Genomic DNA, 139602 nt, shown 5'->3' with positions numbered 1-139602 from the left:
TAATACAAGTTTGGATTTGTTTTTCTTCATGTTTAGTTAAAGTTTATGCCTAGAGTTATGGATGAACTTTCTATATCTTGCTTGTGATATTTACTTAGTTATTTGATGATGTTATAATGAGCAAATTATTTATCATTTTTTCTTTTCTAATCACGATTAATTGGCCATTAATTGTGATAATCTTAAGGTGTTAAATTTGCAATGATAATCTTAAGGTGTCAAGGAAGTGATAAACCTAGGGAGTACACTCACGAAAGTATAGATGCACCTTTGTGGTTTTAGTGACTTGTTTCATGTAATTTTATAAAAGGAATAAGCTTGTAGTTAGTTTCATAACCACGAAAGTAGGTATGAATTAATTATAGGTATAGTTGGTATACCGGCGAAAGCAGGTATCACATACATTAGGAAATTACGCCATAACTAACCAAGATAATAGCATTCGAGTAACCGATAATGTCATTTGCAAGAGTAGTTAGGAATTCCATACCTCTAGGAGCTTTCTATTGTTATTTTTATTACTTTTATTTGATTTTGATAGTGTAGATTTAATTTCTTGTACTTATGATAGTCTAAATAATAAAGGAGTTCGAAAATCATCGGTGATTGACAATCTTCCCTATGGGATCGACACCTAATACCCCTATGCTCAATAAACGATTCGTATACTTGCGAAAAATCACGTGTGGGGTATTTAGGAATTATAAATGTAAAATTTGACTGTGGAATGAGTTAATTGATATATGTATACCCCGCACTCATCAACAGCTATAACTTGTTTATCAGTGAGTGAATGAAATTATTATTACATTCATGATCAATTGAGTGAACCATCTCCAAAGTTATTTCTTGACTAGAATTTATTTATTATTGTTTCATTTTTAGTAAATTATCAGTAGGCCTTTTTATTTGAGTTGTTTTATTATTCACATTTTTATAAAAACCCTCTTACTCTGGACTCTAGAAGAAACGAATTTTCCCCAATCTTTGTGGATTCGACCCTGCTCACCGCTATATACAAAATTTGTATTTTAATTGAGTAGATATTTATTATTGCATAGGCTCAACACCTATCACTATTGTATCTCATAGAGATACTCAGTAATTTCTCAATTTTGGCAAAGTTTGCATAAAGCCTTGGGAACTATGTTAAATTTTAGTATAGCTTTTCATCCCCAAATTGATGGTCGGTCGGAAAGGACCATCTAGATTCTAGAAGACATGCTTAGAGCTTGGATGCTGGATTGCTATAGAGCTTGGGATGAACACCTGTCACTAGTTGAATTTTCTGATAACAATAGCTATCAGACAAGTATTCAAATAGCTTCATATGAAGCTTTGTACAGGAGGAAGTGTGGAACTCCTTTGTGCTGGTTTGATGTAAGAGAGGAAAGACTCATGGGGCCTGGTATTGTATAGCAAATGGTAGAAAAAGTAAGGTTGATTTGGGAAAGACTTCAAGTTGCTCAAAGTAGACAGAAAGGCTATGCTGATAATAGGAGGCGAATTTGGAGTTGGTGATCATGTTTTCCTAAAGGTGGCGTTTTCTAAGGGTATAATGAGGTTTGACATTAAAGGAAAACTGAATTCCTAGGTATGTGGGATCATTTGAGATTTTAGACAGGGTTGGTGAGGTAGCTTATCGACTGGCTTTACCACCGCCATTGGTAGGAGTACATAATGATTTTCATGTTTCGATGTTGAGGAAATATGTTCATGGCCCCAGTTACATGATTGAGTATGCACCATTTCAGTTAAGGGAGGAGTTGAGTTATGGGGAATATTCAGTAAAAATTGTGGATATCATACAATTCCTTGTGTCAAAGTGCAAGGGAGTAATCGTTTAGAATGAGAAGCTACTTGAGAGCTTGAGAAGGAAATGAGGTAGAAATATCCTCAACTATTTGATGATCTAGGTACGTGAAGTTTGGAGGACTAAACTCCTTTTATGGGCTGGAGGATGTAATATCTGGTTATATATAGACCTTAAGGATGTAAAGTTAATGTTAAGAAGTTACCTATTACGTCAATCGTTAATTAAAAGGGTTAACATAAAACCTAGAATTTATTAAGTTTTTCCCCCCATAAGAGTTTAGCTAGATCTATGTCTGGATCTAACTGAATTTAATGGATTTGGATATGAATCAAAAGGATCCAACCCAAATTCTATCCATTGACATGTGTAGTTAGAACAAAATAGGCTACTCCATTTTTTTGGGGGCCTTTCTAAGTATTTCTTTCCTCTCTTATCTTTTGTCCTTTATTTTTTTTTCATCTTTTTCCTCCTCCTCTCCTGCCAATAATACTAAATTAAATTAGTATTCATGTTTGATTAATCACATGTTCTAACGTTTTCTACATACGCCTAATTAAGTTAATCACAAACTTAAATACACTTTCAAGATGAATTTTTTGGAATGACAGCAGACTATCAAATTCCTGTCCGGCCTAACTTGAATAAGAGAAAGTGCATCACATACCATATGTTAAGGTTAACGGGAAGAAAGAAACACTTAGACCCTGTTTGATAACCCAACCTAATAGTTAAATTTAATTGATTCAGATCTTAATATGTTCAGACATGTTTGATAACCAAAAATCGATCATCTAAATTAATTAAGTGGCACTGAATTTTCTAAGCAAAACTTGCTCCTAAAAATAAGTGATAAATAATTTATTTATCATTTAATATGATATACACTCAAATATATTGAATCTAGTACTTAACAATATCATTCAATAATTTAATAATTTCAAATTTCAAATTTGAATTTTCATACTTCACTTTTATCAAACAAACCCTTACTCCAGGATTTAATTAGATTTAGTCGGATCTTATGATAGAGCAATTATTAGGCATATTTTGCACTATTATTCTGTCCTAATTTTGGCTACTCATGGTGTTAGGAATTGGAATTTTTACTCATATTTGGTATTTGTGTAAAGTGTAGGTGGTTGGCGAAAAAAGTGCTCTCGTAGGGCAAAATTCCCAGAAGGCTTTTTGTCTCAAGACGTGCCCACGCCAGAGACCGAAAGAGGTACATCAAAAGGACGTAGCCGCGGGATTAATTGCAGCAAAGCCAACTAAGGATCCCGGTCCACGTGAACCTGAAGCATTGGATCAGAACCTTTAAACAAAAGCTTCGTTCCTCCTGACCCGAGAGAGATTACTGGCGGCGGCTTCAATTAAAAAAGGAGAAGAAAGGGCCAGACGTTGGAGGGCAATTAGACTTAGATTAGCTTTTGCTTTCTTTAAAAAGTCAGACGTTTGCTTTTCTTTTAAGTAGCAATCAATTAGGCTAGCTTTTGCTTCTTTTGACCATCAACGCTTTTCTTGGCTTTTGTTTTTTCTTTGGCAACAAATTAGAGAGCCAGATTTACGTCGAATCAAAACAGAGCTTTAGTTTTTCTTTTCCCGCTAGCAATGTTTTGAAAACCGGACCGGATCGGCCGGTTCGACCGGTTGAACCGCGAACCGGCCATGGTACCGGTCCGGTTCTATGGTTTGGTTGACTTTGCCAGAGAACCGGTCAAACCCGATAAAAACCGTGAAAACCGGTGAACCATGTTGAACCGGATTGAACTGGTTTTTGAGTTTTCCTTTTTTTTTTTTTTTGTTTTACTTTTTTGCATAAGAATGCTCTATAAGATTGACTCAAAAGACCTTTGCATAGAAGACCATGTATTACATGCATTTCATCACAGTCTTATTTGCTTTTTTTGTATAACTTATTTATATAAAACAGAATCAATCTATATCATTTTTTTCATTTTTTTACAAAATTCATCCTTCATGAACTCTTTCTTTTATCTTCATTTCTTTCCTTTCTCTCTCACTTTTCTTTTGCTATGCCCTTTTTATCAAACTCATTAGTTTTAATTTTAGTTGATCGTTTTCTTTGCTATTTGTATTTCATTTTTTGCTTTTCCCATTAAATTGGAAGAAGTTAAAAAGAATTTAGTTTTTCTTTAAACAGAATTTATTTAATGCTACTTACCATTTACATTTTATGCTCTATTTTTTTTGTTTTCTTATCAAGTTGGCATGTTCTATTATCTCAATTGCCCTTATTTCTTTGCGACTCCATTTTCTTTTTTAAATAATAACAATCTTTAATCTCAAAGAGTAAATTAAATAGATTTGAGTTTAATGTCAAATTCTCTCAGATAGACGTGAATTTTGTTATAATTTCAGAATATTGTGATATTGTTTGTGGTTGGATTTATATTTTTTTATGGTAGATATAATTGAAATTGAGATGAAATTTATTTGTTTTAACTTATAATTTAAAAATTTTATTTTTGAAAATCCAAATTATTCAAAAATAGTGAACTTTTCATCATATAAAGTTTTAAATTAGTCCATTGCATGTCTTATTTTGTGCATATATATATTTATATAAATTATTTTTAAAAAAATTCATTGAATCGAGATTGAACCGGTCCGACCGGTTGAACCTCGATCCTTTCACCTCACCGGTTCAATTGACGGTCCGGGTTTTAAAACATTGGGCGCTAGACGTCTCTTTCTCTTTTGACTTTTAACTTTCTGTTGGATAGTTCCTTCGTAGCCTTTTGTTTTGTAATTGCGGCTCCAAAACGAAGGCGAAGTCAGGACCTTCTCGGTTGTTCCTTCAATTAACTCACCTTTCCCAATTCTTCGACAATTAATTGAATGAATTCAATTAAATCACGCGGGATTGACACGATGAGGAGCGGCTAATTTTCTCCTCTACCCAAAGGTTGACGCGTGGGCGCGGTCCATAACATCTGTGAGATCTAATCAAGTTTTCATTATTTCTTCCAATTCGTCACTATTCGTGCGTTTCTTGAATTAATTGTTCATGGGTATTTTATTAATTGAATATCAACGGCCGGGTATTTAATTTAATTTGATAGCCTACCGTCACGTTAATTAAATTGAATCCGTAATTGTTCGTTTAGTTGACAACTAGTGACAACCATCATAATTGGTTTTATGTTGGGGAAACGCAAGATCTAATTTAAATAAACCCTCTTAGCGTATTTATTGATTAGGGTTGGGTTCTTCTAGCTTTAATGCAACTGGATAATTAAATTCCTACGGTCGTACCTAGGGTTGTTTTCTGGTTAGAAAAGCAGTCCACGGTCGTACCTTGACTGTCGAAAAAGTAAGGAAGAACTGGTTGTCAGAACTTGTTGATAACTATAACTAACCTAGTGACGGATGAATGAAATATCTGTGCATTGATGATCATTTAATTGGACCGTGCCTGAGCAGTTGATCCTTTGGGTAGAATTTTATTAATTGCTATTTTTAGTAAATTGTACTTGTGGAGTTATCTTTTGAATTTTACTTATTTTATTTTATTTTCATTTTCATCCCATTAATCATCCTCCAATTTTATTCTCTTATTTGAATATTGGAAAGAACAATTCCTACCCGTTCCTGTGGAATCGACCCTTACTTGGTGCATCTTATACAATTTTTAATATTTTTATAGACAATTCCGGTATCTCGGATCAAGGGTAACTCTTTGGGCGGGAACATGGTGAATCAGTAACCCATTGCACACCTAGGGTCCTCTGCTCCAGTATTCGGATTTTGTTCTATATTAACTGTGGTGGTAATTAGGACTTTTTTTGTATTTATTATTGCACAGGTTCGTCACCTGTCATCTTAGAAAAGACTTCTTGCTATTTAAGCAATCCCCTCGAATCTTTTGCAGGCTTGACAAAGTCAATCTATTGTTCAAAATTACCAATTTACGATTTGTAGGGGGAGGATTGGATTGGGTGGTATGGGGGGAGGGAGTGTAAATAAGAGGTATCAGGTTCGAGTCCGGCTGCTTGCACTAAAAAAAAAAAAACCAATTTACGATTTGTAACCATTTTCAAATTATCTTATAAAGTGCCTTTATTATTATTATTTTTAAGTGTCTCTTGTTCAAAGAAGGGAATGTATTATAAAAGTTGAGTCATTGAAAACTAGTTCTGCACTATTTGTAATAATTTCATCACATGATAATTATTAGTTATTGATCCTCAAGTTCATTTCATCCCGACGATATTATGGAAATAATTGCCTTTTCTTGTAGACGAACAAAGAGTTTTCAATTGTAGATGCTAGTTCCAAGTTAATTCCTTAAACTGTATACAAAGTCTCTTTATAGAAAAGATAACCCAAAAAAAAAAGTGGTGAAAATTTTCTAGAAATTCGTAAGCAGAATATTTTAAAACTTCCTGAGTCCAAAAAAATTGAAACGGGAGTTGAACCTGTATATTCAAATGAAACAAGTATTTGGTCCCAAGTAGTTAACTGCTAGCTGAAATGCGAGGAAGCTTCATTATTTGACTTGGAACGGATGGCAGGAATACATGACCTTTTGCTAAGTAGCCGGCAGATTCTTTTGATTATCGTCTCATTGATTATCTCTCTGTCATTGTTTATTGATTAGTGATTACTACCTCGTCATGAGTTCATTAGAATTGCGCCCCCACCTACAATTTTCCGTAATTCAATTAATAATTCTGGACATAATTACAAATAATATTACTACATATAAAAATCAAAGTAATCATCTGTTCCTATAATCCAATTTAGCTGACAGGAACATTAAGCAGATCACGAGGAGGTCTCTAAATCAATTCTTATGCCCTCTCTATTTCCTGTTCTCTCTTGTAAGGCTCAACTTAAAAAAAGAAAAGAAAAAAAGAACTAACTAACAAGTCAGGACATTTTTTTACTCTCATCTTAAGACACAGCCTAGGGTATAAATTGCAAAACAACAAGCAGGTTTTTTGTTTTTTTTGTTTTTTTTTTTTTTGGTGAAAAAGAAAACAACTAGTAATGTAGTTTCACTTTTTGTCCCCTCCAAGTCAATTTTTTCTGCACTGAAACACCACCTCTAATAGAAAGATGGGCAACTGTGCGTCATGCATGCCTTGTATGTCGTGTACTTTTTCCATTTTGTAGCTTTCTTCTTTCTTGGCTCTTTTTCATCTTGTCGTGTTATTTCATGCCACCACTTTTGCCTCAATTAAGCATAAGAAATATGTGTACAGATAATGAGTTGAGTAGTAGTTGCTTATGGAAAAATATTTATTGGTATTGCATGAGAACGTCTTGTGAACTACCACTATTTTGTAAATGCACCCATGATATCTTTTACATATATTTTTTTTAAGGGCCGGGGGGGGGGGGGTGGTTTGGAATACTAATATGAGGAGAGTTGATTCTTCATAAGATGTTCTGACTGGAAGAGTGCATCTGAAAATATGCAAGACAAAAAGATTTTTGTGCTTTAAAGTCAATTAAAATATTTTGGGTTAAATGTGCAAACCCCCCTGAACTTTATCCTTGGTTACACTTTGCCCCCCTAAACTCACAAAATAAGCACTTTGCCACCCTATTTGATTTTTTACAACAAAAGTGCCCTTACTATTTTATTTTATTTTTGTTTATTCATTCCATTGTTTTTTTCTTTTTCGCTACTTTCTTTTATTTTTTATTTTCTCAGTTTTACTATTTTTTCCCACTTCTCAAAACTCAATGTTTTCTTTCACTTTCCTATTAATATTACTATTTTGTATGCTTATTACAATATCTTAATTATCTTGTACTCATAATTTCATTAATTTTTTTTGTTTAAACTATTAGAAATTTCAGGACAAATTGTATAGCGTAAAACACTAATATATGCTCTTTGTAATTAAAAAGTGTATATTACTATTAATTTAACTATTTAAAAAGATATTAACAAACTAGAACGTTAAATTTTTTTAGGTAATGAGAACTTTAAATTACTTAATATTTAAAGTATATCCCAAAAAATAAGGTGACTAATATTTTTATTTACTTTTTTCATGTATAGTTGAATGACTGCAATGTTATTACAATTTGAATTTGTTATGGTTGTTATTAAAAATTATTTTATTCTAAACTTTAGACGTATTGATTATCCAATTCATCTCATTCCTTTTTATAGTACACTAGCATGTTACTTCAATAAACTTTGTTTCATTTAGTTCAAGCAATATATGAAATAGTCTATGCATGTAGATCCCCATTTGGCAAGTGAGTTTTTTGGGTGTTTGTCTAAAACTTTATTATACCTTACTATAGAAGTTTTTTAAAAAATTTTTGAAGTGTGTTTTTTTTTAAATATTTTGAAATGTATAGTTTAAAAACTTTGAGAAATTTTTTGAGGTTACTGTAGCTAAAGTTTTTAAAAAACTTGTAGCAGACAAACTTGGCAAAAAACTCAAGTGCCAAACAGGTAACATTAGACTTTATGATCATTATTACTTTCAATAACAGAAAATAAAAAAGGTAGAAATAAACAAAGAATAAGTTTAAAAAGATTAAAATTAATATATAGATCATAATAGCAAAGAAAAGAAAGTAGTTGAGTACATGAGAGAGAGGAGAAAATTTATGCGCACACACACACACACACACACACACATACATAGATAAGGGACAAGTAGAAAAAGGATAAAAATGGAAAAATAAAATAATAGTTAATATAGAAGGGGCACTTTTGTCCTACAACATAAAGTAGGGAGAGTAAAGTGCCTATTTATTAAGTTGAGGGCGGTAAAGTGCAACTGAGAGTAAAATTCAGGGGGTTTAATGCTTTTAATCCAAATATTTTCTTACATGCAAGTCAATAATAACATCCGTAGATAGTAGTCAACAATTAGGCCACCCATGGCTATAACTGGACGAGAAGAATTTTCATGAAAGTCTGTTAAATGAATAAAAATTTGGAGTTTGGACCTTACAAAAGTGTGAACACGAATGCATTGTTGCAGTTACGGGAAAAAAAAAAAAAAACGATTAGGTACTTGCATCATTTGATGGTGTCCAAACCCTATAAATATGCGCTCATGAGTGTGCAGCTAAATATACCAAACCACCCTTTCAGCTAGGTAATTCTGCTGCCCACAATGGCAATAATCTCTTCTCCAAGGGCTGCTGTGCCCATCCTCATTCTCTTCGTCATTGTTCTCGATCCAAAGCTGATGTTACCATGTGAGGCAACAAGATCAACCCGAGGTATCAAGTGCCAAATAAAAAATTACTAGAACCCAATCTTGATCAATACATTTCAATTGTTCATGAACAAAATAATTTGACTTGTATCATAATCTGTTTTTGTGTTATCCAAACTTTTAGTGGGGTTTAATCAGTTTGGTGAAAATGGGGCACCGAATTGAACTAAAAATTAGTAGACATTGATCATGATTGACTTACGATTTATGAGGGTAAACGTTTCTTTGTTTTAAATGTTCATGTACACTTCGTCTTTTCAAGAAATATTATTTGACCGAACCATTATATTAATGTCACGATTATTTTAATATTTCATCATGGTAACTCATGAACAAAAGAGGAAAAGTAGTGGGTAAGTTTCCTTTTCCCTCTGGTAAAAGTTTTAAAAAAGAAAAAAAATTAGTCAAGTGAATGGCCTCTTATTCTTTAGTTACAAGTAGTACATCCAAGCCAAATTGAGATCTTTTACTCTCTTGTTTCTCAAGTAATTCTTTTGTTCATCCTAATAAGGTGTCATTGCCTTGCTATTGTGCTTAATTCAATTAATCTTTGCCTTGTTTGATTCATAATAGGTTAATTGTTTAAATTTGTAAAAATCTTGATCCACCTAATTCACCATACTCTTAAGTTGTGGTGGGCGTATAGTGATGCAATACATTGTTTGACTTATGTCTTATAGTATGTCTTGTAATTTGGTATTTCCTCCTTTTCAAAAGTAAATTCCAGTAAAGGGTTTACTTGCAAAAATAGTTTAAAAAATTAATGAAAAAAATTTAGTTAACTATAGAGAAGATTAAAGCAAACATTCAACTAAGAGATAAAAATAGATCAGACATCAGAAGAGGGCACAAGATTTTGGGCTTCAATTGAAATCTTGTCTACACGTGGTATATTCATCTTGCACACAAAACAAATGTTGGGCTTTAGCGTTTACAAATCGTTCTCATTAGCCCCGGCCCCATAGTTTAAGGTATTTGAAAGTTCAAAAATATCTCATTATTAAATAGATTTGGCTTATTTCCAACTGATCTGATAAAAGTGATAGTGTGCGACTGTTGTATGGTTGTTAACCAAAACGTGCATGATTACTCATTTAGCGTTGGTAAAAATAGCATATCTTTTCATACAATAAGAGGACTGGGGCATGTGCAGTTGAAATTTTTGTACGTTGTGTGGTTATTATATTTCTTATATAAATTTGTGTATCAATAGATGATTGTGTTATAAGCATAAGTTTTGTTGGTGCACATCAATTCAATGTATAAAAAATATGATTCAGTTGTAAAGTGCACACTAAATTAATAAAAAAAAAAGGTACAATAACCATACACAACTACATAAAATCTATCCTAATCGTAGATGATATGGTATATAATATGACTGGAGCTTAGACTCACCGGAACTAGTGTTGTTAGACCCGCATCGGACCGGCCGGTTCGACCGGTCTGACCATAAACAGGCATTCTTTCCGAACTGGTTTGTAGTATACAATCGTTTTGATAAAAAACCAGTCAAAATCATCAAAAATCGGCTAAACCAATGATCCGATTCTACTGGTTGATTCGGTTCTCAAACTTTTCTTTTTTTCTTTTTCCCAAATATAATTTGAATTACCTAAATTATAACACTTTCATTTATTAATAGGAATAAGAAAATGTCACCCATTTAGTATAAATATCAAAATCACTCATTTTACTCAATGATCTCTAAATCAAGATATTTTCATCCCTATGATCTCATTAATTTAGCATCAGTGATTCCAACTTGCATTAATTTGTTTTAATTTAGTTTTTTATACATATTTTAACCATGAATTTACATTTTTATATATACTTATTAGGTGTATATTTGATTGCAAGTCTAATATTTTTGGAACATTTTTCATGATTGGTGAAATAAAACCAATAACTTAATTTCAATATTTCTAAAATTTATAAAAATATACAATAATTATAACATCATGCTGAAATCAGCGGGTATTTGAGAACGGTTTGATCGATCCGACCAGTTGACCCCTAACCCAATAGTTTAGGCGAGTCGCTATCCGATCCGACTTTAACAACATTGACGGGAGCTAGTGATTTTGGAAACACAATGACCTCCTTTTAATTTGAACATGGCAGTAGCTGAAGTTTGATCTTCTTCAAATCTGCAAGAACATCATGCATATTGCTTCTCTCCCTTGGAGATTCCCTTGTGCAATTCAAAGCCACTTTCATGATTGATGAAATGCAGTCCAACTTTTCATCGAGGTGTTCATCATTGGGCCTCAGCAGATTAACATCAACAACATGAACCAGTCCATCCGGCGTAGAATCACTCACCCAACTCTTCAGGCTCAATATTTCGCCAAACATTTCATCACTGGGATTTTTTCTTGTAAAGACTTCGATAATCATGATTCCAAAACTGTAAACATCGCATCTTGTTGATACTTGTCCTTCCAGTCCATACTCTACAAGGAAAAAAAAAAAGTAATCCAAAGATTTGGAATTTGGGATCCCCAAGAATAACTACAAGGTAAAAAAGCAAAGTGGTTATACCAAGAAGAAGCTTTACCTGGAGCAAGATAGCCAAGTGTGGCTAATGTTTTGGTGTATGTAAAGCTGTCCTCATGTCCCAGCAACTTTGCAACACCAAAATCACTCACATGGGCAACCATATCTTGATCTAGGAGCACATTACTGGGCTTCACATCACAATGAACCACTGGCGTTGAAAAACCGTAGTGGAGATATTGTAGTGCACATGCCACATCAATCAATATGTCTAATCTCTGCTTGATTTCGAGAAAATAGTTATGGGAATACAACCATTTCTCAAGACTTCCATTAGGCATAAACTCAAGCACCAATGCTTTGAAGTCTTCGTTTGAGCAGCTGCTAATGACTTTCGTCAGGTTTCGATGACGAAGGCTACGCAATACTTCACATTCTGCATCGAAACTATTGAATGCTCCTTCTTGTTGCAGTTTAAACACTTTAACAGCAACAATCCTCCCATCATCAAGGGTGCCTTTATAAACTGATCCAAAACTTCCTGTGCCCAACAGATTGCTCTCATCATACCCGTCAGTTGCTTGCAAAAGTTTATAATACGAGATTCTTTCCTGTGTTGCTGCTGACGGTAGAACTCCTTCACTGGCAACTTGTTCTTTCTTTGTGCGTCTGAAATAAATGAATCCCAGGAACATCGCAACTGCAACTGATATAAATGCTCCAAGGGCAACAGATATAGTCCGACGCAGCTTTTTGGCTCTCAATTGACCACCAGAAATTCCTGGGCATGAGGGAACGTGGAACCGAGGTGCTCCACAAAGTGCTTCATTTGAAATGAAGGATTCTCCAGTGAAGTTTGTAAAAGGGCCCTTGGATGGTATTTCGCCTTTTAAATTGTTGCAAGAGACATTGAAGTGTACAAGATACCGAAGGTTCTCCAATGACATTGGAATCGTACCTGTGAGATGATTGTGTGAAAGATCCAACCATTCCAAGCTCAAAGTCGTGCCAATTGACACTGGAATTGATCCTTCCAATCTGTTGTATGCCAATAAAAGGTTCTGCAAGTTCACCATATCTCCGATGGAGCTAGGAATACCACCTGAAATCTCATTGATTGACAAATCAATAGAAATTGCTGTCTTTAAGTTCCTAATCTCAGGAGATAAAGTTCCACTCAGGTAGTTTCTGGAGAGGTTAAGCACCAACAAGTCTTTCAGGTTCCATACAGTGATAGGCAGACTAGAGTTTAGTTTGTTGGAATCTAGAGAAAGAAATCTCAAAGAAGTAACATTTCCAATGCACTCTGGAATAGATCCCGAAATTTGATTTTCTCCCAAAAACAATCCACCCAAGTTTTGCCAAACGCATAGATACTCAAGGGAGGTTTTGCTCAACTTGTTGTCGTGAAGATCTATCTGTTGAAGCTTTTCCAAGTTTTTTATGGTATTTGGCAGCATCCCACTTAGCTGATTACAGCATAGTTCTAAAGTGATGAGGCTACTCAAATTGCCAATTTCATCTGGAATGCTGCCCCATATGTTGCAATTTCTTGCATACATGAGTTCAAGCGAAGTTGAAAGATTGCCAATAGAATTTGGGAGAAAACCATTAAGTGGATTGTCATCCACTTCGAGTGTTCTCAAATGTTTTCAATTTGCCAAGGAATTGATCCAGCTCAGCTCTGAATTAGATGAAGAGTATTCACTCATTAAGTTGTTGTTATTTAGAGCTAGAATTTCGAGGAGTCTTAGATCCCCAAAGTAATGGGGAATAGGACCAGTGAAATTGTTATAAGCAATTTCTATTAACTTGAGTTTAGAACAATTTGAGATAGAGTCTGGTATTGGTCCCCCAAAGTAATTAATACCGAGATAAAGCCCCTCCAAATTTGGAAGCCCATTACCCATCCTTGATGGAAGATTACCTGAAAGTTCGTTTTTTGCAAGAGTGAGAATTCTTATCTGTGACAGATTAAAGATCTGCATGGGAATGAAACCAGTTAAGTTATTCCCCTCCAAGTCGAGTTGTTTCAAATTGCATAGCTTACTGATCTCTTGGGGTATTGCACCTACCAAATTGTGTTACCATCATTAGCACAACAAAATTCTATATGAAGACTTTTAAATGCTTCTAAAGTTGCTTCATTATAATTTTTTTCTTCAATTTTGACAATCGTCGCCTAGTCTACCTGTTATGCTGTTGGAACTAATGGCAAATGTTTTCAGCACAGTTAAATTACCCATCTCTTTTGGAATTTCACCTGAAAAAAGGTATAGCATATACAGATGTTAAAAAGATGTACATATTCCATCTAAATTTGGAAGGGAACATAAAGGTTTCATACCTTCAAAGAGTTTGCTCCTTAAAACTCCTATTATGACATTTACTTAAACTAGTGGTTTTTTATTTTTTTCATCAGGAGGAAAATAATTCAGATGATTTTGCTGATGCAGAAATAGGATGTTACCTTCTAAACTGTTCCTGTATAGATACAGCCGCTCAAGTGTCTTCAAAGTGCCAATTTCTTTCGGTATGAATCCAGTGAAGTAATTCCAAGAAAGGCGCAGCACTTGAAGCTGTGAACAGTTATATATGCTTGATGGTATTTGACCATTTAACTTGTTCCGTGACAGGTCAATCCACTTGAGTCTCTGAAGATGGCGACACATATCATGTGGAACGCTACCAGAAAAGCTATTACCCTGGAAGAAAATCAATTTCAGCGAGGAAATTTTGAAAATCTCTGTTGGAATACTTCCCTGGAGATAATTGAATGACAGACTTAACGTTTCTAGTGTAGAAACGTTAGCCAAGGAAGGTGAGATGAAGCCAGTGAAACTGTTGTTATTCAGAGATAACAGTCGAAGTTGATGAATGGAACCAAACCACTCGGGAAACTCTCCATTGAGATTGTTGACATCTAAATCAAGCACTCTCAACCGGCGTAACCGAGCAAATTCATGCGGCAGTTCTCCGTGGAAATTATTTCTGCTCATATTAAGGGAAACCAGAAATGACATATTTCCCAGCTGCGGCGGTATTATGCCACTAAGATTCATATTGGAAAGATCCAAGGCAGTTACTCGCAGGTGACGAGAGCCGCAAGTGACTCCCGCCCACTGACATACAGGGGAAGAAGCAGACCAGTTTTCTAACAGGATTTGATGAGGGTCCTGTACAGTGATGTGAGCTCTCAGCGCAAGAAGAGCATCTTGATCAGTGGTAATATTGGTTGTGGTCATAGCTAAGGAAGCTGAAACGTAATACAGCAAGAACAAAAGTCCCTGAAGGAAATGGTAGGAAAGTTTCTCCATGATTAAGTGCAATAGAGATGGCAAATGATGTACCACTGTTTTATTACAAACGGCCTCTGTCCTTTGGTACTGACATTAATTTTTCTTACTGAGTTGCATTTATGGGAATTTTCTCTTGCCATCGTACTAGGAATTCCTCGTTTTAAGAAGTTTGAGACTGCATATTCACACAATTTATTGCCATTTTCAATTTCATGCCCAAAAAGTATGTTCATGATTAAAAGTCAATATAGCCCCCATGGGTAATCCGATTAGTTTCGTAGTTTGGTAGTGTGCTACATTGTTGTGTATCCTTGGGGCAAGACTCTACACAATTTTAGGGAATTAATCTTGTCCAAAGGCTGGAATAGGGCTGCAAACGAGTCGAGTCAAGTCGAGTTTTGACCTAATCGAGTCAAGCCTTAACTTAATTTCATCGAACTTGAACTCAAGCTCGAGCTCGACGAGCTGACAATTTTGAAGCTTGAGCTCGAGCTCGACTCGATTCGAGCCAATTAGTTCGAGCTCAAAAAAATAAAAAAAATTTTTTATTTTTTTTTAAAAAAATAATATTTTTTTTTAAAAAAATAATATTTTTTCTTAATAAATAACAAAATATTAAGGATATATATGTAATTTTACTATTAAGATAAAGAATAAAAAAATAAATATATATATATATACTCGACTCGCAAGCTAACGAGCTTAATATTTTGAACTTGAGTTCTATTCGGCCGACTCGAACGGCTTGATTCATTTGCACTCCTAAGCTGGAATACTCCTAAGTGAAAAAAAAAATAATGAAAAGTCAGTACACTGGTCATTTTAGTAGTTCAAGAGAACCCACTAATTTTTTTTTTTTTTTCAAATCGATCGCAATCGTGGGATAGTTGATAATTGCAATTTTCAATTTCTTGCCCAAAGCCTACGTAGCGGTACCATTTTTTGTTTTCAAATCAACCAGGATCGCGGGATGGATGATAATATTCTCAATTGCCTCATTAATTCAGTTAATACATGAGAAAAATCAGTAAGCCTGTCAATGTGTACGTGGAAATATTCAAAAGATGCAAAATATTCTACTGGCCTAAAATGATCGGTTGACTTGCAACTAGTGACTTTTGGTCATTCACTTATTCTTTGGCAATTAATATGATAAGGACCAAACGTAGAATCAAAGGAGGAGGAGATCAAGTGTTGGTTTTGCAAATTGCCCATTATTTATTTCAGATTAAAAAAGAAAAAGAAAAAAGGAACTGCTGAAATTGGGAAAGCAAAATAATTTATCGACAAGAGATAGGGAGACAACTATGACAGCATTTGGATACTTAATTTTTGGCAAGCGACCGGGGGAGGACGAGCCTCCACTGCCTCTCTTTTTGAGCCCCCGCAGAGGTAGTCAAGTGGTAAGCGAACGCTCAGAACTCATTTGGTCTTGGGTTCGTGACTTACTTGGGCTGCGTCGTGTGAGACCGCAGCGTATTCTCTGGTTTAGTGTGTCGACTCGAATCCAAAATAGCTCGAGTCGGGGCATGTTTCAGATCACCAAAAAACTAATTTATTTTTTTTTTTGGGGTAAGCAAATGTTGTTTGTTTAATATTTAATGTTTCTTACATGTCCATTTCATATAAATTACAAGCCAACTAAACACTAATTTGACAATTCGATTGTAAACAAATTATTTACCTGCCATATATGTTAATTAGAATATACATCTTATATTTATATGCACAATTTTTTATTATTGGATGACGTGAAAAATAATAAATCTCCTATAACAAATATTTAGTTATTCCAAAAATCTACTGAAGAAGCGCTGAGCTTCCCCGGACCGAGCTGAGCTGATGAGCTCGGCGTGCTGATGGGAAGAGCGAGTCCCAAGCCTGCAAGACAGACAAAGGAGTGATTTCACAGGGGAGCCCCGAGGTCGTCCCCGAGGGCACTCCGACGGTCAAGTTAGTTCTCCGGTGAGTGAAGTTCACGGGAAGCCAAGCAGTCGGGAGTAATTAGTATGCAGTGGGCGTACCTTGTACAGTTGATGTGCAGTACCATTTATACCTGCTTGTGAGTCCGACATCCGTACGTTTCGGGACCTGCCCGGAATAACCTCAATCCTGCGCTGAGGGGGATTCTCCCCGCTCTCTGCGGGATTGTTTTCCGGAGCCTCCCAGAGCCCTAGAGGCGGTGAGCCCCAGGACGGTTGTCAGGGGCCTGCAGGCCAGGCCTAGCTCTGCCCTTCCTGGGCTGCTACGTGTCTAGACCCAGAACAGGGCCTTTGCATCTACAAAGCAACACCTTATAAGTTTAAGTTAATACATATGTATCCTGAATAAAAGTCGTAACTCCACCGGTGATACGAGGCAGCCACAGGCCACTAGAGTCAAGTTCTAATAAGTTACAGGTAGAATGCAATACAGAATTGAACAAAACAAAAAGGTCACGGATTGCCCTTCTTGAAGACATGTCTAAAAGAAGCCTCCTGGAACGAGTCCAGCCCTGAAATGTGAAGACAGTTCATACAACTGATCGAAAGCTCAGCTGCAAAATGGCTGGCCCCATATTCTGCTAAAGCCAGCTACCCAATCTTGTTGAGACAGACTGCATATTCATACAATTAATTTCCATTCTCAATTTCTTGCCCAAAGAGTACGTTCAAGTAGTTGTGAGTTAACAGGTCATTTTAGTAGATCGAGCTCAAGTAGACCCACTACTTTTTTTTCTTTTCAAATCGATCAGGATCGCGGGATGGCTGATACTGTGCTTAATTGCCTCCTTAATTAATTCAGTAAGCCTGTCGATTTTGTATGTGGAAATGCTGGAAGTCCAGATGATGCTAGACCAAGAAAAATTCAAAAAGATGTGACTCTTCTTCGGGGCCAAAATTCATGGTCGGTTGACTTACAACTAGTATACTCTTTGGCAATTAATATGATAAGGACCAAACGTAGAATCGAAGAAGAAGAAGAAGATCAAGTAATGGTTTTCCAACTGCCCCATTACTTTAATTCAGGCTATTAAAAAAAAAAAAACGAGGCAACTGCTGAAATTGGGAAAGAAAAATGTTAGATCCATAAACAGGAATCAAATTAAAGTCTATAATTTATCTAAAAGAGATTGGTAATTAAACAACTACGAATTGCATTTGGGTACTTCAATTTTTGGCACTTATGAATCAATATCAAAAGAAAAGCAATAAAATAAAGCAAAATCCTGCACGCTGCCATGCTGCTCCGTCTCTTAGTTGTACCTGCAGACAAGAAGAATAATGAATTAACATCAGGTAGACAGATCCCAAACCTCTCTGAACTGCACGTGAAGATTTTTTGGTATCGTATATGAGGCTGCAAATGAATCGAATCGAGTCAAGTTTTGACTTAATCAAAACGAGTCTCGATCTCAATTTAATTTTACCAAACTCGAATTCGAGTTCGAACTTGATGAACTCTCAATGTAAAAATAAATAAATAATTTTATTTTTTAAAAATAAATAAAATAATAATTTTTCTTAACATATAATAAAATATAAGAAATATATATATATATATATATAACGAATTAAGTACTTTTGAACTCGAATTCGATTTGGTTAGTTCAAACTCGACTCAAGATCGATGTTAACCAAACTCGAGTCGTTCGATTCGTTTGCAGCACTATTCATATATGTAGTAGCCAAGTCATGTTTTGGGGTCATTTGAATGAAATATGAAGCCTTTGGGGTAGAAATTTTAAAAGCTAAGATAGTGGAATTTTTTTAAAAAAATTGCATTAGGTATGTTCCTTCCTTTCTTTTAAAAAAAATAATCATCTGCTTCGTTTTGATATAGGCATATCAATACAATCATTGATATTTGGTGATCTTTTATTTAGCATCATATTTTGAAGTAAAAATCTCGCCAAAGTGATTTCAAATAAATAAATGAGAAATACAAATTGTCCAAGAATTTATTAATTGCTTTACATACGTCATGTCCTTTTTGTTTCTTAAGATCTCAGATCTTAAGGTAAATACTCATAATTTTAAAAAATATTAAAACAATTAAGATTACTTAAAATTCATTAAAAAAAATTAACAATAGAAGTTGCGAGCTCCATACATTATAAAAAATTAAACTTGGAGAATGTTTCAATTCATTGTGAAACTATTTATTTTCAGGAACAACATATGATTGCTGTAAAAAAATATTTCATTTATGGGGATTTCCTCTTGTACTAATATTAATTTTCTTCCTGATTTACATTTAAAGATCCCAAAACCCATCCTTCGCAGTTTGAGAGAGGATGAGCCTCCATGGCTAGCTGATGAATTACTATGCTCACTTTTAAACGGGTGTATATATCACTCTGCAAGGTATTTACTCTACCATTAAAATTGGTACTGTAACATTAGCACCAGGCTTTTTATTTTCTGTAACTGAACCAAAGCTAACAGCTTCAAAGTTTCAGACCAAAAGGGATAATTTCAGAAACCTCCTATGAGGTTTTTGACTATTTCACTAGCTCCCTCCAAGTTTCGGAAGTTGCACTAACCTCCCTTGAGGTTAACTATATGTTGTAACATCTCAGTCCATCCAACAATAAAAATGTGACATTAGGGGAGAGAATATAACAATATTCCACCATTGCCCCTTATCTACTACGTAAATCAGTTAATGTACCATGAAAAGTAAAGACTTATATTTTCAAACTAAAACTGACCATATGTAGCATACCAGATTACAAACAACGAACATATTTTTAAGTCTATTAGTTATCTACAACATAGACACCTTTCCTACATTTATATATTCAAAAACATCTATTTTCTGCGATATTGTAACTAATGACTGATAAATTAATGAAAAACACTAGAATTTGTTATTTATTATCAAGGATCATATCACATATAGCATAAAAAAGGGTATATCATTTTATATTTTTCATTTAATAAATGATCCAAGTTACTCTTTTCAATTAAAGACCCATATATAGTCAAGACTCAAATATGATCAACCACAAATAATCAAAAAAAAAAAAATTGCAACCAAAACATTGCAAAGAACACATTTTAACATCACAAAAATCTCAACAACTAACCTTAATATGCTGCTAAGAAACACGACTTTGAGGACCTTAAGGTAGGAATTATCTTCTCCTCTTTATGCCCTTTTTTTTGGTGGTATATTAGTAATAATAGGTTTCATGATTACGATTAATTTGGTATACCTGTGTAATATCTTGAAAGTTGTGAGGATAGTAAGGTCATTTTGCCGTTATTGATGTTAGCTTTTTGCCCCAAGATGTTGATGAGCGAGGTTAGTATAATTTCTAAAACCTAGAGTAAGGCTAGTGAAATAGTCAGAAACCTCAGGGTGATTTCTGAAATTATCCCAAACTAAAATGCAACTTCCTACTCAGCCGATTGGCTTTTGATTGGTCAATCTCTTTGGTCGATTTTGACAATATGATGCACGACAATGCCATTAGAAAAAATGAAATTAATAAATGACGCTTTGAATATTCAAAGAACTTTTTGCATTGATTCAGTCAATCCTATGCATTCTGCATTAGAAAATATTGTGTATTCTTGAAGACAGACATCATGATTTTCTAATTCAAATCCAAATTTTATCTGCTGGAGAAGTTCTGCTCCACCCAAACTGAAAATTTCTAGCAATCTCTTGAGTCAGCAAGACCAGGAGAATTTTACGGTGCATGCATGCTGAGCTCACCAAAATAGACTCGTGCTGTTGAACATGTTGATTGAGGAACAAACAGATGATCAATTTCCTTCAATTCACATATCACAATCAAGATTCTTGCATGCAGTGGATCATATACACCAAAGATTTCCCAAAAAAAAAAAAAAAAAAATCTAGCAAGGAAATTATGATAAATATGAGAACAAGGAAAGCAATTATCAAGAAAGCTCGGATCAAATTTTCCTATAGCAACTATACCAGTTACGCTTAAAATTAGAAATTACCTTTTTCACGTAAATTATGAAACAGCTAGATTCATATATGTAGCAGTCAAGTCACAATTCGGGGTCATCTAAAGCAAATAAGAAATCTTTGGTGTGGAAATTTGAAAATTTTAGAAATTGGAAATTTTTATTGCATTAGGTATTTACTTAAAAAGAAAAAACTCTCTTGCTACAGAGCAAGTATTTTAACTATTTACAAAAAAAAAAAAAAATCTGCATCGTTTTGATACAACCATATCAATATAATCATTGATGTTTAGCAATATTTTATTTACCATAATCTATTTTGGGAATAATTTCAGTATGAAAGTTTTCATGCGAGGTGTTAGCATTAGATTATACTAATGGTGTTACCTTTGGGAGGCAAAGTGTACATATTTAAAAGGGACAATTTCAGAAATCATCCTCAAGGTTTCTGACAATTACACTTAAATACCTTCCGTTATTGAAAATTATACTGCCCTCCCTTTTCATACAGATGTAATCAAATATCACCATCGGTAGCTTCCTAAAAACCTTGTGCGTTTTCTTCTATTGAAACAATGGGAAAACGAAATTGCATCAAATATAATTTTTTTCCTACTTCTTGGTGCAAATTGGCTTGTGGTATAACAACCATACGGTAGTACAACAACCATACGCAACTACATAAAATCTATCCTAGCCGTAGATGACATGGTATATAATATGACTAGAGCTTAGACTCATGGAACTGGTAATTTTTGAAGCACAATGACCTCCTTTTAATTTGAATATGGTAGTAGCTGAAGTTTGATCTTCTTTAAATCTGCAAGAACATCATGCATATTGCTTCTCTCCCTTGGAGATTCCCGGGAAAATGCCAGTTTTCATCCCTAAACTTTGGAGTAAGGACACATTTCGTCCCTCAACTTTTGGGCTCAACACATTTGATGTCTGAATTAATAATTTTTGACCAATGTAATCCTTAAACGGCTATTTTGCCAATTTTTAAACGGACTGTTAAGTATTCTTTTTTTCTTTGTCTGAACAAAAACAAAATCAGGTAAGTATCCAGCTATCTCCGCTTTCCCTTGTACGAAACCAACCTGAACTTGATTTGCTCTCTTCTAACCCTTTTCTTTCACTTCGGCAACAACCAAATCGCATTCCTCCAAGACTAAAGAAGATCGAAGAAGCTGACCTGCTGCCCTGTGATTAAGTAAGAAAGTGGAGAATTATGTCGGTGCGAAAGAAAGAGTTGGAAAATCATGCACCCCCAAATTATGGTAAGCTGTCCAGGTTCAGTATTTGTTAATTAAAGCTTTAATGATGAAAAGTTTGACCTTTTTTGGCATTGCATGTAGATGTGGTCTGTTTATGATGTTTTATTGACTTCGTTTGGGTCCAGCGACAAAGTTTGACATATGGGTCATTTTCCGTTGTTTTGTGGATGTAATCTTGTTAATGTTTGGTCGACATTGTTTGAAAAGATTAATTTTTTTAATGGTTAGAACATCTATGCTTGAATAATAAACTTGTGGTCCCTTTTGGATGGTTATGTTATAATAAAAAGTATGATTCTGTTAAACTTGTGGTCCATTTTATTGACTTCGTTTGGGTCCAGCTACAAAGTTTGACATTTTTTTTTGAATATGATACATATGGGCCATTTTTCCCTGTTTTGTAGATGTAATCTTGTTAATATTTGATCGACATTGTTTGAAAAGTTTAATTTTTTTAATGGTTAGAACATATGGTTTATCCGATTCTGTTAGAATATGAAAGTTGTGGTTTGTTTACTTATTCAGTATTTGATATATACAATTTTTTTTAATTATCAGAACAAGGTAGCTCACTGATTACACTAAGATGTCACTGTGGGGGGTTGATTTTTTACACTCCTCAACCATATTATAAGGGTGGAGATGTATGTGTCCTTGATTACGTTGAGAGTATAGGTTTGAGTATTTTTGAAGTGGATAGATTGATTGAGGCTGCTGGTGTCTTTGGTCACAAAGTGTACTATGGTTGGGAGAACAATAGCTTTAAAAGGATAGACAATAGTAGAGAATTAAATGGATATATTCAGAGGACTGCTGGTTCAATTAGGGAAATTATCTTGTACCTTGAAGTCTCATTCCATGAAATTCTGGTTCACCAACTTGGCTATGATCCTTATGAGGTTGATGAGAATGAAAAAAGTCCTAGTAATGGTAAAGATAAAACTGCAAATGATGACCATGAAAGGGGAGGGAATGATAACAATGAAGCTGATTCATCCAGTGAGTCTTTCTTCTCAGCGTTAGATTCTGATTATAATCAAAGTGAAGAAGATGATGCTGATTTCGATGGTAACATAGATAAAAATGCTGAATGGTTGGGTGTAGAGCACTATAAGGAATTGCAAACTAATTCGGCAAAACAAGGACAGGTTGAGGCTGATTTGGTTCAACCTGAAGATGATGATGTAGCCCCTGATTCTGAATCAGATTTTGAGAGTGTACATGGGTCTGATGATGAAAATGGTAGTAATAGGTTTGTTGTGTTCAATCCCAAGCACATGGATAATCCAAAATTGGAATTAAAGATGTATTTTAGTACCATCAAAGAGTGCAAGTTAGCTATTACGAACTACAGTGTGAGACAGGGGAGGCCTTGTAAATTTGTGAAGCAGGATTTGGTTAGATTGAGGGCAAAATGCAGAAATGAAGGCTGTAATTGGCAGATCTATGCTAAAAAATTGGGTGAGGAAGGAAGTGTGCAAATTAGGACATTTGAGGACATTCACAAATGTGGCTTTACTTATGAAAATCCACTTGTAAATTCTGGATGGGTTGGTAGAAAGTATTGTGAGGAGTTTAGATCCAATCCTAAGGTAGATATGGAGTATTTTAGAAAAACAGTGATGAAGGAAAACAAATGCTCCTTCTAAAAAAAACAAACATATAGGGCTAGAAAAAAGGCTTTGGACATTATTCATGGTAGTGAAAGTGACCAATACAGCAAGTTAGGAGCCTACATGCATGAAATTCAGAAATCTAATCCTGGTAGCTCTATCATATTAAAGACTGTGGATGGCACTCCAAAAGGGCAGCAAAGGTTCCAAAGACTTTATATGTGTTTTCATGGAGTGAAACAAGGCTTTTTAGGTGGGTGTAGGCCATTGATTGGGGTAGATGGCACATTTTTGAAAGGAACAGTAGGGGGGATTCTATTGATTGCTGTTGGACTAGATGCTAATAATAGCATTTTTCCAGTTGCATATGCTGCAGTTGAGGGTGAAAACAAGGAATCCTGGACATGGTTCTTCAAGTTGCTTAAAGAGGATTTGAAAATTGAGAGAGATTATGAATGGACTATCATGAGTGACAAGCAAAAGGGACTAATTCAAGCTTGTAGTCATGTTTTTCCAAATGCAGCCCATAGGTTCTGTGTAAAGCACTTACACAACAACTTTTCTACTTCTGGGTTCAAAGGTGAAGCTCTAAGGAGAGAATTGTGGGCTGCTGCAAAGGCAACTACACCAGCAGAGTTTGGCAGGAAAATGGAAGACATGGCAGCAATTGACTTGGATGCTGCCAAATGGTTTGATGATAAACCACCATCTCAATGGAGCAGAGCATACTTTAGCACCCATTCGAAGTGTGATGTCCTATTGAATAATATTTGTGAGTGTTTCAACAGTAAAATTTTGGATGCTAGAGAGAAGCCAATCATTGAAATGCTGGAAATACTAAGGTTGTATATGATGCAAAGAATGCAGCAGAATAGAGACATTGCTAGACAGAAATGGAAAGACTCTCTGTATTGTCCTAGAATCATTGAGAGAGTACAAAAAGAATGGATAAGGCAACACAGTGTTTTCCTTTCAAGTCAAATGATGACTTGTATGAAGTTTCCAACTCATATGGTGATCATTATGCTGTGAATATTAAAGAGCACACTTGTTCATGTAGGAGATGGGAGCTGACAGGAATTCCTTGTCCCCATGCAATTGCTGCACTTTGGTTAGCTAAGAAGGATCCCATGTTATATCTATCCAACTGGTATACAGTTGAGACATACCTAAAATGCTATGAAGGAGCTATTTGTCCAATGAATGGGGAAGGAAATTGGGAGAAGACTGATGTTGATGGTCCAAAACCCCCTTTATATGGTAAAACAGCTGGAAGACCTAAAAAACAAAGGAGAAGGACTGCTGATGAGGACCAGCAAGAAAAGGAAAAAAAGGCCAAGAAAATGAGTAGAGTAGGGCAGGTAATAAGATGCAAATACTGTCTGCAAAAAGGTCACAACGTGAGATCTTGTAAGCTTAAAAAGGCTGAAAACAATGCCTCAGGATCTGGTATACAGAGCAATGAAGCTGCCAATAATGCAAGATCTGATGAAGTTGACAGTGGAGACTGCAATGAAGCTAATTGCACTGAGGTTCTGGTTACATGTACTCCCCAAATATTTGACAAGAATCCAAATAATAAGTCTGCCAAAAGAACAGTAAGCCTTTCATTACAACTTTTTTTATGTTACAGTTTCATTTTCTCACCTTCTATTCAATAGTTTATAAAAATTGAGTCACTGACTAATGTTTTCCTTTCTTTTGCAGAAAAGACCACATGCAAAAAGTAGAGTTCAAGATGGGTCAATGCATGATGCAACAGAGTTTGCAAATTCAACTGTGAGTTTGGTACATGTTTACCACAACAACAAAGTTTATCTTATCATAGTATTTTCTAATTATTTATTTGGATGGTGTAGGGGACTAATCATTTGGAAGATGTTCCTATTACAAGTTCTGTCCCAGCGTCTCCTAATTTATATGAAGTTTTCGGTCTAAAAAGATCTCAAGTGAAATACAGCCAACCATTACATTCAAGAAAAGAGCAAGAGAAAGTGCAGATGCCTGTCAAAGCCAAATCTGTCCACATGGAAGTTGCTGCTGCTGCTACTGCTGCTACCAAACGAGTTGCTGGTTCTTCAAGAATGAAGGGGAAAAACAAACTACTATAAATGTTCATAGTAGATGCCTTGCATGGATCTTTTATTTTGATGTAGATTATGGACTGAAGTTGACAGTAGGAATTGTCCTTTTTTGATGCTGATATCTTATTTTGGTGGTGGTCACCTTTTTGTTTATGGTGGTGATCCCTTCTCTCGTTTAAGGATCAGATATTGCCATTTTTACTCTTTCATCAGCTGAAAAAACTGACAAAATGTTGAGAGTATATTTTGAGTATTTGCTCACTTTAATTATGTGTTTGGAGTATTTTGAATATTTTGAGGATCAGATATTGCCATTTTTGTCATGTTTGGTTTTGCGTATATATTGATATAAATTAATGGTCTATAACTTAATTACACATTTTCTTAATAGTAATTTTTCTCCCTTTTGAGATATGAGATTCATGTTTTCTTGCTTTCTCTTGTTCAAGGGCTTTTAATCAAGAGCCCTTGATTTAGTGATAACAAATTCTACAGGTCAAACGTATTGAACTTGAGAAACTAAGTAATATAATATGGAAGAAAAGAAAAACTCTAGTACCCCAAGTAAATGACAAAACGTTAACTCATTACATATAGTGGTTAAGTTTAAGACTAAATGTACATAATGATACACAGATAATAAATAACCTTCACATTCTAGTGTCATAATTAGTGGCTGTTGAAACCAACAACATTCACTCTTGAGCTTGGATGCTTTTCTTTGGCTTTATCTCTTCGCACACACACACACAAGGAACAAGCAGTCCTACAGGATCATCTTCATCTGGTCGTGCCATCATTCTGCTCAGGATTATCTTCGTCAAGAAATCTACAAAAAAAACTACAAAAGCCTCATCATAATCATCTCATTCTGTTTTATCATCCTTGTTTCTCTGATCATAAGCACCATAATCTTATTCCATCCAATGCTAGTTCTACTGCTGCTAATCCAATCAAAAACAGTACAAAAACCAAAATGAACAGATTTAGCAGCTCCAATTCAATAACTCACTCCAAGCTTAGCACTAACTTTCGCTCCATTGCATGTCCAGTCTTTTTCATAATAATAGACATAATCAGCAGCATAGCCAATAGTATGATGATGCCAATCAATATTTTTTCTCTTCTACGGCTTTTTGCAATTGTTTCTTCCATCCGATTCACCCTTCTTAACAAACCCGGTATAATCATCCTTCCTCTTGTACAAATTGGTTCATCATGCCATTCAAAATATTTACACTTATCAGGTCTCTACAAATATAAACCCATTCAGAAACATCAGCAAAACACAATTAATTTGGGCCAAAAGAGTAATAAAAATAAAAATTTTCTTACAGGCCATCTTGAACAACCATAGAACCGTCTCCCAGGATTATCATCCCGCCATGATGTTGCCATTTTTGCCCGCAATCCACAGCCACAGAGCCGGCTGTTGCTGTTTGATGTTGATGATGATGACGACTCAAGACTTCTCGATCTCATTTTATGGAAATGCAACCACAACGCTGGCTGTTGCCTTATGCTAGTTTCTTCTCGATTTGTTGATAGAATTTGATTTGGAAGAGGGGGTTTACTCTAGGAGAAATTTGCAAACAAAGCTTAGTCTTGGAGGAATGCGATTTGGTTGTTGCCGAAGTGAAAGAAAAGGGTTAGAAGAGAGCAAATCAAGTTCAAGTTGGTTTCGTACAAGGGAAAGTGGAGACAGTTGGATACTTACCTGATTTTGTTTTTGTTCAGACAAAGAAAAAAAGAATACTTACCGGTCCGTTTAAAAATTGGCAAAATAGCCGTTTAAGGATAACATTGGTCAAAAATTATTAATTCAAACATCAAATGTGTTGAGCCCAAAAGTTGAGGGACGAAATGTGTCCTTACCCCAAAGTTTAGGGATGAAAACCGGCATTTTCCCTTGTGCAATTCAAAGCCACTTTCATGATTGATGGAATGCAGTCCAACTTTCCATCGAAGTATTCATGATTGGGTCTCAGCAGATTAGCATCAACAACTCGAACCAGTCCATCTGGCATAGAATCACTCACCCAACTCTTCAGGCTCAAATTTTCGCCAAACATTTTGTCATTGGGACTTTTTCTTGTAAAGACTTCCATAATCATGATTCCAAAACTATAAACATCGCATCTTGTTGATGCTTGTCCTTCCAGTCCATACTCTACAAGCAAAAAAGAAAGGTAATCCAAAGATTTGGAATTGGGATTTCCAAGATTAACTACAAGGCAAAAAGGTAGGGTAGCTATACCAAGAAGAAGCTTTACCTGGAGCAAGATAGCCAAGTGTGGCTAATGTTTTGGTGTACGTAATGCTGTCCTCATGCCCCAGCAACTTTGCAACACCAAAATCACTCACATGGGCAACCATATCTTGATCTAGGAGCACATTACTGGGTCTTCAAATCACAATGAACCACTGGTGTCGAAAAACCGTAGTGCAGATATTGCAATGCACATGCCACACCAATCAACACGTCTATCTAATCTCTGCTTGACTTTGAGAAAATAGTTATAGGAATACAACCATTTCTCAAGACTTCCTGTTAGGTCTAACCCTAGGAAATTGACGAAAGGATTTTTGACAATCCCAAAAAATAAATAACAAAGCAAAATTAAATAAAACAGGAACATATGAATTTACGTGGTTCGGTCAAATTGACCCACGCTTACGGACGGAGGAGGAACAATATTTTACTATAAAGAAAAGAATACAAAAATACCTTAGGAAAGTGTTCCTAGACTCAAAACACCTAACACTTAAAACACAAGAGAGTCCAAAAGATTTTACTAATTATTTTATGTGTTCAAAAACTAGTCAGGGATCTTTTGGTCATGCAAAATATAACTCGTCTTAACCCTATCAGAAAGTTGACCATAAGGGATAACGTGATATATTTGGAGTTTAGGGGGGTAAAGTGTCACTAGGGGCCAAATTCAGTGGGATAAAGTGTAATTAACACTTTTTAAGTCAAAATATATACCTTTCTAATTCAAATCAACATTTGCTAGAATGCTTTAATTTGGAGATAGCAATAGGGGTGGGTGCCCGCTTATGGAAATAAACAAGTGGGAGAAAATGCAGGATGGGAGAGTTTTTCTCCCCCATCTCCCCTACCTATAATTCAAAATTATGGACATGAAATATGAAAAATATGTAATATAATTATATACATATGTGATATGAAAGAAATAATTTGATATTCTCTTTGTGATAAAATAATATAATCTTTGTTATTAATTTTTTGTGGTTAAATAATAATTTTGTTATATGTTCGTTTACATTTTTTTTAGAAGTACGGCATGTTGTTTATATTTAAAAAAAAAACAATGATAATGGATTAAGATTTCAGGTAAAATCAAATATAGAGAAACAAATTCGCAGGATCAAAATAATTTTTAAACTTTATTTCAAATTAAAATTTTGGCTAATAAATTCATTATTAGTTTTGTAAATATATAAAAACTAAAGTCAAATAAAAAATAAAAAAGATAGCCAGACGTAACGAAGGCTCCTACAGGGAGTGGGGTGGTGGGGTATGGGAAAGAGTAGCTTTCGGAAGACGAGACGAGTCATAAACCCACTCGTTGCCATTCTTACTTTAATTACCTTGCCCTTGGCAAAGCTTGAGAAAAAAAATATTCAAGCTTGAATTTGGGGCCTTTCTAATCTTTGTTTTGTATTTTATTTTTTATTTGAGTAAATTACACTTTATCTCCCTGTAGTTTAGTATTTTTTTACATAATCCCTATATGGTTGAAAAGCTATATGTAACTTCTTCATGATTTGGATTAAAGTGTAAGAGTGACGGAAATGATCATTCGTAATGGAACTTTCAAAAATGTCAAAATTATCCTTATACATACATAATACACTAATCCTGTCTGGTTTAATGTTTTACCATATAGCCCTCTTATGGTTTAATGTTTTATCATATAACTCCTTTATGATTTTTAAAATATACGCATAACCTCCCTTGGTTAATAAATAATTTTCAGCTTTATATAAAGATATTTTTAACATTTTAGGTGACTCCGTTACGAAGGATTATTTCCGTCACTTTGACACTTTAATCCAAACCATGAAAGGGTTATGTATAGTTTTTGAAATAATAAGGGGGTTATGTAATAAAATGCTAATCTATAGAGGATAAAGTGTAATTTGTCCTTTTTATTTTTTTAAACTAAAACGGTTTGAGTAATAAATATTAGAGAGCCGTTCCTTGGAAAAATTTTAAAAATCCATGTCCCAAATATACTAGACGTGTACAAATTGAAGACCATGTCCCCTCACATTTTGGCAAGACTTATGACTGAGTTTTATTTTATCGCTATCTTTTTCTGTGTGCGTACAAAAATGAACAAAAGTCAAAACAAACCAAACTCAGCACTTCAGTTTTGCGTGGCTCACTCATAATCAATTTAGAGAAAATTCAAGAACAAAACGTCCTACTCAGAATACTGTGAAGCCATCCCATCTCGACATTTCCCACTTACAGATTTGAGTATGGCTCTGCATTTCATCAGTAGCAGTGCATACTTGTTCTGTGGTCTGAGTCAGAGGAAAGCACTGAGAGTGAGAACCGTAGCTTCTGAGGATGCAACTGCTGTTAAAACTGTTGGTGAGGAAGATAAGGTGAAGTTGGGTGGTTCAGATTTGAAGGTTACTAGGCTTGGGATTGGGGCTTGGTCCTGGGGTGACACCAGCTACTGGAACAACTTTGAATGGGATGGTATGTTTTCATTTCCTGAATCAGATGGTTTTTTGAACAACCTACATGGAAATTTGTTCAATTACTACATGCTCAAGAGTATTTTGCTATTGGTACGATTTCAGTTTATCCAGCAGTAGGATGAATTTGTTGGGTTCTCAGTAGTTGGGCAGGTTTATTGTGAGAAAGAAGGCTAATGAACAGTAATATGATGTCGTACTATGATTTTTTATCTTTTTCCCCTTTACAATGATTGGAAATTGAAAAAGTAAGGTTAATTTTCATCCAGCTTCTAATGCGTATATTGACTAGGGCAACTTTGTTTCAATGGAATTGACTAGGCACACGAACACATTCCAGTTAGTATTTCAATGTTAGCACTAATTCTTATTCATTTCTGGTGTTTTTTCTTTTCTTGAGATGGTACCATATTTCTTAATTATGTGCTGATTCCATTCAACTTTATGTGCCAGCATACTCTAGACGGTGATTTTGCATCTAGGGAGGTGAAAAGTGAAAACCTTGGACTTTTTCTTTCTGCATCAACTCTGCTATTTGGTGTGCTTTGGTGGAGGCCTTCGTAGTGTTTTTCCTCTGCTCAAGTGCAAAACCAGAGTTTTACACCACAACTAAAAAGTTAAGCTAAATGCCACTAGAGAAGCTTAAGGAATTTAGGGTCCAAGACTCGTCCATTGATTTTGCATCTAGGGAGGTGAAAAGTGAAAACCTTGGACTTTTTCTTTCTGCATCAACTCTGCTATTTGGTGTGCTTTGGTGGAGGCCTTCGTAGTGTTTTTCCTCTGCTCAAGTGCAAAACCAGAGTTTTACACCACAACTAAAAAGTTAAGCTAAATGCCACTAGAGAAGCTTAAGGAATTTAGGGTCCAAGACTTGTCTATATCAAGTCTAATTTCTAATATACTTGAACATTTTCTGATACATGAAACTGGTTTTGCCAAACAACAATTTGAGATGATATTGTCAGTAAGCGAGGATGCACTGGAACTCTTAGCCCGTAGCTAAGGCTTTTAGCTATTAGACAGTCCTTTTTGCTAACAATGCAGATGATCGATACTGAGCATTTTCTTATCTGACCTTGTAATTGGACTTAATAACTTTGCAATATTTTGCTTTCTGGTGACAGATAGGAAGATGAAGGCTGCTAAGGGAGCTTTTGATGCGAGTATAGATTGTGGTATTACATTCTTTGACACTGCTGAAGTTTATGGCTCAAGGGTGGGAATTGGGTCTGACTTCTTCTGTCACTGATGTTCTATCAAATTTCAAAGAAGACTTTTGTATCTAAAATCCATCACTTCTCATACCTGCAGGTGACTTTTGGTGCAGTAAATTCTGAAACACTGCTAGGAAGGTTAGTAACGAGTTCTTTTTGGTGCTAGTTAGTCCCTCAAGGAAATACACTATCAGCAACCTTCTTTTCTGTTTTTTCAACCTACGTTTGCCATTATGATTAAGGTTTATCAAGGAAAGGAAAGAAAGGAATCCACAGGTGGAAGTTGCAGTTGCGACCAAATTTGCAGCACTACCATGGAGGTTTGGTCGTCAAAGTGTCCTCACTGCTCTTAAAGATTCCCTCTGCCGTCTCGGACTGTCATCAGTTGACCTTTATCAGCTACATTGGTCTGATTCCCTAGCTCCATTTTTATAATCTCTCTATCATTCTGCTTAAGAACTGCAAAACTAATCTGCAAAACTAAATGACATTCTATGACACCATAGGGTCAGGAAGAATTATAGGTGACTGAGTTTAACAAATATCCCAATTTTGTGTCTCAGAACATGTGATAAGTTGATTTTTTTTTTAGTTTATTTCACATTATTTCTAACAACCACTTGCTGATAGAAATACTTTGAATAACATTTCAGGCCTGGCATATGGGGAAATGAAGGTAAAGGTTCATTTTCGTTAAGCAATTCTTTCAGTTACCAAGCAGCTTGACCTATGAAAGATGAGTGATGGTAAAATTCAGAATAGTATTCACTGACAGGAGATCGATTTTCAGGATACATTGACGGCCTTGGAGATGCTGTGGAGCAAGGCCTTGTGAAGGCTGTTGGAGTATCTAATTATACTGGTATGTGATTCCTTTCTGTCTGCTTATAATCAAGCTCATGAATCTCTGTATTTACTCTACTCATCACCTCTTTTATACTCTCAAAGAGTTCCCTTATATGTGCATCCTGTACAAATTGGGGAATGGGGAAACAGGATTTCTGATCTGTTAAGAGTAGAATTGGATGCTCAAGCTTATGCTTGATGACATGATTGTCATTTCAGAGAAACGACTTCGTGATGCATATGAGCAACTTAAAAAGAGAGGCATCCCACTGGCCTCCAACCAGGTCAATTACAGTCTCATATATAGGGCTCCAGAGGAAAATGGTGTAAAGGCAGCCTGTGATGAACTTGGTGTCACTCTCATTGCATATTCACCCATTGCTCAAGGTTAAGTCTTACTTCTTTTATTTTGTGGTGTCTGGTGTGCAAGTTTGACTAGTGAACTTAAATGTTCTTGGCATGGTAACTTATTGCTCAACTATGTAGTTGAATAACAGATGTCATAAAAATTTCACATACTCCCCACAAGATTGTTCGGACAGTAAAACTAAAACGCACTGGTGGATTTGCTCATCAAGTCAGTGGCATAGTCAGGAATAAATTTTAGTGTGGGAAAAATCAATATTAGTACAATTTTTTTCTTGTCTTTGCTTAAAAGCAGGACATAACTACATTATTCACATTAAAAAGTAGGGATTAATTGAGAAACCTCCTCTGAGGTTTTTGATAATATCATTAGTGCACTTGAACTTCTAAAAGTATCACTTTCCTCCCTTATCACCTAAAGTCAATTTCACAAGCCACCGAGTGATAATATCACAAGAAAAATTTACCTCCATCAAAAGTGATATCCTAATCCCACGTAATTGAATTATAATATTACATTTTTAGAAAAAAAAAGACACATATAATCCACATAAGAAAAATAAATTTACCTCCACATTGTGAGTTTTTGATTTTTTTTTTTCCAGTTGTCCCCTCCTCCCAATCATCAGCAACACCAACCGGCCTCTCCTCCCCTTTTCATTAATCTAAAGTTGAAAATATTCAACAAAAGTGTATGACAACTACCATATGCTAGTAACTAGGTGACATATTTGATCTATTTAATCTTATCTTATATTTAGGTAGAGATTCATGCCTTCCTCCTCAAGCCTGATATCATATTATGCAATTATCCACTTGACGTTAAAATATGCTAGAACATAGACACTAATAACTGAAATTTGTCTGAAATGTAGGTTGTCGACTGATAGTAATATAGATTTTCTTCAAGTGTCCTCACCTTCCAATCATGTGCAATACCAAATAACCTCCTCCTTTTCCTTTTTCATTATTCATTATCCTAAAGTTTAAAATATTCAAGGTGTATGACAACTATGATACAATCAGTTATAAGTGCAAGTAACAAGAAAACCTATTTAAAATTAATATTTAGGTCAAAATCCGTGCTTTATTTTATTTTATTTTATTTATGGTCACACATCTAAATTAAGTAGTTTACTTCAATTAAAACTAGTTTTCTTGGTAATGATCAAGTAATGATCATATTTAAACTATACTTTGACATGATTTTCTCCCAATGACTGGAAGAAGATAGGCATCTGAGAAAACAGATTGTCTTATTCTCGTAACTCTCATGGAATTAGTGGCAATAAATACACTACTCCACTGAGAATTCTTAAACAGAAATGCATTAGTTAACAGTCAAGTTCTTACTATCCCAGATTCAAATTCATTAGTTGAAACTTTCATCTTAAGGACAACAGTGTTTTATGTTCTCAAATTTTAGTATATTGGTTTTCTATATTTTGCAGGTGCCCTAACAGGGAAGTATACCCCAGAAAACCCTCCTTCTGGCCCTCGAGGACGGATTTATACTTCTGAGTTCTTGATCGAGGTAAGATATTTTACATATGAAAACTAGTTCAAAATTCTGCTCAAATATTGAAGTATTTCTGTGTTGCTGCAGCTGCAACCTCTGATAAACAGAATACAGGAGATAGGAGAGGCATATGATAAAACACCAACTCAGGTTTTATTTTTTAGAAATTTGTCACGATTTACTATTTATTTGTCACGATCTACTGCTTATATTTGTATTCTTTCCTCTCTCTTAGTCCGCTGAAAATTATTATCACAATCTTTTGAGTTAATTGTCTAATCACTTTTGAATTAACCTTCTTGTGAATAAATAACTCTCAAGAAAAAACTAACGACCAAAAGCAGGGGTTTTTCTATATCATTGGAGGTTGTATAAGCTAAATGCTCCACTTATATGCATAAGAAATAACGTTCACATGCTTTCAATCTGTTGGCATATTAAATCAAGCCTAAAATCTGAGAAGTTTTTTATGTTATTGTTTAGTAGTTTTTAGGTCATGTTTTTGGTAGGTTCCTTATATTAGGCAATTTCTTGCAGGTTGTTACTTCTTATATGCCAACTCAGACTATAAGTAGGTGTCTTGTCATCATATATATTTAGTTGAAAAGAGTGAAGAGTTGAGAGCTTTCTTGTTACTGTGATTAACAATACATTGTTGATTTAATTCCTTTTCTCCCACAAATATTTTTATGTGGATACTTGAGCCTCTCCATCTAAGTTTGAGTTTGTAAAGTTGATCTTCCCACTCTTACAATTTCCGGGTCAGTCAATCTTGGGGTTCTACAAGTACTGAATTCTACTTGTAAAATCGTCATATTGCATTCTTGAAGCAGTTTAACAATTATTATTTTGGTAACATTTTTCTCTTTCATTTTCCAATACATTGAACTTAAGTTTTGCGCCTATAAGCAAAACAAGAAACAAGTCTTTGGTAGGCTAATTTCTTTGCCTAATAGTTGTGGTATGAGAATAATGCCCCTTTATTTTCTGGGAAAGGTTGTCCTGAACTGGTTGATCGCCCAAGGGAATGTTGTTCCCATCCCAGGGGCTAAAAATGCAGAACAAGCCAAGGAGTTCGCGGGTGCACTTGGTTGGAGGCTTGGCAACGAGGAGATCGATGAGCTCCGATCATTGGCGTCGAAAATACGACCCGTTGTAAGTTTCCCAGTAGAGAAGTTATGAGCGTTGCCAGCATTATTTGTATATATTTTGCTTGAAGAATGGTTATGCTTAAAATTTGCATATTATTTGTCTTGCACTGCATACATTTTTTCTTGGCTAATATTGTATGAATATATGATACAACTAAATTACTTTTAATTACTCGAATAGATATGACGATGATGATAATTAATAGTAAATAGATGTAATATTAACCTTTTAATTTATTAAAAGGATGTAACAATATATTTGAATGTTACATGTAAGTAAATATATTAACAGTCATTATACCAGAGTTTTCCAAATGCAATGATCTACCAAGTTTTTCTTCGCATGGTTTTGTTCTCTAAGGAATGCAATCTATGAGTTGCCTTTTGCTCCCATCCCAAAAAAGAGATTATTGGATAAATTATTTTTGTGAAGCTAAGCTGCTACATGGTTGATGTAATATTATAATAAACATTTCTACTCAGCCTTTTCTTCCTGCACATTTTTCTTCATTTAGTTTCATAACCACTACTTAAACACAATAAACTGGTGATTATACCCATTTTGGCATTGGTAATAGCCGACAAAGTTCAACTAGAAACAAATTGAAGATTATCGGCCTTGTTTGGATAGCCATTTTTCGCCGGAAAATTGTGTCGTTTTTCGTGATCACATTTACCTATTACCTTTTTTTCTCACATACATCAAATCACTACAGTAATTTTTCTACAAAAAATCCTAGAAAATGCATTCCAAACACATTACTTGAAGAGAATTGAAAGTGGTCTAGTGGCTAAGATTGATGCCCCTAGAAAGTAGGCTTATTAATCGGACCATTTGAGTCGGACTTTAACGAGACCATCCTTGGCTCATATGGTAAGTGTCACTTTCGGATATCAAGTTATAAGCTTTGAGTTGATAAATGCGAAATTCATAATGATCAACAGTCAATACATCTTGCTTGTACTATAATTTGTCCTTCTGAATCTTTTGACATAATTTTGTATATTTAATATTTTTTGTATATATCAATATATTATATATTTAGATTCAATGAAATGTTAGTCTCATCGAACTTTATCTCAAACCAGATGAGTCGAGTTTAGATTGGTCCGATCCCATTGGCAAGCCTACCGATAAGGTCTTGGGTTCATAACCCTTTTATTTCTTTTCTGCTTCTTAAATCTCACCCATTTTCTACTAGAAAAAATAAAAATAAAACAAAAGAATTGAAAGAGTTCTCCAAATATAAGCAAACAACGGCTAGTTTCCAACCATGTAAAAACAAAAGTTAAAAAATTTTCAACGGACACGATGAGGGTACCCGCTCTACGTAATTTATCGCTACCATAATATATTCAACAACCTTCTAATTTGAGTCATTTTTTCAATTTAATTTTACTTGTCCAAAGATTCACTTTTGGACCTCTGATTACGGTGGTGTTTGAAAATGGGACCGGGCCAGTCAGTTTGACTGGTTGAACCACAAACTGGCCACTCCTCTAGTTCGGTTCAATATTTAATCTAAAAATTCAATTAAATCGATTAAATTCGATCAAAATTGAATGGACCGGTAAAAATCGAGAGGATCAACTGAATTTCACTACAAATGAGGTTGAAGTCAAATCAATTGAACTACAAATGGAAAGCTCTTTTGATCGCTCCCAGTTCGAGTTTAAAAACATTTATGAGTATCCTAAGTGCACCCACAAGACAAACTCGCAACAATTTACTTGCTACGACCATAATAGCATATGTGTGCAATAGATATAAAATTGTTGTGACTTCATCAAATCCTCTTAATGCTTCACTACTTGAAGGCTAATCAAACGAAATTTTGCACAACAGTCCAAAACTATGAGTTTTTGAAGAGTGGGAGACACTTTCTCATATTTTCCATTGGCAATTTCTTCTCGAAGCATGTCATGGTTAATTCATTGCTCAGTCCTTTCCCTTCGATTTTCACATAATCAACGATATCACGTTCACAAGTACAAATTTTCACTTTCAAATAAAAGCAAATTTTTCTAGTTTTGCACGCCACCTTCCCACCCCAAATGGTCCATAGAACAAATTATCCATGTGCAAGAACACCATTTTAGTAACCACTGGGCCAATGGCTCAGTGGCCACCAGGGAGGGAAGTCCCTCTTTGGACTGTTGGTGAGAGTTCAAACCTCACCAGCAGCGAAAAAAATCTATGGGTTGTGCCATAGCACTCTCTTGGTCTAGTTGGGTCTGTATATCCACTAGCCCCTATCACAGCCTCCTTAGGCTCCCCCTCTCCTTAGATTAGGATAGAGTAGGTTATACAAATATATCGTTGCTGACAAAAAAAAAAAAAACACCATTTTAGTGAACTTTTGAATGGAAATGTTATCTTTGACATCTGACCAGTCAATCTATGGGCTGAATTATTAATATCCCTAAGTTCAGGGGGCAAACTGTAAATAACCATCTTTTTATGTGTGTGTGTCTCTATTCTAATGTCACCCGTATTTGTTCCTATTATTTGTGTGCATTGGGTCAGTGTACTTAAAAAAAAAAAAAAAAGAGAGAGAAAAATTTGGGTGCAGGGTCCAGTAGACACGTGTCAACACAAATTTGCAAGATTAGATACCCAGAACCTTTTTATCTGCTGGGGCTGCAGGAGAGGAGAAGTTGTAGATCTCAGCCAGCTAATTGTTGCTATCACCTCAGGGTCCCATTAGACACAGCCAAATCCAATACCCGAATGCCACTTGTAAAGCAGTGCTGATGTCTCCCTCGTCGTCATAAAGGCAGCACCAACCAGCAATCCTATGCTAGCCCCGTTGAATTTTGTCGGGTCTACCCTCAATCATCGACTTCTTCTCGAAGGAAAGAATTCGGATTTTCTATCCCACTTCCTGTCTTACTGATTTCAATTTTTATTCTCCTGTTTTCTTGTTCTAATTGTGGACATGCATATTCAAAGTATTTTACGCGTTAACTTTCGCAAGTAAAATTATGCGAGTAGACGATGATAAAGTAAATTAAAATACGTTTCGACGTACGACGTTACAAGAAATGAGACAGAGGATTCGAAAAAGAGGAGAAATATTTGTTATGAGATAAGTACTATTACACGGCATTGAGAGAGTGAGTGGGACTACATTAAGGACTGGGACAGGTTCTTCCCCCTTTCCTCCTGCTGGCTCTGATAGAGATATTCTGGAGGAATAATTTGTTTTCTGATTGAAATATGATGTCCCTTCTTCCTTTCCTGAACAAGTGAAGCATCACAAACAACAATTAGTTTGTAGCTGTACAACATTTCCCCAGGTGGGCTTTTTTTTTGCTTCTTTCTTATTCTTCTATTTATTTCTAGTGTACTTGAGTAAAGGGTATCTGAGTACTTGATTTGCCAAATTTTCTATGTGTGTTTGTTCCTTTTTTAATCATTTGTTGATTCAACAAACTTGTAATCAATCATTATCTTAATCTCTCTCTCTCCTCTCCCTCTGTGTGTGTGACTTTCACAGGCACCAGCATATAATATATGCCTTCACAATATGGTACCACTAGTTAGCTGTGTTGCATGTTTTGAATGATGTTAATCTTGCTTCTTTTGGCAAGTCTGCACTACTAACTCATCTATCATTTCTAATTTCCTTAAATGGAATGATTAAGTAGTATAGTAGTAGTGGTACTAGTTAATTATTGTTTTCTTGATTGTGGTCTGACCCTCAGCTGCTGTTTTATATTCATTTCTTGACTTCAATTTGTCCTGCTCTTTCTTGTTTATTAGCTGTAATTTGAAGCCATGAATCCTTGCTTTCCGGATTGGAATTTTGGGGCTGAATTCCCAGAGCCCATTCTGAAGAATAAGCCCCTGGGGTAATTACTGATCAATTCTTCAAAACTCTGCATGCTTGGAGCTGATTAATTCAGGAAAGTTGTTTCTCTGACATGAATTTGTGAAGTTGCTAACAGTGCTTTAGTATACTACAGAATGGACAATGAGCTGGTGGAGCTGTTGTGGGAAAATGGACAAATTGTGCTGCACCCTCAATCTCATCATCACCACCATCCAAAACCAGGGACAGCTGATCAACAAGAAAATCAATCTAGGCAGATTAACAAACACAACCAGGATCAATCAATGAGCAGAGGCAGTACAGGGGGTGGCTCTTGTCAAAATCAGGTTACTAGTTTGATTCAAGATACTGAGACAGTCTCTTGGATTGATGATCCCTTTGACAAGGAATTCACCTCTGACTTCTTATCTGAATTTCCAATCTCCAATCCAGTTGAGCAAGGTCCACATGAGGATGATAAGTTTAAAAAATTTGGCATATCACAAGACCTCCACAACCATCCTGTCCAGTTACCCAATGATAAACCTTCTGATGTCATCAACTCATTGCCTCCAGGGTTTCACAACTTTGATTCTGCTCAGCCCAATCATTCCCATTTACCAAGAGCTGCTAATGCTCCTTTGTCTGCCAAGGCAGATTTGAGATCCTCAAGTGATGGAGTTAGCACTAGGACTTTGGGAGGTGAAGTTAGAGAGTATTCTTCCGCCAAGACGGTTGGCACCAGCCACTGCGGCAGCAATCTAGTAGTAAATGATACTGATACAAGCCGAGTTTCGAGTGGTGGGATTGCTGATCATAGAGGTTTTTCAGGAGCTATGGCCAAGGATCATCGTGTTGGGAAAATGAGCTCTCAAAGTGACAGACTTCAAACAGATCAGACAGAGGAAACAGCAATTACATCATCTTCTTCTGATGGATCTGAGACTAGTTTTGGGAGAACATGTAACCAATCAACTGGTACCAATTCTCATAAGCGGAAAAGCAGAGATGCAGAAGATTCAGAGTGCCAAAGTAAGGTAAGCAAGCTATGTCAGTTTTTTAACTGTATTTCTTCAGCCTAAAGGCCTTCTTTATATGGTTAAAGATCAATACCAAGTCGTCTTGCATTCATACTCCAGGCTGCTGAATTGGAGTCAGCTGCCAGAAAGAAACCGGCAGTAAAATCTGGGAGTTCACGCAAAAGCCGTGCTGCTGAAGTCCATAATCTCTCTGAGAGGGTAGGTTACACCAATCCATGGCTTTGCTGCATATGCAATGACCTGAATGTATTCTAGAAAACACTTAAAGAATGTTAATATCTTTTCTTCAGAGACGGAGAGACAGGATCAATGAGAAGATGAGGGCTTTGCAGGAGCTGCTTCCTAAGTCTAACAAGGTCTGAAGATTCTTCTTTCTACTTTATACGATTTCTGCTGATTCGTGCAATTTCTGGCAGCTTGATTAACTACGTCTTATCGACCTTAAACTTACCTCTAATAGTTTCATCGGCAAAGATTCATGGGGCATTAATTAGGCTGAAGAAACAAGATATGCTTTGGCTTTTCTAAAATTGCATTGAGAAGTTATTTCTAAAAAAGAAGTTTAACTTTTGCGATCTGTATTTTAAAGTATGCTAAATACCAAGGGATGCACCTGAAACTAGCTTTTAATCTTGAAAAAAAGCTACGACTAACAATTGAGCTGTGAACTTGAGAAGTGCATTATGAAGTACAACTGCACAGGGCACAAAATCTGTATCAAGTTTGAACTAGGTGGTGCAGTAATGACATCCTAGAATAAAATTAGTCCTAATAGCTACTTTCTTTTCATTGAACAATGAATGTAAGGCGTGCCAAACAAGATGAGAGAATTTTCTCTCACAGTCGAGCACTTCATCCCTTAATTTTAGTTTCTACAGATTTCTTATGCTTCCAATTTGCCTCTTCTTTTCCAGACAGATAAAGCATCGATGCTAGATGAAGCTATAGAATACATGAAATCCCTTCAGCTACAACTTCAGGTATGCAAAATTGCAGCATATATATAGCAGAAGCACATTTAATAGTCAATCACTGCACACTCAAGCTACTACTCTGTGGTCATGGTTTGATCAGATGATGTGGATGGGAAGTGGAATGGCACCAATGATGTTTCCTGGTGTCCAGCACTACATGCCCCGCTTAGGGATGGGAATAGGCCCACTGGCAATGCCTTCCATTCACAGCCAGATGCATCTCCCAAGGCTGCCGCTGCTTGATCAAGCGACAATACCAAATCAAGCTGCACTATGCCACCAAACCACAATGTTCAATCCCATGAATTATCATACTCAGTTGCAGAATTCCAAATTATCTGAGCAATATGCCAATTACATGGCATTCCACCCTCTGCAGAATGCATCACAGGTTTTATTACATTTTTCTTTAACTCTTGCTTGTCAACTGAAGCATTTGGATTGCGCAATGCTACAATGCTCAGTATCACGTATCAACAGGATATCTGTGACGGCTCATATGCTGTTGTTTTGTGGCATTGCAGCAGTTGAACGTTTTCGGCTTCGGTCCCAACACAGCACAACAACATAATCGCTCGTTAGCCCCATCTGGCAACTCAAATGGACCCTCTGTAGGATGATGAGCTGCAGCTGATAATGCTAACTCCGGAGCAGGGAAAACATTAATTATGCTCATGGATTGGTGACCATTTACATATGAATATGTACAGATTAGGTCTACTTAGATTCAAACACTGAAGCTGGGAGATATTTGCTCATCGCATGATTTATTGAAGAATGAGAAAATGCCTCTCTACGTTTCTTTCTTGTCCATTTTCCCCCTCCAAATACATCAATCTATTCAAGGTACAAGAGGAAAGTTACTTCATGGTTTACAATATTCAAAGTAGTTGTAACAAGTACGTACAAAACTCAATTTAACATCGCCATTGGAGCAGTGTTAGCATTTTCCACTCTTGTACATTGTCCTTCCTTCAGTATCTCTCGAATGCTTAACAACCAAGTTCACAGGTTTTCTTCTTCTTCGTCCTTCTTCTGCTGATACTAGTTTAGGTTTGTTCAACCTTTCTAAACATGGAGAGAGAATCCAGGAGATATAACTAGAAATTGATTGGAAAAATGGGAAACTATTGAACAAGGCTTGGCTAAGGTTGTCAATCCGTAACAACCTAAAGGGCGAATTGCAATTTTGGTCCCCATATTTAGGCTCTGGACGAAGAGGGTCCCTTTTGTTTTACGCCAAGCAGGCTTTAGTCCCTTGTCTTTGAAAATTGAACAAATTGAATTCACCAATGATTGATTTGGACAAAACCAAGATCATGTTCCCAATCTTTGCAAATGCAAGACTATTTAATACTCCCTCCATTTTTTTATAACTGACGTTTAAGGTTTTGCACATCAATTAAGAAAAGTTTTTCATTGCTTAAATCTGTACACTACTTTCCTTTTGTACCCTCATTAATTGTCCAATTACTAGGGTTGTTACAAAGAGAGAAGCAATAATTATTAGGAGTAGTAATTAAGAACCCTATATTGGAAAAGAGAGATAAAAGGGTACAATTGTGAAAAAAAATAATTAATACTGTATGGGGATAATAAAACGACAGATAAAAGTACACTGGAGCAAATTTCTTAAACGTCAGTTATAAAAAAAAGGAGGGAGTAGTAATCAGATATTTATTTAAGCGATCAATTAATATAAGCAACCCCAGAATGATTCTTTTTTTCTGTTTTTTTTTATCATTATCTCATTCTAAATAAAATTAGAGAAAGGAATTTTCCTGAAAAATGAGCTTCAATATCATCTTCTTTTTTTTTTTTGTAAATACAATTAACTAGACACAATGCCTTAATTATCAAACGGTTCAGCTAATTTTTGCAGGTCGTAGAAAAATATCCTTGCCGAGAAATTCTGATAATTTTCTTAATATTATTTGTATGCATGTTGAAAATTGAAATAGATAGATCTTCCTACTATTCAAGTTGCAAAAGCGTAAATAGATATTCCTACCGTTCAAGTTGCGAGAGACAGATCCACTTTCATTTCATGTTTGCCACTCACTATACCCATTTTCTTTCCCATTTCCCACTTGCATGTGAGATTTTATTTTTGCATCTCCATTAATGACCACACAGGTTTTCTTTAGTAGTATTGACATCTCAACTTCAATGATCAAAGCATATTAGGAGAATAAGGTTAAGTAGATTTGCTAGTTGAGACTTTAGGGATTAGAGATGCTGAATTTAAATTTCTTTTCTGTCTCTCCACTTCTTAAATTCCACTTTTCTTTTACTAGAAAAAAATATAAAAAAGAAAATATAGATTTGCTTAAAGTAGAATTGTATAAGAAAAAAAGGGCACTTAAAGTAACCTTATATATATATATATTTGAGCAAAAAGAATTCGATCATTGAAATAAATTAGGAATGAGGAAGTGGAAAGTGCAAATTCCTCATATTTCTTCTTTGAAGTACATTTTCCTTTTCGATCTGACTTTCTTTTTAATTTTTGGACCGACATATTGGTCTTGTATTCAAATTATTAAATTGATGTATATGAAGAAAGTGGCTTTTATCACCAACAGTGAGATTCCAGACAAGAATGTGCATTGTCTATGCTAAATAACAATGGGTTCCACAAATGGATATGGAACTCAAATGGATAACACATTCAATATGAGGCATCATTAGCCACTCATATATGGTGGGCACTGCCAAAACTCTTGACTGTGTACATCCTTTCCTTCCATCTCATTGTTGATGTTGAAAGGTAGAAAGACAATTTTCTTGTTCAGATATGGATGTTTCAAGACGGCCATCCCCAATTATGAAAACATGTATTTAATGTGCTTTGATCTGATGACAGTTTCCCTATATGTGATAAGATAGCAAAAGTGGAATAATTCTCAAGTGAATCATTCTAGCAGAAGTTTGTTAAAGTAATTCTTGTATATACTAACAGTAATTATATTAGTATGGTTGAATTTATGACACATATATATGTATATATATACGTGTAATTGGAATTTTAAATTTGAATTTACATTAGTGTCATGTATCCAAATCTATCAATATATGCATTGTCAGTGTATAGAAAAAATAATACAATTTACTAATGTAACGTGTATATTTCATTGAGAGATAGAATCTTTAGGTAGATGAGTAAAATGTATTACTATGAAAGATAGGTATAGTATGGACAAACTAAACATACAATTTTTTAGTACTAATGATTGGCTACTAAAACTTGAGATACATTTTTTATTAGTGATGGTGAATTTGGATTCAAGAGTGGAATTCAAAATGAATGAGCTTGAAATCAATAGATTTGAGATACAGACTGATTCAAGTACATTGTTTAGCTTAAAAAAAATACCCAAAATAGATTAAAAAAAACTTACAATTAACAAAATAATTGGGTAAAAAATGAAACATTGAAAATGTCAGGGCCGGATTAATATCAAATTTTGCAAATTTATTTTCTTCGCCCTATATTCATTTTGTGCAGCTTCTGTTCTCTTTTCCTCCAACAACAGCACTGGCCACGGTCACTAGCAAATGTAAAGGATTTTTTTTTTTTTTTGTTTGGGGAGAATCCAATTGACATCCCTTTAAATCATTAACAACTTATATAATTGAAAGGAAATTAAATTTTGCCCCATCAGAAAATTTCAAAAATCCTTTTACATCCCCTTAAAACATTCAACACACACTTATATTCTTGTAAATACTACACTTTGAGCCCCCAAGTTTGTTTTTTTAAAAAATATATATATATATTTAAGGATACCTCTTAAGTATATCTCTTCATTTGTCTTTCCCAAATTTCAACTTTTGGTTCCACCCGTAAATATGGTAATAAATTTTACCCCCTCACGTACAGAAATTTGTATACACATGAGATTTTACACAATACACAATGAGACAAATACCCAAATCTATTTCTTGATTTGGTTTGTCTACTACTTTATTGGCGGATGTGACTCGACAACGAGGACAAAACCCTATCTAATATTCTATGTTCCTTGCACTCAAGATCAATGGTGGAGGGAAGAGATGTAGAGAGGGGTTTGAGTGTAAGATTTTGAAATGAGCCAATTTGGATGGACATGAAACACACAATTATGTAGACCATTAGAATTTCTCCAACTATGGGACGCATTTCAAATCTAAATTCGTCCTAAATAATCCCAATGATATGAAGAATTTTGATGAAGGATTTAAAATCCAAATTCTTCGATCCGAGCGCAGCCTAAAATTAATTTAGGCATTAAAAGTTTGGAATTAAATTGAGGGCACAGTTTTCACCAATTCTACTTGTCCCACGATTAATTTTGATGACAATGAAAGAGCAAGAAGGTCATCCTCCAAATCATCATCTTAGGAGCGCTTGGTTCAAGCCTAGAAATTGGAATTGTAATTGGAATCACGTTCAAAAATTCAGTATGGAGTTTAATCAAGAGTATAATTACAATGACTAATGTTTGGTATATATTTATCAGGTTTTGAAATCAACTTATTTTTATTTTCTTATCTTAATTTTTTTTCTCCTTTCCCTCTTTTCCTACTTCCTTCTTCTCAGCCCTTAAGTATTCATGCTTCACCAATTTCTCTTGAACCACCACCTGATCAATTCCAACGAAAGAGCAAGAAGGTCATCCTCCAAATCATCATCTTAGTATTGCTTTTGCTGATGAATGGAATCGCAAAGCTCATCATGGCTGATTTTACCAATAAGCTAAAAGATGAATACAATTCATCAATACTCCTTATTGAAACTTTATCATTCATTTACAGACCCCCAACTCTTTTGACAAATGCAGACAGCAGCCGTCTAACTTGTATAATTTCTCTTACACCCCCTCTATTTTCATATACTATGTGAAACTTGAAAAAAAATTATTTAAGCCAAAAATAGCCACTAAATATCCTTAAAGTTGCATTCATCATAGAAGAAGAACGAACAGTTTTTGTCACGGTGAATCATATATCCCCATTTTTCCACTCAATTATTATCAAGAATTACTATTTCCCTCCTTTTTTTAAAAAAATTTTCCCCTAGTTATCTCGACAATTCTTCATTTATAACCAAAATTGATTATCTTAATTTTCATGATAGGCAGGCAAAGTATAAAAACATGGAGAGGTGATCACTAATAATTCAAGTAAAACCAAGTTGTTACTCTCATTTTGCTGATGTTAAAGCATCATGGTCTTCAACCAATTAAGTGCTTCATAAAATACGCAGACATGTTCCACAACATCTATATACTATAGAAGATCAGTGTATTGATAGATGGATAATCCGACTTACCTGCTTTGCATATGTCTTGATCTTCTTCCATGAATAGATTATCGGAATCAGATTCTATCTGTGTCATCTTCTTTCTCTCGTGCAAGTTGCAAATCGAAAGAACAAAATAAATATACAGGCCAAGGGAAACTAAAGAAGGACATGTAATAGCTTGTCGTGAAATAAATTGCATGCCGGAGACATGGTGAGACTCCAAATGCAAGCCAAACCACAGGATGTACGAGGTGGTTCAGTTAAGTGCAGTTCGGATCCTCTATGCCACTGTCCGATGTCAAAATCAGTATTAATTCCACTTATCACGTGAGAGTAGAAAAATTTAAATAAATATCACATGACAAGTTAAATAAACAGGACACTTAGTATAAATATAAAAGTGGCACTGAATTACCACTGGAAAAGTGGCACTGAGGATCCCGTGTGAGTTAAGTGCGCTTCCTATACCTTTTCTTGAACTGCATTTTACAAGTTCCACAAACTCCATATCAGGAACTAACATGTGAAAAGAATGTGAAATTCTTAGAATGGCAATCCTTTAATTTTATAGAATAACACAAAAGTTCATCCTGGAAACATCAGTTAATGTTGATTTGCTTACAGAAAATTTTTCTCAGTGACAAGTTGTGGTAGAGATTAAGAGTTAAAACAATGTTCACAAAATGATCCTTCTACTCGCGGGAATAGCTCTAGGTGGATTTAACTCTTATTGCTGGCCTCTCATTCATGGATTCCCCTTGCCACTTGAATAATAGATTGATATGCAATTAGATATATAAATAAGAAAAAGCTTATGCAATTCTTACTTGCAAATGGTAGCCTTTTGTTTTAACTGGATCTACTAACAACATCATACTTCTTGTGCAATCATAAAAACCAAAAAGAAACGGAAAAAAAAAAAGATGTTAACACATGCATTAAGAATTTTAAGGTTCGGCTAAATTAATACTAACTATTAAACAGTATAAACACTGTTTGGATTGAAAGAAAGAGAAGGAAAAGACTGGACTATAATGAAAAATAAAGAAAAGGAAACTAAAGGAATGTGGATTTCGTTCATTTTATTTGAATTAAATACGGTGAAAGATATCGGTTGGATTAAGGAAGAAAAAGAAAGAAAAATTAATATCTTGTGTTAGTTATTATTTTTATATAATTTAACAAAGTCTAATTTGTAAACATATTTTAGCATCTTACCTTCCCTTTAGTCTCCATTCTTTTTACATTCATCTTTTGTGTAATCGGGAAAATATACAAGATAATAGTATGCCAAAATGAACCAAATAATTTTTGCTTGCCCATTTTGGATTAGGAGGAGGAGGAGGGGGGGGGGGTTACAAAACTTCAAACTATAAAAGGAACACTTTGTAAATAATAGCAAACTTCTTAAATATAGTTAAAAATTTCAGATATAATTAAATAAAAGAAAGTTGTGCTTTGGTGATAGAGTGGTATGGAGATTATGTTGAAGACAAATTAAATTAGTGATAAACACGAGTAGGAATAAAATTAGAACATCATTTTAGTTTCTTCCAAATTTAATTGTACCTGATATGCACATAATATTAAGTCAACTTGAAAATGAAAAAAAATTAAAAATTTTAACATCAAAAACAAAACTTTTTCTTTAGAAAAACTAAATTTTTTTAGAAAGTAATGCTAAGCCACCATAAAAAGGAAAAAAATTAAATTAGAACATCAAAAACAAACCATTCTCTCTAAAAAGTAAAATAATTGAAAATTATAACATAAAAAGTGAAGGCTTCTCTCTAGAAAAATTAAAAGTTTTTGAGTTATTGAATGTTGTAACTCAAGGGAATTTTGTAGCTCAGGGGTTTGTTATTTATAAGTTAGAAGTGTTAGTTTTTTATGTAGTAATTTTTAATTTTCTCCTTTTTATGTCGACCTAATGTCATTTTTTCAAAAAGTTTTTAAATATTTTTTCAAGAGAGAAGTGATTATTTTTTATGTTATAATTTTTAATTTTTTTATTGAATTAGTGTCATGCGCATTTTAAGTATAGCTAGATTTGGAAGAAATTGAAGTGATATTCAAATTATATCCCTAAAATCTATATATTTAACTATCATTTTGGAACTAATTTGCTTTTTTTTTTCAATATGAGGGAGTTACTTGCTTCATTTTAAAAGGGACAAAAAAAGTTTTTTTTTTTTTTGCCAAAATGTGAAGGATGAAACATGTTATTTTCCCTTTAATGTTTAACTGCATCTCATTGCCATTTTGGCATAATTATTTCGATATTTTGTTTTTCTAGTATTACTAATTTGTTGATACAACACTGTAGCATACTTGCATATATGAAAAGTGCAATTCCTCAACTTGATCATGCTTAGGAATATAATCAACATATTTTTTGTCATAAGAATTTCGCTGCCAAACAAAATTTCATATCAATAGTTGTTTAATTAATTTCTTCAACGGAAATGTGCATTTTTTTTTCCTTTTTTTTTTGTATGAAACATTATAAACTTTACAATTTTCCGGTCTTAAGTACACATACAAACCCATATTCTGTGTTTCTGCCTCTTAAAAACATGTATATGTATGTTGAGAATAAGTGCCTGGCTATGATGGGTAGAACTAGGAGAGCCCCGTATGGGATTTTCTTGAAAACTGACTCTCCAACCTCTTTATAATTGAGCATATTCTAATAGATATATGACCAACGATTAGAAGAGGTCAAGAAGATTCTGCTAGAAAATTTTTGAATTTCTCTAATCTGAATATCTGCAAATCCAAAATTTATAGGAACAACTTTTTTAAAAAAAAAATAAAAGTACTTATATTGAACTGTGTGCCAAGTATTTATGATGGTTCGTCTAAAAAATGGTTTGGCATTCCACATTTATTTGAAAATGGCAAAACCTAGGTAAATATATCCCTTCAATAAATAATTGCCTCATCCATCTATGTGGAAATAAATGCTCAAAATAAATAAATACAGGTGTCTAAAAGGGGGGAAAAAAAGACTCAATTGGAAAAGTTGCACTAAAATATAATTTCAAAGTTTCTAAATCCTAAATTAGCTTGCCCCTAAAAATCTTGAGGTAATTTGAGGGCCAAACTTTCAATCAATCTCTACTTGCCCTTCAATTTCTGTTGATGTTAATGAAAGAGCAAGTGAGTTGGCTTCTGGAAGCTGAAAGCCTACAAATTCAGGGTTGCTGCTTAATCTATAGCTGTTGGTATGGCCAATCTATTATTCAACTGTTGACCTTCTTTCCATCATCCTTTTTGCTGGTCAATGAAAATGACGGCGGACTGGAGAGTCAATGTGCCCTTTGCACTAGTTTTAGCTAGCTTCTAAACTTGGCGATATGCAGCGGTAGAGGAGAAAAATGTACTGGTAACAAAAGGCCTGTGGTTGGTCAGTACTGGTGACGTTACATTCTGATGCTTTAGCTTTACGATTTATGCAAGAGAAGTTATCCCTAATTTCTTTTGTGGCGACGCCATATCGTAGTTTTTTGGCTGGTAAAAATTTGAACATGTTCTGTTCTGACAAGAACTAACAAGCAGCACTCTTCTCTTGCTGAAACATCCCCTCACAGGGTTGTAAAGCACAAGTTAATTTTTGTTACTTGAAAGCAATACAATTTACACCCCCTTAATCAAGTATGACAACCTGTGAACCTTATTCAACCTGATTCAAATGATATGAACAATTTATATTCACCATGAAATCCAACTACATGATATTTCTTATGTTTCAAAAGTTGGTCTAGATTTAATTGTGCATTTGCCTTTCAATGGGTTAGAACTCGCTCAATTTAAGATCTTATCTTCATAGCCATATTATTTAGTTTTGAGATGCATGTTGCTAGTAGAAGATTGCTACAAGAGGTTTTATTTGGGACGGAAAGAATTCCCAGGTAGCACTTGGAGTCCACATGCATTCGTTGTTTGAAATCTTCAACATAACAAGAATACGAAGAGGTGGGGGTTATTGTTCAATGACACTAATATATGTTAGGAACAATACAGGTCTCTCTACGGGTCTGGGTGCAGGACTAATATTGGCAGTAATTGGATTTTTACTTTACAAACGACATCAGCGCATCAAGGAGGCAAAGGATCGGCTTGCTCGGGAGCGTGAAGAGATTCTCAATACTGGCGGTGGCAAATATGCAAAAATATTTAGTGGGAAAGAAATAAAGAAGGCAACAGACAACTTCTCAAGGGACCGTCTTCTTGGTGTAGGAGGCTATGGCGAAGTGTACAGAGGCATCCTTGCAGATGGAACGGTTGTTGCTATCAAATGTGCCAAGCTAGCTAGGGAACACTAAAGGGACTGACCAAGTTCTTAATGAGGTCAGAATACTTTCTCAGGTCAATCACAAGAGTCTGGAAGGCCTCCTTGGATGCTGTGTTGAGCTCGAGCAACCGTTGATGGTTTATGAATATGTCCCAAATGGAACCCTTTTCGATCATTTACAAGGTTTGAACAGGAAACCTCTAGCATGGACTGCTCGTCTCAACGTTGCTCATGCGACTGCTGAGGGGCTTGCTTACCTCCATTTCTCTGCAGTTCCTCCAATTTATCACCGTCAAGTCTAGTAACATTTTGCTTGACGACAAGCTAAATGCAAATGTTTCAGATTTTGGGTTATCTCGTCTAGCTCATACGGATCTAAGCCATATATCAACCTGTGCACAGGGAACTCTATTAGTGAAGTAGTCTCGGCTGCAGTTTAGTGAAGGAGTCTCGGCTGCAGTTTCGGGTATCTTGTGTTTATAGTATCTATCTATATTTGGTAGTATTGGTAATTGCACATAATTAGGTAAATTGGGGCTGAAGTCACGGGAGCCTGATGCACATTGTACTTGTATATATAGAGCAGATGGCAATGAGAAAATCATGAAACTTTTCCCAATTCTTCTGGTTTTACATGGTATCAGAGCCTTCTGGCTCTGAAAACAATACCGAACCCCTGAACTATAAATCCTAGGACGATGACAGATCAAAAAGCTTCAAGTTTGAAGACCAATTCGCCGTTCTTATTGAGCGCGAATGACAACCCAGGGAATTTAATTACGCAGACACAATTCAAAGGACCAAACTATGAAGAATGGGCTAAGGCCATGAGGATTTCGTTGAGGGCAAAGAAGAAACAAGGTTTCATTGATGGCACCATTAAGGAGCCGAACCAGAACTCAGATGAAATTGATGATTGGTGGACAGTGAATTCCATGATTGTGTCATGGATCTTTAACACCATCGAACCAGGCTTGCGTTCCACGATTTCATACAAGGAAACGGCAAGGGAATTATGGGACGATATCCAGCAACGATTCTCTGTTCGTAATGGCGTGCGAGTTCATCAATTGAAAACGGAGGTTGCAAATTGCAAACAAAACGGGGATTCGATCATGGCTTATTATGGTCGACTCAAGAAGCTGTGGGATGATTTGAATGATTATGATCCTATGCCTACTTGTTCTTGTAATGGATGCAAGTGTAACTTCGTTACACGGCTTCAACAGCGTCAAGAGGAAGAGCGGGTGCATCAATTCCTCATGGGGCTTGATGAATCATCTTATAGTAATGTTCGTTCCAACATCATTGCTTCAGACCCTCTTCCAAACCTTCATAAGGTTTATTCTCAAGTTACGGAGCAAGAACAAGTGCAGGTAATGACGCGAGCAGCTCCCAATCGGTCTGATCCGGTGAGCTTTGCCATGAAAACAGTCAGCCCAGGCCCTCGGAATTCAGGGGGGGACCAAAAAGACAATGGAGTAGTTTGCTCTCACTGCCAGAAACCGGGACATAGCATGGACACATGCTTTCGTCTTCATGGCTATCCCGACTGGTGGCCGGGAAATTCGACTCAAGGAAGAGGCAAAGGACGTGGTAACCAGGGGCGTGGTCGTGGTGGAGTAGCACGGGCTCATGTTGCACAAGGGGCAGTACAGGTGGCTGCTAATGTTTCCCATGGGAGACCACTTGATGATTCTGATAAAGCTGGATTGGAGAACTTAAGCAAAGCTGATTGGGAGACTTTGAAGTCTCTCTGGAACACTCACACGAATAATACATCAGGTGCTCAGCCAAGGCCAAGGCTTAATGGTAAGGCATATTTACAATGGTTGTTTGACACAGGTGCTTCGCATCATATGACGGGAGAGGAAACTGCATTTGTAGAGCTTCAAGGAATACCTCCTTGTCCCGTGAAAATGCCAAATGGTGAATACGTTATGGCAACAGGAGAAGGAACAGTTCTTGTAGGAAAATTATCTCTCAAGGGTGTTTTATATGTTCCTGAAATACGATGCAATTTGATATCTGTTTCAAAATTAGCCCGTGACAAAGTTTATATCTTGAAATTCACTGATCGTTTATGTGTTGTCCAGGACCGTACTTCGAGGATGCTGATTGGAGTGGGTGAAGAGCTTGAGGGGCTGTATGTCGCACGAGGGGAGCCTCTGGTTAGTGCTCATGGAGCCGCTACAGCCAAGAATATGGATTTGTGGCATAAAAGGTTGGGACATCCCTCTGTGCGAGTCATAGAAAAGCTCCCTACAATAGACGGTAGTATAGAGATAAATAAAGGTGTTCATGAACCTTGTGACGTTTGTTTCCGGGCAAAACAAACTCGTATTCCTTTTCCTATTAGTGACCGTAAAGCTAGTGATATTTTTGACTTAATTCATTGTGATTTGTGGGGAGCTTATCGAGAGGCTAGTTTTTGTGGTGCTACCTATTTTCTGACTATTGTTGATGATTGTTCTCGTGGTGTATGGGTTTATTTGTTAAAAGGGAAACATGAGGTCCCATATGTTGTTAAGAATTTTTTGGCTATGACCGAGAGACAATTTAATAAACAAGTCAAAATTATACGCAGTGACAATGGTACAGAGTTTACTTGTTTAGGTGATTATTTTAAGGAGTGTGGCATTATTCATCAGACTTCCATGGTTGGGACACCCCAACAAAATGGAAGAGTTGAGAGGAAACATCGACACATTTTGAATGTTGGTAGGGCGCTTCGTTTTCAGGCTAACTTACCTATTCAATTTTGGGGAGAATGCATTCTCACTGCAGGATATTTAATCAATCGTACTCCATCGTTGATTTTGGATGGAAAAACTCCATATGAAATTTTGTTTGGAAGCCCTCCATCTATTTCTCATCTTAGAGTATTTGGATGCCTATGTTATGCTAAGAACATTAATCGGGAAAAGGATAAGTTTGCAAGTCGAAGTCATAAGTGCATATTCATGGGTTATCCATATGGTAAAAAGGGGTGGAGGGTGTATGATCTAGATAGGAAGGTTTGCTTTGAACAAACTCTCGGATATCTCGACCCTGAGTACTACAGGAACTATCAGTTGACGGATAAGAGTGATGTCTACAGCTTCGGCGTCGTGCTGTTGGAGCTCTTGACATCTCAGAAGGCAATAGATTTTAATAGACCGGAAGATGATGTAAACCTGGCAGTCTATGTGCAGAGGTTGGTGGACGAGGAGAAAATAATGGATGCAGTTGATCCAATCTTGAAGCAGGGGGTAAGCACCTTGGAGCTTGATTCCATGAAGGCACTGGAAAATTTAAAATATTCAAAAATCTACACATTTCAAAAATTTTTTAAAAAACTTCTACAGTAAATTACGGTAAAATTTTAGACACATTCCCAAAAAATTCACCTTCCAAACAAGGCCTTAATTAGAAGTAGACATATGCAGTTTCTCGTGGATAATTATTATTTCACTTAGTGAGCTGGCCTCGCAAACCACAAATCCCGTAGGAATATGAATTTTCAATCAGTACACTATCCTCTCTCGTTGAGTATAAACATTTGAGATAGAGGCAAAATCAATGAGTGTGTTTGGATAAAAAATTATTTGAGATAATTTTGTACAAAACACACAGTAACACTTTTTTAATGTGATATATGTGCGATAAAAAAGTGATTGAAAAATATGTTGATGATACAAGCAAATCAGTGTATGTAAATAAGGTGAAAATAATGTATAATTCAAACACACCGATTAATGACATTTGAAAGAAGCACAGTAGGAATGGCTACGAGCACTTGTTTGGATCGTAAATTTTTGGAGTTTATATATATATATATACTGTAATGATATGGTTGTACGTACGATAAGAACGTAATCAAAAAATAAATATCTTGAAAAAATATTTCAAATTTTTTGTGCGAAAATTCGTAATCTATAAACAATCAATGCACATCTTCTATTTTGACTGCCAACAAACTTCAAACCGTAAACAGTAGTTTCATTCATCAAACTGATTTAAGACTGTGACAGCGCAACACTCACTATATAACAAAATTCACAAACAGTCTCCTCAGGAAAATGGTAATTACAAGTGTGGACCATTTCTGAGAAGCTTCGTATTTTGTACGCATTTCCGTGAGGAAAACGGCTGAATAGTTTGGTAGATGCGATGACTTACAACTTTTTCCAGACGAAGACCACTTCGGCCACTAACGTGTTCCCAGAGCTTGTATTAGATGATGGCCTTGGTCAATATATATATATATACTAGGTAAGTTTTCCCGCGCGATGCGCGGGCGCCAGGTTGGTGTTTTTAAATATTGGTAAATTGCTTAAATGTGTGAGTATATTTTAGAAATTTTTGAGAAAGTATGGCGGTAGGATTTTTTATTAATATATTGTGTAGTGTCGCATTTTGCATTTTTTTATGTTTTAATTTATTTGTAAAAACTTTATTAATTTTTTATGTATTTTTTGTTTTAAGTTTTTTTTTTGTATTTTTAATTTGTTGTTTGTTTCACGTGTATAGTAGTTGATATTCTTTGATGGCAGGATTTCACGTGTACAGTTGGTGCTTGTTTGGAACTGAGATGTATTAGGTAATAGCTCTACAAAGGCAAATCTGTTGAGTTAATCGCATTGTAAATAGAGAGAATGTGCCAAGCAGTTTAATACAATTCAATAGGAAACTATATATGTAAAGTTGTCGAGAGTATTAGGTACCTGAAGTATCTTCGATGTTTTTGGGAAGAAATTTGAAGCAGTTCATACACGTGAACGAGTCAGCTATTAGTGCAAGACGAACAATAATGAATTGAGTGAGAAAAACATGGTAAAGGATCATATATTGAAGAATAGATTTTTATGTTCAAGAAAGCGTGGAGGGATCCAAGAACAAATCATTTGAAGCAGTTGCACACCTTTATCATGTGTGCACTATAGTCTAAGCACATATGATTGTGGTTGGTGCTTGAAGAATTACCTTGATTTTAGACAATTCAGAGAAGTACAGTTATACGCTTGAAATAACTGTTGCTATGGGAGTAGTAATATTTATATAAAGATGATAGAGATGAAGACCTTCTTCATAAGTGGAGAAGTAGGAGAGACCATTCTTTAATTTTGATGCAGTGTCAAATACAGAAACTTCATTACCTGTCGCATAGAAAGAAATAAACAATTGATTATATCAACTAACAAGAAACAAGCTATTATGGTAGTTCTGAATATAGTAAGTATTAGGCATTTACCACGATTGCATTGGCTGCCACAGCCAATTAATAGAACTTGTGAATGTCGAAGATGATTTCTATGTGTATCAGGGGCAAGAGGAGCAGGACATTTGCGAAGTTGTATAACTGAGAACCAGCATAAAGAATTTGCAAAGCAAGGAGTTAGGATAAAAGTTGGAAAATATGGAAAAGGAACCTGTTTACTGGAATTGCGAACATGGAAGCGTTTCATTGGAAAGTGATAGAATAATGGTACAGAGTGATTTTTTTTTTAAGTTTACCGTTGTTACACTGATAGTTGGATATAGGTAACTCGATCAAAAAGAGGACATGCGTGATGCAAATGCTGCTCAGTTAACTGCGGCATCCGTTTTCCTGTGCATAATAATAATTAGTTATATTTTTGAGTTACAGAAACTACAAAGTGAACATGTTTGCAAGCTTTGTTAACTGATAAGAAAGACATAAATTAACAACGTGTTTAATAGGTGCAGGGGCATACTCAAGGGAAGTATAAATGAGCAAGCAACCAGAAATTGTGGAATATATAGGTACCATCATCACAGTTGTTAGTAGTGACTGCTGTAGTAGGTGCTTCGCTGCGTGATTGTTTGGAAGGCTCTAGAGATTGTCGAGGAAGCGGGTTGTACAACAGTTTGGTTAACTTTCTTCTGTGATATGCTTCTCTGTTTTTTCTTCGCTGAACTTCTTTTTGTTCGACATAAAGAGCAGCAAACTTCTCTCTTTTTTTTTATTTCTCTCATTTTTTTTCTCCCGGATTTTGAGATGATCATTATGTGCATATAACTCAAAGGAATTCACGGTGTTTGTATGATAATGGAGTAGATTTTTATTCTAGATATAACTATGCAGCAAAGGGAATAGAAGTCCATTGCATGAAATAACCAAATAACACTACTGGTAGCAAAGATACAAAAGGCGTTTGGAAGAACTTTAAAATAACAAACACGTTAAAGAAGCCAGTAAAACAATACCTCCATTGATCGTCAAGGCACAAAGCACTGAATCAAACTTCCTCGAAGGCTAAATAATAGATCTCAAGTCAGTAAACACAGATTTTTTGATCAATAAACAAATGAATGGAATAGAACATCAGAATGATATCAGATGAGAGTAAAGAAAAAATTATCAAGGAAATAATCATATTAGGGTACCTGGTGTATGAGCTGCTTAGTTCACAACAATTGACAAGAAGATTTACATGCAATCTGGGAGGTCGAGCATATAACAGAGCTTGCATGGAGACCATGTACGTCTTACAAGTCAATCAAAGGAATGAGAAATTACAAACGTAACCAAGCTGTAAGATGGCCTGGTCCACAAGAGAAGCATCTTGGAGGACAATTTGGTAAACAAGAAAATTTAATGGCCAACAGTTAATTAAATCCGGCTATCAATTCCGAGCACAAAGTCCCTTGTGTGGTCACATCGGCAGTGCGAATGCTGAGGAGATAGATAGCAAGGCTTGCAGCGTAAATTCCAAAAAGCAGTTCACTCCAGGTGATGCATATCTGTTGAGATAATCACAATTATCTACATGCTTATCGAAACACGTATATTTTATATATAATATCTATATCATATATATATATATTATATAATATATAATATACACTTGAAAAATACGAATAAGGGACAATATACAAGATCTCTGTTATAAAAAGGAATTTATATATGTAATACTCATTATTATATAGTTATATAAAAAATGTGGAGAAAAAACTATATACAGAATTTCAGAAGAATAAGCATCTTTACAAAAATAATAAGCAAATTTATATATCTAGATATATATCTTTACTTATAAAAATATGAAGAAAGGAATATATACAAAACTTTTTTAAAAAAAGCACATGATTGATCTCTTTGATAAAAAAGAAACAAATTTATATATACATAGATATACACACACATATATGTAGCTTAGATTACAAATTTATAGCTTAGATTACACTGATTAACACAAACGAACTCTACATAATTTTTAACTGTATACTCTAATTAAATCCTATGACTTAATTATGCAGTTTGTAACCTTGAAATTGTGCAGTTGGCTGGAAATACCTTTTGTAAATGCATGAGGGATGAACACGAAATTCTAATTCCTAATTAAAATTTAATTAAATCAGAACGAAGAATTATACACATAGCAATATAGCATACATAACGAAACTTCTTAGGAGCCGAGGGTAATATACAAATAACGAATTCCGTGAGCAATTTCATAAATGTCGGACCCCACAGCGGCAGCAGCACAAAACACTATCCAAATTCGGTCCATTTCAATGTCCACTTGAATACAAGAGCTTTAAAGCGGGGAGAAACACTCGAAAGTACAAACCCATGGAAGCAGAGTTTTTGATATCAATAAGAATTAGGTGTTTACCATGATTGCATTGACTGCCTGCGTCAATTGATAGAACTTGTGAATGTGGTACATGATCTCTACAATCAATTGATAGACCTTGTAAATGCAGATAACAATTTGTACGTGTATGGTGTGGAAGAGAAGCAGGATATTTCCAAAGTTGAGTCGGTGAGAACCAGCATGGTGCATTTGCAAAGCAAAGAATAAGAAAAAAATTAGAAAATGTGGAAAACTCATTGGTATATTGAAATTGCGAAGATGGAAATGCTGTATTAAAAAGTGCCAAGATAATGGTGCAGAGGGATATTTTGTTGAAGTTTACCATTGGTACTCTGATACTTGGAGCCTGGTAACTGAAGATTAGAAAAAGGAGCTGTAGTTACAACATTTGTATCAGATGTTCCAGGAAGTGCATTTCTGCAATATTTTGGAACTGCAACTTTTTGAGGTTTAAACGTCAATATAAGTATAACAATAGAATTGGAATGTTTAAGGGATAAAAAGTGAATATGAATGTAATAATATGAGAAAAAAAAGCTGGGTGAATCTCAAGATAAATACCTGTGTCATGGAGATGCTGCTCAGTTGACTGTGGCATCAGCATTCCTGCGTATAGTAATAAAAATACTTGCATGGTTTCATTTTTTTAGTTACAAAAACTATGAAGTAAAGACGTTTGTAAGGTTTGTTGTGGAGTATATACGTACCATCATCATGGTTGTTGGCAGTGGCTGCTCTGAGAAATGGTTTGATGTTGGATTGTTTGGTAGGCTGTACAGATTGTGGATCAAGTGTCTTGGACAACAGCTTCCCTGTCTCTATTTTTTCTTCGATGAGCCTCCTTTTGTTCGACAGAAAGAGCAGCAAATTTCTCTCCCTTTTTTTTATTTCGCTCATTTTTTTTCTCACGGATTTTGAGATGATCGTTTTGTGGATATAACTCAGAGCAATTCATAATGTTTGTAGGGTAATAGAACAGATTTTTATTGTCGATATAAGCATGCAGGGAAGAGAGCAGAGTTCGTTGCATGAAATTGGTAAACCATACCAAAGCAGAAACTACAAAAGTTGTTCCGAAATACTTTGAATAAACTTAGGAGTATGTTAAAGGGGCTAGTGGAACAATACCTCCATCGGTAGTTAAGGCACAGAGTTTTGAAGCAGACTTGTCCCAAGCTGAACAAGAGATCTGAACTCACTAAGCACAGATTTTTTAATGAATAAGAAAATCAGTAGGACGAAACATCACAATGATATCAGAAGATACTAAACAAAAAATTATGGAACAAGTAACATTGGAGTACCTGGTGCTTCAGCTGTTTAGTTCAAAAAAATTGCTAAGAAGATTTTCATCCAATCTGGCCAGCAAAGCATATAAGAGACGTTGCATGTATATATGTCTTATAAGTGAATGAAGACCGGTCTAGAACAGAAGCAACTTGCAGGGGAATTTGGTAAACAAGAAAATGCAGTGGCGGACAGCTAGCTAAAGATGACCACCAGTTCGTAGTAAAAAGTCCCTTCTGTCCTTCTTGAGATGTACACCATACATATTAAACAGTTAGATTGCAGGGTCTGCAGCGTAAATTTGAAAAAGTATTTGACTTCAGATGATCCATATCTATTTCTATTGAGATCACAATTATCTATGTAGCTGTAAGTTGTACTTCTTGATACGCACGTGTTTATATATTGTAACACATATAAAAGTAAGACTTATCTATAATCACACTTATTTATGTACTTATATCTATATACTCATTGATACACAGATAAATATATATATAAATCCTGTCTAAATTAGTTATTTTTGAAAGTGTTTTCGAGAAATTTGGTTGGAATATTTTTAAAAAGTATTTAAGAATAGAATAGTTTCTAGAATATGTTTTGAAATATTTTTTAAAATTTTGAAATAATTTAAACTAATTTTTAGATTACCTTTTAGACTATTTTTTAGAGATTTTTATTCTATATACAGAAAATAATATAGAAGAGTTTTTAAAATATTATAAAAGTCAGGCTTATCTATAATTCGAATTATCTATGTATTTATTGATATACAGATATAGATAGATATATGGATCTCGTTTAAATTAGCTATTTTTCAGAGTGTTTTTAAAAAATTCTAATAAGATATTTGTAGAAAGTATTTAAGAATAGAAAAGTTTTTACAACATATTTTGGAATATTTTTAAAAATGTTAAAAAATTTAGACTAACTAATTTTTATGTTATCTTTTAGAAAACTTTTTAAGAATTTTTATTCCATATACAAATAATAACATATATGGAGCCGAAAAATACAGAAAAGAATTGGAGACAAAATATCTTTTGTTGGGAAAAAAAATCTATATTTATTTAATCAGCAGATTAGCAGGGAACACAATCCATGACGTAAAGCTTCAAGGGCAGCTGGATGTGCAGTCCAAGGCCCAAGGTCCAAATTGGCGGGTGTTTTTCAATGAATGTACAAAAGTTTGAAGCAAAGAGCGGCAGCCGAAAGTACAACCCATGAAAGCAGAGTTCCACTTGAAAGCGGCTCCACTGTAGAAACACCAAGTGCTTCTCATGTACATGTAAGGAAAGGATAAGGATATGAATATATTTATTTATAAATACATAAATGTATATAAATATATAAATTATAAATTATAAAAATACTCAAAAAAATATTTTAAAAATATCACTAAAAATAATCCAAAAAATATCTACAGTCAAAGTTTTTCATATAATTTTTGAAAAATAACTCCAAAAATAACTAATCCAAACAGAATTTGTATTTCAAAAACAAAATGTTATAATATTATTTTTGAAAAACAACCCCAAAAATAACTAATTCAAACGGATCCTATATTTGTTTGAATAAATATACATCATCATCCTTATATTGGAAATTACATACACGCAATTCATAGTTTTTTATATTAGAAACCAGTACATAAATGCAATTGATGGTTTTTTTTTTGTACATTTCAATTAAAAATTTTGATTAAAAATTTTTGTGGGACGAAGTTCAATTCATGGTTTTTTTTTTGCATTTGAATTGAATATTTTCATTAAATTCTTGAATATTTGGGACATTTAGAGAAAAAGCTTTTTTTCCTTCCCCATGCACACAGCTGTGAAGCACAACAGAAGCTATGAAAGCCAGGTGCACAGCCACCAGTCGAATGTTCAAATCACTGCAAAAGCTGAAGCAGCAGTGGGACCAGTCAATGTACAAACCACCGATGCAAAGTACAATAGGATGAAGCAGGCGCATTGAGTCCAGCAAGAGTCGGACCAACAACGTACAAACCAGCAACACTCACGTCAAGTTGTTGGCTCCAATTTAGGAGAAACGGTCGCACCACTCAACGTACAAATCAGCAGCCCAACGTACAACAGCTTAAAGCAAGCGGATGCACTCGAAATCCCACCAACAGTAGAAGCACAAAGTGCTTCTTATAAATATAAAGGATACTAGTCCGTGGTTGTAGTCCCAGTTGGGGGAGAGCCACGTCCAGGGGTCGAATCCCGGCATTACCGAGGCTGGTGACGCTTGGGGCGAGCCGCTCCCAGCCCGCAGTAGGGATTAGTTGGACCGTACGGTATTACCAGTTCATGGGCCCAGATACCCTACTGTGCAAAAAAAAATATATATATATATATATATATAAAGGATACTAGGATTTTCTTTTACAAATTCGCAGAGGTATCTAACCTATGATCTGAATAAGCAGCTCCCGCACTATATTTTCCTTTTTTGATCCCACTACAGTAGACAATCTTTGTAGCTGGTGTTGGCTCTCCAGCAATTTGAAAGTCACAAGAATAGAACCTCATAGTCATAGCTACACAATATACTGCCCCTTTTACCATCTCCCATGACCTTCTGGAGCACACCACCGAATAATTGTCTGATCAAACTTTAGCAACTTTAGACCATTATTGTTATACCTCACACGATGGTGTACACCAATGTCCTCAAGTACTGCAGCAGTCTGGGGAAAAGTCTGCACGACCCACATTGAGAGTTAAGACAGCAAAATCTCCATGTTGAACTCCAACAGAAAAAGATTAATGACGCTTGGAAATGATGATTATCCGCCATGGTTTTTCACAACTTCGATGCAAGTTGCTCATACCATCTAATAAATAGGAAACAATCTACTGGTTTCCTAATACTCTATCACATTCATTTGGTCTGCAACCTGTTAGTTTAGATACTTAAAACAGTCCAACATTACAAAAATATTTTGCAATGACACTACTACCAGATATCGACCCGAATAGGTGAGTAATTGAATTGACAATTAATCAGTAACCTCCTCATTTGTTCATATTTCATACCACCAATATTTCACAAAGTAAAACTTCAGCATAGAAGACAATATATCAAAATGCAACCACCAAATACCAAGAAAACAGAACTCATTTGACTGACTAAGGCTCGCCTTCAAAAAAATTTACCCAGAAAAATTGTTTTCCCTGAAGCAAACTTATAATTTAGGATCCAGTTAAATCAAATAGTAGAATTCTTATTTACATCTTAATAAAAGGGGGTGTTTAGCACGCAGTTAAGGACTGACCAATTTTTATAAAAATGAAAAAAGAAAAACAAAACAAAACAAACTGTAAGATACTGCATTTAGCACTAGTTCTCATCTTTACATCCAAGGGCTTAGTATTTCCTAATCTACCAAAGACATTTCCAGGCAGCACAAACATTACACACTCCGAGTTCGAAACAATGCGTGCATAGCTCAAGGTCAAACTGGGGAGGTTTAAATGAAGGTAACAATGAAGAAGACAAAAAGAATAAAATAACTTTTCAAAACTGAGAATACAAAGACAAAATTACCGCAAAGGGAAAAACTAAATGCTTTTTCGCACTACCAGCAAACTTTTCATACCTAGAACTGGGTAGAGCAGATTACCAGTTAATAGCACATAAATCACCTTCTATTGCCGTCATTGGCCCCTCCTAGACACAAACACACAAATCAAACAAACAAGGGGGCATACAAAGATGATAGAAAGAGGTATGTCAAAACAAGTGAGGATGCAATAGTCGCGATCCTAATTCATTTTTAAGATTAAACCCAAGGTTCATCAACAAAAAGTGCAACAGATCATCAGCAAATTTCTTAAATCAAATCTCAAAAGATTCACAATTACATATCCAGAAATCAAATTTATTCATTAAGCAAAGCCAATCATATAAAATCTACACCCTGTGACCCAACGTTGCCAAAACCAATAATTATTACCAAGTACAATGCTCCTGGAAGAATGAGTCATGAAGGATGCCACTCCACTCCTCACTACTAATTAAGAGCTCCAACAGAATGAAAGTTACTCAAGTGAAAATAAAGCTGCATAGCTCCTGACAATGTATTATATTGGAGATTGTAGCAATCATAAAAAGCAATATCGGATGATACAAGTCAAGCGTCAAGAACGCTGAGAGCTAACTTAAAGAATTAGCACGTCTAATACCTAAAACATGTAACCATGTTAAAATTTATTCATGTTCAAACCAGTCAAAAACTAAGTTTTAACTTTTGGACGGCAGAAAATAACCTCCACCTTATTTATTCCAGCGTAAACCTTGGCTTGGAAGCTTTTTCCATCAGGATCATCAGCACTCTGAGCTCGAAAAGTTATATTGTACATGTAACCAGAACACGCATATCCAGTTACCCGCTCAATATGCAAAAACTGGTATCCTGGTTGCTTCTGCAAGAGTGATTCATAAAATTCAGAAACTCAACAATAAGAAGGTGAAAAAATTAGACAAACAAACACAAAAAATGCAAATGCAACGCACCTCCTCCAGGGCCCTAGTAGCAAACTCGATGAGCTCTTGATGCAGTTCAGGGTAATCCACATAAGAGGTAATTGGCCTAACGAGAAGGTACGGAGAAGGACCTGGATATGTAACCACATCAAATCCCTGTTCATCCATCATGCATCCAAGTCAACAAGGCAAGTAAAGCACAAATGGAATAATACCTTTACTATTACTTATATACAAAAAACAAAATTATAAAGCGAAGACTCATGAGTCCTATTGAGAGTCTCTCTTTGGTAAATGAAGTACAAAAAATTTTGCAAACTGCACGGTGCATCTAATGGAACTGATTTCAGAGGGCATAACATACAAAAATACAGAGACAAAGAAATAAAACAGATAACCCTAAATAAAAAAAAAAGGTACAATGGAATTAAAAAAAAAAAGACAAAGAAGGAGGACTGGAATTGTACTAACCTCACTTTCTCGACACTCTGCCACGTATTTTTCCCATAACTTGGGATCTACATCGTGGACGAAGAAAGACTTGACAACATCGTCAAGTCCACCAATTGCACCAAGGTTAGATGGAAAAGAGGGCACTGACTTGCAATACTCCTGAAGTTCCCCCCGAATTTGCTCCCTTGATTTATGGCTGAGGTCCCCATTCCTCTCCTTCCAGTCCTCCAAGTCAAACTCCTTCGCTTCCTTCTTTCTACGATCCCACCATTCCTTCCACACTTTTGCCTTCCGATACTCCTCTTCCTCCTCCACTGCCTCCTCAGCAATTTCAGGCAGCTTCTCTAACTCTCGCTTCTTCCGGACATTCTCCAACTTGCTGTCGCTGCCCTCGCCCTCTTGGCTGCTGCCGCCGCTTCCCTCTTGGCTGCTGCTGCCGCCCTCTTGACTGCTGCCGCCGCTGCCCTCCTTGTCGGAGCTGCCGATGCTCTCCAAGGCGAGGCTCTCTTTGTCGCTGCTGCTCCTCTCTTGGGAGCAGATCTCTTGGCTTCTGACATGCGAGAGAAACTCCGACTCGATTCCAGGATGCTCAGGGATCATGCCTTTCATTTCAGGATGGTCGAGTAGATGCTCAGGGGTCATGCATTCATCGTCGCTGCTGGAAGCCATGGCAAGGAAACCTAATTTCTTTTTGAAGGACAAGGAAACCCAATTTCAATATGAACCGTGCCTTGAAATAATTCAAGTTCGATGTGTAGTACTATATAGGACAACTAGGAGGGTATCACCGCGCAAGTGCTTATCTGTGCCAGGAATTAATTAGTGCATGACCAGTTCCTAAAACCAAAATTTAAGTAGAAACCAAATTATATCAAACAAATCATGATTTGAGTGCAGATTCTACTTGTTGAGCCCCAAAACATGTGGACAATTAGAACCAAGACAGTAGAAGCTAGGGAAATACTCTCTAACTGGTCTTTGGTCGTAACTATGATAGTCACTAACATGACAATGCAGTAAAAGGCAAAACAAAAGATGAAATTAATGTTTCCAGGTCTATCAAAATATTGTTTCCAATGGAATTTAAAGATAGTTCAAGCCATTGCAAGACATTAAAGGATCATTCAGCATACAAACACAAAGGCAAAAGTAAAATCATTTTTACTTAGGACCAAATAGTAAGCTAAAGAACATCTCTCAAATCATCTAATACTCCATAACAATGGGACACGTAAATTTTCAGAAAACTAAACCAGTGTAGTGTTAAAGCTACCTTTAGAAGCAAATCATCAAACACAAAGCATGCTACTATTGTAAGAGATGATCACACACCTTAAACACTGGATGTTTACTTTGCTATGCTTCTTCTTGATTCTTTCACACTTACAAAACAATCAATAATAACAAAAGCAAACATTTCTGCTAGGAGGTCAATTTTGGGGAAAAAAAAGCTAGAAAAACTCAACAATAAATTCATCAAATGGCTGAAAATTGATGCGAAAGTGCGAGTTTTTCTTCGTGTTTTTGGCTAGGAAGGCAAACAGGGGTGGGGAGGGGAGATGTCTAGTGCTTTCCCCTCTTTGATTCTCTCCTTTTTCTAGGAAAAAAAAGAATTCCGTGGTTGGGAGATGAGATAGTGTACATAGAAGGTAAATCAGAAGGGCAAGCATAAATTGCGGGGGAAAATCACTAATTTTTTGGCCAATAAGAATGTTTTTTTAAATATACTTTATTAATATTTCGATGCCTTAAAATACCACAGAAAACCAGTAAAGCGCGGCAATATCTTCTTAAGAAGCATAGGCAAAAACTTATCATAAGAGTAAATAGCCAAACATATAGGCACATAACACTAATATTAAAATATTTAACATATCAGCCCATACAGTATTAACAAAAATTTCAGCAAATTAATGATAAAAATCAAAGGTAAACTAACCTGGAATGAACAGAAATTTTACTGCAAAACCTTTTCTATTTTCGGACCAAAGCTGAAAATTACAAAAAAAAAATACTGATCAGTATTTATGTTCATGGTGCAAAAAAATAAAGAAAAAAAGAATGGCAAGAAATGTATTTACCAGGATGCAAGGGAACAAAAGGCACCAAACCACTTGCGAGGATTTTCCACTTTCCAAACAAAGCTGAAAATACCCAAAAAAAAAAAACAAACACTAATTGTGTAGCATTCGTGTGTCTGCTATGCGAAAAGGAAAAAAGCAAACAAGTTTTAAATTTTTCTTTACCATAGAGGAATACACCAAAAGGCAAGAAACACCTCTATTTTTCTTTTCACCCATGAGAAATTGAAATAAGATGTATATCCTATAAAGCCTCTAACCTCAAGCGCCCTTTTCTATTCCTCCGATTTTGAATACTGATTCTACTTCCCTCTTACTAAGCAGCCATCAAATCGAAACCGAGAGAGTAAAATTTAGAGTCAGAAATTGTTGACAAAGATCTGAAGGTTGAGAAATAAGGGTTCGTACGGGCTTAGTGAATCAGACGAGGAACCATTTTTTGGGCAAAAAATCCCTGAATCTTAGGGTAAGAGTGTACACCTAATCTATGGAAAAATTTGTGGGTTTCATGTCGGCAAGAGCAAATACCTCATAAAAGGAATAAATCTACAGTGAAAATAAGAAGAAAATGCGGTGATTGTCAGGCATAAAAAAAGGAAGAGAAAGGGGGAGAAGAAACAGAGAAGCCAGAGAGAGAAGAGACGGAAAACTTACCCAAAAAGGAGAAAAGACGGGAGAAGGAAGATAACAATCATCAGTTCATGCAAACTCTCCAGGCAAGGAAAACAATCAATCCTTTAATCATCATTAGGAATGATCCAACGGTTCTCAGGCATCAATCTTAGATTTAGACACAATCCAACAGCAGAAAGTTGCCAGAAAAATCTTTATTATCCTAACAAATGCAACTAACAAAACACAATAAAAAAGAGGATATGGTTCGAAATTACAATAGTACCCCCCAACAGTTAGAAACTATTCTGACCTCCTTTTATCCCTGAAGGGCTTAGTGGACATTTAACACTTGACAGACAAAAATGCCCGTGAATAGTAGAGCACTATTTGCCAAAACAATCAAAACTCAAGGGCTTAATTGACATTCGCCACAATTTCAAGACAAATTTTTTAAAGTCCCCCAGTCTCCTTCGAACATGTGGCACAATGTGGTGCCAAAGTCTTGCATGTTTATATATATACTAGGAGGTTATCGGCTGTGCTTAGCACAGCCTAGGCCCCCTATAATCTATTGTCATATATTTTCGTATAAGGTAAGATTAACAGTAATGTTTGTGAAATAGGATTCTTAAAATTATAAATTACCAATCAAGCATGCAACTATCAATATAAGACTAAACAAAACCAAAAAATCATTAGCATTGCACAAGATAAGAGAAGATGACAAAAGATTAGCAATTAGTGTTACAAACAACTTGATATCTTCAAGTGCAAGTTAGTCTTACAGAGATAGGAGATGACTTGCAGAATGCTTAATATAAAGTGCAATGATAGGTAGCAATTACAAAAGATCACATATTGAGATCCATTAAGGTGCACAAAAGAACAATTTCTTAATGGATGTCAATATTATGTCAAAAGATGCAAGATTAGTAATTCAGCTGTAAAGTGCTTCAACATTAGCAAAATTAGCAATTCAAAAGGTTTCAAGGAAGTTCAGAGTTCATAATCACGCTGCTTCTTCAAGGGACTTCCAGGTGCATTGGTGGGCAGCAAGGTAGATGTATTAGCTTCAGCAAAATTCAAACCAATTTTGGAAGGTACAGTTCCAAAAACCAAGGCATAGCCAATGCCCAATCTACTATGTAACAAATATTGAAAAATTCCTTGCCACTCTTATTTTTAAACTTGGGCACAGTTGTATCTAAATCCTTATTCTATATTAGAAATAAATTACCCATTTGAAAAGGTTCAAAATTCTCATTAGACTGAATAATCATTCATCTAAGTCCAATAACACAACTAATACCCAACCAATTGTGTAGAAAATATAATTCAGAGCATCTAAATTGTAAGTAAGTAATGACAGTTCACCTCAATTAAGCTAAGCAAGTATGAGTTGAAAAGTTAAGAGGGAAAAAAAATTGCAAAAACAAAGAACAAAATAGATGCAGAACCATAAGAGATTTTTAGTCAATAATCACAAAATGAAACAAAAGGAAGAAACCACAGCTTTGTAGCAATTTGATCCATTTTGAAGTTAACAAATACCTAATTTAAAGTTGCTAAGCAATATGACAATTTAATTACTAATTATAGCATGTGGTTAAATTCTAATATTTGAGACTTGTTAAGCTTGGTCTAAACGTTTACTGCCTATAAACATAAAAACAATTTATTCTAGTACCTTGTAATTTAGTGAAAATTGCCATAGGGTTGAAAGCAATTGGTTAGCTTGTACAGTTCAAATTCATAGAATATATAAATAAGACGTTTTACCATGAGATTTACTTTGTCCGGTACAACTAAACTGTACCATGAAAACCAGCCAAAAGGTGTGAAGAAGGGAACAAAAAGGCTCCATTAACAATAAAAAGCCTCTTGAATGGCAAGAAAGAAGGGAAGAAAAGCCATTTTGGTTAAAGGTAAAGTCTAAATTGCAAGATTTTCCTGCAATAATAAGGTGACGCTCAACTAAAGTAATAACAAATATAGGGAGCACTAATTCTGCTATAATTTACAGTATAGTCTCAAAATATCATCCTGTTAAATACACAGGCCAATCCCTCAGAACAAATTGGCAAAATTTGAATGAAAAACTCATACTCTAGCAAAAGAAAATGAAAGGCAAGATTTATGCAAAGACACGAGGAAAAGGCACTTGAAAAAAATCTAAAATAATGGAAATCCTTGATGACTTACAATGCTTTTCGTCATTTGTGGCTGAAAGCCTGGGACCTAAGTACGCACAGAACTATCAAAAATAGATCCATCATTTAATGGAATAGAGATGCAAAGCAAATAAAGAAAACAGACTTTCTCCTTAATGAATGGAAAACGAAGCTTGTGAAAGAGCATTCAAATAATGAATGACCAGGAAAATCACAACCGAAACTTGATTAAAAATTTTTAAAAAAAGAGAGTAAACCTTTTAAATAGTGAATGACATAAAATATACCATATCTTAGAGTGTTGCAGCACTATGGAAGAGGAAAAAGCCCAACTTTCTCCACCTGCAATCACCCAAAAAACATGTAAAATTTAGATTAGTAAAAAGGGGAGAAAAAAGAGAAGAGAAAATTAAATACACAAAAATAAAATTCAGAATGCCTAAGCAGCGACTTTTGGATTACCAATCGAAGATAACAATCACGATGTCTGCAAAGCACTACATGGAAACTATTAACTGCCCAATTTCCAAATCGAAAGTATCTAGGGTTCTTAACCTTCCCCATTGGAGAAATTTATCAAATAACAAAAAATCATTCCACAGGGTTAAAATATTTAGGCAGATAAAAGATTTAGAAATTTATCTGAATAATAAAAAACCATTGCACAGCATAGCAATAATTAGGCAAATAAAAGATTAAATAGTTTAAACCAAGTACTCCAACATCCTAACTCATTAGATTTGGTTCCACCGCCGGCTTAACATAAACTTTCGCATTATCAACTGAATTTTAGAAATATCTAATTCAACTTGCTCCAATCAATAAAGTGAAAATTCACACTTTAAAATTTCAATTGTCCTATTTCCCGTAACTACTGCATCAAACTATCCAACCGAAGCAAAACTTTCCAGTTTTCCACACCTAATTTGATGACATCAACAATTTGTAATAAAAAAAGGAACCGTCTATAACTAAACAAAGACAACAATATACACAATCCCACGTAGTACACTACTAAATAACCCATCTTTATATCTTGAAGCTAATCTTCAAGATCTATCTCCCAGAAGAAAATGCTTAGTTGGAATGCTACAATTTTTACTCCATTGCAGGGCTCGCTGGGAAGTTTATGACAGCAAAACAGAGGATACCAATTAGCAAAGATAGGTGGTATTAAGCTAAGGTGACATTAAATAAGTCATAAATGCCCAAGATAGCAAATTTACAGGTAATTTAGAGTAAAGGCCCCAATCTTTTTTGGGACTGAGGCTATTTAAATCAAAGGTACAAGAAAAATTCAAGATTTACAGCTTGGGTTCTGAGTAAAAAATTTGAGGCATCTCTAATTGGGCAAATCAGTTGGGCTGGAGCAGCAAATTTCTCTGACTTCATATAAGTCTAAGATTTGGCAGCAACTCCAGCACTATTCTCAATTTCTTGATTTCAATAATTACCTCGCTTTCATTTTCGCTCGTGCTCAGGTCTTCTATTTTCTCTCCTCTTTCTGCCTCTCTTGCTTTCCTTATAGTATCTATTTATTTTGAGCACTCAAGCAACATTTCTTATTCTTCTTGTGGCAATCTCGGCCAAAGAAAAAATACCAAAAATACCAGAAAAAAATGAAGAAATACCCGAAGCCAACAGCATCAAACTATTCTTTCCTTTTCTCCTCCTGAACGTTTGCTCTTCAAGATGCATGAATCAGATCAAGCTAGGCAATAAGACAAGGAGACAAAACATTAATAAATTTTTTATTTCCCTTCTTAAAGTGCAACGAAGTTTTATTGTTGAAAAAAAGGAAAAAACAGAACAGTTATGGCAAGAAAGTAAGGAAACAATTATGCATAAGGGGAGAAAAAGAGGAAATAAAACTGAGAGAAAAAGTAAAACCCATTCCTGTCCTTAAAGGGCGACGAAGATTTCCTGCAAAAAAAAAAGGGAACAAAACGGTTATGGCAAGAAGGGTTAAAATAAGGAAGAAATATGCACAAGGGAAAAAATGGATAATAAAACCGAGGGGGAAAACAAACCCCGTGAGTACATGATTCCAACACATGAGGGAAAAAAATTAGGGAGAATAAGAGGAGTTCTATTCTCGGACAAAAACCTAAGCAAGAAAAATTGATTAAATTAGATCAGATCAAAGAATGTTTATAGCACAAGAACACTATGACTCAACTGATTTTTTCACCATCTATTCTCCCGTAACAAAAGGGAGATGGAAGAAGAGAAGAGAACAGGAAAGTTGAATTTGATGGGGATCTCTTCAGATATATCATTGACCAAATCTTCGGGAATGCACAATGTATGAGAGAGAGGCTAAAGAATGAATGGGACTGAGTGGTCATCTCAAGTCCATCGCTTCAAGGAAGCAGTTTGGAGTGGTCTGCAGCCGGCAGAGTTGGAGGAGCAGTTCGCCGACTTCCACCGAAAACGTCGTCACTAAACGGAACCTTTCCAAGTAGTTTCCCGCCTTTGAAGTACAATTATCAGGTGAGCAATTTTTGCAACATGAAATCAATATAGAAATGGGTTAATTTGATATCAGAGAAAGAGGAAAACACGGCAAGGGTAAGCAAGAGCAGTTCACCTGCTCTTAATTTTCCTTCTTTGAAGTACAAACTCATGTGAGTGACCCGTAATCTCTGCACCATGAAATCAAGTGTCTGCAGAAGTAGCAGTTGAACTGCTGGCTTGAAGAAGGCACTGACAAAACCCATCTCCCAAATCATGTAAAAATCCCAATTTTTTTGGTTGGATTTGCCCAGAATAGGCGCGCCGAATTTGTGCTCAGAACAGCCGTTGGTACAGAGAAATAAATAAAGGCCTTCAACGGCAAAAGAAAGAACAGGGGTTCAATGAGAAATATTTGACTGTCCAATGAGAAGGAAACGATTTAAAAGAAAAGGAACTTGATAAATGGGGTTTTTGTTCAGTGGAGTCGGTTTTTTTGCTTTTCCGCTTCATAAATGGGGTCAAGTGCTGTTTTTGTCCCAGACATGGTCTAATGAGAAAAGCAACGGTCCAATGAGAAATACATGTGATTTTGCCACATGGCAAAAGAAAAGGAAAGCACAAATAGAAAGAAAAGAAATGGTCCAGTGCCAAAAGAAAGAGAATGCTCCGGACAAGTTGCAAAGAGAAGGCTTCAACAACTTGCAAGAAATATTTGGCTTGCCACTTGTCAAATAATAAAGAAGTCACTTGGCAAGAGGAAATGAAAACAGTAAACCTTGCTCTTTTCTTATATACAAGGTAGATACTAGAATGGTTCTGCTTGCACAGCCAATGCCCAATCTATTGTGTAACAAATATTGAAAAATTTCTTGCCACTCTTTATTTTTAAACTTGGGCACAATTGTATCTAATTCTTATTCTAAATTAGAAATAAATTACCCATTTGAAAAGGTTTAAAATTCTCATCAAACTAAATAATCATTCATCTAAATCCAATAGCACAACCAATTCCCAACCTATTGTGTAGAAAATATAATTCAGAGCACCTAAATTGTAAGTAGTGACAATTCTTATGTAGATGTATATAATGTAATAAGGTGTTTACCATAGCTCACGCACACCTATTAAAATTGAAGAAATGTTGATCCTAACAATATTAGATATGAACATTATTTTTTATTTTTATTAATTGAAATACCAACCTAAATACTGTTATTATTTGCTGTTCTTTTTTCTTTTTAAGTTTAAAAATTTTTTAAAAGCATTTTTAGGCTAGAGGATTAAAGTTTTAGCTGAAAAGAAATCCGATATTAGAGATTCTTATAGAAAAGTTTATTAAGTTCAGTGATTTTGTCGTATAATTGAAAAACTTTTGTGAATTGCTTGCTTCATTGGTTATCAGGTTGTAAACATAGCATGCCAAATACGTTCACTGGCAAGATGTGGAATATATTAAGTGCGTAATCATATTTAAAAATGGGGCTAAATTTGTATTAAAAGTTTAGAAGAACACATTGGCTACACTGAAACTAATAAAATAGGAAAAAATGAATTTTGACAATCAAAACCAAGACTCAATAGTCCAAGAAAAGGGAGCAATGAAAAAGAAAGGAGGATTATTTGACCCAACATGCAAAAAATAACCCTTAATAGTTACCTAATGTTTTGAGAAGATGTTATATCTGGTAGGGCAAAATTGTCATGAAATGGTAAAAGACATACAAGCCCCTTAACAGTAGTTAACTGCTTAGTATATAAATTAAAATTTGGAGGGCATTGTTGGCAAAAGACAGCTGCTACAGTACACCCCAGCTCCTTCCTTTTGTTTGTTGAGAGGAAAAAGAAATAGACGGTAAAGAAATAGGAATGAAGCAGAAAAAATGGTAGGCTAAAATTCAGCCCAAATAGTGAGCTACTATTCTGAAAGCCTGTTATGTCTAGAAGGACAAACACGTAATTTTAAGTAAAAGAACAAAAATGCCCTACAATAGTTATACACTGTTTAGACCAGGATACACTTTATGAGGTTATTGCTGGAAAACAAAAAACACAGTAGCTGCTCTTCTCCCATATTTTGCAACGTGGATCAACGTGGGAGAAGAAGCCTTAGGTTTTTATATATATGTATAAGATATATAAACTACTTAAAGCCGCGAAGCCTGATGAACAGTTGATTTTGCCGGTTTCGCTGTGGTTTTGCAGCTAATTTTGTCCTTTTTCATCTTTTCGCGGGCTTCATGTAGCGCCCTTGCTTCTGTTTCCGCTTGTCCTTGTTGCTTTTTTTGTTGCTTTGTTCCCATTCTGCCCTTTCCCTTGGTTCGCCTGTAATTTTGTCCCCAATTTTGTCCTTTTGTTTCTCCTGGATCTTCCGCTGTTGCCTGACTTTACTCACAAATGTTAGCTTTTCTCCCCAATTTCGTCCTTTTCTTTCTCCTCCATTTTCTTTCTTCAAACGATAATTCTCTCTTCTCTTTTATATTTATTATGATATTCATTAATCAATAAATTAATTACTCAAAATATATATATTAACAAACATATTGATTTTGTAAAAAATAATGCCTCGAGTCACCTTATTGTAATTTAAATTTCTGTAACACATAAGCTCATGTACTATTCGTTGACTTTGAATAAGATATTCATTAATCAATAAATAAATTACTTCATGATTAGATAAATATAATGAGCTAACAAGTGTTAGTAATTTTTGACATCAATGATCTAATAGACTGTTTAAAATTACTCTTTAAAATTGTGTTTTTTCTCCATAACACAGAAGCCCATGTACTATTTGTTGATTTTGGGTAATATATTCATTAATCAATAAATAAATGACTTCATGATTACATAAATATTAATGAGCTAACAACCATGATTAATTTTTCATATCAATGAGCTAATAGACTCTTTAAAATTGTGTTCGCTACAAGGAATGCAGATAACAGAAGGTTGGCAGATAACAGAAGGTGGTTCAACCGGTCAACCCGGTGAACCGGCCATGAAACCGGGCTGGTCCAATGCTGATTTGAACCTCCGACTTCAAGCATAAAAGCTACGCGCACTCACCACTAGCCTAGCAGTTCACTTGGTGCTTATTCACTCCTTCTATATTATATATTAGATTTTTATTCTTATTTTATTTCTTCAAAACAATATTTGTTTGGAATCTTTTAATAAAATTTTATTATTCTCTAAATTCTATAAATTATGAAATGGATTTAAAAAATAACATATTACACAATTCATTTTAAAAACAAATATTATTCTTAATAACCTTTTGTGCTTAAAATTCAAAAATAAACTAGATAATTACACTTAGATAAAATTTTATACTTGAAGTTTGGTGGATTACTAATTAAATTTAGGTTTTGTTAATTCTTATAAGAATTAATGATTCTATAATAAATTGGACTAACTGAGTATTTACTATAAGGGTTAATCGCACTTTATCCCCTTTAAGTATAGGTCATTTCTCACTTTACCCCACAACGTTTGTTTTTCCTCAGTTTATCCCATCCGTCAACAATTGCACGTTAAAAACTTCAAGATGCCGAAATTGCCATTGGGTAGTTAATAGGGCTCCGTAGTTATTGCAAATTGATTTTTGAGTTGGATGTGTGCATTTTTCATCAGCAGTTCAAGGTGGTGCATGGTTTTCTAATTGATAATATTTCTGTTGAATTGTCACTTTCACAGTCTCTTAAGTATTTCCTTCCTCCAGCACCTAGTTACCCTCACTCTTTCAATTTCATCAGTTGAACACTTAAAAAGTTGCTTAGCACTTTTTCCTCCTTAAAAGAGATTTTTTTCTTCCAAAGATTCAGACTATCACTTTTTGAATAAACATAAAAAGTTTGATTTCAAAGAACAGCAGAGTGAATCTGCTATCTAATATACTGTGAACTTTAACTAATCCTCAGGCTAACATGACAGTTCAAAGCCTTTAGAAACAGTTTGGATTATTCTAGCAGACCCACGAGTACTAATCCAACAGAGCAAAGCAGAATATGAGCAAAAAATTACAGAGGAGGAAATTATCCATTAGGAAATCACAGATGTTTCAAACTAACCTAAGCATCAGCCAGTAAACGTGCAAGAAGCTTTCTCACAAACATAAAATTCAAAAAATTATATGCTTCTTCTTTTTCCTTCTCTGCTTCTTCTGCCAAGAAGCGCAAATTCAAATTCCACTCCAATAGTAAGGCCTACGTCCAGTACCATACCCTCGTCGTCGAGGAGGGCTCCAACGTCCCTCTCCGCGAGTACGTCAATGCCGAATTCCTCCGCCCTGTGCTTCCTCCTGACCCTCTTTCTTCTGAACCCTATTTCGACCTAGGCGACGTCGTCGATGCCTACTATAGGGACGGCTGGTGAACTGGTGTCGTCACCGCTTTTCTTCTTCAGCACCACGACGCCGACCGCCACTACCACCACAAGCAGCCCCAGTCCCCCTCTCTTCTGAGGTTCGTCGTCACCTTTCCCAATCCACCCGACGAACTTCACTTTCCTCCTTCCCAATTGAGATTTCACCACCGATGGGTCAATTGCACCTGGGTCCGACCCGCCAAGCAGGTGCCGTTTCTATTTCTGGTGTCGTTTCATGTTCTTTAATGGAGGTTTTGGAGGTTTTGCTAGGAATACAGAAGAAGAAAGAGGCTGATAGAGGGGAGAGAGACTTGACCGACAATGACAAAGAGGAAGGAAACCTTTTGTCTTCTGGTTTCCCTTTTCTTGTCCCATGTGCCCGATGGAGGGAAATTTCCTCCTCCATTGTTCCAGGACAATTTTGGAAATTTGTTTTGACATATGGGTATTTTGGGTTGTTCATTATTTTCTTAAGGATATTACTGTCTTTTCATTATTCTGTTAATCTCCGTTAGAGTTGACTGTTAGTATTTGGGATAAACTGAAGAAAAACAAACGTTGGGGGGTAAAGTAAGAAATGACCCATACTTAAAGGGGATAAAGTGCGATTAACCCTTACTATAACATAGTTTATTATAGTTTTAACCATATCAAAAATTATAAAACATAATATTTAAATATATGTAGTGACCCACCGGTTGCACCATTCACCCACTGGTTGAACCAGTAACCCGTTGACCCACCTCTTTCACCGGGTTCCTCTCCGGGCCGGGTTTAATAACTATTGTTTACCCTGCTCAACGAAAACAATTATTCTATCAACCTCTTTGACAGAGACTTCATCCAACAATCCTGATCAACAAATGTTCATTACAGCTTATGAGACATAACAGTTATATTCCCCTAAATTATCCATCATTTATGTAATGAAATAAAAAATTTACCACCAACTATGAAATTCCTCTCATTACACAACTTCACAAAATTTTACCATTACCGCCCACTCTAAATATTTACAATAATAACCACACATATATAAACAAAAAAACAAATAATATAAACAACATCAAACAATCATAACATACATTTTCTCACCCAAAATATATATATCAAAAAAATTTCATTTTCTCAAAAATATATATATATCAACAAAAACTTCACACACATCCAATAAATATAAATCAACTATACCAATCTATCTTTAACTTCCATTCACTTCACCAACCATTTTCTAAAAATATCCAATAATTTCTTTCTATTCAAAAAATAGTTATAATTAATTCTATACCCTTTATATATAATTTATCTTCCACAATGTATATATTAACAAAAATATTTATTCTCTAAAAACACAACTTTAATTCTATAATACAAACACAGACTTATTTTCGCTACATAAACATATAAATATATTTTTATATCCTATTTATTACCCATTTTATATATCTCCACTTTTTCCAAAATATATTTTACTCCAACCAATTATTTTTCACAATATAACATAATTTCTCTCTATTTAAAAAATACTCCTTAAATAATATTCGTTAATAATTGAATTATTAACTTAAAGTTCTTCCATTTTTAAATTAAATAACATAACACAAATGTAACTACCATAAAACACTTATCAACAAAAAATCCATAGCTATTTAATAAATACAAATTAATTATACCACTTTCCATTACCTTCCATTAACTATATTCCAAAAATATTACTTCAATAATATTTCAAAAACTAAAAAATTCAAAAATATACAACCAAAAACCAAAATTAAAAAAAAAACTTTTCTCTAAAATTATAACCTACATTATCATTAAACAATCAACAATGGACACCCCGCGAAACTCGCGGGGCACCAGGCCTAGTATATATATATATATATATATATATAGAGCTCCTTTAAAAAGAAAAGAGAAAATCAAAAGGGATTAAAAAAATACTTCCTCCGTCCCACTTTGATAGTTCTGTATTTCTTTTTCATCTGTCCCAAATTGTAGTCCACTTTCCAATTAAAGAATGTAGTTATATTTTAATTTTCCTAAAATACCCTTATTCAATGTAAGTAGTTATTACTATAAACCTACTCCATTTAATGAGAGTTGATTCTTTTTTTACAATCAATTCAAGTTCCCATAAAGTTGTACCATATTTAATGTGAGGGTATTTTAGGAAAATAGCAATCTAAATTTACTTTTCCAACAAAGTTAACTATTTTTTCTTAAACTGTGTGAAAAAAGAAACAGAATTATCAAAGTGGGACGGAGGGAGTAATAAAGATTATCTAGCTTAATTGAATCGTGCCCGAAAGGGAAAAATCAAAATTTACCAAGGAGTTATTGACTTGCATCCTGTTCATGGCGTCAGACTATAAACCATCATGATCATTATCATTTAAAATGCCAATTTGCCTTTACTAGAAACTTTGAATAATTACAATTAACTTGTACCTAATTTCTAGTAATATTTTTCTCTACTTCTTTAAAGCCCAAGACATTGACTTCAAGGTTATCTAATAAAACGATATATAATTGGAAAAAAAAAATACCGAACGTTTTACACAACCAGAGATAGGAACGTAGCATATTGAATTGGTGCAAACCAAAACCAACCAGCGGCTTGATAAATTGCGTCTGGTGGGCATAAAAAAAGTAAAAAAAAAAAAACCCGCTTTGCTCTAGGAATATGGAGGAGGGTAATTGACTTGTTCTTCATTCAAAGCAGACGTGAAATGAAATGTCATGCATTTTGTTAGTCTGTTTTTTAGCGTCTGTCTGTGATTGTGAATCTCCATCCCTCAAGTTTTCTACGCTGTATTTTGGGTCTCAATAAACACAAAAATGGAGGTGTTCTTGTGGGAAGGAAAGCTGGGAATTCAGGATTAGCATGAGGACGGCTGGGCCATATTAAATATCTAAAAATCAATAAATCAATAAATACGTAGATTTGATCCGTTGCAATTAATTATGTATGCAAAAAAAAAATTGGTATATTTTGACTTAAAATATGGGGGTGCATTTGGATTAGCTATTTTTTGGGATATTTTTGAAAAAAAAATTACTATAGCAGATTTTTTTATAGTATATTTTGAAATATTTTTAGAAAATATTTTGGAATATTTAAGAGTAAAAGAGTTTTTAAAATATATTTTGAGATATTTTTTAAACATTAAAAAAATTTAAACTACTTTTTAGAGTACTTTTTAAAAATTTTAATAATATCTGAAAAACTAATTTTTGAAAAATTCAGCAATCGAAACAGAGACTTCCAAGCTCAGGCTAAAAGCTCCAAACTTTGGTTAAACGATCAAAAACACTAAACTAACCACCAGCCTTTGGGCTGGTGGCCACTACCAAGTCCTTAAGGCATGATACGGTGAGAGGTCAAGGGTTCTCTAAAAAATTCAGATGGTGTGTAGTGTACTCGTATGATCCGATAGTGATTCACTCTCCATTGACTCCCTGTAGGTCTAGTTGGTCTTCCCCTTAAATTGGAATAGAGTAAAATTATATAAATAAAGTGACGATTGACAAAAAAAAAGATCAAAAACACTAAACTACCGTGTGTTATTTTTGAATAGTTTCTAGTTTTAGGCTTTGTTAATTTTAAAGACAAAAAAAAAGTAGTAATACTATAAATACTAGGGATAATTTCACAAACCTCCCTTGAGGTTTCTGACACTTGCACTGAGACCCCTCTAGGTTTTAAAATTTTCACCTAGCTCCCTTGCTTTTCAAATTTGGTAACAATTCAGTCCAATTAGGATTAAAATATTACTATCATGATAGAGATGACATTTATATTCCATGAATACCCTCTTCCTCCCTATATTAGTACAAGATTGCTTGTTAATAAAAACCTACTAGTTTTCCTTTCGTAATAATATTAGTGTAACGCTTTTTGAATTTCACTTATAAACATTTATGTATTTAATATAAATTAAATTATTCAAAGTAAAATGCTCATAAATAACTAGTACTTTATTCATATAATGGAAGAAATTCGTAAAGAACTAGTATGTTATGAACAATTTTTTTTTCTACTTTCAAATACTTCATTTATATTAAATACAAAACATACTAGTTTTCCTTTCGTAAAAATATTTGTGTAACGGCTTTTGAATTTTATTTGCAAATATTTATGTATTTAACATAAATTAAATGATTCAGAATAAAATACCCATAATCATCTCTACCTTTTTATTAACAGGCAATCTTGTACTAATATAGGGAGGAAGAGGGTATTCATGAAATATAAAATGTCATCTCTATCATGATAGTAATATTTTAATCCTAATTGGACTGAATTGTTACCAAATTTGAAAAGCAAGGGAGCTAGGTGAAATTTTTAAAACCTGGAGGGATCTCAGTGCAAGTGTCAAAAACCTCAGGGGAGGTTTGTGAAATTATCCCTAAATACGATAAAGGAAAAAGAGGAAAGAGTAAAACATTAATAATTCTTTCAAACGGCTTAGCTTAATGTTGTTTCCCCTTTTCCAAAACATACCAAGATTATTAGTACCTTGTAGGGGAACTAAACTACACATATACAAAGCACATTGCACGTCATTAATTGAACAAATGAGGACCAGTAATCAGCCTGTTGCTCTTTACATTAATAATATTTCGTGGTTCTTAATATTCGACGTCGTTTTCCGGCGCTGACGTCAGCAAGGAATCGACCCAACAGAATCATTTTTTTATTTTTTAATGCAATCATTTTCGGTGTCAATTATTTTTACCCAACCCAGAATCCCAGATCAGCTCATATCTTCGTCGGCAAGTGATCAGTCCGTAAATCTTCATCTTTTTCTTGCCAAGTGAACTGAATTTCTGGTCTAGTAGCAAGTTAGAGGAGCATTTCTGTGGAAAGCACTGATTTTCCGTCGACTTCTATTTGCGTGAGGATACATTATAGTCTTTCTTACATCATTATTCCTGTGGGCTGTGGTGTAGTTGGATATTATTGTTTCTTATCTCTTGCCTCTGTTTCTCAAATTTTCTGCTTCCTCAAACGAGAAAAGGCTCAGAGGTATTTCACTGCCAAATTTTGCTATTTTTTCTTCGTTCTTTCCCCTTATTTACTCGTGGAATATTCTTATTCAGGCCACTTTTGCTTTCGCTTTTTTAACCTTTCTGTGCATTTAAATTTCACTGCTAATTTTTCCCCCTTTTATGTTGTTAGTTTGTATTAGTATTGTAAATGCACTGTGTTACAATTTTTGGTTTAGCTTTAATTCGAAATTAATCAAACAAAGGATAGTTGTTTGCGTGCATATAAGATGTTTGTGAAAAGCCTTAATGAAAATGTAAATACGAGAGCCTAATGGAACAAGAATTCTTTCCTGTCAATCTTGGCATATAAACTGTTGTGAAGTACCGACAACTTTAATCTTGGAGGTCAGAATGAGAAATTTGATATTGCTTTTTGTATACACATGTCAATATGCAGTTCTTTGCTCGTGCATGCTTCTCTTCTTTGGCATTGATATATATGGATGGGAGTGGATTCACTTTTGAATGAGTTTTTCTTCTCTTCCTTGCATAGTTCTCTGTTCACATAATACGATAACCAGGAGCATATCATTTCAGGATGAAGGCACTTATTCTTGTTGGAGGCTTTGGCACTCGTTTGAGGCCACTGACATTAAGTGTCCCTAAGCCACTAGTGGATTTTGCTAATAAACCAATGATCTTGCATCAGGTATGTCACTTGCAAATTCGTTTTTGCATTCATATTGTTGTTGATTATGTTGATGCATATAAACTTCCAGCATCAGTTCCGCTTCAAAGCCGTCAAGTATATTTCAGGTTTCACTCTGATTTGGCTGTTTTGAAGCCTGAGCATGCTACATCATATCCTGGTTTCTGTGATCAGATGTAGAACATGTGATTTCAAACTCTTTGTTCAGATATCAAACACAACTGCTGTCTATGCATGCAAGTGCTGCATGTTCACAATGCAGATTTATAAGTTAGTGTAGGCCTGCATGTTAATCATGTCAGTTTTGGTGATTTCAGATTGAGGCTCTTAAGGCTATCGGAGTGACTGAAGTGGTTCTTGCAATCAATTACCAGCCAGAAGTAAAATACTAGAAGGCCTCTGTCATTTGTGAATTTTATGATACATTTACTAAGGAAGCACTAAACTGAACGAGACTTATTGTCATAGGTGATGCTGAATTTCCTGAAAGACTTCGAGGCAAAGCTTGGGATCAAGATCACATGCTCACAAGAGACTGAGCCACTTGGAACTGCAGGCCCCCTTGCTTTGGCTAGGGACAAGCTGGCAGATGGTTCTGGCGAGCCATTTTTTGTTCTGAACAGTGATGTTATCAGTGAATATCCACTCAAAGAGATGATTGAATTCCACAAATCGCATGGGGGTGAGGCTTCCATTGTGGTAACTAAGGTAAAGTTCTGCTACTTAAACTTTTCCTGGCTTTGCATGTCTGGATCGCCATTGGATTTTCTGATTTCTGAGTTCAATGAACCACACAGGTGGATGAACCTTCAAAATATGGGGTTGTTGTCTTGGAAGAATCGACTGGACAGGTGGAGAGGTTTGTGGAGAAGCCAAAACTATTTGTTGGCAACAAAATTAATGCTGGCATTTACCTTCTGAACCCTTCTGTTCTTGATCGAATTGAATTAAGGCCCACTTCAATTGAGAAAGAAGTGTTCCCAAAAATTGCAGCAGAGAAAATGCTTTATGCTATGGTTTTGCCTGGGTTCTGGATGGACATTGGGCAGCCGAGGGATTACATCAGTGGCCTGCGATTGTATCTGGATTACTTGAGGAAGAAAGATGCCTCAAAATTGGCTTCTGGAACTCATATTGTTGGAAATGTTCTTGTGCATGAGAGTGCCAAAATAGGAGAGGGTTGCTTGATTGGACCTGATGTTGCAATTGGCCGTGGATGTGTGGTTGAGGCAGGTGTTAGACTCTCACGCTGCACGGTAATGCATGGAGTTCGCATCAAGAAACATGCCTGCATCTCAAGCAGTATCATTGGCTGGCACTCGACAGTTGGGGAGTGGGCTCGTGTGGAGAACATGACCATTTTGGGAGAAGATGTTCATGTTTGTGATGAAATCTACAGCAACGGCGGTGTAGTTTTGCCCCACAAAGAGATTAAATCAAGCATCTTGAAGCCAGAGATTGTTATGTGAAACTGTGTTGCTAGCTCTAGGTGATAGAGACTTCATATTTCTCATATTTATGTGTGTTCTTTCCCCACCTTTTTTTTTGCCTCCTCTTCAAATGTAAAATTTAGCCTGAGCAAGTTTGAGTGAATTGAGCAATTTGGCGCAAGGTTGATGTCTGTTGTGAAAGGAGATGAGTATAGGTCACTGGTGTGAAATATGTAATATTTTCTGTATGTAGAAATAAATTATTGGTTGTTGGAGAACGAAAAGTAATTTTAGCTTTCCGTTAAACTTTCAATAAGATGCGCATATCAATACTATGTGAAACAAACACTTATTTCAGCAGTGCAAATACTTGTACAATCCAAATACTTATTACAGGCACAAAATTATTTGTTTATGACACTAATCGAGCAAAACAGTACTCATCAGCTATGAGATAAGTGTTTTTGCTCTTTATTTAAGACTTCTTGTACTCATCATACTCCACGCCATGGATGCTAATACAGCTGAAGCTTCCATCTTTATTTGAACAATGTGCATAGAACTGCATGCCTGCTAGCTATATATTGCTCCATCAATCAAGGATAATCATCATCATCATCATCATCACTCTTGATCCATAAATTGGCAACGGCATCTCCCTGGCAACTCTTTCTTTCAGCAGACAATCGGGCTGCCAAGCTGCAATATACAAGAAGAAAGAAATTATTATTACTACAAACTGGGGAGTAGCCTTTTATGTACTTGCTGAATATGTTTGTTAGATGAGTGCTCTAATCCAGCAGATACAAAAAAATATGATATATCATAAAACATACTCCTTGAGTGCCTCAGCATTGGTCATCGGCTGCCCGTCAACAGGTTCATACTCTTCTTTGTCTATATTCATCGTGGTGACATTCTTATTGAGCAGCTCTTTTCCCAACTCTTTCAGGTGCTGAAGGTGCTTCGGGTCGGATTCGTCGAATGCCATATCGTTCTTATCCAGACCAGGATACTTATAGGATAATTCAATACAAAACATTAGATAAATGTAGCGGATAAGCACATTTTGAGAAATCAATCCATTTGGAGCACAAATCAGCTAATGCTCTTCTTTTCTTTTTATTGGTTTTGGTTGGGGGGTTTGGGGGAAGGGGATGGTAGACAACTAGCATGTATGAAAATTGAACTCAAGTTGCTCGTATTTGCAAATCATACTACCATGTAAGACTTTAACATGAACTTTTACTAAATGAGAATTGACAAGCTACTCATTGAAAGTGCAAAAATATCACTCAGTGTTAAACGTCCAGTGAACTATCAGAAATAGCAAATGGCTCAAGCAGTAGAGGCACGGATCATAAATAGGCAAGTGATTGGCACTGATAAATTTCACATACCTGGATCCGAAGATAGTTTTTGATTGGTGTGATTCCCAAAGCTTTAATTACTAAGGACATATAGACGTCAATCATTTCATCATTGGCACTCCTGAGAGCATCAATAATGGGGGTGGAGGAGAAAGATGGTGCACCTAACCAGGCTAATATTCCCCAGTCGTCAGGATCCGTAACATCAACACTTTTGTCACCCGAGGCTCCAGTTCCTAGTGAAAGAACTATAAACTTGGAGAAGTCGAGGCTTCCATCAGGACTGATAACTCTTTTCTTCTGATTCACTACCGCATCACGTATAGCTAGCAGAGTCTTTAAACAAAAAAATTAATGGTCATAGGCAGAAAGAAATAAGCCACCAGACACCAGTTGTTAACATTCAAGTTCTGCAGCTAGTATCCTTTTAGTTATTAAAAGGCAACACCAAGCAGTACTGGATAGTATAAACTTACCGGATTATTGGCTGCCAAACCACCATCAACCATGCAAAACTTGTTGAGGCCATTAGTAAAGGGATGTGGAGGGAGATAGGTTGGAGCTGCAGATGTACTTATGCAAGCATCAGAGAGATTAAAATTCCAAGACTCATCACGTTTTGCCTGCCTGGAGGAGAAAACAAATGGTTGGAAGCGGAGGACATCATAAGCTGGGATGACAACATTGGTGATTGTGTCAGTGAGCTGCTTCACTCCCATCAGACCCATGATTTTGCTACGCAGATACTTTCCATCATATTTGGGAAGCAAGAATGCTTTCTCAAAACGAGTAAGGTAATTCAATAAGAATGTAGGGAGACCAAGCTTTTCTACTGCAAAGCTGAACCATTGAAATAGCAGGGTGATTATTGATATATTTCCACTCATATCTTCATCATTCCTGCAACAGCAATTAATTGGCAAGATAACTAAGTAATTCTATACTCATTCTTATTTAATTAATTAATAATGATTCATGTTTATGTATATGAGTAGTTGTTATAGTACAAAGGTTTTGCTGCAAGTTTTGTTGGTGCCTCTCGTTCTTTGGGGAAGATATACTGACTCTCCTTTAAATAAAAGTCAACAACTTCTTGGGCAGTAAACAGGGGTTTGCGTTTCTCAGGATCATCACCATCAGGCGTGGTGAGCATTGCACTTATAAGGCCTCCTGTGCTTGTCCCTGCAATGATGTCAAAATAGTCTGCAATCCTAGCTTCTGGTCCATCAAGGTTCTGAAATTAAGAAAACAAATTAATAGCCAACACATTCAACATGTCTCAAGCAGGGGATTATGATACAATTGTGCATGAGAGAACTGAGATAGACAAACTACCTTGAGCTCATCTTCAAGAAATGCCAGGATGGTTGCAGGAATAACCCCTCTCACACCTCCTCCATCGATGCTTAAAATTGTGACTGCAATAACACATTAAATGCATACAAGAATGTAACAAAATACTAATCAACTGTAATTGCTTTTTTTTTTTTTTTTGTAAAGTGAACCACATTCTTCACTCTGTTTGAACTAGAGCAAAAAATTAACATATGCAGACTTTGTGTACATTCGGCACAACAACTATAGCAAACAGCAAACATAGGCAGCATGGAGTGGTCTTCTAGCAATGTACATTCATGAGATCACCTGATGATTTGGCAATTACTTGAGAGTAAATTCTGCACCATACATTTTGAATTCTTGATGCAACTAATAATTGTTACAGCATATGTAACATCCAATTTATGCTGTCATTCTATTCCTCTACATTGATTAACACTATAGGTTGCAGAAATAAAAACCCAGGCATGAGTATGACCATGTGTGAATGTCTATAGCTTACCACTTGCCATGATGACTGATTGCTTTCTGGATAGCGACTGTGGTACTAGGTAGCTTGATGAGTTATATCAGGGTAACTTTGCCTCTTATATAGGAAAAATGGGAGAAGTCCTATTGATGCATTTAGTATGGAAAATGGAAAATGATAAAAGCAAGAAGCAAAGCATGGGAACAGATAAAAGCAGATAATTGTAAAAGTAGGAAGCTAGGAAAAATGATAAAAGCAAGAAGCAAAGCATGGGAACAGATAAAAGCAGGTAATTGTAAAAGTAGGAAGCTAGGAAAAAATGATAAAAGCAAGAAGCAAAGCATGGGAACAGAAAAGAGCAGAGAATTGTAAAAGTAGGAAGCTAGGAATGAAAAAAAATTGAAAGGTAAAAAAGATGGAACAAAGTAGAAGCCAAGCAAAGGATGAATTTAAGGACAAGGTAGATATAGTTCTTGTAGTTCCCTTGGGCTATACATAGCAAGGCAAAAGGATGGAGACCTCCATGAAATTGTAGTAGCAATACAACAACCAAGACAGATTATAAAGCACCATTGATATTTGTATACTGGAGAAGCACTCATTCATAAAAACATCTATCAAGCAAGACACCAAGCAAAAGAGCCTCTTCTGATCTTGCAATATCTAATTCATTACTCAGTTGATGATGCTTATCCGGCAATCAAGCTGGATTTTCCACCTTTATCTGGTAGAAAATGTAGTGTCCTTAATTGGTTGATAGTATTAGCATGGAAGACAAGCAGTCTGCCTTGGCAATTCTTTTTCTCAGCAGACAATTGGAATAGCAAGCTGCATGCATCAAGAAGCAACAGTTGAACTCTTTATCTACATTAACTTGAAGCCTATACAATTTCGTAGCCCTACAAGGTCCATCTAATAATTAGCATAAATGAAATCAATTGCCTACTTTGTCTGATTTTATTCCCCCATCGAAGGGGCCAAGCTGCTCACATCCCATTTACTCAAGTTTACCTGTGTATGTTTATGATGTGTCACAGTCGCCTAATAAAACATGCAAGAAAAAGAAAGACACCCCTGCTCAAAAATCACAAGAAAAAATGGAAAACCACTAATGGCCAAACGGGTGGAGAAGCAATCGTCACTTTCCTTAATCTGTCTATGATTTTTCTTCCAGCAAAATGGAACAAAAAGAAAGAAAAACTACTAAGAATACTTCCAATAAAGAAAAAGAAAAGGCCTATCACAGGGTTTCTGATACAAGACACAACCATCCTTTTTACACAATATATCAAACAGATAAGAATAGGATTCAAATATCATCGAAGCAAGAAATTAAAAAGAAAAAAAAAAGATTCACAGAACAATTAAAGAAGCGGTAACACTTGAAAGAAACAAACCAAAGCACGAATAAAGCAAGATTCTGAGAAAGAATCAAATGAAAGAAAAAGTACAAATCCAGACAACTTCATTCATGCTTGAAACAATTTAAGATGAAGAAACAAAGAAAAAACTTGTCTGATAGGAATTTGTCATATCTCAGGAGCTCCCAAGAACTGCTTTCCTGCCTCTCCCCGCACTCAAATTGCAGGGATTAAACAGAAATTCGGTCGTTGCCCGCCAAACGGCTATTTTTCCCGCGTAGGTCCATATGCTCTGGGCCCAACTGGGAATCCACTGTCCATATTGATCGGCACTATTAGATAAAGCCCAGTCCAGCCCATTAAGAAAATAAAAAAGCATCAGACTTTAAAGTTCGTGACCAACAATTTTTGCCTGGGCCCAAGTGTTTTATGTTTTTCATTCCTTGGTTTATATGCTTTGGTTTGCTAATGGCATGCTACAATTGCCAAGGAAAATAGATTTGTGACAAATGCGGTGTTAACTTTGAAATTAATAAACAACTCTTTTTTTTTAATTCAGTTATTCGAAACATGCCCCGACTCGGACCACTTAGGACATGAGCCGACACACTAAATCAGGGGATACGACGCAGCCTCTCTCGACACACCCAGATTTGATAGGGGGGTTTCAAGTTTAGAAAAAGATACGAATCCAAAACCTCATTCAGCCTAAGAATCCGCTTTACAGCTAGACTATCCCCTGAGAGCTTAATCGACAACTCTTGTCTATTACTTTTCTAGGTCTTTCTTTTTTATTCTTTAATTATCCCTCTGTTTTAAATGTATATCCACCCCCTTGATTTGTATATATTTTTCTGTATCTCTAACATTCTTGACGATACAAAATTAAGAATCGAGCGAGTTATAGTATATCTATAACCTTTCAAAATTCCGATTACAAATTGTCATGCCTATGCATATTTTACTAACTTCCTTCGGTTACTCGACCGGGTCAATTCGACCAAGTTTTTCTGGTTCTAGCTTAAGCATTGTTGTTAATTTTTTGAGAAGGATCCACTTCTTTGTATATTGTTTCAAAGGTACTCGATGATTGTATGGCTAATCTTTCTTGTAATGCTATTATTTTCCCAATCTGTCTAGTTAATTACGTAGCAGAATCAGTGTCTAATCCTTAAATCATACTTTGGCTATAGAGAGCTATTTTTGGCACTAAAGTGAATAGGAAATAAGGGTGACTATGGACTGGGACTCCAAAAAATAAGATTTAAATTTTCTATGATGATTCTTGAAATTCCATATGCAGTGCGTGTTTTAAATAAAAAAAAAAATTACTTATTTTGAGATTTTAATCTTGACCATTAGACTAAAGTTAACAGCTAAAGAATCATTGGTATCCAAATTTTCTTCAAATCTCTCTGTCTAAGTCAATATGGTGCTGCTGCTTGTTAAAAAAGTTGCTAAAGCCACATCTAGCCTTTGACAATTTACATTTTCATTGGCCAGATCCTAAAATATCCATGACATTATTCTCCTTCTAAATTCTAACGTCTGACACCTATAATTCAAAAGATAATCAATTCAAACAGCATATGTGGCCACTAAATTTTCACATCATCTATTCCACCTTCCTTCTTAATCCCCAATTTTTGACAAGTCTTTTTGGCGGATGATTATGCCTTAAATACGTGTTTTGGATAGGAGGAAATTTTTATTTTATAGATGGAGAAACTTTAATTTGTTTGACAAAAAAGAAATTGGCTGTCAAATCCTCTTAACCTAATAAGCTGAAGAACTACATAATATTGAATTGGATGAGTACTAGGAGCGAAGCTAAATGAGTAGCTCGACTCAAGCTTGCAAGCTCCTCAATCGGTGGATCAGTTCGAGCTCAAACTAATGCCTAATACATCCTTACGGGCTATGGCTGTTGTTTTTGAGCAGACATATTGAAAAAAATGATGGCCAGGGTTTTGTATTGAGACAACATTCGTGACAAATTGCTCAAACATTAAAAAATCATGAAGAAAGTAATTATTTCCCGTAGACTATTTTCCATGCTAGACATTTTTTTGAGGCGAGCAATTTACATCCAGCCCTGATATAGCAAATTCTGAAATGTAAGATAACAAGATAGTAGTCTTAACTTAACAGATAGCAATTTATGGGGTGTACGTACTTTGCCTGATTCCAGCAACGGGGAGAAGTTGAAATGCAAGATGCAATATGAAAATGTGATCCAGTTTCAAATTTCAACCCAAAGAAGAAAGAAACTGGAGTACTATTATTCAGCAGTACATGAATCAGATTCAGAACAGTTATTACAAGCACAACATTATTCTTTGTGACCATAGTTGAGCTAGACGGTACTCATCAGCCATGGCCCAAGTGTTTTTGCTGCTATTTGATGGATATATATGCTTCGGTATATGGTTAAAGTTTCCATCTTTATTAGCCAGAAAGTGCTTGCATGGGGATGCACGGCTGCTAGCCATCTTTTTCTTCGCGACTCCTTTTTTCAGCCAAAAATCTGGCAGCCAAACTGCAATTTAATTTACAAGAATCAAGAAATTAAACATCACTACTACTACTATATATACTAAAGAACATCCAATATCCGATACATATATAATTATTCAAAAATTGATCAACAAACGTACTCCTTTAGTGCCTCATCCTTGGTCATTGGAGGGCTTTCAGCATCTTTCTACCTTCCTGTGTCCGTACTCATCTTGGTAACATTCTTAATAAGCAGTTCTTTTCCCAGCTCTGCCAGGTGCTGGAGGTATTTCGGGTTCGATCCCTCCAATGATGTGTCATCCCTATTCAACCTATCATACTGATATATATAACATTCAACCCAAAACATTAGACCATAAACCTCACCAGGTTGGATAGCGAAGAGATGTCAATGGACCAATCGTACCCGAAACACCTTGAGCACCTGGCAAAGCTGGGAAAAGAACTCCTTACTAAGACTATTTCACCAATGAGTACGGATACAGGAAGGTATGAAGATGCTCATTGTCCGCCAATGGCCAATGCTGAGGCACTCAAGGAGTACGCTTATTGATTAATCATTAAATAATCCGTATATGATATTGGCTGCACTTCAATAGAGTAGTAGTAGTAACCATTTCTTGCTTCTTGCAAATTTGCAGGTTGGTGGCCGGATTGTCTGCTGAAAGAAGGGAAGACTGTTATTGATCTTCCGCTTCAGGCTAAAATAGTTATCGTTAATTCAATTGAATGCGAAGTAAATAGCTAGCAGCCATGCATTTCTATGCATGAACTTTCTGGCAAATAAAACATGGAAATTTCAGTTCTATGTATAAGCATCCAGCAGGACCAGCACATATAAAAGCAAAAACAATTAGGCCAGCTAACTAAGTTCACAAAGGAAATGATATTTGTATTCCTGAATTAGTATCTCTCACTCCAATCCACTGAGTAAATAAAATACTAACAAGAAGTACTAGAAGCTAATTTAGGAATGCAAATGTCATTTCTCCAAATAACATTGTGGGTGCATGTTCGGATTATACTGCTGAATATTTAGTCTTTTCTTTCTTCTTTCGGTTGAATCTGGACTAGATTTTAATATTGCATCTTGAACTTCAGTTTCTCCTCCGACAACTGATCTTCTGTCACCCAAGTTTCTATTACATGAGTGTATCTTTCCACTAGGCTTGTGTATACCAATATTTGGTGTAAGAATTACACCAAATGGTGTGCAAACTACCCCATATATTGGCATACACCAACTCAGTGGAAAGATGCACCAAATATTACAATATTTACATCAACCCAAACAGTGTAATAGGGTGTAAGGCATAAATGTCTAATAAGATTTGATTTTCCACATGCACTCCAATGCTGATGCTTCCGTTTCCTAAAAAAAAAAAAATTAGAGATCTTTCTGAACGAAGGACTTTGTATCCTTGTGGGCTGGGTTCGAATTTGAATGATGTAAAATGTAGCAAATGTGTGAGAAAGGAACATATTGAATAATTAAATATGTGATCTAACTAGGGCTACTAAGTGCTAATCACCATTTGTGAGCTAAGCTTGGGCACGTCCAAGCTCAACTAACATAAAGAATTATAATTTTGAGCCCGAGTTTGACTCATAAAATGTGTGACTCACTCTTGGCTCATAAAAAGTTGGACCTTTGAGCCTTATTCGGGTTAAACCAAACTCATATCGTTTATCGTTGAACTAACGAAGAAAATACAAGAGCAATAATATGCAGGAAATGTCTGTTGAAATAATTTGTGAATGAATTATTAATGAGGCTTGTTAGAACAAAGAAACTGAAAACTTTATAGCCTGTTGGGAGCTAAAAAGTTTTTAAAACGTTTTTGCCATTTTTGTCCCTTTTTACAAATTATCACAAAAAAAAAAGAATTACTTTTTCAATTGAAAAATAAAAAAAAGATTGACATAATATAATGTTGTAAATAAAATTTCGTTGAGCATGACTTTTATGTGGGTACATTCAACAAGTAGAAAAGTACGGGCCGCAAAAGATGGTGAATTGATTTTCCTTAGGGTACGTTTGGTTCTATAGAATTAGAATTGAAATTCTATAGAATTGTTCCAATTCTTTTGTTTGGGAAATGCATAGAATTGATGTAGAATTTATTTGGAATTCCAAATTCTTTGTTTGCATGAGAGAAGAATTCATTAGGAATTAGAATTGTTTTCATGAAACATTGGCTTACATAAAATTTTTCCTTTTTTTCTTTTTTCTATATAATAATTTCTTTTTTTTCTTACATTTAGTTAATTTTTACTAAAGATTTAAAAGAAAAAACCAATTTGTGCCTTTAATAATTTATTCTGAAACAATTTTTCACTTATGTGACAATAACTACAAAATCAAGAAGCAATATTTCATGAAAAAAGATAAAGAAAACAATCAGTTACAAATAAATCCTACATATGTAACAAAAACACTTGATCAAATGCTTCATCGTATAGTGACACCTAGCTTATTTACTTAGCAGTTAACATAGTCATTCACGTGGAAATAATGTTTAGAATGCTGGAATGGTGAATATTTCTGTTTGCAGGATGAGGGGCAGGAGCGGTCCATCTGATAACCGCTCCTGAGCTGTTCACGGCCAAGATTTGGCCCAAAAAAATTGTACGGTTCAGATCATTTTTTGTACCTCGTTTTTAATAACGTGTATGGGGTCTACAAAAATTTATTCTAAAGTTACACGTTGTGCAAACAAAGTTACGCCATGTACAAACAAAATTACGTGATGTGCAAAATGCATAAAACCGGCACCTGCAACCGTTCCTGCCCATGGTCCCTGTTTACAAGTGACAAGATTGGAAACTTGGTGAATAGTTGTCCTTAATGAGTTTAAAATGTAAACAGAAAGGAACATAAAGAATGGCAAAATATTCATTTTCTAGTCTTATATAAAATCTTTAAACTCTGTAATCTTCTAATGGCACTATTAACCATGGACTCAACTATTGCATTTTCCCCACTTAGAATCCTCGGTGACATATTTTCTATGCCAATCCAATGTCACCATTAATATTGCTCTAAGTGTCTTATTATTATTTACACTTTAATTTTCTAATAATTCAAATTGATTTGGTTTAACACAAGTTTTTTATACCCTTTAAATCTTTGAACCAAAATTAACCGACCGGTCTAATTCATATATCAATACTTTCATCATTGATTGCCTTCAAACTCTCCAATCCACTCCAATGAGGTCCACACTTCAATGTCGTCGTCCTTTTGATTCCTCCACCAGCTCCGCCATTCCACGTGGCATCATCTTCATTGCCGATTGCCTCACCGTCAAAGCCCTTCTCTTTCGAGCTCTCCACTGGAGGCAATTTCATGTACTTCATGGCTGAGTTCTAGAAGGAGGAAGAAGATTATGATAGCAAAAGGGCTTAATTTCTGCCTTTCCAATGTAATTTTGGCTTTGCCCTTCTACTTGTGGACTGGTCCTAGTATTCACCAAACGTTCTTCCTCACGACAACGCCGTCTACAGAGCTCTTCTTTGCTCCAACTCTGGCCTCTGTAACTTTTCCTATTGCTGATTTCCATCCCAGGTTCTTGTTCATTCTTTTTTGCCATTTTTCCCACTTTTTTATGTGCCCATTTTCTTGTAGATGACCCTTTCGGCGATCCAAAGGTTGTAAATTTACAATCCAATGCCAATCCAAAGTTTCTATCAAGTTTACATAAAAATTGAATCTTCAATGTTATAATCGAACCTGAAATATCTGAAACTGGTGGGCCTCCAAAATTCTTCTAACGCTATGAAGAAGAAAGAGAGGGAGAAGCTTTTACTGCTTTCCCTTTGGCCTCCGTTTGGCCTTTGCCCTTCTCTCTCGGAAATGGAGTGGCGGTAAGCAAATGTCAGAGGGGACTCGCAAACGTCGGCGTTTAGTGACTCTTTTGGATTATATTCCAGTGCCCAAGATTTTATACATCATCGCCCTTTGCCCCTCGGAAGTTTCTAACCTTGATGGAAATGATGAGAAGTTTTATAGGACTTTTTCTGTAGCAATTTGCTTGGTACTTGTGTTTGTGGTCCACGTACTTTTCTGTTTGTGGAATGCTACAACTCACTTGGGGATGTTGCAACAGAGGCCCATAAATTAATGGTGTGATTAACACAAAATAGTGCAGATAAATTACCTAGAATTGTTGATGTTCGCTCCGGCAACCGTTCTTGACTCTAATATAGTGTAGAATCTCGTTTAGGGTTTGGAGGCAATTTTGTTTAGGATTTTCTGTGGTTAACTTAAAAGTATTGATATATGAATTAGACCGGTTGGTTAATTTTGGTTCAAAGGTTTAAAGGGTAGAGAAAACTTGTGTTAAACCAAACCAATTTGAATTATTAGAAAATTAAAGTGCAAATAATAATAGGACACTTGGCGCAATATTAGTAGTGGCATTGGATTGGCATAGAAAATATGTCACCGAGGATCTCAAGTGTCATTTTCCCACCCATTTCAACAGTTTAGAGAGTTAAAACTCAATAAATTAAAAAAAATCTGACATCCATTCTTTAGCAAGTGTGCAGACTTGTGGGAGATAAAAACCAACAGAATACAGGAAGAGCACTTATACACAAAATAGAGAGCAAAAGCTCCTTAACTTTGAGAAAGAATGCAAAGGTTCATGCAGCTCAAGGACAAGTCAGGTCATCAACATAGGCAACTATGTTAATTTCAATACCTAAAATTAGGGGTGGCAATTCCTGACACGACCCGAAAACACGACACGAACCTAACACGAAATTAATGGGTTTGGGTTGAGGTTTTGGGAGTTCGGGTCAGAATCGGGTCGAACCCGATGAACCCGAAAAGAAAACAGGTCAATTTCGGGTCAACCTGTGGTGACCTGATATGACCCGATGTGACCCGTTTACGAATTAAAACTAATTTAATAAACATAAAAATTATTTTATCTAACTAAACTAAATCATTCTTTTTTTCCAAAGGCATTAATTACTTAATCCTAAATGAATTTATTTAACTTGTGTGAAGTTAAAATTATTATATTTGGACAAATAATATATGATGTTATTTTTTACTTTTATGTTGTTTTAATTTAAATTATATTTGGTTTGGGATAAAACACTTTTATGGTGTTTAATTTATTTTAGATTTGGTTTGAAATTATTTATTTAAATTTTTATTACTTGATGATGTAATTAATTTTGTGAAAAAATTGATTTTATTAGAAATTACAGTGATAAATTAATAAATTAAAATTAAGTTTCGGGTCATTTCGGGTCGACCCGCCAACCCGAAATTTTCGGGTTCGTGTCAGGTACCCTGACCCGTTTCGGGTTGGCGGGTCGGGTTCGGGTCAGCAGGTTCTTTGTTATACTTAAGCCTCAACCCGACCCGCCAACCCGAACCCGACCCGTTTGCCACCCCTACCTAAAATGCTAGTTCATCAGACAAAAAGATCCAATGTCCCATTCTTATCATCTCAAAAATCAGACAGAAAATAGCTGAAACACTCCCTAGAATCTTTCTATAATCTTGTTTTGATCCATTACATAAAAAACAAAGAACTCATCAGAATTTAAAAAGTCATGGATACACGATGGAGTAGTAACAACTTCTACTTTCTCTACTTGGGCTCCCAGCAATCAGCTCAACTTCTTCTACGAAAACAACTTCAACTGGAAGTTACCAAAAAAAAAAAAGTCAATTACCAATATGCATCAATAGCCAATCCTTTTTTAAGTCGTCTCGGAGACCAGAAAAAGTGTCATACTTTGTCCTATCATTCATAAGTAGATCAAAACCCTTCAACAATTGAAATCTATCCAATTCAATTTTAGATAACTCGTCTTCCACCATTTTAGTTGTAACTTTTGAGCATTTTGAATTTAAGTGCTTATCCAGTGAATCTGCCATTCATCCCAACACCTTGTAAAGTACTCGAGAGCTTGTTAGTTTTCTCTTTGTGCCACGATCATTTGTTGAATATGAAGCTTTTGATTTGGACCGTTGTCGAGCTAGCAATGCATTCATAACTTCATCTTCTAAAGATCATGAATCAATCTCAAATGATTCCTCTACATTAGCAGACTCTTCAACTTCAGTTTCAGCATTAGCCTCAAAAACAGTTTGTGCACCCTCTCCATACACTTTAAGTGTATGGTCCGAACAATATAGCTATTTCATCACGTTTACAAGCTTTGGACCCGAGGTGCCTGAAGGCTTACAAACAAATACGTGGTTCATTCTTGACTCATAAAATATTCCATCTTTGCGTTTTATTCGAACTTTCCCAACCTCATAAGTATCACATTTATCTTTCTGGTAATGTAAGATAATGTAGAGGAAACGCATTCATAGAAGAAAAAAAATAAGCATTCATTAGCGTAGAAAGGTCAATCCTGCGAAGGTATTCAATCCTAACAATCAGTTTAAATGAACATTTAGGTATTTACCTAAAAAAAAAAAAGATAGTCACATACTCCTGCCATCCCATAATTTGATAGGAAACCTGGAAAATCAAGGTTTTAAGAAACCATGTGATCTTTGTTTTATGTGGTAGATTTGAAAAATTAAGAACATTGTCCTCACATTCAAACTATAAAATTATGAGAAAAAAATTTACTTTTTTCCAAATAAAAATAAAAAATCTTGACATGATATAGTGTTGATTCTTTAAAGAATGACGCTTATTTTGTGCATTTGAAAGTGAAAAAAAAAATGGACACATGAAGCAAAAAACAATGGTGTCTCTTTTCTTTTTCTTACTTTTTTTTTTATAAAGAAAAATTTAGATGGATTCGACTCTCGTCACCACCACGGATCAAGGTGTGCCTCAGGAACGCTTATAGAAATTCATACTAATCGCTCACCAATACAGTCTTCACACTGACAGTCCTTACATTTTCCAACACACACAAGACCTTTTTATGTTAAAAAGTGATCCATCCTTGTCAAACTGAACCAACTTATATTAGCAATCGTATCATTTTCCTAAGGGTTATTATCACTTTACCCCCTTAAACTATATCACTACTATCAGTTTACCTCCTAATGTTATCTTTTAGTCACTTTACCCCGATAAGTAATTCAACTCAACATATTAAGAAATTTTGGACAAAAATACCCTTTTATTTTATAGCATTACTACATTGTTATTATCACTTTATTCGTTTAGATTATAGTGATACAATCACTTTAGTTTCTAACATTATTTTCTAGACATTTTACCTCATCGTTAATCTAACTAGTATGGTCAAAAAATTTAAATATATTTACCCTTTTATATATATAATTAAAAATAAAAAGTTGGAATGGTTATTTTTCCTTTTTTTCACTTTAAGAGATCAAAAAACATAAAAATAAAAGGGTTTTCTCAAATTTTTTTCACACTTATTAATACTCGAAAAAGAAAAAGAAATGGGAAAGAAGGAGATAGAAAATTAGATTTTGCAAAGAAAGAAAATAAAGAAAAGTATAACATTATCATATTACTTTGAGGTTATCGAGATTAGAATTGGAATTTGGTAGTAAACAGAAAAGTGAAATAATTTTAAAATAATAAAAGTATTCAATTCTTTCTTATTTGTAATTTTTTAAAAAAAGAATTGAGCTCTCTCTCTCCCTCTCCCCTCCCCCTCTCCATCTTTCTATTTTTTTCAATATTAATAAGATTGCCAAGAAGAAAGAAATGAATTCTTTGACCTTTTTTCTTGATACTGAAAAGGAGAAAAGTCACTCTAAATTTTTTATTATTTTTATTATGCAAAGAGGAGGGTATTTGCTTCTAAAGTTTTTTAACTTGTTAAGTTGATTTAATGGTAAGATAAATTGTCTAAAAAATAACTTTATGGGGTAAATTGATAATGAGACTATAGTTTATGGGGGTAAAGTGATAATCATTTTAAGAGTTAAACATGTCTTTTCATTTTAATTAGGGTTAATCACATTTTATCCCCTTAAAGAATACCCTATTTCTCAGTTTACCCCCTAACCTTTAATTTTGCTCACTTAACCCCCTTTAGGACAAAATTACCCTTGCATTATTTTGAATTTTCATTTACCTTGTTTTCCTTTCTTTTATTTCATTTTCTCTTTCCCACAAAAATCTTCACCTTAATGATTGAAATTAAAAAAGAGGAATTGCAGAGATCTATCTTCTCCTTAAATGATTAAAAAAATATTCAAATCACTTTCCTAAAATACATTTTTTTAGCCTTTCAATTCTTTTAATTTTGGGTTTTCCTCTTTCCTTTCTAGTTTCTCATTTTATTCCCAAGAAAATATCTTAAAATGAAATTGTGACCTGATTAATAATCATCAATTGAAATTTGTGGCACGTGACATCATACAAAAAATCAAAATTAGTTTTTGATGACTTTTAAACCTTCACCCAGAAATATGCAATTACAAACTCAAAACAAAAATTTTCGTTGAAATGGAATTTCTATTGAGAAGGATGAAAGAGAGAAGAAAGAGAAAAAGAAATAAAAGAAAGGAAAACAATTTCATCTTATGATATTTTCTTGAGAATAAAATGAGAAACTAGAAAGGAAAGAGGAAAACCCAAAATTAAAAGAATTGAAAGGCTAAAAAAATTGTATTTTAGGAAAGTGATTTGAATATTTTTTTAATCATTTAAGGAGAAGATAGATCTCTGCAATTCCTCTTTTTGAATTTCAATCATTAAGGTGAAGATTTTTGTGGGAAAGAGGAAGAATTAAATAAAGAAGAAAGAGAAAAAGAAATAAAAGAAAGGAAAACAAGGTAAATGAAAAGTCAAAATAATGCAAGGGCAATTTTGTCCTAAAGGGGGTTAAGTGAGCAAAATTAAAGGTTTGGGGGTAAACTGAGAAATAGGGTATTCTTTAAGGGGATAAAATGTGATTAACCCTTTTAATTAACAAACTCCGTTAAGTTTGACTGTTAGTTTTGGGGGTAAAGTGACTAAAAGATAACGTTAAAGGGGAAATTGATAGTAACACTAAACGTTATGGGGGTAAAGTGATAATAACCCTTTTCCTGATGTGATACTTAGGACCAGATTAAAAGTATGTGGTCCCAGCAGTCCCCAAAAAAAAAGGTTGGTTGGTTCGAACAAAATGGCTATCTCATCACATTTTCAAGCTTCGGCCGCGTCTTCAAGTGGGCCGGCGGTGTCTGACCATAGTGGGTCATACGAAATTGACTTCATGATTCAGATATGGATCTAGCTACAGCACAAAGAGGTCCAGGTTCCACCTTTCGGCCTCGATTCTAATAGCTTATTTCTGTCATTGTCCCCCTTTAGGCCACTACTTTCGAAGGGGGAAAAAAAATATCTATATATAATACTAATAAAGAAACACCCATTTTTCGTAATAGTTAGTTTAATAAGAACAATAGTGAAGAACAATAGTGAGATAATTATAAAAGTTTAATTAGACTCTCACTCATTTTCATTCTAGAATAAATATTTTCTTTACACGATCAAGTGTTGACTAGTCTCCATTCACATTTGGCACCTTTTTTTTTTTTTCTTTAATGCATGTGTCACACATTTAGACACGCTCATGCACAAAAATATTACTCCCTCCGTCCCACTTTGATAGTCTTGTTTTCCTTTTTCGTCTGTCCCAAATTATAGTTCACTTTTCAATTGAAGAATGTAGTTGTATTTTAATTTTCCTAAAATACCCTTATTCAATGTAAGTTGTTGTTACTATAAACCTACCCTATTTAATGAGAGTTGATTCTTATTTTACATCAATTCAGGTTCCCATAAAGTTGTACCATATTTAATGTGAGGGTATTTTAGGAAAATAGCAATCTAAATTTACTTTTCCAACAAGTTAACTACTTTTTCTTAAACTGTGTGAAAAAAGAAACAGGACTATTAAAGTGGGACGGAGGGAGTATTATACAATCAACCTTTTATCCTTTTCTCTTAAAGTCCCTATTGAGTAGGAAGAAAAAGAAAAGGAATCCAAAATTCTGTGTCAATGGTGTATACACTACTATCTTTGAAAAAAATGTACATAAGTAATTAAGAGGTTGATACACTGACAAGTAAAATAGGGAGAACATGCATGTAAATTATTTGAGATAATTTTGTCAAAAAAGTACTGTAGTACTTTTTTATATGATGCATGTGAGATAAAAAGATGATTGGAAAATGTGTTGATAATGCAAGCAAATCAGTGTGTAAATAAGGTGTAAATAAAGTGTAATTTTTTACAATCCAAACACTTGGTTATCAAGATCTGTAAAAAAAAAAGAATTCTAAATTTTATTCTGCTTATTTCATAAATACAATTTTCAACCACTTTTTTATTTCACATATATCATATCATAAAAAGTTATATAGTATTATCTCAGATAATTTTTTTAAAATAATCTCCTATCCAAACGTGCATAATGCTTTCCACATTATATAATACTGGTTTCTAGTGAAAAAGGTTAAAGGAAAATTAAAAAAAAAAAAAGAAAGATCGTGATCTTAAAGAATAGCACGTGATGAATTTGGATCCTTTTATGTCAACTTTGTTAAAAACAAAGAAGCTGTCCCTTCCTGACAAGTTCTACCAAAAAATCTTACACAGAGATATTCAACCACATGTTTTTGCATTTTTTTCAATAGCTTTCATCAGAGAATGAGGTAGCCTGGTACACTAGTTAATTTTGTCGTTAATTTTGAGGACAAACTCCTAATTCATCCAATGCTTCATCACACGCGTTTTAAAACTCCAGAGATTTTTTTTTTTTTTTTTTGCAAAGAATTGGAATTCTCAAGTCTTTGCTTGATTCATAAAATTTTACTTTTACATAAACCCTACAATGTTCAGGTGCCCTTCTTTTATAAGTGAATCAATTGCTTCTCCATCGTAATTAATAGGCAAAACAGTTTTGGTATCGCTCTTAGTGGGAGAAAGCTCAAGAAATCAATTCAAGAACAATTAGGAAAAAAAAAAATAATTTGAGTTCTAATAGATAGAGGAAAACAATGCATCAAATTTTGTATAACAAAATTATCTCAAATAATATTTCGCTTGCATCACAAACACATTTTCCAACCTACCTTTTTATATTCCCAACTACTTTTTATCTCACATACATCACATCACAAAAAGTGCTACAGTAATTATTCCAAATAATATTTCAAATAATACAACGTTTCCCTGAAGTTCCTTCTCACAATTACATGTATTCTCATTTCGCTTTCATCGATCTTAATATGATTAACAGAGGAGTAAGTTTGTCTCGCAGAATTAAATGACACAGAAAAAAAAAAGGGTTTAGGTATAGAATAAGAAATAGGGTATTTTTTAACCGTATTAATTGCAATTAACCCTATTTATGTTAGCTAAAATGTTTATACACCTAATGCTAAAAACTCTTACAAGATTTAAGATGTAAATTTAAGTGAAAATATGGTGAATTTAATTAATCCCTTGAAAAGATTGAATTCCCTCTTTTCACATCCACCTTTAATGGAGGGAAGCAAGCTGTCTAGTCAATTGTCCTGTATTCGCTGGGCCGCATGGTTCGCCGGGGTAGTTGGCTGTTATTTTCTCCTTTATTATTCAAGTTTTTCCTTTCATGCACAGCAAAGTCACAGTCTTGATTTGTTAGCTTTCCAATCCTAATCAGTGACCATAAAGATTTAGTCGGTGACTGCCCCCAAACCACAACCCCACGTTTTTTGATTTTCTTTTTGCCCTACAGTCCAACACAGGTATGAAAAATGGCCACAACAGGATATTATATCACAAAATTGGTTTTCTAGCTTTTTGGTTCATTCTCAAATCCATTGGTTTGGGCGGTAAAAGCAGAAATACAAACAGAGATTCTAAAGCATTTGAACTTAAAACTTGTCAAGTTGGGAAGCTTTCGATTAATAGTCCACCCCACGTTTGCCAATACAAATTTGTTCAATTAGTAATAACGGATATATTTCTTATAGAACGTTTTGTTTTAAAGTCCTATTATCGATATTAAGAAGATTGTGTTGATATGTGATCTATAAGAATCTCTATACGCGACATATGGTTTTGAGAGCACATTCTGATCTGTGATGGTGATCAAAATTGAACCCATATAATTTTATTTTTTTTTTTACAAAAACAAAAAGAATGATCCGTGCTCTCACTGGTCCATTCCAATCTATTTCAGAGTCAAATGAACAACTCAAACTTTTATTTTTACACCCTACTTCAAAATCTACTTCAACTTGTTTACATCCTTCCTAAATTTATTTACACTACTGTACTCCAAAAGTCCAACACACTTGGATCAAAATGGGCAGAAGATCAAGATGTTGCATTACAAAATTGAAGGCTTTTCGTCACTAAAGTAAGACCTTTTTGTATTTGACAACGTAAAAGAAGGCTTCATTAGCCACTCAAGACCTAACTCCTGCGTCATATATTTTTAGTGTTTTCTTACGTTTATGTCCATCACATTCACATAAAGTTATGCTGAAATTTGTTTTTTTTTTTTAATCACAAGATAAGTTCCATATGCATTCGATAAAGGTTATAAAATAAAATACGAGGAGCAGCTAAAGCTAGCCGTCATCAATGAAAACCCTCTAGAAAAGTTGAAATTGCAACGTACTTATCAAGTGGCTAAAACCCTTTCTCTTTCAGTTTTGACAATTGAATGCTATTAGTACGTACAACAAAGAAGACAACTTTGAAAAGTAACCTTTGAAACCTATATGAACCAGAAAAAAACTGTCATGGAGTTGGTGTTGGTGTGTGGCCTAGCATCTAACACAAGCATATTCTTACTCATTTTTTTAATAAGAAAGACATGAAATTTAAGAAGCAGGAGGGAGATCGCATTCGAATAAGCAGGAGGGAGATCGTATTCGAATTCAAAACTTCTACGCCTTGAGGCGTCAATCCAAGCATATTCTTCTTACTCAATAAACACAAATATGCACAAAAAGAACAAGAGAAGGACCGCAGAAGAAGTAAATAAACAGGATTAGTTGATAGTTTTCTTGACCTGATTATACTGTTCTAAAACATGTTCTTTCAAGCAATTATGTAGAAAAGCACCCGAAACAGCCAAAATAGGTTAAAAGATCGTTAATTAAACGACAAAATGATCTTTTCTCTTTACCGAGTGAAAAATGATTTTGATATCTCGTGTTTTTTTCTTTTTATTTTAATATGTTTTCCATTTTCGAGTGGCGATTGAGGAGGACAAATTATCTTCTAAACATGTACAGAGTTTTGGAAGGAGCTGCTTTCAAAAACTTATTGCTAGTAAACTCTAACCAGTTTTTTTTTTTTTTTTTTTTTTTTTTTTGTCTTTACTGATTTATCTGTACAAAAATGCTCTTGTATTATTTTTCTGAAAACTCCATAATCCAATCAGAGTCTCGAGTCTCTTGACATTACATTTCACAACCTTTATTATGCCGGCACTGTCTCCTCAGCTTCTCTATTTGTTCTTTTATTATTATTTTTTTAATAACATTATGATTGCTCCCCACATCTAGATTACCAAACTAAACATTATTATTATTCTTACAGTGAAACTCGCACTCATGACTTTTGAGTCACGAGGCGACTAAGTCGTTACTCTTATATACATATAGGGGTTTTTGACTTTTTGTAAACAGCATCCATTAATACATCTAATATTTACATAACTTATCTCATATATATATATTAATAATTATTATCCTTTCTTATGTTTATATACTTTCTCTATTTAATCTTGCCTATCATCTCTTATATTTATTTATTTTTTTAATTAATTTTATATTTTCAAAAATATAACACCCGAAATATATATTAACGAGTGTCATATGTGTACCCGTTAGACAGAAAGATGCATATATAGTAAGAAGAAAGACAGGTTGAAGATAAATATTCTTCTGCCTAGGGGCAGTGAAAAATTAATAAGCATGAAAATGGATCCATAACTTGTAAAGGTACACAAATTCATGTATACCCTAACCAATTATAATACCTAATGATGCTCCTTAATTCGATCCAGTGCCTTAATTTTGACTATATTCATTGTGTTAGCACCGAAAGGTACCTAAATATTTGTGCATTTATTAGTCCAAAAGGCTTTATATATAAGACAAGAATACTACCACGTAATGTATCATGCAGTTTTTTTGGGTACACAAGTCAGCTTGGGGATAATCATTTGCGTCCAATTATCGACACCTAATCCTGCTGCTTACTGGCTTTGGGAGGCAAAAAAAAAAAGGAAAAAAATTCTGAATTTAAAACTTCCCACTTAAAAAAAAAGTATTTTACATGCTAATTTTTGGATTGAAAAAGCACAGATAGAGTTCTACCCCTAATTAGGTACACTGACGTGAGTGGATTTGTGGCATGCGGCAAGCATTGCATGGAAAGCAACTAATGAATCACAATTAGTCCTTTTTAGGTTTAATATATGATTTGTTAAAAGTTACTCTTTATATATGATAAACTTGTGGAAGAAAACATAAATAGACCCACACCCACCTCATAATATGCTAGTCAATCAAAAGAAAGTTACATGTTTTCTGGCCCAAAAATAAAAATAAGAAAAAAGAAAGCTGCATGTTTATAGAGGGGACAGCAATATGTCCAACCATGTTTTGTGACTCTTTAAATATCAAAGTCCATCCAACCAAAGAAAGAATAAAGGGCATGTATATGTCCCTGTCTGATACACATGTAAAAGAGGTTTGAATGTGTAAGTCCTTGTCCAAAGATCAATTGGTGAAAAGATAAGGTCAATTAATATGGTTAGGTTAGTTGCAAATGCTTTCAAATCACTATTGGTGACAGATATGCTTTGTGACAGTTGCTTAAGGTTAGGCAATTAAATTGATTTTCCCGCTGTCGAGTTGAGGGTTGAGGATTCAAATCTCAATTGGAATGGCCAGGGTGTGGAGAAGGTCGGGAAGGTTTTGAAAAAAACAAATAAAGTTAGTTAGTTAAATCAACGGTTTGGCTAATGGTTTCTATGTATTAACTTTTTGGAAAATTGTATTTAATTTGGAAAAAAAATCTAAATGTAGGGGTATAATAATTGTCATTTAGCGTATTGATATGATAAATTATGTATGATTTAAATGTCTCAATGAATGTCCATTGAACACTGTTAGAATTATCCTTTAACCAATTATTGCTATAAAACAAAAGGAGAGAAAAGATAATAAAAAATGTTTAAATACAAAAGTACAATAATTGTCTTTGTGTGTGTTAATATGACAAATTATTACAAAAACAAAAGGAGAGAAAAGGTAATAAAAAAGGTAATTTCATCAATTCACAAAAAGAAAAGGAAAGGAAAATATAATAAAAAATGTAACTTAATCAATTCCCAAAAGACAAAAGAAAGAAAATCTCAAACAAAAAAAGGAAAATTAATTAATAACTCCCAGGAAGAAAAAGGAAAAAAAATCATAAAAAGGTAAGTTGCTTAATACTTCCCATAAGGAAAAAGAAAGAAAATTTCATAAAAAGGTAGAAATTTCTGTTTCCTTCTTAGCCAAAAACAGAAAACAAAATGGAATATTACAAGCTGTACCAAATATTCCCCTTCTGCTAATTCTTACAACCAGTTTCTGGTTAAAAACTAAAAATATAAAATATAAAACAAAGAAGAAAAACTCCACAAAAAGGAATCCAATCAAATGCATCCACCACGAAACTACTGGTCCACAGTAGTCCACGACGTACCATATCAGAACTCCTTGGACCAACCTGTAATGCGTGTGGCCCAGCCCAATAAAAAAGTCTATAAATACATTAAGAGCTGTAAATCCATTTTCCCACCTGCCAGCTTTCAGTATTTTCAATTTCCATTCGTCTTCTCTGCGTCTCCCTTTCTCTCTCTAGACTTCTCATTCCTCCATTACCAGGCAGAAAGATTCTCTCTCTAGAATTAGAATCGCTGATTACTGAAGAAAAGGAGAAAATAGCAATCGATTGAATTCCAAAGTTCTGGAATTTGGATTATTATCCTGATCGATTGCTGGTTAGGGCTTGATTAGGAGTGGAATTAGTAGAGAGAGCCGAAATTGGGGTAGGTTTGGAATACGCATGAGGAGGTGTTTGGGAAATAAGCTTCATCAATCATTAAATTCTAATTCTTATTCGAATCGCTCCATCGTTTATTCGTTTCTTGTGTTTTTTCTTCATTATTCTCCTCAATTCGGTGTTTTCCTCTTTTTCATTAATGATTTTATTCTTCATTCCGTCTCCTTGTTGTCCCTGTTATTGTTAAGATTCTCTAAATTGAGGTTATTACTGAGTTTAAATCGTAAGCTTTCGAATTGTGAATTTTATCGCGGATCATCTGTTATTCATGGACTCAAGAGACAAGAGGAGTAATCCCCAATTGCAAAAAGGTCTGTTTTTTTTTTCTTTTAATTCCTTTTTCTGATTCTTCTTTTAAACTTTTTTTTCCTTTTAAGGTTCTGGGTTCAGTTTTGAGCTTATAAGCTCATTTTATCTGTTTAATTGTGTCATTTTTTTGTTTTACATCATAATCAGTTTAATCTGGATGCTGTTTACTGGTTTTTCAGCTCTAGTTTGATCTATAGTATTCGTGTGCTTTTTTTAAGTTAAACGAAGAAAAGTTTACTGGAGAGAATATCCCATGCCATGCCACCGACGATTTTTTCAGCTCTGTTTACTGATTTTTTAAAAAAAGTTTATTAGTGTTTTTGTTGATTTTTGCCATGCCACCGACGATTGGAAAGAAAGAATGTTCAACGAGATTTCCGTAGAGTAATTAGAAAGTTATAGTAGCACTATTGGACTATAGTACCCAAAATGACCCTGCTCCAATCAAAAAGATAAATGGTAAAAAAAAAAGACGACTCTTTTCGTGAATGTGAATGGTAAGAATCACAAGATTAAGATGAAAGGAAAATCCTTTAGTTGCGGATTTTGTACCATAGATCATTCCGCGAGAGCAGGAGGGACTGGACCATATTCAGTACTTCTATGATCCATCTGTTTTTAACAGTCCATGAGTTTAGAGTTGAATGGATTGGACAAAGTGTTAACCAACCACACCCCCCCCCCCCCCCCCGGGGGCCCCCAACAAAAAAAAAAGGAAGTAAATTTGGTTTTTGACTGCATCTGATATGATAAAATCTACTGCAAGGCATCAGGTTATTTCAGCTCTGGGTCTAGAAATTGCTAGTTATTTAGCAAATGGAGAGTGGATAAGCTATTCATGAGTATGGACTTCTTGTGTCCTCGGTTCACTTATTAAGCTATGCAGTACTTAAAACAGTTGCTGGGATAGAGATGATGTATTCTCATTGCTGCTCTTCATACGTTAGTTTTTGCTGCATGTCCACATCTAGGCATGTTTGTTACTATGTTATATCATGTACTATACAGCCATGCAAGCAAGAACACTGGACGTGAATATAATGCAATATGCACTTCTCGTGCTGGAATGATCTGCATTTAAAATGGTAGTGCTTTAGATAATAGGTGGTACAAATGTCAAGGAAGGATGGTGGAATCAAAGTGCTTAATTTTGGAAGTTGAGTGGAGTCTTAGGTGTACATGGTCAATGTAGTTAAAAATTTTTCTGCGCTCTGCGAATTCGGTGGCTTGAATGTGACCTCTCTCTATCTGGACTCTCTTATGAAATTTTATGGCGATATGATGAAAAATACCTGCATGAGATACTTATCAGTGGTTTGCAAATCCTGTCTTTTAGTAATTATCTTACTGTCTTTATTTCTGTGTAGCTCTTTGCTATTCGAATGTGGAGAGAAGGCATGCATCATCACCATCTGTGATAGTCATAGGTGGTGGCTTTGCAGGCATTGCAGCTGCACGAGCTCTTTATGATGCTTCATTTCAGGTTGGAAGGACAATATATGTTTATGCCTTTATTAAAGGTATGATTGCTGTTTATAATGCTTATAGAGAATGTATGTGTTTGTAGGTCACTGTGTTGGAATCTAGGGACAGAATCGGTGGTCGAGTTCATACTGATTACTCATTTGGTTTTCCAGTTGATCTTGGTGCATCCTGGTATGTAGAACAGGCCCCCCCCCCCCCCACACACCAAAAACCCCAAAACCAAGAAAAAAACCTGATCAGGAAAAAAAAACTGTATCTTCTCTTCATATCTTGATCTTTTGGATGCATTAGACAGATATCATTTGCTTTTCTTTTCGGTTAAAATTCCATTTTCTTATGCTAGGTTACATGGGGTGTGCAAAGAGAATCCACTGGCACCTGTTATAGGGAGACTAGGATTACCTCTCTATCGAACAAGTGGTGACAACTCAGTTTTATATGACCATGATTTGGAGAGGTTTGCATTATTGTCCTTTCCTTTTCAATTTGCATATTCTGTACGCATTATATGTTGCAGAATAAGAGAGATTTTGTTGTAAAGTAATTGATCTTTATGGATTTCCTTGCGACATGTCATTTTAGATAAGCTTAACGTAACAATGTACGTATTGGTTTTAAGCCTTTGACTAAGACATCTAAAGTTTCTCCTTGCGGTCTGCATATTTTGATTCTTGGCACTTGATTCAATCTCACTTGCCCTTTCCTATTTAGTCATTGCTCTGATGGAATACTGCACTTGGTTCAGGTAGTATGAGTTTCATTCGATCCCTAATTAACAGACACCTCATAATAGAATAAGGTTAACCATAACCACAAGAAGAAGCTGTTATCTTTTTCCTTTTTACTGCTTTTTGAATTTATTTATCAATTCTTGTTTCATGACTATCTTCTATGCTATATAAGGTGATTTTTTTTTTATTCAGCTATGCGCTTTTTGATATGGATGGAAATCAAGTTGCACAGGATTTAGTGTCAAAGGTTGGACAGATATTTGAGAGCATTCTGAAGGAGGCACGTGCTTTCCCTATTTCTCTTCCGTAGCTTTTGGCTAATTGAAATCGTTTTTGTTACACATCAAAATATCACCAACATTCTTTTCTTGTGTGCATATTTTTTTGTTGATTTATGCTGTCGTCTTGTGCAGACGGACTTAGTCAGGCAAGATTTTAGGGAAGATATGCCAATATCTCGTGCAATCTCTATTGTTTTCGAAAGGAGGCCAGATTTAAGGTTGAACTCGAAATCCTTGTACTTTAAATGCTTTTATTTTTGGTACAGTTTATTAAAGCTTCTAATGCATAGTGGTACAGGTTGGAGGGGCTTGATTATAAGGTATTGCAATGGTACCTGTGTAGAATGGAAGGCTGGTTTGCTGCAGATGCTGAGACCATATCACTTAAATGCTGGGACCAGGTTAGTTTCTTCGCCTAGTGCTTTAGCTGTATTTTTATGTGGACGTTTCTTCTTCTTTTGCTGGATCTCAGGGGTAGGGAAGGATTTGGAAGATAGAATCTCTTTTGCGAATGACTACCTATGTGTTAAACAATGGTAAAATGACACCCTGAACCTTGACTTGTTTACCTTGTATTTCGTATTTGCAGGAGGAGTTGCTTCCTGGTGGACATGGACTTATGGTCAGGGGTTATCTTCCGGTTATAAATACCCTTGCCAAAGGTCTTGACATTCGTTTGGGTCATAGGTAATTGACTTGATTTCTTACTTTACCATACCATATTTCCTTAATTTCTTGCTTGTTACTCCCAATAATCAAGCAGTTAGTCAATTTTTTTTCTCCTAAAGGGTTACAAAAATTGTAAGACGTTACCATGGAGTCAAAGTAACTGTGGAAGATGGGAGAACTTTCGTAGCAGATGCTGCTATTGTGGCTGTCCCTCTTGGTGTTCTTAAATCAAACCGTATCAAATTTGAGCCGAGATTACCAGAGTGGAAGGAGGCAGCTATCAATGACCTCGGAATAGGTATTGAGAACAAGATAGTTTTACACTTTGAGACGGTGTTTTGGCCAAATGTAGAGTTCTTGGGAGTGGTTGCAGAGTCTTCTTACGAGTGCAGTTACTTTCTTAATCTACATAAGGCCACTGGTCATTCCGTCCTTGTTTATATGCCTGCTGGGCAATTGGCCCGCGACATTGAGAAAATGTCAGATGAGGCTGCTGCTAGTTTTGCTTACATGCAGCTGAAGAGAATCCTTCCCAACGCTTCTGAACCGGTAAATTTTGCAACTCATTACTTATCTTATGCCCATGTTCCTTTGCTTGCTTATAGATTCTTTTATTTTTATGTTGATTCTGTGGTCTAGCTTCTGTGATTACCGAGGCATTATGACTTGTATTTGCCTTTTTTTTTGGTTCTTTGGGAGAGAGGTTTTTTTTTTTTTTTTTTTGGGGGGGGGGGGGGTGGGGGTGGGTTGGAGAGCCATGTTAATATGATCTTTTTCTGACCCGAGTTGAACATTTTGGCACGATATATAATTGTTCTGGGCTTAAAGTTACATTTTGTGTTTGGTTGAAAATAATTCAGCCTGTTTCTTCAAGCCGGTACAATCAGTCAATATTGTGGTTAAGAAAGCTATTATAGTAATCTTTGAAGCTGCACTTCAAGGATTCCAGTGACATTCTTTACCATTTTTGTAATTATTTTCTTTTTATCTATGTTAAAGAAAAAGGGTGGTTACTCGGATGGACTAAGTATGCATTCTGTTGTCTAGAATTTCGCATAAAAATCCACTATTAGGCAAAGGTTGAATGGTTATCATAGCAAGATTTCTCGAGATGTTGTCTTCCTTGTCTGTGGCTTAGTAACGTTCTCACAAGTAATTGAACTTGATGATAAACCTGACGTGGGATATCTGAAATTTACTAGGCGTCTGGGTATCTTTCGAAATACTTCTGCTTTCGTCACCTTCGTGCGGGGATATTTGAGCTCTAGCAAAGCAAAACATGAAAACAGTCGTCATTGAATTCTGCAATAGGTGTTAACTACTGTTTTAAGTCTTTTTTCATATTAGCAGTGACATTTTTGTTGGTAAATTTGCAGATTCAGTACCTTGTTTCTCATTGGGGCGCAGATGAAAACACACTGGGCTCCTACAGCTATGATATGGTGGGTAAACCCCATGATCTGTATGAGAGGCTAAGGATCCCCGTGGATAACTTATTTTTTGCTGGGGAAGCAACTAGTTTCGAGTACCCAGGTTCTGTACATGGAGCATACTCCACTGGTCTATTGGCTGCTGAGGATTGCAGGATGCGTGTCTTGGAAAGATATGGGGAATTGGATATACTCCATCCAGTGATGGGCGAGGACCCGCCAATCTCCGTCCCATTGTTGATCTCCCGAATGTAACAGTTTGTTCGGGTTTAGAAACCATTTACATGTTCCAACATGTGAATTGGCCTGAAAAATATGTGCTGCCTGCTTTTTGAGAAATCTGGGAATCCAAAAAAAAAAAAAAACTAGGTTTCCTAATGAATGATAAAAGCGGCAGTTAATATTCGTGTGGTCGGTCTTCCTTGTGAGTTTGAATAAAGTTGTATTGTCGGGACATTGAAAAACTTAAAAAACAACTTTGGTTGTTATATAGCCTATAGTATTCTGTCATCTGGTCTATGGAAACTTATTCAGACGCTAAAAGTTGTAGAGGCTTCCATCCACTCTACGGGAACGGTAAAGTTGGAGGCGCTTTGTAGATGAACTGTCTGGTGTATTTCTGGAGAAAAGAACCTGGTAAGCTTTGCTTTTCGGATGCTTGCATTTGCTCTGCTAAAGGACGGTAGTCAAAGCAGTCATGTCTGATCCCATGGCGCATTTTGTTGCTCAAATGTGGATCGAATGAAATGCCACATGCATTAATTCCAGCTCATATGAAAGTCATGCGTTCATTTTGTTCATTGCCAGCATCAAGCAGGAATAAAATTCCTTCCTTCACCGGACAGCAGTAAAGCAATGGCCCTATTGGTAGTTTTGTTCCACGCTGCATATCTTCCATGAACTTCAGATTGTACTACTTTACTAGCCCGAACTTCTTAGACCATTGTGATACCACAGATGTACGCCTGAACGGAATACGCTTTGCAAGTCTGACAAATTGTAAAATTCTCTCCTGTTGGCATGTTGAAAAGAACCATATCAATACAAGTTACCAAGGCTACAAAGAAATATCACTTGTTTACAAGACACGGAAGACGAGGGAAAAAAAAAGGCCTCCCATTTGCATGTATACAAGTATATAATTCTTTTATTTAGGACGGAAAAGGTAATCTGAAATTTCCTCTGTGGCGAAGAAATTAATGAAGAGAACAACACAAGGGTCAGTTTTAAAGGTTCACCGATTCTTATAATTGGAGTGAAATCTTTACATGTACTTAAAGGCCTTTGAGTTTAGCTTAGTTTCCAATGTAACCAATGGCACTTAAATCTGAGGTTTTTATGTCAACATATGACCAAAATATTACAGTATGACAGTGCATTGAGCCGAATGCAATCCAAGTATCCGCAAAGAATCCGATGACGGATTCAGGGGATGGATTCGAGACAGAGATGAGTTCCAGTTTTGGTTCCCATGTTCTATTTTTACCTTAAATCATCTCTAAGCCTCCATAGTCATCCAAATACATAATTTTGTACCCCATAATTATATTATTGCATAATAAACTTAAAATTAATGTAGTGAATTCAAATCGTTCAATTTCTACCCAAGATTTTTCATCTCTTGAAACAGCCAAAAACTCTCTTAAACTGCATTCTAGGCAAACACTCCGTCTCCAACCAAAATCAAGAAGTAAAAAACATCTCAAAAGTATAGCCTAACAAAAGATTCAAGAAAACCAACCGAAAATCCACCATACCCAATATTCAATTCATCATCAACCCAACATCCAATCCAAATTAAATCACAATTAAACTAATTAGACAACTAGACTTACTTTGATTAGATGGTGGAACGCAACTTCCTAACTTCCCCCTAGCACTTGGGTTGGATTCCTTTAAGCTCAACCTTGGGGGATCAAAGAAGAAGAAAAAGATTCTTAGGATTAGGAATAATTTCAGAAACTTTCCTTAAGGTTTCTAATAATATTTCAAAAATTTCACTTAGCTCCCTTATTTTCAACATTTTAATTCAAAATATACTATTAAATTATTCATTTTAAGAAAGAGAACATAGTTTCTTTCCAACATTACCCTTTGGTTGTCTCACTATTACAAAATAAAAAGTATATTAATCAAAAGTTAAAAATAGAGACAAAAGTATGATGACGTAAATACAAAAAAAGAAATTTATTTAAAATGTTTTCAAACTAGAAAAACATTTTTTTTTGTCTTTTTTAGGACTCAATTTTTTTTTTGCTACAATAGGGGGTTGATTATTTTGGTAGAAGAGTAGATTTCTTCCACTAAAATTTGTAATTTAGGTGGTTGATTATGATTTTAAAACGTTAATGTTAGATCCACCTTTATTTGTTTGATATGCGAATTAGGTGCCTATTAAGTTACCATATAAAGAAATCTTTCCTTTTATGTAAGCTATTTTGAGTGAATTCAAGAAATTTTATATATTATTTAGCATTTTCATTTTTTTTATCCATATCGATGGCTTGGAAATAAAAAAAAAAGGAAAAGTGTTTAAAATTGCATTTATAACTTATTTGACATGGCTAAAAAAATTAATTTGAAATGCTCTCAAGATGCAGAAAAAAGTTATTTCATTTATATAGTATTATGGATGAATTTTTTGTGTTTTGTAAATTATTCATAAGTTGTAAATTTTAAACATCTTTCGTCCAAATTATAAAATAAATTTTCTTAAAGGATCTCCCAACCCCACAAAAAACTTATAATTTTCCATTAAAGAAGTAAATTGGTAAATTTTCAAACACCGAGGGATTTCAAATGAGTTTGTTATAACAATTAAAAGAATATAACAAAAGGATAATTTCAAAATTCAAATTATATATACATTCCAAATATGAGTTTTTTAGTATCATATTTTGAATGGGGTTGATAATGTTACAAAAGTTTGAAAATAAGGGAGGCAAGTGATATTTTTTAAAGTTTAGGTGTGCTAGGAGATGTTGTCAAAGACCTCAAGGGAGGTTTCTGAAATTATCTCATAGGAAAACTAGAGAAGAAGAAGAAAGAGATGAAAGAAAGAAATGGCAATTTCTTTATTTAAGTTTTTTTAGATTTTGATTATCAGATCTGCAATTTCTTAGATCTATTCAACAAATCTTATCACGATATTTGGACTTGAAACAATTAATCAACAGATTTGATGATTGGAAGCATACACAGATGTTCATGGAGCTGAAAAAAGTTTATCTCATTTTTTTTTAAAATCTGAAGCTTCATAATGTAATTTTTATTTATTCTTCTGTTCTTAAGATATGTAGTATCTATTCTTCAAACCTATTCTTTGATATCTAACTTGTGCCATTAGTGTAGATTTTAATGAAATTATGATCTTTTATAAAAATAAAAAAATCTCGACAGCACATAAAACAAAAGGGTTATTATCACTTTACCCCTTTAAACTATATCATTATTATCAATTTACCCCTTAATATTATCTTTTAGTCACTTCACCCCATAGGTAATTCAATTCAGCATGTTAATAATTTTTTGACAAAAATATTCTTTTGTTTTATAGCATTACTACATTGTTATTATTACTTTATTCCTTTAAATTATAGTGATATAATCACTTTACTCTCTTCTAGATATTTTACCCTATCCTTTATCTAAAAAGTATGTTAAAAAATGTTTTAATGTATTTACCTTTTTTAAAATATAATTAAAATAAAAATTTGGAATAATTATTCTTCCTTTTTTTCACTCTAAGATTCCAAAAAAATAAAAATAAAAGGGGTTTCTCAAATTTTTTTTCAGACTTATTAATACTTGGAAAAGAAAAGGAGATAGGACAGAAGGAGACAAAAAATTAGATTTTGCGAAGAAAGAAAATAAGAAAAAATATAATATTATTGTATTACGTTAATATCCTTGGGATTATGATTGGAATTAGGTAATAAATAGAAAATTAAAGTAATTTTAAAATAATAAAAACATTGAATTTTTTCTTGTTTGTATTAAAAACAAAGAATTGAGCTCTCTCTCTCCCTCCCATATTTTTCTATTTTTTTCCAATGTTAATAAGATTGTCAAGAAGAAAGAGATTAATGTTTTGATTTTTTTTCCTTGATACTAAAAAAGAAAAGAGCCACCCTTATTTTTTATTGTTTTTATTATACAAAAAAGAGAGTACTATCTTCTAAAGTTTTTTAACTTAGTAAGTTGGTTTAATGGTAGAATAAATTGTCTAAAAAATAACTCTAGAGGGTAAATTGATAACAAGGTTATAGTTTATGGTGGTAAAGTGATAATAATTTTAAAAAATAAACATGTTTTATCACTTGAATTAATAAATTTCTTTAAGTTTGATCGTTAGTTTTGGGGGTAAAATGACTAACAAATAACGTTAAGGAGAAAATTGATAGTGATGCCAAACGTTAAGGGGGTAAAGTGATAACAACCCTAAAACAAAATTAATACTATTCAATTAGAATCAAATGAGTAATAATCTACCACAATTTTTTTTGCATATTTAATCTGTCACAATAATCTGCCATAATGCCTAAGTCACAATGATGCGAGATATGGGATGCATATGGGCCATATTTCAAGTTTCAAGTAGTTCGAGTTTTTATTAGTAGCTTAATAGTTTATTTTCAACATTTCTAATTAATTTGATAGGAATAAACTTGATCCAAGATCTCATGTTGAGTTAGATCCGAATTAACTGTCAAGTCCATTAGTTAATTGGGTCATTTTGTTAGTTATTTTGTGAGAACCCAAAAATTTTCACATTTTCTTAGTATTATTTTATTTCTTTGCTTCCATTTTTATTTTTTCCTTCAATATATTAATTTCCTATACATTTTTATAAGGGAATATAGTTTTCAAATCATTTCCTTGATACAAGTTAATCCACGTTAAGTTTGAAGTGTATTATCAACGTGGGACCCGCTAGTGCGGTAAATGCGATAAATTTTTGACAACTTGTTGGAGTTTTGTATTAAGTGATATTATTTTACAAGATGTTAGGAGATAATTAGAGGTTAGCTAGATAGTTTCACCATTGGAAGAAAGAAGATAAGTTTAAAACCTAAAAGGTGCCAAGTGTCGTGACCCGATTGAATGGTGGACTTGACCAACTTTTTTCCACCTTTACTAAATACAAAATTTGACCAAGATCATCTTCATTTTGTGCTTGAGCTGGCCGAAACTTTGAGGGTAGAGAGAAGAGAAAAACTTCATCTTGTACCATCCTTTCTTGCTCCAATCTTGAACTTCAACCATAAACCTTGCAAATCACTCCATAAAAATGATAGTTAAGGTAGTTTTCTAGGTGGTTGTGGAGTTAATTTGGGAGTAAGAAGCCTAAGCTACTATCTTTCTAGTGTTTCCAAGGTAATTTGCTAAGAAAATTCCTTTTGCTTCTAATAATTGCCAAGTAGTGGTTTAAAGTTGTAGCTTTGGTTGTTTTATGAGCATATTTCATAGTTTGAAGTGGTTTTATGGTGAATTTCAATTTTATGGTGAAAATTCTGGTCACATGTGATGCTTGAGGGTTGTTCATGTTTTGAGAGCTTTGCTATATGAATTATTGAGGTATTATGTGCTAGATGGACTTGCCTAAAGAAATTTCCAGCTTGGGTGCAAAAATTCCAGATTAGGGTTTCACTAACCCCTGTTCTGCCCCTTTCTGTTCGGTCAGGTTAGAGGCCGAATTAGCTTAAGATTAAAACATGAAAGTTGTAGAAAATGGTGTTAACTAGCTGCCTGTAAAATTTCAGCTTGATCCGAGCTGTGTAGCTTGAGAAAAAATGAAAATACCCAGACTGCCTTAGGTAAGAGTCCAGAGGACAGGGTAGACATTTCACCCAAACTGATCAGGACCTTTCACCCTGATCCTTACCGAATTAGATTTTGGCCAAAACATGAAAATTGTAGAGCTAGGTTTTAGCTTTCTAACGGTTCTGGAAACACCTCAATTGGACTTCGGTAGCCTGAATTATGGTTGTTTTTCCATACTGCAGTTAGCTAACCTGTTTGTACGAATCTGGTTTGGTTCATTGAAATTTTGACCTAGCTACACTACAAACTGGACTAAGTGGTCTTCATCAAAGTTGTAGCCCTCTGTCTTAGCTTCGAAACGGTATAAATTGCACCCCAATCCAATAAGCGTAGTTTTGGTTGTGTCCGTTACGCAAAACAACGTCAAATCTGTCTTTTGTTTTCCAACTCAACCTTCATTTCCGTACATGCTCCTAGCTTGATTTTGTACTAGTATGACTTGGAGCCTATGGAATGGCTATTGAAATGAGATGATTCTGTATATGACTTTGGGTTTGATTGAGAAAAAGAATGAAGCCATAAATGGCTAGAAAATAGGTAAATACAAAGGGTGTGCTGCCCAAATTTACGCTCGAGAACTAGGTCGATATACTTGCGACTTGAGTAAGGCTTGAGAGCTAATACCATGTGAACCATCTAGGGTATTTACGTTTTCTTTACCACTTTGGCTCAAATAACGATTTTAAAGTTTTACAAGTGAGTCTAAGTTTTACAAATATTTTACTTAGGTCCTTTGGTTTCAATGTACTCTTTTCACTACCCAAAACCATATTTATACTTTGTACTAGTACGTATTCGACTTGTCTTTAATCACTTAAATCTTTGATGGTTGAAGCATAACGTATTCTTTTGATTCTATTAGGGTTCATTGGTGACTGACGGTATTATCAGGAAGGATATTTTGGATATTATTTTGCGTAAATAGGTGAGTGTTCCTTGTTTGTTATATCTTCCTTGACTTGATGACTTGTTGTTATTGTTTGATAATATGTTAAATGTTTCCAATGATTTCCAAAACGAATTTTCTAGGCGAGCGTGTACTTTATCTCGCTCGACCTACATGAAACGTGAAATTTTCAATGATTTAATGATTAATACATTAGTTGCGCATGATGTAAGCCTTTTGGCTGAATTGGGCCCTGCCCTTCGTTACCGATCGACTCGAGCCAGAAGCGGACTCGGTCGGGCGATATGGTGACCCTGGGTGTGAACGTCGGTATACTCGAGTATTACCTTGTAGATTGGTGGAGCCTAGCCAACGTCCAGGAGGGGGTAAATGAAACGAAAGAACGAACGAGGGTTTTAATTACAAAATGCATTTTTCAAAAGAATGGAGGAATAAGGGGAAATGTCAGGAGAACGAACGAACGAACCAATTTATGGCTCCTTGTGAGCCCGTATCCTTTTAATGTATGTGTTAATATCGCTTTCCATGGTAAATGTTTCTTGAATTATTGATGCTCTATGTTTAATGTATTGGATTGATTATTTGATTATGTGTTCGGAATCTCACTGAGCTTTTAGCTTATCCCTTTAGTTTTGTTTTCCTTAACAGGGGAAGGCATGCAAGGATGAGAGTTTGGTATAGACTAGCTTGGTCTAGCTCTTTGTTTTTGTAATGGTTCTCGCCCTAGTGCTTGGCCCGGGCTGGTTGTATGGTGAAGTGAGAACCTTTGTACATTTGATGGTTATACTTCCTTTTGAGATAACAATGTATATATAAGTTTCACTTAAGTTTTGGATTGTTGTATGTTATTTCTTTGGTTGTATTCCGGATTTGATTAAGGAACGACTAAGTCCCGGCAAGAGTTGGGCAGGCGGTCCACCGAACCCTTTGGTTCGCGTTAGGGGGAGGTGGGGCTGTCACATATTTTCATGTGTAATAATTGGCCAGCAATAAGTCTTTTAATTGGGCCGTGAGTTAGTTGGTTTAGGTTTTATGTCTTGTTAAGTTATAAATATAGCCCTGTGCAACATTTTTTCCCTCTCCCCTTTCTCCCGCATCGGTTCAGTAAGGGTTGAGTGATGAGAGTTTAAGTCCCCTTGGTCCAACTTGGAAATCAGCAATTGCCTTTTGAGTTGGATTGAGGATTAAGGTTTAAAATTTCTTCCTCTCTATTGTTGGAAAGAAACAAGAGTCATGGAGAGTGGTAATAGCTAGCGTTAGTCTGAGTGTTTCCCTCTCCCCTTTCTCCCACATCGGTCCAGTAAGGGTTGAGTGATGAGAGTTTAAGTCCCCTTGGTGTCCAACTTGGAAGTCAGCAATTGCCTTTTGAGTTGGATTGAGGATTAAGGTTTAAAATTTCTTCCTCTTTATTGTTGGAAAGAAACAAGAGTCATGGAGAGTGGTAATAGTAGGGGTGGACAAAAAAACCCGTTGACCTAAAAATCGACGAGCCCGATCCGATCCGAAAAAATAGGATATCCGATCTGATTTTTCTTAATGTGGCAGATGAGGGTCGGGTACCCGCAAAAAAACGAATACGGATACGGATCAGAAAAATAAAAACCCGCGGGTACTCGACCCGTGAGGTATATTATATAAATCTTAAAAAATTAGGGATCATTTTATAATTTTATAATTTGTAATCCTAAATGTAAGTAAAGTGGCTCACAGTCTCATATTCTAATATCATATGATCCCCCTCTGCTCATATTGTTTGAAGAAAGCAAATATTCTCCGTGAAACCTGAATCAAATGAACAAAATGAAGAAAAATTTGTGAAACTCTATCATAAAAATTGTTCATCCCTTTGATAATTTTCATTTTTATTCTACCTTCATCGATCTTTCCTGCAAATTTTTCATCAATTTAATCAAAGATTTGTGTTTGGAGTTCCAATTTTCTGTTAGCTAGATAATTAAAACGTTTATGTCATTTATTTATTTATTTATTTTATTGTAATTATGTCTCTTAAATTTGTCTCTTTTATTTTAGTGCAAGAAATTTATTTTTCTTTTTCATCACCTTTAATACCATAAGGTCTATTCCAAAGATCTAAGGAAATTGGGAAAGATTTTTTAAGCTTATTTTGGTTATATTTTCTCCAAAAATAATTACCTCTGTTCAATTCTTTTCCGGACTTGATTCCACAGTCGACTTATTTGGGATGCAGTCTTATACCATAACATCCTTAAGAAAGTTGAGGAAGTTGCCAAATACTTATTATCCTTGTCTTTGTTGTGTTATAGAAGGATGGAATGTATAAAAATGATGATGTACTCAAAATTAACATGAAATTTCGTTTTGTCTATTAGATATTATAATTCTAATATGTACTAGATTTATGAGATCGGTTTGATTGTTGGATGAAATATGTGAGAATGGTGATGTATGGACTTTGTTTATAATATCTCTATCAATATTAATTGGAAACATGTTTTTTAATTGAAAAACATGTTGATATTAAGTGCAAAGCAATTTTTTTAATGAAAACTATAATTTTTTAGGACGGGTACCCTATGACCCACCCCTTTTTTTCGGATACTCGAGTAGCGGGTATCGGAAGATATTAGGAGCGGTTTAGGGTCACAAAATGGCTGATCCGATATATTAGGGTTGGGTCAGCCAAATCATGTTAGGGGCGGGTACCCGACCTGTGCCCACCCCTAGGTAATAGTTAGCGTTAGTATGAGTGTTTCCCTCTCCTCTTTCTCCCATATCGGTCCAGTAAGGGTTGAGTGATGAGAGTTTAAGTCCCCTTGGTCCAACTTGGAAGTCAGCAATTGCCTTTTGAGTTGGATTGAGGATTAAGGTTTAAAATTTCTTCCTCTCTATTGTTGGAAAGTAATAAAAATTTCGAGTGAGTTGTCTCCTTTTATGGAATTTCTTGACGGAACTTAAGTTTTATCTTAAACTCTATCAAGTATTTAGCTTGGATACTTGTGGTGTTTAAGGTAAGATGATCACATCATTTTATTTTTTCAAGCCAATAGCTAATCCCCTAGGTTTCTAGAGACGGTTCTCTTTAGATCTAATAAGGTAGTTGTTATTTCATAACTTGTTCAAGATAGATCTTTCCTCTGTCTGGTACGAACCTGATTCTCCAAGGACCGCATCACACAACATATAGCGGCAAATTTTTCTGGGTCCTAGCTATGTGCTTCCGTCCTAGTACAATACCACGGATGTCTTTTAAGTGTCAAATGAACAATACAAACGCTCAGGGGGCTATAGCAATTTTACAAAAACTAACTTCTTCCTACTGCACCATGGTTGGTAGATAGTTGCTGCAAAAAGCTGTCCTCTGCACTTGACAAACAAAATTTTGTTGGAAGCAACAATGTTTAATCATCCACTTAAGCTTCCTGTCCCAATCCTGTACAAATCCAAAATACGGGCATGCAAATAACAAATGAGATAAAAGTTTCAGTGGCATTAAAGCACACAGCTCACACATAGGATTAATAGCCAAACCTCATGAACACAACCTGTCTTTGGTACTCAAAACTTTTCCTACAAAGCAAGCAGCAGAATGAACAACTGCCTTAAGTAAGACACCCCACAACTGAGTGTCAAGAATTTTATTGAGCAATTGCACTCAAAATAGCAATTAAATAGCAAGCTCAAGGGTCATTATGTCAATATTGGTAAATTCTCATATTATCACCAAAACCACAACTTAAAACTTGGCCCAATTATCTTCCAATATTTAAATTCTAACTGACCCTAGAATTATTCTAGAGGTGATAACATTATTTTTACCACATAACGGTCCAAAACAAGTGGGCATTAGTTAGATAAGTTTTATTGCATGAAAACCCATGCCTTTAAAATTAACATTTCCTTCCCTTTTATTTAACTTTTGTTTGTTTATACACTCTTGATGAAAAACCCAAGTGGATTTTTTTTTTGTTTTAAAGTTTTTTCCTAAGCATTTTTTGGTCCCTGATTTGTATGTTTTGCAAATTTCTGGGCATTCATTTTCTTTTAAGATCAATTTTAAGACTTGGTACAGTGGTCAAAAATATAACTTGACCACTTTGCCCCTCTTAAGATGGTTGGTAAAAGTTGGGTGACCAAGTTGATCCAAAAGTAAAAGTCAAAGGACGACAATGTCTCAAATTGAAGTTAAATGACAAAAAGTGGTTCAAGAGAAAAAATTAGGAGACTATTTGGGTGATTTGTTTTGAAAAAGCTTGGCTCGCATTTGCTTGAAAAGTTTGGGAGCTAAGCCTTAACTTGGCCGGCTAGAGCTGTTAGGGTATCAGACCAATTATTTGGAAAGGAAAAGACCAACAATTTAATAGAAAAACTATATCTAACACGAACGATGAGCAACACATAAGAATTAACGTGGTTCGGCTTAATCACCAAGTCTACGTCCACGGAGAGAAATACTTGTTCTTACTATGAGAGAAAAAAACACCACAAGATTACAACTTGATTTTCAAGCCCCAACTCTTGTATAACTCTCTCACCCACTAAGAACTCTCTCACTTTTTTTCTTGTGTGTCTTTGTAGTATGCCAATCTACCTATTTATAGAGAACATTACTGCCAAAAAATCAAATAACAATTGGAAACCAGTACTATTTTCTAAACTCATATAGAGTAGAAAATAACATCTAATTCTAGCTAAATAGGGCTTTACTTGATTACTACTTCAAGTAATGAAATCAAATTAGGAAACTAGTTACTTCCCACACCAAATAGGAATATTGACTAAAAGAAATTAAGTCAATTTCCTAACAAATCTCTACCTTGACGAATATTTCTTTTAGCAAACACAGCAAACCATCCAAAAAACTCCATTTGCTTTTTTCCACCAAGTACCTTGGTGCCTAGTTACACACCCGAATCAAGACGGTCTTGTTTTCCATTGATTCAATCGGCAAATGAACATGTGTAGCTAACCGAGTCCAACATCTAGTTGACTCGTGAGAGGGGTCTCAATTCACCCTCTCCCATAGCAGGATTTTTCCTCTCACCACCATTTGTAATTTGAGAGTATTCCTGGATCCCCTTCCGCTCCCAATCCATTGAGATATTCAAATGGTACAAATTACCATACTTCTTTCCAATCAACAAGACCGTCTCGCCATGTGTGATTTTCAAGACTCCACCTGCAGCTGAAAAATGGTAACCCTCGGAGTCTAACTGGTTCAAAGAAATTAGATTCCTTCGTAACTTTGAGACATAAGCCACACCATCCAAAGAACGAATCTCTCCATTCAACATTTTGATTTTCACCACTTCAACACTATACCTTTGATTTGACAAGTAGATCCATCACCCAAGGACATCAAACCTGTCTTTTTTCTTTGGAGAGTATCAAAATAGTCTAACCTGGAGCAAACATGTGAAACACATCCAGAATCTAAAATCCAACCATCACGAGAAAAAGTATTATTACCTTTGGAGATTGTGAGAATATCTCCACCCGATGCATATCCAGCAATATTATCATAGTCATTCTCATCATTTTTCTTTCGATGAGGGCAATATCTTTTGATATGGCCAAACTCATGACAACCAAAATACTGGATTCCACCCTTTCTCTTGGCCTTTGAATCACCTGCCTTAGATTCACTGCCAAATTATTTTCCTCTTTTATTCTTACCTCGAGCAATTAAAGCAGTTTCTTGTGTCACATCTTGGTTTGCCTTCCTTTGTTTTTCATGATCCAACAAAGAAGACTGCACATTCTCGAACTCTTAAGTGTCATTCCCATATAACAGGGTCGTCACGACACTTTCGTAAAAATCAGAGACAGAGGTAAGAAGTAAAAGGGCCTTATCTTCTTCCTCAATATCCAAGCCAACCTTTTGGAGTTGATCCAAAATTCCGTTGAACGTATTCATGTGATCCATGAGACTGCCACCCTCTCCATCTTTAGTGCATAAAGTTGCCTTTTTAGATGCAACTTATTGGATAAGCTTTTAGCCAGATAAAGCTTTTCCAATTTTTTTCCAGAGGTCTGCTGCAGAATCTTCCTCATCTATCACATTATTTATGATGTTGTCCGCCACATAGAGCTGAATCGTGCTCGCACACCTTGCATCCAACTCCTCAAACTCATCATCATTCATGCTCTCTGGCTTCTTGTTCTTTCCATTCAACGCTTTTGCCAAACCTTGTTGAACTAGAACATCCTTCACTCTTCTTTGCCAAAGAGCGAAACTTGTAGTTCCATTAAGCGGTTGAATTGGAAACTGTATAGTTCCAAACCCCATGGTATACCACCACCCACTCAATTTCAAATAATTAACCAAAACCCCAACGAAGCTCTGATACCACTTGTTAGGATATCAGGCCAATTATTTGGAAAGGAAAAGACCAACAATTTAATAGAAAAACTATATCTAGCACAAACGATGAGCAACGCATAAGAATTAACGTGGTTCAGCTTAATCACCAAGCCTACGTCCACGGAGAGAAATATTTGTTCTTACTATGAGAGAAAAAAACACCACAAGATTATAACTTGATTTCCAAGCCCCAACTCTTGTATAACTCTCTTACCCACTAAGAACTCTCTCACTTTTTTTCTTGTGTGTCTTTGTAGTATGCCAATCTACCTATTTATAGAAACATTACTGCCAAAAAGCCAAATAACAATTGGAAATCAGTACTATTTCCTAAACTCATATAGAGTAGAAAATAGCATTTAATTCTAGCTAAATAGGGCTTTACTTGACTATTACTTCAAGTAACTAGATTCAATTAGGAAACTAGTTACTTCCCACACCAAATAGGAATCTTGACTAAAAGAAATTAAACTAATTTCCTAACAAGAGCTTGGGTTTGAACAAAAGACTCGATTTAATTATTAGCGTGTGTATGTCAGCATCGACGATGGATAAGCAAATAAATGTCTTTACCCTTTGAATCTTCATATTTCCAACAGCACAGACCCATTCTTCTGTACTTGCACAAGCCAATTTTGTTAAAAGCAAGTGATATTGAACAATAGTGGAGCTTGACCATTCAAGATACCATTTTGCACTACCACTCATAAAACAATACTGTTAATCATCTGAATTTGAACTGTAATGAATAAATTGGTTTCTATAATGAATAAATTGGTTTGTATTTCTCCTTTTTGTAGAGAGAAAAGGTTTCTATTACAAAAAAAAAAAAAAAAGAATATTTGGTTTGATAAAATTTGAGGAAATCTAAAAAATAAACCCTAAGATTTGAGGTAGGGGTGTGAATCGGAATCGGAGTCGGAATCAAAATCGTTAATTTGAAACTTTGAAATCGGAATTTTTTGAAATTTTGGTATTAGAATTTTCGACTGATTTCGATTTCGAATTCACTAACTCCAAATTCGAATTCGTTTTGAATTCAATTTGGAATTCAGTAAATTCCGATTTCACCGAATTCATGAATATTAAAATTATTATTATTATATAAATGTTACATTACATATATATATAAAAAATATTATATATAAAAATGAAAACAAAAGAGGAATTTTCGAATCACCAAATTCAAAAATATAAAAATTATTATTATAATATAAATGTTATATTATATATAAAAAAATATGAGAAATGGATTTGAAATCGAAATCGAAATTCTTTAATTTCGAATTGTGAATTCGGAATCGAAATTTTCAATTTGAAAAACCCTATTACCAAATTCGACCCGATTTCGTCTAATTCGAAATTGGATATTCTGATTTCTATTCCAAATTACCGAATTTGAAATTCCAAATTCAATTCGAATTCGGCCGGTAAATCAGAATTTTTCGATTTTGCACACTCCTAATTTGAGGTGCATTTGCACTTGGCACCAGATTAGTTAAGAATTTTTCCCACAAGCTTCTTTTCAAGGCCTTCTCGTGCACAGTTTCAAGACACAATCTCTTTCTCCATCCTTGTTTCTCACAAATACAGAATACCTTCTCTAACACATTTCTATCTCTCAAACATATATTTTCGCATATGAACACATACTTTCCCTTTCACACATGCAAGCTTTTGAAAACTAATTTAATGTAAAATTAAAGTATAATTGTATTAAACTATATACTGCATATTGATAGGATTTTTTTAGGCCATATGGAAAAGAATATCTTTACTCCATTTTCAAAGTTCAATTGATTATCAAACACATATAACTTTAAAAACTGAGTAAGTTAAGGTTGAACACTTAGAATTTCAATATTCAAATTTCATACTTTAATTTTCAGTTTAACCCACCCCCAAACAATTATGAATAAAAGCAAAATAAACACGTAAATAAATAAAAGAATTATGTATAAATATAGAAAAAAAGTTGAATTCAAGATGAATTAGTTTTCAGCAATTCATGAAATGCTTGTGCAACTCAGTTTATGATGCTAGAATTGAAAATAATAACTCTAAATTATTTGAAGATTTGTGTCTTGGAATGTCAGTATAATTCTGTGTTTGAACATGACTCCAAACACTGTTGAGATTTGCAGGAAAGACGAGGGTCATTTTTCTTTGATGTTTGGTTTGAATGATCAATTGAAGTCTTATATAGAAAATAAGGGCAAATGGCCCAGACAGTCTTCCAATTATCTTATTGAGCCTCTTTTGGTAATTCAACTTTAATTTGGGTCTATATCGTCTCTTAACTTTTATTATTGGATCAATTTAGCCTATCCACTTTAAATTTTGAGGAAATCTGGTCTCATAACTGCTAAGCGTTATTATTGGGCCACGTTAGTCATCTAATTTTTCAGGAGAAAAGTCAGTACGAATTGGGATAAAAGGAAAAAAATTGCTTACAATAAAAAAAAATTGCCCCTAAGGTAAATGCTTACGAATTGGGTAAATCCCTGTAAATTGTAAATGCCTTGTTAGGCCCTCCCTGATTGTAGAATAGAATATGATTTGTGTACGAGTTATGCGGTTTGACACCCAAAAAAAAAAAAAAGAAAAGAAAAGTTTGAGCTGGACTTTTTTTTTTGAAAAAAAAAAATTTCCTAACCATTTTTTCGTCCCTGATTTGTATTTTTTGCAAATTTCTGGGCATTCATTTTTTCAAATCAATTTTAAGACCTGGTACAGTGATCAGAAATATAACTTAACCACTTTGCCCCTTTTAAGATGGTCGGTAAAAGACGAACGACAAAGTTAACCCAAAAACAAGAGTCAAAGGATCACAATGTTTCAAATTGAAGTTAAACGACAAATAGTGGTTTGAAAAAAAAAAAAAAAGTTAAGAGGACTAATTGGGTGCTTTGTTTTGAAAAAGCAAGGATCGTCGTGAAATTACCTTTAATCCATCGAAAAATTCATCTAATAAGAAAATTAACAAGCTCTGATTTCTTGAAACTAATCTAAAAGATGCAGCGAAACAATGTTTAATACTGCAGTTTGTGAGTTGTCCAGATCTCTCAGTACCTGTTCATGCAAGAGATAACGCAAAGCACAATATATATTTATCCTCCAACATTTTATTTAATTTGGGAATTCATAACCCATAGTTATACATATCTGGCAAACAACCAGGATTACATTTCATCTCTCAGCAGGTAACGAGAGGAACTTATTCATGATTAGATGGCTTGGAACTTATTCATGGACTTTTTACCATAGGCCATAACATCAGAATTAACATAAGACCTGATTTTTTCACTGGAAAGAAGGCAATAGTATTTGCCCTGAAGCATCATGATCCCTCCATAATTGGGAAACAGCTCCACAAAGCGATGAATCTCACCGACTAGCGGTTCACATGGGATGTAACCGTCAGCGTCAGAATCTCCTGTTAATCCCAGGAATAATGTAGTATTATGTTTGTCTAGATAGCAAGACCATGCAATCCAACTTCTGAAGAGGGGAGACGGACTTTCTGGACTGTATTCACATGAAGGATCACCGAAAAATTGCACCCACACGTAGTCAAAGACGCCAGTTTTGATAGCAGCGTCAAGATAATAGTCAGGAATTTGACAAAGTGGTGCTCCAGATAAGTACACCTTTCTGTCAGGTGTGCTATAAGCCGAGAGTGCCTGGGCGAGAACATCCAGACTCTGGTTTGATCCGCTTTGGATATGGAAGTCTATTCCATCTACAGTAGTATTGAGAGGACCAGGGCCTGAATGATTACTCAAAAAATTGCTCCATATATATTCTGCAACTTTCTGAGCATCATCAGGAGAAAGATCAGGCCTCCCACCAAGGGAAAGAAATACTTTGATGCCTTGGCCCTTGCAGAAATCTATCATAGGACCTAGGGAGGCGCACTTATCCGGGATGCTCGGATTGCAATGGTCATCTATGCTCAAGACTGGTCTGTTACCCTCCAAATTTAAGAAGGCGATAGCCACGTATTCATAGATACGAGTACCATTGAGGCATATCTCGGTCAGGTTTCCAGCATGAGGATTTTGGCCCCAGTAGAACCCAATTGCGCCTTCTGAGGAGCTGATCAAGGATGAAATCATCAGCAGGGGTATTATTGCTAAGAAGAGGGGTCGTAAACTAGCAGCCATGTTGAATATTTTTTTGAGTTGTTTTGCAGTGGTGATTTTGGCTGCCGAATGATGGACCATTTATAGAAGAGTTCATCGTAGGTGCCAAATTCAACATGTGCCAAACAGTACTTATTCGCATTCCAATTACTTAGTTTGAAGAATAGTTACTATTCAGCATCACCAGACACTCTCTCAAACAAAAACAAACAAAATTCAACAGTAAAAATTCGGAAATTTCAGTCTCTGAAACAAAAACAAACATACATAGCAAACTCGAATTTCTAGCATGGAAGCAGCAGAGAAGACTAGACTCTACATTATTCTACTAGTATATGTCAAGCCTGCAACAAAATTATTTTTTGGTGCAGAAAGCAATTACTTAGTCAAATATAAATTCTAAATCCTTCATATAAAGATAAAAAAAAAAAAAAAGGATACGTTATGCATAAAAAATCACTAATATATACATTATCATTGCAAGAAAAATATTTGTATAAAAGAACAATTCATGGCTTCGAATTTTCACTGTGAAAATTAATTGAACTTTTATAAGCACTTATCATAATCCACGCATACAGTCCTACATTTTGACCTATGAGTATCCAGTTGCTAAATTAACCTTTTAAATTGAGAATCTTGCCATCGCAAGGATAATCAACCATGATAGAAATATGTATTTGCATATATAATGTTTAGCGATAATTTCAAAAACATTCCCTTCTACCAATTATTGGAAACTCCCTTGTGGTTTTAGAAATTAATTGCACTTAATCCCCGTTCTAGTGTTAAATTCCTTCAGGGAACACTTATTCAACGCAAGCAATCAATTTTACCTCCCCGAAGGAAAAAAAAAAGGTTGAGAATCATATCAATCAGTTAATCCATGTTAATGAGATATAAAGTGGTAGGAATTTTAAGCACAAATTGATTTGCGAAAAACCAAGATCCGAAATTATTTTAATGATTGGAATTTTAGTGTTGGTAATCTGTTCCTCCATTCTTTTTTGTTTTCTTTATTTGAGTACAAGAGAAACAAAGAATCTACTGTCTTGCGGGGATGCCGGGATTGGTGAGGAATGGGGAAAGTGCGATGGGTTTTGAAGAGTTGGATTGGTATTAAATCGGTAGGAATGTGTATACATCAAGCACAGCACATAATCCAGTGCCTCTCGTTTGACTTTAGTGCATCCTAATCGTTCAATTAGGAGTGAAAAGTACATCGAAATGATCCTACAAACGTCAACATCTGCTCTATTCACCTGTACGAAAAGACCGAGGTATAAACTAGAAAAGTGCCAGACAAATTCGAAAAAAACAACTTAGGAAGAAACAAATTTAACCAAAGCACCGCTCCTCGGCAACGGCGCCAAAAATTGACAGGTGTCGAACCTGTGCAATCATAATTACTAAAACGTCCTAATTACTATCACAATTAATTATAGAACAAATCCAAGTACTAGAACACGGACCCTAGGTGTGCAATGGGTTACTTGATTCACCATGTTCCCGACGAGTTTGCTTGATCCGATATATTAGATTTGTCTATAAAAATATTAATTTTGCGTACAATGGCAAGTAGGGTCGATTCCACAGGGAACGGGTAGAAAATTGTTTCTGTCCAAGTCAATAGAATAAAATTGGGGGATGATTAATGGGATGAAAATAAAAATAAAATAAATAAAATTCAAGAGCTAACTCAACAAGTTCAATTTAGTAAAAATAGCAATTAATAAAATTCTACCCAAAGGATCAACTGTTCAGGCACGGTCCAATGAAATAATCATCGATGCAAAGATATTTCATTCATTCATTCACTAGATTGGTTATAGCTATCAATAAGATCTGACAACCAATTCTTCCTTACTTTTTCGACAGTCAAGGTACGACCATTGACTATTTCCCTAACCAGAAAACAACCCTAGGTACAATCATAGGAATTTAGTTATCCAGTTGCATTAAAACTAGAAGAACCCAACCTTAACCAATAAACACGCTAAGAGGGTTTATTTAAATTAGATCCTGCGTTTCCCCAGCATAAAACCAGTTATGGTGGTTGTCACTAGTTGTCAACTAAACGAACAATTACGGATTCAATTTAATTAACGTGACAGTAGGCTATCAAATTAAATTAAATACCCGGTCATTGATATTCAATTAATAAAATACCCATGAACAATTAATTCAGAAAATGCATGAATAGTAACGAATTGGAAGAAATAATGAAAGCTTGATTAGATCTCACAGATGCTATGGACCGCGTCCTCGCATCAACCTTTGGATAGAGGAGAAAATTAGTCGCTCCTCATTGTGTCAATCCCACGTGATTTAATTGAATTCATTCAATTAATTACCGAAGAATTGGAAAGGTGAATTAATTGAAGGAACAACCGAGAGGGCCCTGACTTCGCCTTCATTTTGGAGCCGCAATCACAAAGCAAAAGGCCACGAAGAAATTGCCCAACGAAGAAATTGCCCAGCGAAAGAGTTAAAAGTCAAAAGGGATAAAGACGTCTAGCGCCTAGGAAAAGAAAAACTATAGCTACTGTTTCGATTGGACGTAAATCCGGCTCCCTAATTTGCTGCCGAAGAAAAACAAAAGCAAAGAAAAGCGTCTGACAAAAAGGAGAAAAAAAAACTAAAGCTAATCTGGCACTTCTTTTTTGATTGTACGCAAATCTGGCACTTCTTATATCTTTAGTAACCGCTGCAGGAGAAATCCACAAAAGGTTAAGGCCTTGTCTCAGGGGGTCCGATCCCATGTGTCTGGTTCACGTGGACCACCTTTGGTTTCCTAGTATTAATCCGGATACGGGGCAGGGACGGTCCTCAGAAGGACTGTCCCTGAGCGGTCCTCTCACAAAAAAAAATGAGAGGACTGCAATAGGCCACGTATAATGGGAGCAACAGCAAAGAAAAACGACGTTGTTTTAGTGAGTGAGTAGGAAAAGAAATAAAAAAACATCTGAGGGGCTAACGGGCTCCGTTAAAATACCTCAGCTGTTCCGTTCCAAAAATTCCCGCTCAAATTAATGAGGCACGACTCTTCATCTGAAATTTTCAAATGAAATAGAATTTTGGTCTCCCTCCAAAAACATATCTTGTGAACATTCATTCACAATTCCAGAGTATCAGCAAAATAATATCCCTACCCCAAATTGGGAAGTTTCAGATGAGAGGTTTTTAGAGAAAGTGTATAGTGTTGCAGAAGTAACTGTTGCGGGACAAAAATTTTTCATCAAGGCTGCAACAAGACGGAAGTTGGTGAGATCTAAAGCAGAGATAGACTCAATCGAATTGGACTAAACCCCAAATGTAAGAATATTGCAAACTCATTGCACTATTTGGCTTGTTTTGCGACAGAAGAGGGATGAATTTACTTGCATGATTTTGTTTGTACAACTCGTTTAAGATAGTGTGGCATGAATAATGAAATTGAAATTCTGGCGAAAACTCCTAAACAAGGAAATCATATGGGTAGCATAAATTAGATACATTGAGAGCCAACTTAAAGAACGTATGCACAGGGAACTTATGCATGCCAAGTGTTTGTAAATTTGACTCAATTGATGAATTAAAGTTCTCACCTTTTAAAATCTGGTTGCATAGTATACATATATCTTGGCTAAAAGAGGTTGAGTGGGGTGGCTTGTGTAGCAAAAACTATCAGGGTAGTTGATAAGTACATGTCTATCAAAATTTATAACCGCATGGCGAGAAATTTACATAACTTAGTTGTTTCTTTGAATTTGCAATTGCGTGTTGGTTCATCGGTAATGTTATCTACATGGCACATAATATGATATTAAAATTGCTATACAGATGGTTAGTAATTATGTTGACTTCATCGTAGTGTGTATGTGTTGAAATGGGCCAAACGTGTACATAATTAATGACTTATGTGCAATCTTTTTGTTGATGGAATGAGTAAGTGCAATGGTTCACATTGTGATGACTGATGTACACGTGGTAATTGACAGAAAATGCAGTTGTTGATAGCAACAAGTTGACAGAGAATGGGATTCCTAAAACAGGAATGGGGTTTGATGCAGAAGATGAGGCTTATAAATTTTACAATACATATGGTTTTGTCATGAGCTTCAACATCCAAAAAGACTACTTGAACAAGGACTAGGATGGCTTGACAACATCAAGAAGGTACACTTGTTGTAAGGTATCCCATAATACTTGTGTATGCTTACATGGTCATAAATTTATAGAAGTTAGCTTATTGTTTAAATTTGCAATTAATTATTGGCCCTTACATACTATCACGTACATACACATAATGTGAAAATGAATTTGGATTAATATCAGAAACCTCCCTTGAGGTTTCTTCTAATCACATCTAGCACCCCCCATATTTTTTGAAATCACACTTAGCACCCCTGGAATGACAACTTTGGTTTCTTGTCAACCCCTTTATTTAAAAATGGTAGTAAAAAATGAATTGTAGGAGAGAGACTTTATTTTTGTTTCACTTTTACCCAAAGCCCAAAATGATTAGTGAATTTTAGAAGATAAAAATAGAAATAAATAGGCATATGATATTAATTTAGAAGCTGAGGGTGTAAAAGTGTAATAAAAAGAATGTTATAACTAATTATCAGAGATTTTGGCAATATAGAGATGCATAACTAATTATGGACCTGGGGCCGGAACGGTTGCACTCCGGAAGCTTGTGTGCATTTTGCACACGGTGTAACATCATTTGTACACGTTGTAACACTAGAATAACAGCGAGTAATTATACTACCTTTAACAGCAGTAACCGTCCCTGCCCCTTCTCCACTAATTACATAGTCCATGATACTACATTGGATCAGTCCAGTAACATGATACGTAAGCCTTATATTGCAATCCAATTCTGAACAAAAACACCATCTACAACTAGTTGTTTAGATAGTGAGCATTGCAATGCACAAAACTATACACAAGTAGTTCTAAGATTAGTCAAACAGCACCATAAGTGGCAGGAAATATAAATCAGATGCATATTGCACCACTTATCAAAAAATTGTCCACAAAAGCTAACATTGCTTCAGTATTGCTGGGAGCTAAGAAGACTAGTACCTAAACTACTTCAGATACCACAAGCAAGGATTGCGGGGAACCTTTAGCACTCTCAAAACATCATAGAGAAACTGCTGGTTATAGTGTTAGAGGCCACTATTGCAGCAGTATTAATGCTAACAGAAGTTTCGGCTTGAGATCCACCATTTAGAGTAGTTTGAGCATTTGGTACAAATGGAATTATACCTTGCTTATTTACAGCAGCATTGGTTTTCATTGAAGACCTTCCTCTCTGCATCAGAAAAGAACAAATTTAAACTTTTTTGCTGCAAAACTTTAAATTACTCAAGTAGTGCACTAGTTCTGAATTTTGCAGCAGCAATGTATGACATTATAATGCTTACCCTCTTAGTAGAAGTGCTTGTGCTAGCCTGCAAATTAACTTGCACATTGACAGCTACATCTTGTTGGCGAAAACTTGGATTACTCCCCTGACTTGAAACAACCACTGGCACATTTCCTTGTACCTGATCCTAGATCACAGAAGACATGATAAACAAGTTAATAATATGTGCAACGTATATACTTTGGTACATGATCAGATGATCAGATTGAACTTAGTTACCCAAAGCACAGCCCCTGCCAATCCCGTGTTAGCTATGCCTCTACCAGGCTTTCCTCTCCTTAGAGCACCCTGCAATGTAACAACTTCAAAATTGAGCATATAATTATCTAGCTCCCACAAGTTAGCTAATATTTTGTGATTATCAGGACAAATTTGGTCCCTTTTACATGTATACATAGTCAAGTAACTAACACCTAACGTGATGTATATTTTTGTAAACTGATTGTACCTCATAAATCACCCTGTGTAAAGTACTCACAGATAAGCAAGAACTACTCATACAAGTAAAATTACATATCTACTATAGGGAGATGCACAAATTGATCAAAGGGCTAAATAACCATTCGAAATTTATGCGTATACATGCACTACCTTTTATAGATATACACAGTCAAGTAACTAACATCTAACATAATGTACATTTTTGTAAACTGATCATACATCATACATCACCCCTTGTAAAGTACTCATAAATAAGCAAGGACTACTCATACAAGCAAAATTACACATCTACTATAGGGAGATGCATAAATTGATCAAAGGGCTAAATAACCATTCCAAATTATGCGTACCATTACACTACCTTTTATAGATATACATAATCAAGTAACTAAGATCTAACATAGTGTACATATTTGTAAACTGATTGTACCTCATAAATCACCCCGTGTAAGGTGTTTATAGGCAAATTGTGCGCCAAAACAATGGCATTTTTGTTATTTTCTGGTTTCCAATAATTTTTCTTATTCATTATTTTTTTCCAGCATTTCCCCGCTTAAAACTTTGCCTGGTGTTGGTGGTTTTTGGGTAATTTCTCACCTTTTGATTAGGACAACCTATCACATCCTATTGCCAGGGGTGCTAAGTGTGATTTCAAAAACATGGGAGGTACTAGATGTGATTAGAAGAAACCTTAGGGGAGGTTTCTGATATTAACCCAATGAATTTACTATATAGTTGTTCGCTGGTTATATAGAATCGATATAAGCGTACAAATTGGGATCTAATATGTTATACCCTGCATGCAATTGGTAATACATTATATCTTGTTCAATTTATTTTACAGCATACCAAGGATAAATACAGCTTCTTTTCACAAATTAATGGATATCAATCAAAGGTGGTAGAGCAAAAAAGTTAGATTGGATAATTAGATAGTTTTTTTTTTATTTTGCCAAACTCATAACACTCATTAGAATAAATTTACACTTAGTTCTTAGTGCATTACCACATGTTCAATCTATTTTATAATGTACTAGGGGAAAGAAAGGTTAAATTGCTAATTTTAGATTTTGTTTATTGATATTGCTAATTTGCAGTTATTTGTCCACATGTATATCGCAACCACATGCATAGTGCAATGGTATGCATACATTTGGAATGATTATTGGTTCTTTAATCCACCTGTGCATCTCTTTGCAGGCTACAGTGGGTGTGTAATTACATTTGTATGACTAATACTAATTTGTCTATAAGCAAATTACATGGGATGATCTATCAGTACAATCAGTTTACAAAAATGTACATAATATTAGATGTTAGTTACTTGACTGTGTATATCTATGAAAGGTAGTGCAATGGTATGCATAACTTTGGAATGGTTATTAGCCATTTGATCAACTTGTGCATCTCTCTACAATTGATGCATAATTTTACTTGTATGAGTAATACTAGTTTGTCTGTGAGTATCTTACACGGGGTGATCTATGAGGTACAATCAGTTTATAAAAATGTACATCATGTTAGGTGTTTGTTACTTGACTATGTATATCTGTAACAGTGAGATTAGATATAGTGCAATAAAAAGTAGCCACCTGAGTTGGAATGTATTTTAGAAACTTTGGTATAATGCTATTAGTATTTTTTTGTGAAGTGTACACGTTGTTAGTAGTACGGAGCAGTGCTATATGTTATGTATGCTTACATGGTCATAAATTTATAAAAAGTTAGTCTATTATTTAAATTTGTAATTGGTTGTTAACTCTTACACATTGTCACGTACATATACATAATGTAAGAATGAATTTACCATATAATTGTTTGCTGGTTACATAGAGTTCATATAAGCATACAAATTGGGGTTTGATTAGCTATACCGTGTATGTAATTGTTAACACATTATATCTTTTTCTCCTTATTTTGTAGCATGTGAAGGGCAAAGATAGCTTCTTTGACAAATCAATGGATTTCAATCAATGCTGGTGGAGCAAAGAAATTATATTGGATAATTAGATAGTTTCATTATGCTAGACTCATAACACTCACTAGAATGTACTTACATTTAGTTCTTAATGCATTATCACATGTTCAATCTATTTTACAATGTACTAGAGGAAAAAAAGTTAAATTGCTAATTTTAGATTCTATTTATCAGTATTGTACATCTAGTTAGTATTTAAGTAGTATTTGTTGTTAATTTTTTTTATTGTTAGCTCGATTTGTTTTACAATATATCCAAAGTAGTAACTTCGATTCTATGAATTGGTAAAAAAAAATTTCTATTGCTAATTAGTAACATCCCGATGTTGTACCCCATGTTAGTATTTATTGACTTTTTGTTGCTATCATCTTACAAACGGTTTAGTCCATTTTATGATATGTTTTAGGAAATAAAAATTTTTGTTTTACAAATTGGTGAAAACTAGTTACATTTAGTTATTTATAAGTTACATACATGTTGATTAAACACAAATTTAACTAGTCATATACCACTATTATGGAAATAGTAGCTTTAGGTAAAATTTTAGTTGTCAATATATTATAATCTCAAAAAGTAGTAATTGCCCATCAGTAAATTTGTTACACTCAATCATAGTGTCACTCGTTTCTGTTTTTATCAAACCCCAAACTAAAAACCTTAAAAACGTGGTTGGAATATCAATTTTGGCATACTTCTATCATTTAATTGATCTTTGAACAAATATCCTTAAGTTTATTAACTGTGATGCATATAAAAATAAACCAAATGAATACTCTAGTTATAACATTATGGACAACAATTCTAATGGATATATACAATGCTTCAAACAAATCTACAAATTGAACAAAAATCTACGATGATTACAATGATATCTACAAGGATTCTTACCTATCACTACATAACATTTTGTATAAATCGAAATTGAAAATCTACAAATATTGTGCTAACAAAAATCTATAAAAATAAATTAAAAGAGTTATACAATGCTGTTAACTGAGTTTCACTTGCTCCATTTCTTCTTCTCAAGTTGATTTCTTCTTTTTCTTTCTAATTATAAATGGTGGGATTGGTTCTGCAAGGTCAATAGCTCCCACTTTTTATATTTCTTCCTTTTCATTTGGATTCTTTTTTATCCTTTTCCGTGCCATCTTGCCACTGCTCATGCAAATTGTAAAGGCTATTTACTTTGTTCAATACATATCAGTTTGACTATTAGTGATAGATGACTAATTAAATTTTTATTCAATCAGCGTGTATGTAACTTATAAGTAACTAAGGGTCCGTTTGGTTGGATCAAAATGGAAAATATTTTCCTAGGGACAAGGGAAAATATTTTCCATTGAAGTCATTTTCCTGAAAAATCACTTCTTTCTCCATAATTTTCCAGTGTCTGGTTATTAAGTGAAAATATTTTCCAAATTCCTTTTTTCATAATTTTCCAATGTTTGGTTTATTAATGAAAATATTTTCTAATATGTTTGTTGAGGATTTGGGGCAGGGACGGTCATCAGTATGACCGTCCCTGCACGGTTAAGGGCCAAGATTTGCCCTCAAAATTTTGTGCGGCTGAGATTACACCATGTAACTCGATTTCCGCGTCAAGTGTGGGGCCCACCACTAACTGTTGTGAAAATACATTCTGTGAAAAAAAAGTTACACGATGTACAAAGAAAGTTACGCGCAGTTGCAACCGTCCGTGCCCCGAGTCCGTTTGTTGATATGTTGCAAATATTTTTCTACTCTTAAAACTTTCATTTCGTTAGAAGTTAATTTTAGTTTCTATCCATTATAATCATATTATCATTTCTATAAAATATTTATTCATATTACACCATGAATTCTTAAATGGAATTATTAATGATACTAATGAATTGGTTGGGAAAGAAGAGTTAAAAACCAAACAAAAACCTAGCTGAACACTATTCTTTATTGGTATAGTATCATGTCATTATGTTGTTCCTTTGAAAAGGGAAAAGAACCTAAATGCAGAGAATCCTATATTGGAATATAAACCAAGATTTCAGCTCCAGAATCAAAAATCTTATTCATGGTACAGAGTTAGAACCATTGGTACATACAAGCACCCTAATCAAGCCTAGAGTGATTCAAATCCCTGCTTTAAATGTTGTTGGCCTCAGTTGGATCAAAAATCTGGAACAATTCAATACATACAAAGGCAAATATAAGCCAAAATATAAAATATTGCTCAACAAAAAGGAAAATCACATCTCCAAATGGAAAATGGTCCCAAAAATATCAGTTGCCTAGGTAGTAAATCATGGATACAAAAGGAAACATCTATACAACACGTCACCAATGTTCATGTGAACGTTTTACAGGAAAAAATTTAATGACCAGAGCTTTGAACAAATCCAGTTGGCCTGCACCTACAAATTCCCAAGACCAAGGCAAGTGGCAAGGTACTCAGTTAGCCCTCCTTTTTTCCACTTGTAGATCACCTCCAAGGTGATGCTGAAACACAACAGGAAAAATAAATATCTTAATACGTGATAGGATCTAGTTCTTTCTTAACTAACTGATGCTTTCTTTTTATTTTAACCTGCCACATGCGTTGATAACTTAGCAATGACACAATGGACATTGTGAATAGCCAGTAAATAAACCCTCAACAAGGATTTATAATGACTTACCTTACTATCTATGTGACATACATATGGGCATGTTGGACAAAAGAATCTGGCAGGGCGGTCCATATGCGGCAATTCATACTGCAATAACATCCCACAAGTCCGGCAAAATTCCATTGCAGTCTCTTTTAGGATAATCCACTATTTATGTATGTCTCTACAAAATTAAAACAAGGGGAAAAAAGCATCAGAGTAACATAATATTAGCACACAAACTTAATCTTCACTTGATTGTTTCATTCACAATTTAAAATAAATAAGTAATACATA

General features: G+C 34.9%; 10 protein-coding genes across 18 annotated transcripts; 4 read left to right on the top strand and 6 right to left on the bottom strand.

Moving 5' to 3' along the window:
* Positions 1 to 11138: 11138 nt before the first annotated feature.
* On the bottom strand, positions 11139 to 13097 carry LOC113771013 (receptor kinase-like protein Xa21). Its single transcript, XM_027315644.1, has 2 exons — positions 11597 to 13097; positions 11139 to 11492 (listed from the first exon to the last, which is right to left on the bottom strand). Exons 1-2 carry the CDS (start codon positions 13095 to 13097, stop codon positions 11143 to 11145), a joined length of 1851 nt encoding a protein of 616 aa, XP_027171445.1. The 3' UTR covers positions 11139 to 11142.
* Positions 13098 to 14172: 1075 nt separating this feature from the next.
* On the bottom strand, positions 14173 to 14852 carry LOC113771012 (probable LRR receptor-like serine/threonine-protein kinase At3g47570). Its single transcript, XM_027315643.1, has 2 exons — positions 14294 to 14852; positions 14173 to 14189 (listed from the first exon to the last, which is right to left on the bottom strand). Exons 1-2 carry the CDS (start codon positions 14850 to 14852, stop codon positions 14173 to 14175), a joined length of 576 nt encoding a protein of 191 aa, XP_027171444.1.
* A 15250-nt stretch (positions 14853 to 30102) lies between these two features.
* On the top strand, positions 30103 to 35737 carry LOC113770388 (uncharacterized oxidoreductase At1g06690, chloroplastic-like). Its single transcript, XM_027314825.1, has 10 exons — positions 30103 to 30473; positions 31597 to 31688; positions 31784 to 31824; positions 31929 to 32093; positions 32340 to 32362; positions 32477 to 32548; positions 32752 to 32919; positions 34350 to 34432; positions 34505 to 34567; positions 35414 to 35737. Exons 1-10 carry the CDS (start codon positions 30248 to 30250, stop codon positions 35597 to 35599), a joined length of 1119 nt encoding a protein of 372 aa, XP_027170626.1. The 5' UTR covers positions 30103 to 30247; the 3' UTR covers positions 35600 to 35737.
* Positions 35738 to 38484: 2747 nt separating this feature from the next.
* LOC113770861 (transcription factor PHYTOCHROME INTERACTING FACTOR-LIKE 13-like) lies at positions 38485 to 42358 on the top strand. 4 transcript variants are annotated; one of them, XM_027315471.1, is made up of 8 exons: positions 38485 to 38868; positions 39335 to 39423; positions 39538 to 40420; positions 40523 to 40621; positions 40714 to 40779; positions 41338 to 41403; positions 41498 to 41788; positions 41925 to 42358. In XM_027315471.1, the coding sequence occupies exons 2-8, from the start codon at positions 39350 to 39352 to the stop codon at positions 42015 to 42017; spliced, it is 1572 nt and encodes a 523-aa protein (XP_027171272.1). In that variant the 5' UTR covers positions 38485 to 38868; positions 39335 to 39349; the 3' UTR covers positions 42018 to 42358. The 4 variants fall into 4 exon arrangements, with proteins under 4 accessions (XP_027171272.1, XP_027171270.1, XP_027171273.1 ...); XM_027315469.1 differs by having other exon boundaries at positions 38489 to 38868; positions 41922 to 42358; XM_027315472.1 differs by lacking the exon at positions 39335 to 39423 and having other exon boundaries at positions 38490 to 38868; positions 41922 to 42358.
* Positions 42359 to 54131: 11773 nt separating this feature from the next.
* LOC113771011 lies at positions 54132 to 59189 on the bottom strand. Its single transcript, XM_027315642.1, has 6 exons — positions 59147 to 59189; positions 58908 to 59018; positions 56215 to 56322; positions 56045 to 56119; positions 55688 to 55750; positions 54132 to 54265 (listed from the first exon to the last, which is right to left on the bottom strand). Exons 1-6 carry the CDS (start codon positions 59187 to 59189, stop codon positions 54132 to 54134), a joined length of 534 nt encoding a protein of 177 aa, XP_027171443.1.
* A 4556-nt stretch (positions 59190 to 63745) lies between these two features.
* Positions 63746 to 67610, bottom strand: LOC113772028. 4 transcript variants are annotated; one of them, XM_027316567.1, is made up of 6 exons: positions 67555 to 67610; positions 66901 to 66963; positions 66759 to 66810; positions 64838 to 65506; positions 64397 to 64522; positions 63746 to 64305 (listed from the first exon to the last, which is right to left on the bottom strand). In XM_027316567.1, exons 4-6 carry the CDS (start codon positions 65486 to 65488, stop codon positions 64117 to 64119), a joined length of 966 nt encoding a protein of 321 aa, XP_027172368.1. In that variant the 5' UTR covers positions 65489 to 65506; positions 66759 to 66810; positions 66901 to 66963; positions 67555 to 67610; the 3' UTR covers positions 63746 to 64116. The 4 variants fall into 4 exon arrangements, with proteins under 4 accessions (XP_027172368.1, XP_027172367.1, XP_027172366.1 ...); XM_027316566.1 differs by lacking the exon at positions 67555 to 67610 and adding an exon at positions 67066 to 67524; XM_027316565.1 differs by lacking the exon at positions 67555 to 67610 and adding an exon at positions 67161 to 67524.
* Positions 67611 to 81237: 13627 nt separating this feature from the next.
* Positions 81238 to 83938, top strand: LOC113772212 (mannose-1-phosphate guanylyltransferase 1-like). 3 transcript variants are annotated; one of them, XM_027316798.1, is made up of 6 exons: positions 81238 to 81443; positions 81474 to 81537; positions 82098 to 82209; positions 82527 to 82589; positions 82678 to 82917; positions 83007 to 83938. In XM_027316798.1, the coding sequence occupies exons 3-6, from the start codon at positions 82099 to 82101 to the stop codon at positions 83676 to 83678; spliced, it is 1086 nt and encodes a 361-aa protein (XP_027172599.1). In that variant the 5' UTR covers positions 81238 to 81443; positions 81474 to 81537; position 82098; the 3' UTR covers positions 83679 to 83938. The 3 variants fall into 3 exon arrangements, with proteins under 3 accessions (XP_027172599.1, XP_027172601.1, XP_027172598.1); XM_027316800.1 differs by lacking the exon at positions 81474 to 81537 and having other exon boundaries at positions 81238 to 81406; XM_027316797.1 differs by having other exon boundaries at positions 81238 to 81537.
* Positions 83939 to 83969: 31 nt separating this feature from the next.
* LOC113772211 (patatin-like protein 3) lies at positions 83970 to 86951 on the bottom strand. Its single transcript, XM_027316796.1, has 7 exons — positions 86850 to 86951; positions 86345 to 86427; positions 86017 to 86243; positions 85486 to 85909; positions 85040 to 85345; positions 84476 to 84654; positions 83970 to 84338 (listed from the first exon to the last, which is right to left on the bottom strand). The coding sequence occupies exons 1-7, from the start codon at positions 86857 to 86859 to the stop codon at positions 84236 to 84238; spliced, it is 1332 nt and encodes a 443-aa protein (XP_027172597.1). The 5' UTR covers positions 86860 to 86951; the 3' UTR covers positions 83970 to 84235.
* Positions 86952 to 106468: 19517 nt separating this feature from the next.
* LOC113772301 (polyamine oxidase 2) lies at positions 106469 to 112679 on the top strand. Its single transcript, XM_027316889.1, has 10 exons — positions 106469 to 107034; positions 108400 to 108515; positions 108600 to 108688; positions 108861 to 108974; positions 109441 to 109528; positions 109662 to 109747; positions 109828 to 109930; positions 110119 to 110216; positions 110318 to 110747; positions 111575 to 112679. Exons 1-10 carry the CDS (start codon positions 106992 to 106994, stop codon positions 111881 to 111883), a joined length of 1476 nt encoding a protein of 491 aa, XP_027172690.1. The 5' UTR covers positions 106469 to 106991; the 3' UTR covers positions 111884 to 112679.
* Positions 112680 to 127796: 15117 nt separating this feature from the next.
* Positions 127797 to 128913, bottom strand: LOC113770776 (acidic endochitinase-like). Its single transcript, XM_027315356.1, has one exon. The coding sequence runs from the start codon at positions 128865 to 128867 to the stop codon at positions 127929 to 127931; it is 939 nt and encodes a 312-aa protein (XP_027171157.1). The 5' UTR covers positions 128868 to 128913; the 3' UTR covers positions 127797 to 127928.
* Positions 128914 to 139602: the final 10689 nt, after the last annotated feature.

The sequence above is a fragment of the Coffea eugenioides genome, chromosome 5, assembly GCF_003713205.1.
Source record: "Coffea eugenioides isolate CCC68of chromosome 5, Ceug_1.0, whole genome shotgun sequence".
In the NCBI taxonomy this organism is placed as follows: Eukaryota; Viridiplantae; Streptophyta; class Magnoliopsida; order Gentianales; family Rubiaceae; genus Coffea; species Coffea eugenioides.
Note: the sequence above shows the minus strand (reverse complement) of the source record. Positions and strands in the feature narration are given on the sequence as shown.

Excerpts from the sequence above, each read along its gene's own strand:
- LOC113771013 (XM_027315644.1), bottom strand. The coding sequence starts at position 13,097 with ATGTATGCAAGAAATTGCAACATATGGGGCAGCATTCCAGATGAAATT. Across the intron at positions 11,493-11,596 it reads ACTTGGCTATCTTGCTCCAG|AGTATGGACTGGAAGGACAA; the intron begins GTAAAGCTTCTT and ends TTTTCCTTGTAG.
- LOC113771012 (XM_027315643.1), bottom strand. The coding sequence starts at position 14,852 with ATGGAGAAACTTTCCTACCATTTCCTTCAGGGACTTTTGTTCTTGCTG.
- LOC113770388 (XM_027314825.1), top strand. The coding sequence starts at position 30,248 with ATGGCTCTGCATTTCATCAGTAGCAGTGCATACTTGTTCTGTGGTCTG. Across the intron at positions 30,474-31,596 it reads GAACAACTTTGAATGGGATG|ATAGGAAGATGAAGGCTGCT; the intron begins GTATGTTTTCAT and ends TTCTGGTGACAG. Across the intron at positions 34,568-35,413 it reads ATGATAAAACACCAACTCAG|GTTGTCCTGAACTGGTTGAT; the intron begins GTTTTATTTTTT and ends TTTCTGGGAAAG.
- LOC113770861 (XM_027315469.1), top strand. The coding sequence starts at position 39,350 with ATGAATCCTTGCTTTCCGGATTGGAATTTTGGGGCTGAATTCCCAGAG. Across the intron at positions 40,421-40,522 it reads ATTCAGAGTGCCAAAGTAAG|GCTGCTGAATTGGAGTCAGC; the intron begins GTAAGCAAGCTA and ends TTCATACTCCAG. Across the intron at positions 40,780-41,337 it reads TGCTTCCTAAGTCTAACAAG|ACAGATAAAGCATCGATGCT; the intron begins GTCTGAAGATTC and ends CTTCTTTTCCAG.
- LOC113771011 (XM_027315642.1), bottom strand. The coding sequence starts at position 59,189 with ATGCTGATGCCACAGTCAACTGAGCAGCATCTCCATGACACAG. Across the intron at positions 59,019-59,146 it reads GCAGCATCTCCATGACACAG|TTCCAAAATATTGCAGAAAT; the intron begins GTATTTATCTTG and ends AAAAAGTTGCAG. Across the intron at positions 56,120-56,214 it reads TGGCAGCCAATGCAATCGTG|GTAATGAAGTTTCTGTATTT; the intron begins GTAAATGCCTAA and ends TCTATGCGACAG.
- LOC113772028 (XM_027316567.1), bottom strand. The coding sequence starts at position 65,488 with ATGGCTTCCAGCAGCGACGATGAATGCATGACCCCTGAGCATCTACTC. Across the intron at positions 64,523-64,837 it reads CAGAGTGTCGAGAAAGTGAG|GGATTTGATGTGGTTACATA; the intron begins GTTAGTACAATT and ends ATGGATGAACAG. Across the intron at positions 64,306-64,396 it reads CTACTAGGGCCCTGGAGGAG|AAGCAACCAGGATACCAGTT; the intron begins GTGCGTTGCATT and ends TCACTCTTGCAG.
- LOC113772212 (XM_027316800.1), top strand. The coding sequence starts at position 82,099 with ATGAAGGCACTTATTCTTGTTGGAGGCTTTGGCACTCGTTTGAGGCCA. Across the intron at positions 82,210-82,526 it reads AACCAATGATCTTGCATCAG|ATTGAGGCTCTTAAGGCTAT; the intron begins GTATGTCACTTG and ends TGGTGATTTCAG. Across the intron at positions 82,918-83,006 it reads CTTCCATTGTGGTAACTAAG|GTGGATGAACCTTCAAAATA; the intron begins GTAAAGTTCTGC and ends TGAACCACACAG.
- LOC113772211 (XM_027316796.1), bottom strand. Across the intron at positions 85,910-86,016 it reads AAACTTGCAGCAAAACCTTT|GAATGATGAAGATATGAGTG; the intron begins GTACTATAACAA and ends TTGCTGTTGCAG. Across the intron at positions 85,346-85,485 it reads GTTTGGCAGCCAATAATCCG|ACTCTGCTAGCTATACGTGA; the intron begins GTAAGTTTATAC and ends TTTTGTTTAAAG.
- LOC113772301 (XM_027316889.1), top strand. The coding sequence starts at position 106,992 with ATGGACTCAAGAGACAAGAGGAGTAATCCCCAATTGCAAAAAG. Across the intron at positions 107,035-108,399 it reads TAATCCCCAATTGCAAAAAG|CTCTTTGCTATTCGAATGTG; the intron begins GTCTGTTTTTTT and ends ATTTCTGTGTAG. Across the intron at positions 108,516-108,599 it reads TTTATGATGCTTCATTTCAG|GTCACTGTGTTGGAATCTAG; the intron begins GTTGGAAGGACA and ends ATGTGTTTGTAG.
- LOC113770776 (XM_027315356.1), bottom strand. The coding sequence starts at position 128,867 with ATGGCTGCTAGTTTACGACCCCTCTTCTTAGCAATAATACCCCTGCTG.